A 138,649-nucleotide genomic window follows, 5' to 3' on the forward strand; every position below is an offset into this window, starting at 1 on the left:
GAGGGAGAATGGTGTTCTGTCACAGCTCATCACTTAAACAAAACCATCAACCTGTGCTAACAGCTAAGATGTAAGGTCCCCTTCCATGGCCTGGGTGCAGCTATGAAAATGACCAACCCTGAACTTAGAATCCAGGGATCTGGATTTAAGTTCTCATGCTATGATTTACCAGTGAATGGCCTTAGGCATGCCAACCCCCCTTTCTGAGCCTCAGTTCTCTAACCTGCAACTTGGGATGGTTATACCAACTGCTGGTGCTCTTGTGAGGATTACATGAGACAGTAGGAGTAAAATACTTTAAAAACTCCCAAGTATTGGTCATGAATGTAAGTAGTTTCTAAGCCAGGAAACAGCTTCCGCAAGTGTTTCAGTATTTAGGAAGGGCTGCCCAAGCAAGGCGAAGTCCCACTGAGACATTGCAGAGGGACTGGAGGTAAGCCCGGGTGTGGCCATCACTGAGCACACAGCCCCAGCTCCTATCAGGAGAAGCTGTCAGCTGAGCGGGCGGACCAGGAAGGGAGCGGTGTGGGTGTTGAAATGATTTCCTAGCAGACATGGTTGAGCCAGCTGTTCAGAATCAGACTCACAATCGCACCTCATTCTAAGCCCAAACCTGCTCCTTCCCAGTCCTCCTTGTTCACCCAGCCATTCAGGCCAAAAGTAGTAGAGTCTACCACGACTCATTATTTTCTCCCATCCCTTTTTTATGAGCAAATCTCATCTGTTGATTTTCAAAATACATCCTGAACTCAATGACCTCTCCCACCACCATCCCCGCAGTTCTGGGCCGGGCCCCCGCTGGCTTTCACGTGAATACTGAGAAAGCTGCTTCCCTGGTCTTCCTACTGCTGCTCTTGCTCCTTCTGAAGCTAGTCTCCAGCATGACCTTTTAAAATAAAATTAGATAATGTCATCTCTGCCTCTGGCTGAGATGGAATCTTGGGGAGCATTTACTGTTATACCACAAACAACTAAAAAACAAACAAAAGAAATGCCATGGTGTTTTTTCAAACATAGGACCACAAGGAGTAGGCTCAGCTTAAGGCCTGGAAAGAATTTCCAGGCTGCAATGCAGGGAAGGGACCCAGGCAAGCCCAGAGCTCCCTCTGAGTGGATGAGAGGTGATGAGTAGCTGGGAAGGCTAAGGCAGTCAGAATTCTCAGGGCCAGCAACCTGCAGAGGGCCCCTGAGTCTTCAGTTCTGATAGTTGGGTGTATGAGGGAACTACCCAAGGCCACAGAAAAAGCCACCAGAAAGGATTAGGGGGAACAACCCCTGGAAGTGACCCAAGGCAGCCTTTTATCTAGGGCTGATCTCACCCTGTTACTGAGGCAATTTCCTTTGTATACTCTTCTTTGTTCACCATAGATTATGAAGTTTCCCCATTCTAGTTGGTGGCAGTGTTCCTATTCCTGGCCCTCTATGAGCTCCAGTGCTTGTTTCTGCCAGTTCTTTCTGGTTGCTTTTCCTTGGCCTTGGGTGGTTTTGTCACACACCTGCACTGATCAGAAGCCAAAGATCTGAGGAACCCTTTGTAGCTCTCTGAGCCCTCTCTCTGTGAAGCTCTCTTTGCTCCAGGACTTTGCAAGGTGAGCCCTACCTGCTTTGGCCTCCTCGACTTCCTGCCTTCACCTCCTTGACACCAGGAAGCTGCTGGGTTCTGCCTGAGTCTTCCTTCCTGTACTGTAGCAGGCCACTGTCCTGTGCTGCCTGCTGTCCTATGTCTGAAAACCATTCAGAATATTTCTCCCCAGCATTTTAGTTGTTTCAGACAGGGAGTAAATTCATTTCCTGTTACTCCATCCTTATTAGGAATAATTTGCAAAAACTTATATTCACATAAAAACTTGCACACAGGTATCTACAGAGACTTTATTTTGTCAAACCCAAACCAAGAAACTATGTGAATGCCCTTCAGCTGGTGAATGGTGTAAAAGCTGTTGTACATTCATACTGTGGAATACTGCTCAGTAATGAAACTTCCATGTGCCAATATGGATGAATGCGAAGTGAAGAACTCAGATTCAGAAAGGTACCTACTATATATAGCTCCACTTATATGACATCCTGGAAAAAGCAAAACTATAAGGCTAGAAAGCAGACCAGTGGCTGCCAGGGGCTGTAGGTAGGGGTGAGGAGGCTACAAAAGGCAAGGGCAACTTTTGGAGGGTGATTTAGTTGTGGTTGCATGCTTGTGCACATTGGTCAAAACTGGAACAACTTTTCACTAAAAATGGTGAATTTTACTGTTGTAAATGACATCTTGATTAAAAAATTACAAAAAAATCAGACGATGTCATTCTTTTGCTCAGAACTTCCCCGTTTAACTTATTCACGCCACATAATTGCCCAGAAGGCTTTGTTGTTCTGGCCCGTTACTTCTTTGATGACTTTTTTTTTTTAACACTCTCCTTCTGCTAACATATGCCACTTTAGTTACCTTGTTCTCTTTGCTGTTCCCCCAAATACTGTATCAGCCTCCTCCTGTCTCAGGACTTTTGCATATGCTGTTCCTCTACTAGAATTCTCTTCCCCCTGGTATTCAGTGTTTCTTCTCCTAGTTCAGTCAGGTCTCTGCTCAAATGCCATCTCCTCAGATGAGGCTTCCCTGGCCAGCTACATATAACACCTTCCACAAGCTCATATGCTTTCTTCTTACCTTGCTTTATTTTTTTTTCAAATCACTAATCTCTAACAGACATATTATTTACTTGTTTATTGTGCATCTTCTTTAACTAGGATGTAAACTCTAAGGTAACAACTGAGAGTAGATGGTTGTTTGGTACCAATTCAACACTAACAGGAATCCCCAATTTGGGGTGCTGTGAAGGAGGAAATTTTATTCAGTGCAAAACAGCTCATTTGTGATACAGCACAGCTGTGAAAACAATGGCTCTGAGGCAGCCCTAGGGCCAGGCTCGTCTGGCTAGATACTCTGCTCTGTGCTGGTGCTGGTGGTGGTCTGCTCTACTCTGCTCTGCTCTGCTCTGGTGAGACATCTTCAGTGTCTCAGCTCGACCATGGAGACAGTCTTCAGTCTTCCATGGAAAGAGAAAGTGAGCTCTCAGAGCCAGAGGGGAGCTGACTTATGGACAAAATTCCCTGCCCCTAGTCCCTGATTGGTTCATCCTCATGCAAATGAGGACTTCAAGTCCTTGTAGTTTGATTAGTCCAAAAGGCACTGTCCTGATTGGCCAAAACTTTGGGGTAGGAAAAGCCACAGTCCTATTGAGATAGGATAATAAAAAGCTAGGAAAATCCCTTGGCAAGTAGAACGGAGAAACTGAGACAAATAGATGAACAGACTGCTGAACAATTTACAGCCAGATAGTGAAGGTCACTATCCTAGAGATTACATCTAGGCAATGCCAGGATCGGTTACAATGACTGATAACCCCTGACAATCAGTGGAGATTGTAGCCCTGAAGTGTGTGTGTGGGGGAGCACACTTGGAAAAGCTGATGAATATTCTATTAAAATCCTCTCCTAAACTCCCAGGCATCAAAACCCCTCAAAACAAAGGACCCAACTTGCTCTCCCTTCCAGGAGCAAGCCCTCACATTTCCCTTCCCTCTCCTCTTCTTACACACCCTACAGTGTGTATTTCCTAAACTCTAAGGGTCTCCACAAGACTCGCAACCAGGGAAGCAATGGGCAGCGGCAGTTCATTCTGGGCGAAGCCCCTGAACCTGTCTCCACAGCCTCCTTTACTCTGACTTCCCAGTGAGCCAAGGCAGCCCCGCCTAGGCCCGTTTCTTTCCTATAATATTTCCTGAGAGACAAAGCAGCCCCACCTAGGCTCTCTCCTGTTTTCTCTTCTATCTTAAACCCGTCCTTGTTTCATCGTCTCCAGCCTTAACGAATGTACTCTCAAAATCACCTGGACTTGTGTTGTGAAATTTTTCCTGCATGAAGTCAAGAACCCTTATACCACCAGCTGGCCTGAGGCAGACCCAGTGGGCCAGGTTCCCTTTTCAGTAACACTCTTGGTTGAAACAGGATTCCAGGAACTGCTTTGTAGGGGCTGGCTCAGAGAGCAGCAGCGCAGGGCAGGTCAGCAGGTCAGTGCAGGGCCAGGCAGTTCAGCAGGCTTCTCTGTGAAGCACAGTTTGTGCAAGAGGGCCCACCCCCTGCAGAAATGGCTGCTAGGCTCTGTTTATACTTTAGGCCTGTTAGCCACCAGGTACCCTTCCCTCAGGGTTCACCAAGGGGACAAAGGCACTCCTTTTCTTGAAGGAGTGGCATCCTCAGAGGCCTGGGTCCAGAGCAATGTGCCTGGCCTATCCATAGGAGGGCACCCCCTTGCGGCCAGAATGAACCGTGAGGTCAGTCGTCTGGGCCCTTGACATTACAAGGCAGAAAACATCTTTAGATGGCTTTCAGGTGGGCCATGGGAGGGACCTGAATCTTGGGCCTTGGCTTCTTCAAGTATGGTCTGTAGCATAAGCACCACCAGAGACCTTTATAGAAATGTAGACTTTCAGGCCCCACCCCAAATGTACTGAATCAGAATTTGTAGTGTGGCAAGTTTCCCAGGTGATTTTTGTGTATGCTCGAGAAGTACTAGTTTAAGCTGCCAAGTTCTTTCCCCTTGTGCACCGTCTGCAAGAGAGTTAGAAAGGCAAGGGCTTTTCCTTTGTTTTTCTCTTTTCCTGGCTGCAAAAGGGACCTCAACAGTGAGTGTGGAGACCTCTGGGAGCAAGCAAGGGAGAGCCCAACTCCATCTGGTAATGACTAAGGCAAATGTTGAGCAAATTCCTAGAGTTGCTAGTCACTTTCCTCCAACATTTTTGGGTCTCATCATGTGGTAAGCAGATAGACAGACAAGAGCAGAACAAGGACATTGGGCTAGACCTCAGTTGTGTTTCAGCGCCAGGCTCAGAAAAGCAGCAAAACCAGACAAATGACTCTACAGTTGACCTCAGGACCAGTTGTATTGATTAAGGACCCCCTGCTCTTATGCCGAAAAATCAGTGGAGACCACAGCCCTGAAAGGACACAGCTGTAGAGCTGATGAGTAGTCTATTGGGATCCTCCCCTGGAGACCCCTAAAATCTCCACCCTTGAAATCCCTTAGGACAAAGGACCCATGTCCTCTCCCTCCCTCTGGGAGCGTGCCACCTTTCCCCTTCCCCTCCCGTACCCCCAGTCACATTTCTCTCCTTTTCCTAAGCTCTCTTTCTGTTGTCTCTGCATACGTTTCTTCTAACTTTATAAATAAACTTCTGATATTTTGAGTCTTGGCTCTGAATTCTTTTCTAGCCAGAACTCCAAGCACTGAGGTTGATGAACCAATGTTCAGTGTGACCCCACCGTTCTAAACACCTGGTGCCATTTTGTTCCTGCCTCTGCCAACAATTATACTTTCAGAAGGCAGGCATAATAATGCCATTTCCCCATGATAAAACCAGAACATTGAGAAGTTGAAAGAATTTACCAAAGACATGTAACTATTAGTAGCTGAGCTATGATTTAAACCCAGTGCAGTTTGTAAATCAAACAAGCACAGTCATTAGTGGGTATTTATATGCAATATATAATAATAATAATAACAACAATGTACAAGGCCCTTCTCTGAGTACTTTCTATGTATTAAGTCATTTAATCCTCAAACAATCCTATAAAGGAAGTTGATATGAAGGAGGACTAATATTATTATTAGTCCCATTTTACAGATAAAAAGAGAAACAGAGACATTAAGTGTTTGTATAGAAAGGAGTCTGGAAAGATACACATCCAACTGAGATCGGTGGCGGCCTCTGGGAAGGTGACTGGGGATTGGACTCTTTACTTTAACCCTTCTAGACTGTTCAAATTTTTGTAACTATGTAGTATATTTGTCACACACACACAGGCACTCAGATTCTTCTCTCTTTACTACAGTGTCAGCCCACACTTCTCCTTTTAGTTTTCCCTTCTGTCCTTCTCTTTCATGCTGCTCTCTGAACACAGGGCTTCTTCCTGCCCTATTCCTTGGTGCTTGCTGTTCCCTCCAGCTAGAACTGCCTCCAGGAATGGGTGCACGCCCTGTCACCCTGTGGTTCTATTTCAATGTCACTTTCCGATATCATTTTAATACACTTATATTACAGTGCTCCTCACTTCCTTGTAAAATTCTGCCTTAGCTTGCCTGCCACCCTAAGGTCCTCTTTATCTCCCTCTCCCATGTCCCTCCTAGTACCTGGTCCAATTTCCCCACAGAGCTCTATGTTGGTGTGATGGCTGACAATTAGGTGGAGATCTCCTCATGGAGATGGCTCAGGACTCAGAGCTGCGAGAGTCAGGCTCATGCTCAAGCTTCAGGCTCTTCTCATGGGATTCAGCTCCCTCCCTTCCCAGTGGAAAGGGGGAGGATCTTTACCACCAAACCTATCTCTGTACCCTTCCTTCCAGAGTTGGTGAAGGTCTACTGTGAGTCTGTGTTAGTCATGGTGCAAATGTCTGGTTCCCTCTTGGCCACCCTGGTAGGATCACTTATGTTCTGAATATAGAATGCAAGAATAGGCTTCTCTTAGCACAAGTCCAGATCCAGAAAGAGCACAAGCACTTCAAGTTTAACTGCTGAATTTCACCTCAAATATTCCATGAGGTGTGATGTTTCTAAGTGCTATCTATCTATCTATCATCTATATTCCATATATATGTCTCTATATGTATATAATATACATTATATATTTTTCATTATCATTCCATTTTAAGTACATTTTTTCTTTATAATTTATTTTTTGACCTATAAATTATTTAAGTGTTTTTAACATCAAATATGTATTTATATTTTAAAAATTATTGTTTGTAATTTCTTTATAACTTAATAGCAATACAATCAGAGAGCTTAATCTGTTTGACAGTCTAAAGACAGCCTTATTAGAAAACTTAAGTATTCTGAGTTAAATTTACATCTTTTTTTTTTAAGGAAACACGTTGTTTTAATTTCAGTGCCTAGAAAAAAATCCAGGTTCACATTACATAATATGTGACACTGATATATTAAGAACATGACCAACATAACAAGAAATGAGGAGACAGAAGAAAATATTTAATCAATTTATAAATAAAGGGGTAAAGGTACAGTTGATTGATATTCTAATCTTTCCTACTTCTGAAGAAGGAAAGAAAGAAATTATCCATGCTTTCCTCAATGAGAAAACAAGAAGAGGACCTTAGGACTGGCACAGAAGTCTCTGCTGTGCTTTCTTATTTATTATAAACTTACCTCTTATCACTTTATTATGAGATTCAATCCTAGGCAAGCGGGAGCCCCGGGGAAAAGGGATGTGAAGCAGGGAGAGAGAGAGCAAATGTAAGGTGACATGATACTGAGCTGATGCAGCTGGTTGCTGAATCACAAGGACTGTCCCTGGAGAACCAGGGCTTCTCTGAATAGTTCCTTCTTTGGGAAGAAGTCTGAGTAATTTATCTACTGGCTTCTTCTTGCCTCCTGTCTTTCTCTAATCAACATTTACCCATAGACAATAATTTTCATGCTGTGTTACTCATCTTTCCCAGTTTGCTGGCTCTGGGTGCTGGAGCTACTGGGGTTCTTGCTATGGTGGGTGCAATGAAGACCAGCCAAGCCAGAGCCCAGCCCTGGTTCCAGGGACGGTGGAGACCAATGTTGGGCTAGGTCGCTAGTAGAAGAGGTGATGACCAGTGCCAGAGCTTGAGATCCAGGAAAATGAAAGGGCCAGAGTGAGTGACTATAACCTAGGGGAGAGAGAATGGGGGACACAGGCAAGGCTGAGTAGAAACTGGTAGGAGAACCAAACAGGGTCTGGTGGGTGCTCGTACTATTTTTGAAATGGGTTAAGACTTATGAGCCTGACCTGTGGTGGCGCAGTGGATAAAGCGTCGAACTGGAAATGCTGAGGTTGCCGGTTCGAAACTCTGGGCTTGCCTGGTCAAGGCATATATGGGAGTTGATGCTTCCAGCTCCTCCCCCCTTCTCTCTCTCTGTCTTTCCTCTCTCTCTCTCTCTCTATCTGTCTCTCCCTCTCCTCTCTAAAATGAATAAATAAAAAAAATAATAAAATAAAAAGACTTACTTTATGGCCTGACCTGTGGTGGCGCAGTGGATAAAGCGTCGACCTGGAAATGCTGAGGTCACCGGTTCAAAACCCTGGGCTTGCCTGGTCAAGGCACATATGGGAGTTGATGCTTCTAGCTTCTCCCCTCCTTCTCTCTCTCTGTCTCTCTCTCCTCTCTCTTCCTCTCTGTCTGTCGCCCTCTCTCTCTCCTCTCTAAAAATGAATAAATAAATAAAAACATTAAAAAAAAAGACTTACTTTATGAACTAGTAAGTAGTTCATATTGATTGGCTGCATTTTTCTGCAAAGAGAAGCTTTCTTCCTTACTACTTTGGGCCATCTTGTTACTTGAAAGCAGATTTCTATGACAAAGCAGAATGCTTGAATTTTTTTCTCTTAAAATATCATTTCTGAGTACGAACTTGGTGTAATAGCCAACTCCAGTGATGACAAAGGGGTTGTGGTTTTTTTCTTTCTCTTAGTTTACAAGTTTCAACTTGCTATATCTTCCTGGTGAATTGAACTTTTTAAATTATGTAGTGATTCTCTTTATCTTAAAGACAGTTTTGTCTTTTTGTCCTAGATATCTATTTTATTTTATTTCAAAGGTTTTATTTATTCATTTCTTAGAGAGGTGTGTGTGGGAGAGAGAAGGAGAGAGAGAGAGAGAAAGAGAGAGAGAGAGAAGGGGTGGCAGGAAGTATCAACATGCAGCCACCTTCCGTACAGGCTTTGACCTGGGTTTTGACCTGGGCTTTGACCTGGGCTTTGAAATGGTGACCTCGGCATTCCAGATCAACCCCTCATCCACAGTGCCACAAAAGGCCATGCTTAAATCTTTATTTAAAAAAAAAAGTTATACAGTAAAGCTTTTCCATCTAAATCTGGTTGAGTGGTTCCTTTCCATATCTGTTTAAATCTCTTTAGTTTTAATGGTTCTGTAACCTAATGTTCTGGGTGTGTCTTTTAAAAATAACAGGTAATTTGATTTTACATCTGTAATCACTTTGAGTATATATATTAATTGTGATAATTGAATTGTTTATTATTGATGTTTTTGTTTTTACTGTCCTACTTTGTACATTTTATTTGTGCTTTCTCTTCTTTTCTTTCATTTTCTCCTCCTTCTTCTTTTGAGTTTGATTTTTTTGTTTTTTCTTAATCTATGTCTTGTTTTTATTGTTTTGAAAGTTAAGCACTCTTTCCATTCTTCTGACCACTTAGGATACTGTATATATTCTTCATATATCATAACTTTCATCAATATTTAAACTTCATTACTGAGCAATTTAACAGCTTTAGAATATTTTAACTCTAATTACCACCTCCCCCAACTTATATACAATGGTTGTCCTATATTTTAGTTAGACTTTTAGAAATTAACCCACAAAATGGTGTTATTATTTTATGTAGATGAAGTTTGTTTAGATTTACCTACATTTTTACCGGTTGCTTTACTCTTCCTTCTCGCATCTCAGTTCTTCCTTTTAGGATCATTTTCCTTTTTCCCAAGGTCCATATCTTACATGTTCCTCTAGAGAAGATCTGTTGGTGTTCAACTTTCAGTTTTTTCTTTCCTGAAAATGCCTTTATTCTTGAAAGATAGTTTTGTAACGTTCACAATTCTTGATTGACCATTATTATCTCTTGCCATACTGAAGATAAAATTCCACTGTTTTTTAGCTCCCTTCTTGCTGTGGAGAAGTCTCCTGTTCATCTAATTGTGGTACCTTTGTGGTCTGGTAGGTGATCTAGGTTTGACCTCTGGCCGCTGTAAAGAATTTTTTTTTCATTTGTGATGTTTTGAAGTTTTTCTATAATGTGCTGAGGGGAGGATTTGTTTTAATATTCCCACCTTATTTGTGTGTGTATGTTTTATATGTATAGACTATGGTGGCTATGCTGTATCTGTACATTCATGCCTTCAGTCAGTTCTGGAATTCTCAGTGGTTACCTCTTTGGATATTGTTTTTCCTTTATTCTTTCTATTCTCTCCTTCAGGGGCTCTAACTGGATAGTTAGACCTTATCATTTTAGCTTCCATGGTTCCTAGGCTTATTTTTACATTAAAAAAAATCTCATTATCTCTTTCTGCTGCAACCTTAGTAACTTTTTCAATCTCTCTTTCAGTTCATTAATGCTCTCTTCAGACATGTCTTAAATGCTGTTGATCCTAAACATTCACTTTTTAACTTAAGAAATTATAATTTTTAGGCCCTGGCCGGTTGGCTCAGTGGTAGAGCATTGGCCTGGCGTGCAGGAGTCCTGGGTTCAATTCCCGGCCAGGGCACATAGGAGAAGCGCCCATCTGCTTCTCCACCCCTCCCCCTCTCCTTCCTCTCTGTCTCTCTCTTCCCCTCCCACAGCCAAGGCTCCATTGGAGCAAAGTTTACCCGAGCGCTGAGGATGGCTCTGTGGTCTCTGCCTCAGGTGCTAGAATAGCTCTGATTGCGGCAGAGTGACTCTCCAGAGGGGCAGAGCATCGCCCCCTGGTAGGCATGCCGGGTGGATCCCGGTGGGGCGCATGCGGGAGTCTGTCTGACTGCATCCCCGTTTCCAACTTCAGAAAAATACAAAAAAAAAAATTATAATTTATTTCTAAGAGCTCTGTCTGGTTCTTCATATCTGCCTGTAATTTTTGCTTGATTATTAAAATGTCCATTTTTTAAAACAGAAGCTAACAAGGAGTAATAAAGATGTGGATAAATCGGAAACTTGTGCACTGTTGCTTAGAATGTGAAATGGTGCAGCCATTGTGGAAAACAATAAAAAATAATAAAAATAGAATTACCACATGACACAGCAACTCCACTGTGGGTATACATCCAAAAAAAATTGAAGGCAATATCTTTTTTAAATTTTCTCTTTAGTGAGAGAGATAGAGAGAGGGACAGACAGACAGGGAGAGAGATGAGAAGCATCAATTCTTTGTTGCAGCACCTTAGTTGTTCGTTGCTTTTCTCATGTGTGCCTTGACTGGGGGCTACAGCCAAGCCAGTGACCCCTAGCTCAAGCCAGTGACCTTGGGCTCAAGCCAATGACCATAGGGTCATGTCTATGATTCCATGCTCAAGCCAGCAACCCCTGGTGAGCCTGCACTGAAGCTAGATGAGCCCACACTCAAGCTGGTGACTTTGAAGTTTCAAACTAGGGTCCTGCTCAGCATGCCAGGCTAAGGTTCTATCCACTGTGCCACTGCCTGATCAGGCTGAAGATATGTCTTGACAATATATCTGCACACCCATGTTCATAATAGCATTACTTACAATAGGTAGAAGCACCCCAAATGTTCATCAATAGCTGGATGAATAAACAAAATGTGGTATAAATAAGGGAACATTATTCAACTTTGAAAAAGAAGTTCTGACACATGCTACAAAATAAATGAGCCTTGAAGACACGATGGCTAAGTAAAATAAGCCAGGAACAAAAAGGCAAATTCTGTATGATTCCACATATGGGGTGCCTAGAATAATCATACCCATAGAGACAGAAAGCAGAATGGTGGCTGCCGGAGGCTGGGGGAGGATGGAATGGGGGAGTTCTTGCTGAGGTTGTAAGTGTCAGTTTCGCAAAGTGAAAATATTTCTGGAGATGAATGGTGGTGACGGTTGCACAAAAATGTGAATATACTCAATGCAATCAAATCATATGCTTAAAAAAGGTTAAGATGGTAAGATTTGTGTTATATGTATTTTATCATAATTAAAAATAATTTTAAAGTGTGGAAAAGCACTTATTTTTAATTTATTTAAAGGTTTCACAAGTTATTATCATATTGGAGGCCTTATAGTTAGTAGTTTATAGCACGAGCTCTACAGTCAGAATGCTCGTGTTCAGTGTAACACCAGGCGAGATGTTTAACCTCATTGTATCTCAGTTTTCTTATCCATAAAATGGAGAAAAGAGAGTAGTTATCTCATAGGTTTATGTATTAAATAAATCAGTGTATCATGTAGCACTTAACTAGTGTTGGGTAGAGACAAATGTTCTATAGTATTAGTAATTGTTAGAATTACTTGATAATTTTAACATCTAAAGTCCTCAGGATTCTAAATTTGCTGATTTTGGTGATCCTTGTTCATGGTGGTTTTTTCCTTTTTAAAAAACTTGACTGATCTTTGATTGTGAACTCATATTTGGAGGATCTTTGGGAAGCCCAAGACTCTAAATTTGGGATGTTTTCCTTCTCCATTAGATTTGCCTCCTTCAGCTGTCCCTGCTTCCTGTGGGAGTCCTGGGTTCAGCTCCCCACGCTACCGTGGGTCTGGGTTTAGTTCTGTTCCTTGTCCCCAGGGCAACCCAAAATTTTAGTTAGCCGTTGCTTCCAGATCTCCAACTTAGTTTTAGCTCATGATCTTGATAGATTTATTATTTATTTATCTTCGAGGATTTATGTTATGTCCTAAGAACCTAATAAGACATTAACAAGTGTATTTCATCTAGGATTTGAGTAAAATAAAGCAAGAGGGTCCTCAGAATACTGGGACTTCCATACTCGGGCCAGAGAAGTCTACTGGGACTTACTTCTGTGATTGCAGAAACTTATAGTCCCAGAACCCAGCTTGGAGACCACCCCATACTTGGCAAGTGATAAATGATTTAAAAAAAAAGAATTATAAAACCACACCCAGGGTTGTCTAGGCAGAAGTTAGGACTCTGAGGTGCACTATCTCTTTCCAGGCACTTGGGGAGCCATGATTCAATGTCATCCTTGAATGCCTAAGTCATCTCCCTCCCAAGCCATGGATTCTCTCGAGCCCATGGCTGATATCACAGGGAGGGGGTGGGGAGGAGGGCAGAGGAAGATGGCCTGTGTGGGTAGGAGACTTGCCCACCTGGCTTCCCCTGTCTGAAGCTCATTATTGCTCCTACTCAGCGGCTCTGGTCTCTATGTCTCCCTTTCCCCCAACCCTCTACTCTGGAAATTAATTGTCTTCCCAAGACCTGTCCCTACCCAGGGGGAATAAAATTGTGGTTCAACAGTCATAGCCCAGTTCTTATTAAGCAGCCTAGTCAGACTATATCAAACACTTCATATACCTGTTTAATGAATGTGGCCATATTGGTAACAATAACAACACCAGTAAATACAGTAGTTGGGCCAGCAGCAGGACAGTGCGTTTTACATTTCAGCTGGTTCCTTGCCCTGGTAGACTTGGAGATGGGTTCAGAAGGAGGGGGCTGGATCACACTCTTTTCTCCCTCCATTCCAGCTCTTGTTTATCTGGGCTCTCACCAGAGAGCCTACTTCTCGTCAGTGAGGTGGGAATGTTCCTTCTGGGCTTAGCAATGCCTTCTGAGACATTGGCCCAGAGACTGGCCTGTTTCCTGGGATGTGTCTTTCTCCTTGGGATGCTGGGAGCACCAGGGGGACACTGAGCTGGGGCTGCTGCCTTCCTCTTGGATGCATCTGGGCTATGGGTCTCTTACAAGAATGGAGACCTTTTGTTGCACCAGAAAATGCTGAGGCTGTAGACAGAGAGGTGTGCCCAAGAACTCTTGCTCTGTGTCTGGCTTCTGGAGGATCCCCAAGTGGGCAGGAAGGAGGGAAGCAGTTTCTGACACTGCAGAGGGGCAGTGACTTCATGGCTCAGACTAGAATAAGAGACCAACAAAGAGAGAATCAGCTGAACAAAGTAGTGACATGTGCACAATTAATCTTCCTTGTCTGAAGCTCTTTGCTTCTCTCTCTACCCTCTGGGGATGTCTCATAAGCCTTTTCACCTTCCTTCTCATCAGAATCTGTTCTCTGGAAAGAATCAGTCTCATTCTGCTAGAAAATAGACAGGGATAAAGCTGGGTGTGTCCCATTATGCATTTAAGGGAGCCTCTGATCTAAGGGATTTCAGCTCTTAATGATGAATTCTAGGCTGTGACTTACTGGTAGGGAAAATTATTTGGGATATAAAAGGTTGTCTCAGATACATTTAAATTATCCTAAGGATAGAAGAAGGAAAGAGGACCCAATAGACAGGGCAAGCTTGCTCACCTTCCAGACACTGTAGATCCAGTTGAGATAGGCTGCGACTTTGGTGTATACTCCTGGGGTACTTGGGCCCCCACAGCCATGGCCCCAGCTCACGATGCCCACAACTTGCCACTGGCCAGAATGATACATCAGGGGCCCACCACTGTCACCCTTTGAGAAAGCAGAGCAGGGGCTGCTGGGTAAGGCAGGCAGAATGGGGTAGAGGGGTGGGTTTCTCTTTCCTCCCCCTTTACTGGTCCACCTGTTGTCCTGCACTCCTCAGCGTTCTCTGCTGGTCTGCCTCACTTCCTCTGCTCACACTGTTCCTGTGGCCTAGAATGTCCTTCTCTTTTGGGCTAAAGTGTTCTTTAGAGGTCAAGTAAATTATGGGTGTGCCTGTAGCCCTCTTTCTTGGAGACCCACAACCCATACTGGCAGATTGAAGGCTCTAAGGGGTCCTGCAGCAAGGAAGCCTGGTTATCTCTGTTTAATATAGTACCCAAGTGTATTTAACCACCAATGGAGTATCTATTTCAGCCCAGGCAGTGTTCTAACAATTGGAATTCCATCAATGAAAAGAATAAGGATCCTTGCCTTCGGGAAGCATAGAATCAAATGGAGCAGGTGGTGGTAGGGGAATAAACAAGCACACAACAAGACAGACAAAAAAAATCCTGACCAGGCAGTGGTGCAGTGGATAGAGCATCAAACTGGGACATGGAGGACCCAGGTTCAAAACCCTGAGGTCGCCGGCTTGAGTGCAGGCTCATCTGGTTTGGGCAAGGCTCACCAGCTTGGGCCCAAGGTTACTGGCTTGAACAAGGGGTTACTCGGTCTGCTGTAGCCCCTCCGGTCAAGGCACATATGAGAAAGCAATCAATGAGAAACTAAGGTGCTGCAACAAAGAATTGATGCTTCTCATCTCTCTCCCTTCCGGTCTGTCTTTATCCATCTCTTTCTGTCACAAAAAACAAACAAACAAACAAACAAACAAAAAACACCACAAGACAGACCAAAAACAAAACAAAACAAAAAACCAGATAGCAAAAGGTGCACTTATTAGGATGTTTGCTTTCCTAGTTCCTATAACCCTTGAGGCTTCTTCCCTCAAAACCTAATATATTGTGGCCAAACAGCTGTTTATGCACCCACTGTCCTGTAGTGTGCATTCCCTGAGTGTAGACACTGTCCCCAAAGCCCAGCACTGACCTGGCATTCAAAAGATGGCTAAGAGGTGCCTCTGAGTGAAAGAATTGAGTGACTGAAAACAGAGGTGGGGTAGAATTAAGGGTTTCAATGAGATGGTCTGGGAGGGTACTCTGGGGGTGGAGAAAGGGCAGTGTGTCCAGCGGGTTGTTGGGGGGGCAGGGTGAGAGGACCTCACATCAGGACTCATCCAGCATGATATGTGTTTTCTCTAGTGAAGTTCAGTGGCTTGAGGACAGTTATAGAGAAAACTGGCCTGGAATTATTGCCCTCAAGGGACTCATACCCCTGTAGATGATGGGAAGTAAGGCTGGGTGAGGAGGGCAACATCATCTTCGTATGTGAAATACATACACATTTAAAATCTTTCTGCTTGTCTCCATCCATCTATCCATCCAGCCCTCTATCTTTAGCTGACTATAACTCTTCTTTCCCTCTTTTTCTACCTTCTCTTTTCATCACACATTGAGTGCCTGCCATACGCAAGACGTCATGTGGGACATTCAGCTTTTGAACTTTCTTGTTTCCCTAGGACCTACATCACGATCCATAGAATTCCCTCTCAGTCCTCGGAGGCCTCACCTGGCAGGTGTCCACGCCGCCCTCCAGGATGCCTGCACACAGCATCTCTTTGGTGACTTCCCCTTGGTATGCATCCTCTGCATTGCATCGAGTTCTGTCAATGACCTGGACTGAGGCCTGCAGTAGTATGTCAGACATCTTCCCTGGGAGGTTGAAAACACGCTCACATCCTGTCCTTGCCTTCTACCCTCAGCCCAGGATAATTTTTCTGGGTTACTACATGCTTGGACCTGCAGGATGGGTTATTTTGAAGGATAGTCCTCCTTCCCATTACCTTGAGAGCTGCTGCCTCTGCTCTGTGTTCCCGAGCCCAGAACTTACCTCCGCCCTGCTCTGTAAAGCCCCATCCGATGACCCATAGGGGTGTGGCTGGAGTGAGCTCCTCATCAGAAAAGGGCAGGCAGATGGGCCTGACTGTGCCTGCCAGGGGCAGAGAGGAAGAGGGGACCTAATGTTCAGGAGAGCCTGTGGTTAAGCCTTCTATAACACATTCCATAGGATGCTAATAGAAGTGGCAAGAGGAAAGGGTTCTGTGGTCAAATAAGTTCAGACAATGTGGGTTAAACACAATAAAAATTATTTAAAAAAATTAAAAATAGTCCTGGCAGGTTAGCTCAGTGGTAGAGCGTCGGCCTGGTGTGCAGGAGTCCTGGGTTCGATTCCTGGCCAAGGCACACAGGAGAAGCGCCCATCTGCTTCTCCACCCCTCCCCCTCTCCTTCCTCTCTGTCTCTCTCTTCCCCTCCCGCAGCCAAGACTCCATTGGAGCAAAGTTAGCCCAGGCACTAAGGATGGCTCTGTGGCCTCTGCCTCAGGCGCTAGAATGGCTCTGGTTGCAACAGAGCAACACCCCAGATGGGCAGAGCATCGCCCCCTGGTGGGCATGCCAGGTGGATCCCAGTCGGGCGCATGTGGGAGTCTGTCTGACTGCCTCCCTGTTTCGAACTTCAGAAAAATACAAAAAAAAAAAAAAATTAAAAATAACTTTCATATCTTTAATATCCAATTGTGCTCAAAGAAGAGCACTATAGTATAAAAATGTTTCCCAAATTTATTTGAGAATAGAGCCTCTTTTCCCCAAGGGACTAGTGTCTGTGGAACCAACAATTGGAAATGCTGATCTTAATACCATCCAATATAAGCATGAGTCATCTAACAGAGGCGTTCCAATATCCGATGGGCTGCTATACAGTGATGAGCTCCCTGGCCCTGGAGGAGAGCAAATGGTACAATGACCCCTTGGCAGGGATATTGTGCAGGCTCTTGGCATGGTTAGGGTTGGAGGATGGACTACATTGTCTCACAACTCCTAGACTGGGTGAATCTATGATGCTCACTTAAGGTGCTCTGCATAGAGAAACAGATCTCAAAGCTCTGGCAAGGGATGGGGTGGGATGTCAGCTGGCAGCTTGAGGAGACCTCACGGCATCAGTGATGTTAGGCTGATATGTTTGCTGGAAACAAATGGGCAAATGAGTTCTTGGGAGAAGTGATGAGCCCAAGGCCACTTAGTGAGCTAGTAGAAGAGTGGGTATGACCCAACATAAGGGGCTCTGTTCCCAGGTGCCCCATCTCACCTGAGAACGTGAGTGGGTGCTGCAGCTTCACAAGAGCAATGTCCTTCTCTTTGGGGTAAGTGGCGTTGAACTCAGTGACAAAGATTTTGGCCACAGGCAGGGATGGGAAGTTGCCTAATTTGTCTGAGCCGACTCTCACCTTCCAGTTGGGCACATCGAGATGCTTCCTGGGGGCAGAGACAGTGGGTTTGACCTGAGCCAAGCATGAGGAGGCTTTGCCTAAAGCTGGGTCCCCAAGGCTCTGGGGATTAGGGTGCTGCATGTCCCTGCTTTAGGAGGTAATGATGGTGAAGGCAAGGGTGATGGAGAAGGGATAGTCCGAAGAATCACTTACCATAGCCCAAATTCTAGAAGGGGATTTGATCCCTTTTCCCCAGTAAAACCTGCCCAAGAAAACTTCTAACTGAAATGCAGGGGAAGAGGCTCTTCACAAGGCCTGCACTCCGGGGCCCTGGCACTGTCTCCTCCAATGCTTTTATTATCGTGGTTACTTGTGTGACACTTGCATTGTGGTCATTTATGTTATGTACTCGTTTTTCTTCCCCCTGACCCCAGACACAGCTTAAGGACGGTAGTCCAGGAAAGATTTATAGCTTTTGTCAGAATCTCAGAAAAGGATTAAGAATCACTGGCCTAGATTGTCAGTTCCTCTAAGTAATGGAGCCTAATGCACATGGACACACAATATAATGCTTGGTACCTAGTAGGAACTCACCAGAGGTTGAATGAAGGAATAAACGAAAGTAAAGAAGGCCTGGGAGGCCCTTCTCTGGAAGAGTGGGCAGGTCTATCTCTGCTGGCTTGTAAGAAAATTTATACTTTTTTTGTTTTGAAGTTATTGGATATAGTAAGAGAATGGCAGTTACTCTAGACCCGAGAACCAATTCCTAGAGGACTAGCAGAGGGAGAGCCTCCTCGGACTCCAGGCAGGGCAGAGCTTCTGTGGAGGGAACAATCTGGGATGGACTGAGAACACTGGGTTTCTGATGGCTTCTAACCTGGAGGAGATCAAACATGGTGACTACTGCCCTCTGCTCATTGGGGTGGCCGTACCCTAGGGCATAGTCTTTAAGGATAAAAAGGAGTGAGGGTCTCAGAACACAGGTCAGGAGATAGGGGCCCCAGACACTCAGGCCCCCTATGGCTGTGACTCCCACAAGGCGCTCTTGCAGCATGGGCCTTACCTGAAGCAGTGGGCCGCGGTGAGGATCCAGTGGGTGTCCACGATACTCCCTCCGCAGATATGTTGCTTGTTGTACTGGATGCTGACCTGCCAAGGCCAGGAATCCACAGAGGCAATCTCTCCGCCCACCACCCGAGGGGCCCTTAGGCTCTCCCCACAGGCTGGGCTCCGTAGAAAGGAGGGGAGAAAGCAAGAGTCAGGCTCTTGGGAGATGAGGCTGCTCTCCTTAGTGCCCAAAGTCTATCATGAATAGGCTGCTGTCATTGGGACGGAGGGTGCTGAAGGGGACTGGCCAATTTGGAATGATTCATGAAGAGATATGAGTGTCCTAGACCACAGGCTTTCCCCTACTCTCCCTCTTTTTTCCAGCTCTGGATGTGCTTAGGAGTTTGTAGTATAAACATGTGAACGTGGGTGTATCCATTGTGCTGGGAATCCATGACCTTCAATCTAAATGGTGACATGAAATTAGGAAAGTTCTGTCCAGGTGGCGTGTCCCCAAGCCCCTCCCACTGAGGAACCGGAAACAGAAGCCCACAGCCGGCTCTGGGAGCTGAAGATGCAAAGAAAGTTTCAAAAACTGGTTCTCCCCATCCTAAATTCACCTTCCTCCGAGTTCCTTCCCCCTGCTGAATGAGTCTCCCAAGTTGACATTCTGTTCTCTCCTTCACATTCCATATCTGCCCTGGCTTTCATATCTGACCCTTGAAGTCTTATAACAACTGCCATTTCCACCTCCTCGCTCTGTTCTGAGCTTCTTCAATCTTTCTGGTGGTCACGGCCACAGAGCTTCTGAAGGGGAAGGGCTACCACTCTTTCTGGGCCTATGGTAGACGGGGACTTTTCAAACACCACTGAATTCCAAACAGTGCTTTCCACATGTCACCTCTAGCACTCCTCCCAAGCCCCTTAGCATCCCTCTTTGTTTGTAGGGCAGAGTTTAAACTTCTCCGGGCACGTCCTTCTGTCCTTATATGAAGTTTCCATTTAGCCAAATCAATCTGCTTGGAGCTCCCTAAGAAGTCATTCTGTTTTTTGTTCAAGGAAGCCCCTGTCTGTGAGATACTACTTCCTCTCTTGTTTATCTAAATCACTGATTCATTCAGCAAATTTGTACTGAATGCCTACTGTATCTCAGGGATGCTATGAAGAGACTGATGGACAAGACAGAAAGACAGACATAGTCCCTCCCCTCAAGGAGCCTGCAGTTCATCCTTCAGTGTTTAGCCTGGGTACCACCTCTTGGCCACCCATTCCCTGGGGAATTTTCTTTCTTGGAACGTCCATCGCCTGTCCTGGGTGTTCGCCAGCCTTTCATTGTTGTCATGCTTTGAACTTGTCTTCTCAGTGAGACCTAAAGCTCCTGAAGGTCGTGTCTGTGACTTAAGATTTTGTGACTTCAGTGCTATTCAGCTCAGCACATGTGATGATGTGACCATTCATTCATTCCCTAGTCACCAGGTGTCAGCCCCACACATGTACTATAGTATTGTAGGTATTGTGGGAGATCACATGATAGTGACTGAAAGTTTTAGTGTCCAATAGGGAAGCGTATGTACTGTTCAACTTCAAGGGCAGTGATGATGACTTTCTCCCTCTCGCCAGCCCCCGGCTGTCCAGTTTCTGGCCGTTCTTCTGGGCTCTGCTCAGTTCTTTTCCCATGAGGCTGGTAGGGTGAGCTGGTCCACAATGCTTATTTTCTATTCTAAATTCTTCTGTTAGGGCTAGGGGGTCTCCTGGGATCCTCTTGGACAGTTGGACTACAGGACTTCTTGGGAGAGAAACCTCAGAGAGGTTAGGTGAATTACTCGAGACCACACTGAAGCCAGGGCTGGTGCTCAGGTCTCCTGATCCTCCGTGCAGCCCTCTCTGAAGCACGTCAACTGTGACATGCAACCACTCAGTTCAGCATTTCCCACACGTGGCCTTGCACCTCTCTCTGCTCACTTATCCAGTCCTGAGGGGAGTGGCCAATTCCTCACTTTTCTCCTTCCAACCAGCACCTGACAGTGCTGGACACATTCTCACTGTTCAGTGACTCTGCTAAACAGAGTTTGGCTAACCCAATCTGAATAACTGAGCTGACTGTGGGAAAGTTCTGTGGGCCCTGACCAAGAGTGAGAGGGATAGAGGCCCAGTCCAGCTCTCTCCAGTTTTCCTACTGTTTCTCCCAGGTCCCACTCAGGTTGTCAGGCTATGTGTGAATGGTAGGAGGAAGTTCTTAATGTCAATCACTTGAAGGAGCATTGACCTACAAGCCCAAGGCTCACAGAATTAAGGCTAGGACAAAAACAGAGTGAAACTTAGAGTCCGAGGGATTTAGGAGTGAGGGTGAGGGTCTTTCTGCATTCTCATTGCTGGCCCAGGACCCAAACCCTCAGAAATGGGCTGTACTCACCAAGGCAGTGCAGGGACACCAGGGAGCCTGAGAGACAGGGCCTGGAAGGGAGAAACAAAGGCCTGTGTTTTCTGGCTCCCCGCTGGCTGGGAGGCAGGAACTCAGGTCTCCTGGTAGTATTGATCCAAGTATCCTCCCAACCTGGGAAATATGGACTCTGCATAGGGGGGTTGTATAGAAACTGCATCTCCACTCAGTTCAGTTCGATTTAATTTGATTGGACTCAGCGCCCCTGTGGCAAACATCTACAATGCGCTGGGCTCCTGGCAGCCAGAGATGGAGGAGGCAGAGGCTGGGAGGTGTCTGCCGCTCTGCAGGTTTTTTTTTGTTTGTTTTTTGTTTTTTTTTCTGAAGCTGGAAACAGGGAGAGACAGTCAGACAGACTCCCGCATGCACCCGACCGGGATCCACCCGGCACGCCCACCAGGGGCGAAGCTCTGCCCATCAGGGGGCGATGCTCTGCCCCTCCGGGGCTTCGCTCTGCCGTGACCAGAGCCACTCTAGCGCCTGGGGCAGAGGCCAAGGAGCCATCCCCAGCGCCCGGGCCATCTTTGCTCCAATGGAGCCTTGGCTGTGGGAGGGGAAGAGAGAGACAGAGAGGAAGGAGGGGGGGATGGAGAAGCAAATGGGCACTTCTCCTATGTGCCCTAGCCGGGAATCGAACCCGGGTCCCCCGCACGCCAGGCCAACGCTCTACCGCTGAGCCAGCCGGCCAGGGCCTACTCTGCAGGTTTGCCAAACAGAAAAGGAATGGGACTTCAGTGGAATTCCAGGCAAGATCCTTCTGCCCCTATGCCTGTCCTTTTCAGGATTCATCCTGATAAACAGTCAGTACTCAGCAACATCCCTGACTGCTAAGAAGCCAGCACCCTCTTTGAGCCACTCTGCTACAGGTGACAGTTTTCATTTAGATGACATGCTCTAGTTCAGGGTAGTGACACATGAGAATAGGCCATGACAAAGGCCACACAGGCTCTGTTTTGGCAAGTTGGGAGTATGGGGAGGCCTTGCTCTGGCATGGGTGAGTGGTACGGAAGGACAAAGTGGTCTTTGGAGTATTGCCGGTTGGGCTTAATAAGAAACAGAAGGCAGTAGAAAGAGAAATGGTTTTACCATTCGATGATGGGAAGGCCACCAAGATGTGAACAGCACATTTTGTCACACTAGCTGTCCATTGTATTAAAAAACATCAACACAGAAAATCTCTCAGAAATTGGTTGTCCAGCACTTGGTATCTAACAGTCTGCTTGGCCAGGAGCCCTTCTTGTTGCCTGGCTCACTCTCCCCTTGCTGCATCTATGCAGGGTGGGCTGGCTGTAATGCTGATGGCTGCTCCCCCCCCCCACCACCACCACGTGCAGGCCAGGGGATGTCTTCTCACTTACCCACTTGCGTTTTGCACCTGAAGCTCCTGGCTGTTTGCTGTGATTTCAACAACATCTAGATTTTGGTCTGGGCTAATCTTCACAGCTTTGAAGGTGGGTTTGCTGCTTATTTCAGGATGAGAGAGAGAGACGTGAGTTAGGGCAGGAATTTAGGACAAGGTGGTGGGAATAGCCCACACTCAGAAAGAGGGAGGTCGAGAATGCCCTCTGGGGCATGGCAGGGAAGTGGAGGTGGTCGTGGTTAGAGGATGGTTCCTGCTTTGCTACATGATAAGAGACATTCCCTTGGCATCCCAGGACTCAGCTCTAGGCACAATGCTGTCATGGCCTTGCTTTCTTGGGCAGGGAAGCTTAGTCCAGAACCCATCCCATTGGAGAAATATTAGGGACACACTTCCCTCACTCCCAACTTTGTCCCTGTTTCAAATGTCCCAGCAGTTTCTTCTGTTTCACAGTGAGGGGAACAAAGAGACAAAGGGACCTAGGAGAAACCCAGGCAACTCCCTCTATCTTGGAGGGGACGGAAATGTGGATATTTGGCTCTCTAAGGCAGGGGTCAGGAAACTTTTTGGCTGAGAGAGCCATGAATGCCACATTTTTTTAAATTTTTATTTATTTATTCCATTTTTAGAGAAGAGAGAGAAAGAGAGAGAGAGAGAGAGAGAGAGAGAGAGAGAGGGAGGGAGAAGGGGGAGGAGCAGAAAGCATCAACTCCCATATGTTCCTTGACCAGGCAAGCCCAGGGTTTTGAACCGGTGACCTCAGTGTTCCAGATCAACGCTTTATCCACTGCGCCACCACAGGTCAGGCGAACGCCACATATTTTAAAATGTAATTCCATGAGAGCCATACGACAACCCGTGTACGTTACGCATTATCCAATAAAAATTTGGTGTTGACCCAGAGGACAGCTGTGATTGGCTCCAGCCACCCGCAACCATGAACATGAGTGGTAGGAAATGAATGAATTGTAATACATGAGAATGTTTTATATTTTTAATGTTATTATTATTTTTTTTAATTAAAGATTTGTCTGTGAGCCAGATGCAGCCATCAAAAGAGCCACATCTGGTTCACAAGCCATAGGTTCCCGATCCCTGGTCTAAGGCATCTGGTCTGAATTTGGTGGTGGAGGTACTTTTATAGTTTCCTTGGAGATAAGAAGTGAGTCCAGACAAACATTTCTCTTACTTAGACCACCTTATTTCCGCTAATTCATGTTTGCCTTCTTTCAAACCTTAGGTATATGTCTTCGTCTTTCCAGGAAGATTTCCCTGATTAATCCCATCTTTCCAATTGTTCCTTTCCTCTTTCTCATCTGTTTCATCCCTCTCCATCCCCAGTCATGTTAGTGCCAGGTCTACATGCGGGGCTCAGACCACCCCACAGCGCTGGCTGACTGGCTGGCACAGTTTCACATTTCCAACCAGGGATCTGGCCCAAGTTGGTGTGTTCAGATGTTACATCTGGGAGGACTGGAGTCTAGCAGTGTTTGGTTTTGTGTTAAGAGCCCTCAAGACCAAGGTGCTTGTCCTGGCTCTGACACTAGCTTGATGTATAATGTTGGCAGGTCGCATTCTATCTCTCTACACCTCACTTTCCCCTCTGGCAAAGGTTGGGTGGGCCAGATGATCTCTAGAGTCCCTGTCACTTCTAACTATCTAGGCTTTTGTGGTGTTGGGACAAGAAGGACCACCTATTCAGGTGGAAGAAGAAAAGTAGAGAAATCTGAGACCCAGAAAGAGGGACAATCGTAGAAATGGACAGTCCCGGGAAATTTAGCTGCCATTTACTGATTACATCCTGAGGAATAATTCTGACCAGCATTGATTTTATAGAGATCAAGAGCCAGGTGGTTTGAAGCTCCAGGAGGACAGCATTTCCAAGAACCTCTAACCTAAGAGCCCTTGGGAATACCCTGTTTTCATAATCAAGCCGCAGCCTGCTGTGCTGGGTGCAGCTAGCTGACTCTGCAGTGGGCTGGACTGCAGCAGGGAGGAGGGGTGGTCACTGAGGAGAGCGGAGCAGGGTGAGCCTTCCCAGTGGCCCTCAGAAATGAAGGTGGTAAGGTGTCCCGTTCAGAGGGTGCTGGGCGTTGTACCCTGTTGAGGGGAGAGAGCAGCAGGAGCCTGACAACCAGAGAGCAGGGGACAAGCAGGTCTGATGGATTATTAGTAATGGCTGCCTGGAACATTTACTGAAAAAGAACCTTGAGGCTGCTTTAGGGATCGATGCGAGAGAGTTCTGTGATTGATTGATGGTGTCTGCCCAGCACAGGGGTCGGGAACCTATGGCTCACGAGCCAGATGTGGCTCTTTTGATGGCTGCATCTGGCTCACAGACATCTCTTTAATAAAAAAAATAATAACGTTAAAAATATAAAACATTCTCATGTATTACAATCCATTCATTTCCTACTGCTCATGTTCATGGTGGACAACACCAAATTTTTATTGGATAATGCCTAATGTACACGGGTCATTGTATGGCTCTCATAGAATTACATTTTAAAATATGTGGCGTTTATGGATCTCTCAGCCAAAAAGATTCCTGACCCCTGGCCTAGCACTTATCATTTCTGTCCAGTCTCTGGGTACAGTTTCTTAGAATCATGAAGTTTGGGGCCTGTCAGGGGGAGGTTATCCCACTCTACAACTGAATACATCTTCTCTAGTTAGGCTCTCTGAGCGATCAGCTGTTCCCCCTCCCCTCCCTTTATATATGGAACCTCAGGAAAGAGAAAATGACCCAACCTAGACTCAGAAATGCTCCCAGAACTCCCGATGCCCAGAAATTAGGGGATTTGGTTACAGATTCCAGTTCTCTCCCTCTCAGCTACCATGCAAAAAAGTTACTTCCTTTATCCAAATTTATTTCTAAAACAGATATAAAAATAACTACTTTCTTGGTTTTTGCCAAGATCAAATGAATATAAATATATACACTATATTATAATTATATGCACCTCATTATAATTATATACTTCTTCATCACTGAAGATTTGGAACTGCTTTTAAATTTGCTGAGAAAGTTGGGATTGCTGATGGAACTCCAAAGAAATCAGGTTTGTTTAAACCAAATTTTAATCAATATGACTTCTGTCTTCTGAGACGGAGATGCATCTTATAGGACGAGGAGTGAAGAGTGGGAAGTAAAAGAAAGGAGAGGTTGCCAAGGAGCTGGCACTCTGTGTGTGGGGTGGGGGGCACATGTTCTCCCACTGACACCTCACACCCATCCTATGACGCTGTCATCACTCTCCCCAGTTAGCGCTCCAGCAAACCGAGGTGTAGGAGAGTGAACTTGGGAGACTGCTTGTAAGTAGAAGTGCTGGGGTCAAAACGGTTCCGTCTGACACCCACACATGTGTTTTCAGGAAAGAAGGAGAAAAGGAAGAAGGAAAGGGGGAAGAAGTGGGAAAGAAGAAGGACTACAGTGAAGAAGAGATGTCACAGGGGAGAGGTGACAGCCTCTGAGGCTTGGGCTGGGTACCTGTCAAAGCCCATCTGCCCACAGGCTATCTGGGCCAGAGCTTCTGTGAAGTTGTCAAAACAGGCAGAGGCCCAGTTCCTTGTGGCCGGGTCTAGCACCTGAAGGGTGGATCGGTCGCTGGAGAGGCGGACTGGAAGAGGAGGAGGCTGGGTCAGCTGCAGGGCCTGTCTGGCCAGCTGCCCTCAGAATACATTATGAGACCAGCCAAGCTATGCCCACCCATGACTGAGAGCATCACAGACCTCCAACCTTGTCAACCTCAAGGGAAGCTCCTCCATTGGGCTTTGCTCGACTGAGCTTTATGTTGATAGTAGCTAGGGTGACCAAATGTCCTGTCACCCTGGCATAATTATTAATTGTTCCTCCTTTTGCTGCCATAGGTATCAGTTTTGGTGATATTATTACATGGCCCTCTACCCATGGTTCACACAGCTTGCACAGCCTGGGGAGACTTCTCAGTAGGGCACCTAGCTCCTTCTCCAGGTGAGGTTAGAGGGGGAGGCTGATTGAGAAGTACTATTGGCAGTAGGGTGGCAGGTGCCCATAGGTGTTTGACTTCTGATTTAAAAAAACAACTGTATATATACATACATATACATATGTGCATATATACATTAAAAAATATATATATGTGTGTGTAGACACACACACACACACACACACACACACACACACACACACGAAGTCATTCAGCCCTGCTCCCCAAAGCACCATTGCCCATGAACTGGGCTGTCTTTCCTCTTCAGAGTCCAAGCACTAAGTGGATCAAGTGGGCCTAGCCCAGTCCAAGAAAAAGCATGGGTTTTTATGTTGAACACATCTCATATTGCTTTGAGGGACCTCACTTGGTTCTGTGACATAGCATGTTACAATAAACACACACACACACACACACACACACACAACAAGAAGGACCTTATCACAATAGCTAATTAGTTGCCTTACTGTCTTTTCTAGTCATCTTGAAACAATGGAAAGGAAGGAACTCCCTAATCCACCCCTCTGCCTAAGTTTCGCCCAAGCACAGCAGAAACAGGGCAAGCTCAGTTATAAATTTCTGTTTCCTTCGGTCCACATTTACCAAATATTTACATTAAGTACTGAGATCAGGTAGACAAGATGTTCTGTTGTCAAGACCCTTCCAATCAGGGTGGAAACCGACAGGGGCAAATGGACCACTAGAACCTGAGCTGACTTTCTGCTGAGCCCACTCACCTGGGTCCTCAGCCCCTGGACTCACCTGCCACTGGAGGCCCGTCAGGGAAGCTCTTGACGCAGTGCTGCTCATCCTCCCCTGTGGCACAGTCCCGCTGGCCGTCACACAGCTGCCTCCGGGGGATGAAGTGGAGGGACTGGCCACAGAGGAAGTAGTATTTGTCCAGGATCACCTTAACTGGAAGACGAGGACAAGGAAAGGCAGAGAGGCCTGAGGATCAGGCAGGCCTTCTGGGGGCAGAGGGCACTGTGTTATCCAGAAAAATAAGCTGCTTGGAGAAGGGCAGATCCTGATTCCAGACCCAGTTCCGCCACATAGTGCTGGTGTACTTGGTCCTGAGTCTCAGTTTTCTTATCTGTAAAATACAGATAATAAAACCCGCTCCATACCTAAAGATGGCTGAGGAACTAAGAGCTACTGTGTGTGGGAGAGATTTAGAAACAGCCGCACTAGCTGCTCTTCCCCCCCACTCCACCCCCACCGCCGCCTACAGTGCCTCTGGTAGTGGGGGCAGCACGTTGGGTCTGGGGTCTGAAGGTGGGGCAGTAATGAGGGGGTAAAGGGGGTCGGGGCTGCCACTTACTGAGGACAGCCACAATGACAATGGTTGCCAGGCTCAACAGGGCTGCGATGATGGGGATCCCCACTCTTTTGAAGGTCTCCAGGAAAGGGCGGGGCTTGTGCGTAGAGGTGACGTCTGTGGAGTGGAAGGCAGAGCCTGCAGTCAGGACTTAGAGACCTCTCCTGCTGAGGCCCTGGTCTCCTTGCATTAGTCTCAGCGCTGAGCCTCAGAAATGCTTTGGGGACAGTTTTGCTTAGCACTGGGGGTTATGTCTTCAGAATAGTTAGCTTCATCAGCACATAGCCACCCCGCCTCCAGGCTTATCCACTTCACAAGGGCCCTTCAGAAGAGCCTCCAGCGCAGGGTTTTTCCCCTTGTCTTAACTTAGGGTGTCCTAGATGTTTCACCCTGTCCAGTCAGACCTGCCTCTGCCCTGGGAGAGGCACAACCCATTCATTTTAGTATTATTAATTCTCTTTTCTAACTTATCTTTCGATTTAACTATAAGCTTGTGGAGGGCAGAGGCCTCTATCACAGTGTGTACTTAGGAGAGGCTGAATAAATACCCGCTAATGAAAGCGTCTGCAACTCAATTCAGTAAACAGCAAGTCTCTAAAACTGTCCTTGTCTTTTTTTCTTTTTTTTTTTTTTTTTGTATTTTTCTGAAGTTGGAAACGGGGAGGCATTCAGACAGACTCCTGCATGCGCCCGACTGGGATCCACCCGGCATGCCCACCAGGGGGCGATGCTCTGCCCATTTGGGGCGTTGCTCTGTTGCAACCAGGGCCATTCTAGCGCCTGAGGCAGAGGCCATGGAGCCATCCTCAGCGCCCAGGCCAACTTTGCTCCAATGGAGCCTCGGCTGCGGGAGGGGAAGAGAGAGACAGAGAGGAAGGAGAGGGGGAGGGGTGGAGAAGCAGATGGGCGCTTCTCCTGTGTGCCCTGGTCGGGAATCAAACCCAGGACTCCTGCACACTAGGCCGACGCTCTACCACTGAGCCAACCAGCCAGGGCCCCTTGTCTTTTTTTTTAATTTAATTTTTTCATTGATGAAAGAGAGAGAGAAAGGGAGGAAGGGGGAGAGAAAGAGAGAACGAAAGAGAGAAGCATCAACTCACCATTCTACTTAGTTGTTCTATTTAGTTGTGTACTCACTGATTGTTTGTCACACGTGCCCTGACCGGGGATCGGCCCATGACCTTGGAGAGCTGGGACAACGCTTAATCCATTGAGACACCCAGTCAGGGCTAGAATGGTCTTGGTCTTTAAAGGAGGTTACCATTTGTGGGGAGAAGCAAAGAGAGACATAGTTGCCACCACCACACTGGATACCATCAAGCACTTAAATGGGCCTTTGTAGATGGAGATGGGACAGGGAGGAGCTGGACCAATGACAAAGGCCTGGGGGTGGGGACTGTGGGCTCCTAGTGTGCCTGGGAGGTCAGGTGAGTGAAAGTACCCTGCGGAGGCTGGACTGGCAAAGTCAATTGGTGGAGAATCTTGAATACAATGCTAGGGGTTTGGATTTTATCCTGAAGGCAGAGAGGAGCCATGGAGAGCTTAGACAGCAGAGATACACAATCATGATAATATTTAGCAAGATGCACCTTTCATCAGTGAGGAGATGATTTGAAACAAAAAATGTCTGGGCGCAGGGGACCATGTAGGAACCTACTGATGCTTAAAAGCAGAGGTAATAACAACTATATTGTCCATTTTACATTGTTATCCAAGGAGATGGTACATGGGCAAGGCTTTGAAAAGTCAAATTCTCAGGAAGGATCAGAGACAGGTTCCTCTGGGTCTCCTCTCCTTGCAGGTAGTAAGCTGGGGAGGTGCTGCAGGGACGTTTCCATGGAGAACTAAGGCAAGAGTCACAGGAGCCCTGAGAACCTCTAGAACAGGGGTCCCCAAACTTTTTACTCAGGGGGCCAGTTCACTGTCCCTCAGACCGTGGGAGGGCCAGACTATAAAAAAAAAAAAAAACTATGAACAAATCCCTATGCACACTGCACATATCTTATTTTAAAATAAAAAAACAAAATGGGAACAAATACAATATTTAAAATAAAGAACAAGTAAATTTAAATAAAAAAACTGACCAGTATTTCAATGGGAACAATGCTCCTCTCACTGACCACCAATGAAAGAGGTGCCCCTTCCAGAAGTGTGGCGGGCCGGATAAATGGCCTCAGGGGACCCCTGCTCTAGAATGCAGTAGGTCAGTTCTCTTCCTCTCCACCTCCAAGTGACTTGCTCCCTCACTTCTTTCAAATCATTCCTTAGATATCACCTTCTTAGTGAAGCCTTCCTTGGCCTCTCTATTTTAAAGGCAATCTTCCAACATTTCCTATCCTCCTTCCCTGTTTTTTTTTCCTTTTCCAAAGCACTTATCACCTCTAAAGTACCCTATAACTGTATCTTACTTATTTTGTAATTGTTCCCCACCCTCCCATTCCTGCCTGCCATGAAGACTCCATGAAGCTCTTCGAGGGCTCCCAATAGATCATTCATCTCTGGGATGACAAGCTAGCCTCACATCCCCGGGTGCTCAATAAATAAAGCATACACAAATGAATGAATAAAATGTCACCATGTCCATGGTCCCAGGAAAGAGGACAGTTCTGAACACTGACTGCTGGAACTTTAAAAGCAATATCTGCTAACACTATTGATAACCTACTTTACACCAGGTCCTAATAACACAGACAATACCAGCCCACATCCTCCAGGCTTAAGGTTTAAATTCTCCCTCTAGAAGGAGCACCAAGTTTCCTACATGATCCTATCAACAGATTCAATGATATCAGCACTTATTGGGCCCCGGGTTCTAGAAGGGTGCCATTCTCTGCTTTTGAGGAGCTGAGGGAAGAGATAGAAACAAACATAACTTGCTGTCATTATTCAAGGCAGAATAAAATGAGACCTACAAGAAAGATGGAAGATGTGTGCTTAAGAAAGCGATTCATTTATCCATTCAACAAATATTTGTTGAGCGCCTACTACAGACCAGGCACTGTTCTGGACGCCAGGGACTCAGAGGCTGAAGTAGACAAAGGAAAGCCAGACCTGAGCTTACCAAGGTTGTTCAGGGGTTGATCACTGTCAGGATCCTGCAATTAAAGGAGAAACAGTCAGTGAATAGAGGGAGAGACCTCTCAGGGTGGGGCTAACAGGCCACGAAGGCTCTTGGTTCTTGTCTGCATTCCCTTCTCCCAGCTGAATCTAAGTTTATTATCTAAGTCTCTGTGATAGCCAAATAATTGATTCAAAATATAAAATCAATTATATATCTATATGACCTGGTAGAACTAGTTTACTAATTTTAGTGAGTAGTTAGCAATTGTAGAAATGACTGTTTGTTGGCTTGTTTTGTGTGGTTAAGTTTCTTAAGATGATTCTACTCTCAAGAGCAGAATCAATCGTTTGTCAATCGTTTGTCCACTTATATAGGTGTAGTTCTGTAAACTCTTGAACAAAATGTGTACTCCTGTGGCCAATAAGTGCCAAAAGATGCTCAATATCATTACTCATCAGAAAAATGAAAATTCAAACAGAATGAAGTATCTCTGTATATCCACCCGAATGGCTAAAATAAAAAAGGTTAACAATATTAAGTGTTGATGAGTATGTGGAGCAACTGGATTTTTTTTTTTTTTTTACAGAGACAGAGAGAGTCAGAGAGAGGGATAGATAGGAACAGACAGACAGGAACAGAGAGAGAGATGAGAAGCATCAATCATCAGTTTTTCATTGCAACACCTTAGTTGTTCATTGATTGCTTTCTCATATGTGCCTTGACCGTGGGGCTACAGCAGACCGAGTAACCCCTTGCTCGAGCCAGAGACCTTGGGCTCAAGCTGGTGAGCTTTGCTCAAACCAGATGAGCCCTCACTCAAGCTGGCGACCTCGGGGTTTCGAACCTGGGTCCTCTGCATCCCAGTCTGATGCTCTATGCACTGCACCACCGCCTAATTAGGCACAACTGGAATTTTTATACATTGTTGGTGGGAGGGTAAATTGGTACAAATGCTTTGGAAAATAGTTTGGCTGAATCTACTAAAGCTAAACCTATGACTATTCTATGACTCCATGACCCAGCAATTATAGTCAAGAGAAACAAGTGTATATATATCTAGCAAAAAACCCTGTACTTGAATGCTTGTCAAAGCTTCATTCATAATAATTAAAAATTGAAAAAGCCCAAACATCAATCACTGGTGAAGTAGATAAATAATTATGGTGCGTTCATATAATGGAATATAACTCAGCAGTGGACAAGAACGAGCTAATGTTAATGCAATGACACAGGAGTGAATCTCAGGCATAATAACAAAGAAAAAAAACTAGACACAAAAGAGCATTCTCTGTACAATCTCATTTACATTAAGTTGAAAGGTAAAGCTACTACTCAGTGACAGAATTCAGCATAGCAGTTTCCACTGGGGAGGTAAGGAAAGTTATTGGAAGGAGCATAGTGGAGCCTTCTGTAATGCTGGAAGACTTCCAGATTTTGATCTAAGTGTTGACTGTGTGTGTGTGTGTGTGTGTGTGTGTGTGTGTGTGTGTGTGTGTGTGTGTAAAAATTCATTGAGTGGTATACTTTAGACTTGAATACTTTACTGAATGTATGTCACACCTAATGAAACAAACAGACAAACAAAAACACAAAACCACCAGAGCACTGTGACATTTCTGTGAGTGTACTCTTAGGTCACCATGACACGGGTACACAAATACAAGCAAGGCTCTGGGCTTCCATTTAGTCACACTACTTCCTGGTGCACTGAGCGCACACACACAGGAAAAAGCCAAACATACACAGGCTCGTATACAGAGTACGTGAACCCCCTTTCTGCAAGGCAAAGGTTAAGGGAGAGGGTGCTGCCAATGTTCACACTCTCTGAAAACCCTCCTTTGGCTCTTGTGCCTTCCAGAGACCTCTTTTATCTTTCTTCCCCTTCCTAGCCTGGCACAGGACCAAAACCCCCAGGCTGAGGGAACAGCAGGTCTGCCCAAGCTCTAGGTCCCCACCCAGGGTCCTGCCTGCTGTTGCGCTGAAGTTCTGACAGCTCTAGTGGTGGCTGAGGAAACTGCCCTGGACATTTTTGGCTGTGAAGTTTTTCAGTCCCATTTGAGAGGGAAAGAGTGTCTTCTAACCCCTGGGTTGGTGTTCCAGATGAGATATGCGGGGTCCCCGCCATGGCTGAGCATGGCAGACACAGTCATTGCGAGAAGAAGCTCTTTCCTCCAAAACGCTGTAGCCTGCTGGAGGGACATGCCTAGCTTTGTCTTTTGGTGACATGAGGCCACGGGAGGCTAGGGGGTGTAGCAGAGACAGCCAGACTCTGGAGTCTGCAGGGGCTGGGTTGGAATGCAGGTTCTGTCTCCTATTAACTGTGAGCCTTTGGGTAAGATACTTACCCTCTCTGAGCTTCAGTATTACCCTCTGTAAAGTGGGGAGAGCACACCTACTTCTGAGAGCTACTGTGAGGATGAAACGAGATGTGGTAGACAGCGCCTGGTTCACCCACGCGAGCCCCCTGCTCCAGCCCGTCCATCTTGTGCTCCACAGCGTTTGGCATGGGACTTTATTACATCACTCTCCCTGTGGGACCCCTGTTTCTTATTGTCTTTGTGCCCTCAGTATTTTGTGTTGGGCTTGGACCTAGTAAAGACCCAATCAATGACTGCCGAATGGAACTGAGCTCTGGACTCTGCACTGTAGTTCACGTCCAGCCATTTCTCTCCACTATCAGCAGGGCCTGGATGGGATCAGTTTCCAGAACAAAGATGGGAATGATCGGGCCACTCTGCCTTGCTATGGCTACGGAGTCAAGTGACAATAGTACCAACAGTAATCTACACACAGCTGGCACTGAACTGTTTACAAAGTCCTTTGCCTAAGTCAAATTTAAGGGTGAATAGAATTGATACCAAGTATCTGATAACTGGTATGTTTAGCACTAAATAATTAAGTATCACATTGAGCAAATATTCCTTAAGTGTCTGTGTTGTATCAGGCACTGTTCTAGGAGCTGTGGATTCAAAGACAAGTAACAAGTAATTGCAGCAGGAGGGGAGAAATGCCCCCCAAAAAGCAGGTGAGGTGGGGATTCCGGGTGGGGAGGAGAAGCAGGGGGAGTGAAGGCCATACACAGAGAAACCAGAAAGAATCAGAGAGCGGTGGGGCTGTGCTGAGAGTAAAGCAGGTTATAGGAGACAGTGGCTGGATGGACAGTTAGGGGGGGAGGCCTAGCGGAGGGGCCAGAGTGGTTAGGGAGGGCCTCTGGGCTGAGGCTGGAATGACAGGAAGTAGCCAGGCAGACAGGCGTTGCAGGACAGACTAGAGATCCACAAGGCTGGAATAAGGTGAGAATAAGAGGAGGGAGGAAGAGGCAGGCTGTGGAAAGATTCTGCGTGTGGGTAGATAAAGGCAATAGGTCTCGCCAAGGGGTTGGATGCCTTTGGGTTTGTAGTGAGCAGACAAGAGGGCTTTTGCTGGAATATGGAAGGCTACAGGAGGGACAGACTGGAGGGGTATCAAGGACCCCCATATAGTGGCCCTTCCTCTGTCCATTCATTCATTTTCACTGAGTCATGCCCGCATTAGTTGAAGCAGGTAGGGCAAGTCTTGTTTATTATTAACTCAACAAATATTGACTGTATGCCTTTGATGAACCTGGAATGTGCTAGAAGCTGAGAAACAGAGGGAGCAAAAGAGGCTTACAATCTGCATTTTCTGGGGCCTGAATTCCTCATCTCTGAACTGAAGTGACCTCAGGACTCCTTTGATTAATGTTTTCAGGTGCTCACCGCTGAATAATTGTTATACAGAACAATTTTATACCCTTTTGGAAAAGAGAAAACTTCTGTTTTCTTTTTTGAAAAACAAAAAAGTGAAAGAAAATGATAAAGTACATCAAAACTGCAGGCTAGAAGTAGAGGGACTGTGGCTATCTTGGTAATTGCTGCATCCCTGGGGGTCTCCTACAATGCTGGGCATGCAGTAGGTATTTAATAAATATTTGTTAAATGAAAGAATTAAGGAAAATATCTCAGTGGGCAGGACTCTGTCTCGGGCCTGTCTTTAAGACGCCGACTGTGGTACATTTCAACCAAAACAAAGAGAGGAGGACGACACAAAATAATATAGGTGGTGTTAGCAGTACAGTATTAGAGGAAAATAAGTCCCGAAAGACTACAGAGCACACAGAATCCTTTTCATAAAGTAGCAAGGAGACGATGAACGTGGGACCCGGGGTGATGCTGACTTTGGTGGGGGCTTTTCTGGGCACAGCACCTGGCCTTCTGAAGCTGCCCTATCAAGACTAGTCGAGTTTGGCCCTGGCCAGTTGGCTCAGCGGTAGAGCGTCAGCCTGGCGTGCGGGGGACCTGGGTTCGAGTCCCTGCCAGGGCACATAGGAGAAGCGCCCATTTGCTTCTCCACCCCCCCCCCTCCTTCCTCTCTGTCTCTCTCTTCCCCTCCCGCAGCCAAGGCTCCATTGGAGCAAAGATGGCCCAGGCGCTGGGAATGGCTCCTTGGCCTCTGCCCCAGGCGCTAGAGTGGCTCTGGTCTCGGCAGAGTGACGCCCCGGAGGGGCAGAGCATCGCCCCCTGGTGGGCAGAGCATCGGCCGGGTGGATCCCGGTCGGGCGCATGCGGGAGTCTGTCTGACTGTCTCTCCCCGTTTCCAGCTTCAGAAAAATACAAAAAAAAGACTACTCGAGCTGTTACTACACAAAAGAGACTTGCCCACCTAACTCAGCAGAGGGACCTCATGATTAGATGTAGGTTATCATTAAGTCCTAGCTTTTGTTTTGGGTGGTGGGTTTCTGGACGCTTATTACATTGTTAAAACCATCTAACTAGCTGGTGAGTTACAAGAGGTCCTGCATGAACCAGTAGTGAGGAATGAAGGGTCCAGACCCGCTCAGTGCCGCCCACCTGAGAGTCAAAGAGAAAGTAAAGGAGCACCTGCCTGGCTACGCTGGGGGTCCAAGGACTCAAACTCCTGTTCTCCTCTGCTTGGCCTCTCATGCTGCTGACTTCTGCCCCTTAGTGGCCCGCTCTTTTTCTTTTTTTGAAGCCTCCCTGGCAGATGTTTCTGACACATAGATCGGAGATGATGGGTTCTGAATTTCTCGGCAGGAGGGAGTTGCTGAAGGTCATGGCGGGGAAATGTGGGTGCATTTGAGGCCTCTGAGTGCAATTGGGGGACTCAGTATCAATGACTTTCCTGAGCAGGATAGAGATGGTGACACACAGTGTGGCCATTGCCTCTCAGCCCAGAACCAATCCTGAGCTGGTGAAAGGGGAGAATGTGGCTGAGGGAGGCAGGCACCAGTTAAGATTTGGGGATCTGGCCAGACCCCATCACTCTGGGGAGTCCCTGCCCTGATCACAGCATGTAAAGCCAAAGGGTCGCTGGGGACCATCCCAGAAAACTCCCTTGTTTCCCAATGAGGAGAGAGTCTGGACAAGGGGAATGTCTTGCTCTGGAGTTGATAGAGAGAAGGGGGCTGAATGGTTGCCAAAGACCAACTGTGTCACCATCTCTGCTTTGCTGGAGGCATCTCGTGTTTATTCCCAACTTAACTCAGCCCCTGGCCACACCTGCCATGGCCAGGCCCAGCCTTTGCCTTGGTGTTGGGGCTGCTGGCTGGGTCAGGCCTATCTGCTCCGTTGATTCAGTCTGCCGCAGAGCCCTGACCCGTGGATCTAGCCCAAACAGTGCTTAACTTAGGGCTCATCTGAAAATGAAGGGCAGGAATGCCCAGGTCCCCAGAGCCCAGGAGGGACAGACCTAGAGGAGTGGGCAGCAGGGTGGGAGGTGGAGGTGGGCAGGTGTTAGGATGCCTGGAAAACACTTGCTGATTGCCTGACTACCTCAGAGAATCATCTTTCCCTGCTTCTTGGTTACTAGTGGCAGAAGGACATTGATCCAAGACCCAAATGTTGAGACAGAACAATTAATTACCATAGCTGGTTATCTTTATGTGGTTTACAGCATCTTTCATAAATGCTATCACAGCTAATTCTCAGACGCTGAGAAGTTATCCCCAATTTACAGAAGAGAAAACCAAGGTTCCTGTAGATTAAGTGGCCACTGTTGCCTCAGAATAAATAACAGACCCAGCTCCTAGGGCCAGGCTTTTGGGCCCAGGGAATATTGTTTTCATTTCCCCATAGTTTTAGGACCCTATTTGTGTAAGGGTCAGTCACTAGCTGGTGCTGGGTCTTTACTTCCCTGCAGTGAAGTCTGGTTGCATACGTTAGCATGCCATTAACATGCAGAGATACACCAGTTTCTACGCAGCCCTTCCTCAGGTCTGAAGGCAAACCCACCTCTGCCTGGTTTTGGGGTCTACTGAGTCACTCATGAGCAGGAGTAAGAAGACCACCTTCCTGGAATGTATTAGGAAAGGGCCAACTGCAATGCTTGGCACCAAGTAGGGTCTTTATTGATATGATACCAGTGCCCCTTCCTTCCCCTCTTCGGTTAGGTCTGCACCGGTTCTCACCTGCTTCTCCTTCCTTCTGTTACCAATCCCCTGCCACCTCCTCTGTTTATATCCCGGAGAAACTCCTGACGGGGCTTAGCTCAACTCCAACCTTCCAGCTCAGAGATGATGAATCAGATGTGCAGGGGTTGGGTGGGGTGGGGTGGGGTAAGTCTTATTTTTAAATGTGTGCTGCAGAGAAACCACGAAGGCCTAGCATTGGGAGTTTGATTTCTCATCTTGCCTTCTCTTCTGACTTGCTGTGTGGCCTTGGGCCTGCCCCTGGACCACCCTGAACCTCAAAGTCCTTTAGGGTAACTGGGAATACTCTTTCAGATAAAAGGGTTAAAAACCACACAGGGCAATGGATGTGCTCCATTAGGCTAATAATGTGATGGAGAAGAGGTGGCAGCTCACAGAGGCCAAAGGAACAGGGAACCTGGCCAGCTCCTTTGTCTGCTGTTCTTGCCAAATCCTGTCCCCGGGGCTTAATTTCTCTCCTCCTCTCCATAATGCTGACTCTGCATTTCCTTGTCCTGGAATGAAGTTGGTAGGGTAGAACTGGGATGATTGTGGTGTAGGAGACTTGAGAAAAGCAGGGGCATATATAAGGGGCTTTCTAGTTGGGTTCGGTCTATAGCAGATTCAGGCTTCCATGCAGGCCCTGGCTTCCCATGGTCTCCCAGGGAAAATGCAGAGCAAGGGATGCTGCTGTTGCTAGGTGATAAAATAAACAGGTCCTTTGGGGCTCTGGCAGGTGGCAGCTAGGTTGCCAGAGGACTAGACATAGCAGGGGAGAAAACCCAGGGGAGGGTGGGGGTGGGGAAAGTTCTAGGTGAGCCTGGAGACCCAGAGGCTGCTCATAGACAGCTTTCAGAGTATAGCTCAGCCACAGGCCACCTCTGGTTCAAGTGTTAGGGGGCTGTCCTGACGGGGGCCTCACACTGCTCTTTGACCCCTGAACCTGTATACTACTCCCAACCCGAGGGCAGACGGCTGGGTCCTCTCCACCTGCAGCTGGGATAGGGTAGTTTGATACCTTTGCCAGGCTGGAGCAATAACCTCTCTCCTGGGTGCCTCAGCCATGACAGGTAAGGTGAGGAGAGGGGACAGGAGGGCTGGGCGGTTATGGGTCAGGAGAGGAGGGCGGGAGTTTCCTGAGATGCAACAGCCGTCATCCTGCATTTCCAGCACCTTCTGAAGTGTTTCCCTGTCACTAGACAGATCCCTCCCTCCCCTCCCACCGTCCCACCTGTGCCATGCACAGATGGGCACTCAAGTTCTCACATGAAGGACTTCAGGAAACGTTCCCACCTGCTCTGCCTGGTGTCTAGGCATCCTACTGCAGCACATTTTCCTTAAAGACTGACCTCAGTCTCGATTGCTACATTAGAAATCATTTTACCTTGTTCTAAGCCACGTAGGTGGTAACCTGCTGGCAATTTGAGCTGAGTAACTTGGGTCCCATCCCAGCACATAATGGCTCCAGGGCAGAGCCTGGGGCAGACAGGAGGTATCAGGTAACCTGAGATTATCTTGTGGCCAGCCTGCTGCCCAGCTACCTTCATTTGAGACAGTGGTTTTCAACCAGTCTGTGGATCGCTGCCTGTCTGCCGCGGAAGAGCTGACCAATCTGATGTTGTATGAAGATTATAGATCCAATGATCTTAGTGGAATTCAATAATGCTTAGGGTGACTGCCGCTTAACAGCCTGTATCATTGATGAAATATACTGAGATTGTTTTAGATAGCTTTGGAACTTGTAGGCTCGTTCAAACAACCTTTCGCACTGTGCAGAGCATTTACAAATCATGCGCAAAAGAGAGCTTCATGGTGTTTCAGTGACTTCTCTGCATCTGTTACTTTGCAATTGCATAACTGTTACCACTTTCTTCCCACTGACATACTTTGTGAGTGCTTCGTGAAGGTTTCCCTGCTGCGTGTCCACTTGCCAGGGGAGGCTGTGTTTTACAGTGGATGCAGTGCAGGCCATAGGCTAATTATTTCACCACTGGGAGCCTCAATTTCATGAGAAAGAGAGAAGCAGAGATTCAATAAGTCTTCTTCTTAATGAGATCAATGTGCTCATTGAAAACATATAGCACACTGCTTGGTACATAGTAAGAATGCAATGAAGGTAAGAAAAAAAAATAATAGTGCTTTATTTATTCACATAGGCACTATTCTGGGGGCTGCATATAGAGCAGTGAGCAGAAGCAGCAAAGCCCAGGGAGCCCAGGGAGCATATGTTCTATTATTTATTTTTAATACTTAGTAACTATTAATACACAACCTAGTAAGTGCATGACATAGTAGATACTAAAAGTAATCAATCATTAGGGGGAAAGAGCCTTCTAGAAGGTCTTGAGTGTATGCAGTAGGGGCTGAACAAGTGGTAGCTATTTTCATGGTTTCACTAGGCCAAGGGGCCCAGTTTCAGGAGGGACTCGATGGGCCAGGTGTGCTGAGGAGAGTGACCATGACGGTTAGGGCCTGAAATGATGTCATGTGACCTGTGAAAACGCTTTATGAACAAAGACTGGAAGATGCAGTCCAGCGAAGTGAAGTCCTACGTTAGCACTGATGTATCCTTTAATGTGAGAAGGGCCATCTCAGGGAAGAGGCAAAGATGAAGCCAGGATCAGTGGGGGAAGTGACAGCAGGACTGTTCTCTCTCAGCACAGGGAAGAGTATTTTAAGCAGCAGAAGGTATGCGGGTGGAAGTGGGATGGTGAAGGAGATGTCCACAGACAAAGGCAAGGCCAGATAAGGGATCCACAGCACGCCAGGGGCGGGGCCTGATGTTGCTGCAAAGGGAGGGAGGTGGGCAGGGGATGGAGGAGTGGGTATGGATCCCAGTCCTTGTATGCAGCTTTGGTTTTTCCTGTTTTCCACATATTGGTTCAACATCAGATATCCGTGGGGCAAAGGGACTGAGGCTGAGACCAGTCTGGGGAGATCGCTTATCTAGACACCGCAAGGGTCCTTCACTCAGGGCCTGTGGCTCTGAAGGGCTTGCTGTTAGCCTGGGACTTCAGTTTCATCTTCCCATGAAGGATTTACTTACAATTTTAGGTCTGATTTACTTACAATTTTAGGTCTGATTTACTTACAATTTTCTGTCTTTAAATCAGTTTTTTACCCTTAATGATCTCTTGATAACTTTTTTTTTTCCCTAAGCAGCACTAGGTATGAAACTTTATCTCTGTCTTCTTGACAGTCTTAAGTTAACTATGATTTTCTTTGTCCATGAGTATTTTTTCTTCTTAGTGACCTTCAGTAGACAGTGAGGGATGTAGTCTCCTTGCAGAAATAATGAGCTAGCAGTTGATGCAGTCTTCACTAAATAAATACTTTATTATAGAATCCATCAGCTCCTGGGTAAGGAAGAGGCCCCTGGTTCTTCAGTTTCTAGTTCTATCTCAAGTTCAAGTTCTAGTTCCAAGTTCAGCCTTCATAGTTACACATCTTGGAGAAGAAGGAGGGCATCATGGAAAAGCAGGGCACTGGATACTGAAGTCCCAGAGCTGGGAGTCCCAGCTCCGACTCTCCTTGCTGAGAGACCCTTTACAAGTCACGGAAGCTCCCTGAGCCTCCTTTTCCTCATCTGACTGAGGACCCTGATATCTCAGAGAGTTGGTATAAGACTCTGGATGATGATTCTGGATGTGAAGGTGCTTCTCAAGCCGCAAAATGCTGCCCTTGCTGAGATGAGGTAGAGACGAGTTGCTGCTGTTCTTATTCTCTTTAAGACCACCAATGACTTCTACTCACCAAAACAGGCCCTCTCATCAACCTGGCTGTCTCTGGGAATGGGTGATGAGATCATTCGTGAAGTCCTCAGTGCCAGGGTGGGAATGGAGTGAAGGTGAGATGGGGTGACCTCAGTTGTCTTGCCCTCTTCTTATTGACATCTGTGGGTGAATGAGTGCCCGTTGTGCCTGGTGGGGGAAAGCAGTTCACCTGCCTCTCTACTCCATCTACAGATTATATGGAACAGAGGGCTCCAGTTTTGTCTCTTCTTCTCTGAATCCCCCACAGTGTCTTGTAGTGTGTAGCACATAGTATATGCTCAGTGAACACACGCTGATTGAATAAATGCATATTATAAAGGGAGAAATTGAGGTTACAGGAAATGCCTAAAGCAGCTGTGCACTCAACCACACCAGCATGTGCCGCTGGTGTGCTTGCTGCCACCCCTGGATAGATGCCCACCCCTGGACAGGTGCTGCCTCTGGTTGCATGTGTTGGGAAGCTGGAAGCTGCTCACTGGAGGGGGATGGGTAGGGGAGAGAGGGTGCAGGATTAAGTCTTGTTTACAAGTTTCTCCACTGCAGCTATGGTAGTCAGAGGTGCAGGCTGCGAGGCAGAGGTAAACACCTCTCGGGAGGATTGCCACATTGGCCTTGCTCACACGCTCTCCCTTCCCTATCGCTAGGGTTTCTGGGCGGGTTCAAGCCTGTCCCTCCCTCACCATCCTGTCTGGGATGAAACACCTAGGTAACACCTCTGGTAGAATCTGGCTTTTTTTTTTTTTTCAACCAGACTTGGTTAATTTTGTTTTCAGTGTCCGATAAATCAGACAGCTGGTTGTAGGGGATCCAGCCTTGGTCATTTGTTGTCACTCATTCACGGACGCTCACCAGTTGCCTGTCCTGGGCTAGGTCTGGGGCTGAAAGATGGGAGAGACAGAGACCTTGTCCTCAAGAAGGTCACAGTCTGGTGGCAACAGGTTTATAAAAATATGTGGCAGACAAAAACATTTTAGGTTTTGGGAAATACACTGTTTTGGGGTCATCGTTGCTTGAGAATTTGAGGTGTTTTACAGACAGAGGTTTTCAAGTGCGCAAGAGGGAAGGCGGGGGGTGGAGAGCCGTCTGGGGGATCTCAGGCCTGAGCCTGCCTCCTGCCGCCCTGGCTCGGCACGATGGCTTCGGAGAGTTTGTCCAGAGTCCTCCAGCCCAATTTTGGTCTCTTTTTTCTGTTCCCTCCTTTTCCCTGGACTAGTTTCTCCTCATTTTCTACATTCAGCTCCTCAGATTCCCTTAGGCTTTGTCACAGGAACAGGCTAGGAACATTTGCTGCAGGTGACCACTGGCTTTCTCAGCAGCACAGAAGGAAGGCTGAGGGGGAGAGGGAGGCCTGGGGGCCTGAAGGAGGCCTGACTTCTAAACCACTTCTCCATATTAGTGGCTGGGCCCAGAGCGGACCCAGAGGGCAGGAGAGAAGAGCCCTCGGAGATGGAAGAGAGCCTGGGGGTTGTGCTTCTCCTCTGTGTGCGATTCTCCCAGCCTGAAATGGCCCTCTCCCCCTCTCCCAGCTCTTGGGCAGCCCTCAGCCCCCTCTGACCTCCAGCAAGGCCACATGCCCTGATAGAACTTCCACAGTGCCCTCTGTTAAGTCAGTTGTTAATAAAACGTGAGTTTATGCGACTGTTTGTAACCACTTATCTCTCCCTCCCCGCACCCCTCTAGACTCCGAGAGCTCTGTGAGAGCAGAGCCCATGTCTGTCTTCTCTCACCAGCGAGGCTAGTGCCAGCACCGAGGGGGCTCGCTGCCCCTTTTGTGGAATGAAAGAACAGAGCTAGGTGCCCGCTGCCCTGACTGGTGGGGAAGGGCGGCCTGGGTCAAGTGCTGGAGGAGGCCCAAACATGAGACACTGGCAACTGTTGGGTCCTTTCCTGGCCCAGCCCCACTGAGCTGCAGGGTCCGGTGGGGGCCCTGCACGTGACCTGGATAGGGGCCTGCATGACCACCCCATGGGCCCAGACCTCAGCTCCCTGGGCCTGCTGCTGAGCCACAGCACTGACCCACTTGTTCTTGCTGTTCTTGGACAGTTCTCTCTGCCTGGAACACTGTCCCCTTCTCTGCCTGCAGAGAGCCCACACAGCTTTCAGGGCCCAGAGACAGTATTTCCTCTTTTGGGACAGCTCTCCAACCACCTTAGACAGAATTTACTGCCTTTTCTGCCCTAGCAGTACCTCGTGTCACTGACAGTATTGGACTTGTCACACTCTCTTGGCATCCTTTGCTTAAGGAGTTGTCCTCCCTCTGGATTATGAGCACTCAGGGCAGAACCCATGTATTGCACCTTTTGCTTCCAAACCCCTCCAGCCACCTGGAGGTAGCCAGTAGCAGGGACTGAGTAAATGGTGGTTGGAAGGATGAAGTTACTTTGGGGGCCATAGTGGCATCAAGTCTTCCCTCTGCCCCCCTTCCAGGGAGTGAAGGGTCCTGGGGAACCAGTAGGGCCTAGCCTTTCTTTGCTTATTTTGCCCTCTTGGGTCTTTTACTGTCTAGTGCTTGGGCTGCTTCCTAAGAGCCTAGGTGGGCACCTCCAGACCTGAGTGGGTTTCTGGACTCTGCCTCCATCTGAGGAGGCCTCTGCCCAAGCGCCCAGACCTCCATTACCAGTAGGCTGGCCTGCTGACCTGCCTCATTACTGAGTACTACCAGCCAAGCCCAGCAAACCCCTTGGTCTGTACCAGCTGACAAGGCAGGGAGGAGAGGGTAGAAGGCCCTGCTTCCTCCAGTGAATTCAGAGGGCTGACACTGACCCCAGGCATTTAGCACTCTACTCTGGTGTTGAGGCCTTTTGGGCAATACTGAGCCCAAACCAGGCTGGCTAGTCACAAGGGCTTGGCTTCCCTCCAGGGTTTGGCTGCAGCCTGGGTGTTAAGGGACACAGAGATTGTGTTCAGACCTCTACCTGGGAGCTTCTCCACCTCTTGCTCTCACTGGGCGCACCCTGTTGAATAGGCTCAAGGAAGAACCATTGTTAAGAAACAGCCACCGCCCATGACTCTGATTCTGTTCAGGGTGGGGCCTGTGGGTGTGGGAGGTGGCAGGAAAGGGAAACGAGGGGGGGGGGGCTGGGCCCGGGCAGGACTTGCCCCATCTTTTCCCAGTGCTTGGAGCTATGCTTGCCTTGGCCTCATTAGAGGAAAATGATAGAGCAATTAGGCACAGGTGGCTTCTGGCTAGCTCAGGGGTCTTGCCCTGGATCCTGGCCATGCTGCTGCCTTGCCTGTGGGGCCCCAGGCCTAGCCCCTCCCCCATAGGTTGCCTACCTGCTCCTGCCCTACCTCCCTCACAGGGCAACACTCAGCTCTCTCCCTGAACTGCTGCAAAGGGCTGGCCATTCATACGTTTCCTGGAGTGAACAGTTGTAAGTCCTTGCATTTGCACGGGCCTTCATGCTTTACAGAGCCGATCCACATACATTTTTAGCCCATTCAACCTTTCCATTAACCCTGTGTGTGTGGATGCATGGGGGAGGGGGTGTGGACAATATTTCTATTTTACAGAGGGAGAAAATGAGTCTCAGAAAGAGTCAAGCCTCAAGACTAATAAGTTTACAAGGGAACTGGCCATCTGACCTTTTGATCTTATGGTCAGCACTCTAGTTATTGGCCCTAGAAACTGCCCTCTTCCAGGTTGCTTCCCGGGAGCCTCGAGGTTTCCTCAGGGAAGCCCACAGCCAGGCGAGCTGGCCCTGCTTCCTCTTCTCTCCTGAGAGCCCTGCAGGCCTTGCTTCTCTGCTCACAGGCTGGGCTCCAGCTTCCTGGGATGGGCACATGGGAAGCTGGTGCTTCAATCTTGGCTGCTCTGCAGAGTGAAGCAGGCACTTTCTGACCCTCAGCCACCCCAAGGGCTGGGGCTCGAGCCTCACCAGACTTCTCAGAGGCATCCAGGGGGAAGCGCTCAGGCTAGAAGCCATTTGAGGGACCCCAGGAAGTCACCTCCTTTCCCCTTTGACAGACTGCTCCCCCTTCCCTTCCTGTCCCTTCCTGTCCCTCCCTCCCCTCTCATTTTCATGTTGGTTGTTGGACAGCTCCATCTTCTTAACTGGAGAGGAAAGATCGCCTGGGCTGCTCAGACCTACCATTTGTTACCTCCCTTCGTGTCCTCAGCTGTCTGGAGACACTCTCTTTGCCTCAAAACAGTGAGGCCACTCACAATCCAGAGGAAGGGGGGAGGACGGGGCCAAAAGGAGACTGAAGAGGTCTCTATGTAAACCCAGGTTATTTGGGGGCAGCTCACCAGGGTTTTCTTCAAAATAAAAGGACTCTTTCTCCAGGCCAGTGGCAAAGGCCATGGTCATGTCAGGATAGCCCCTTACTCTTGGGAAGTGCCAGCCTCCAGCCCACAGGCTGGGAGAGAGAGCAGGAGGGATTTAGAAGGGAACAGCCAGCAAGGTAGCCCTGGCCTGTGTCTCAGTTTCCGTGTGCTGGGGCCAGGGCTGTTGGCAGAGAGAGAGAGAGCAGGCCAGCTGGGCACTGCAGCAGGTAAGCGGCTGGGGTGTGGTGGCAATGCAGGTCTGACCGTCTGACCTCTTTTTAACCTGGAGGGTGTTTCAAAAAATTCTCAGCTGCTGACCTCTCAGGCTACCTGAAGCACTCTTTGTGGGGAGACCCCACCACCACCACTGCCAGTCTTCAGAGCAGAGGGCCCCACACTCACCATGCTGACTCAGAGGTCTTGGTTTCTTTATGGCCTGGAGCTGAAGTCAGCAACCCAAATCCAGAAGAGGGCCTTCCCAGGTGGGGCACTGGCTGGTCCACAGGCTGGAGCCCCCAGGCAGCTCTGGCTAGAGGAGGCCTAAGCGCAGAGCAGGCCCTGGTCCTGTGTGTTTGGCATCCTCTTCCCCTTAGTGAGCTCTCCACCTCCCACTGCCGAACTATAGGAGTGATTTGGGGACTGTGGGGCAGGTAGACTGAAACAACCCTACAGGTGAAGTTGCCAAACTGGAATGATTATTTGTCTTGTAACCTGACACCCGTCTTAGGGACTGGAACAACACCTAGAGTCATTCACAGGCCCTTTGCCTCAGAACCGGCGACACCCCTAGATGTCGCAAAAGCCTTCCCGTCTGAATGACTTCTACCCAACGGGGTGTTAACTGACTGTTGAAGTTAAAAGGCTCTCTCTCCCTAGTTGTGCGACTTCTCATTTGTGTGGGTGCTTTTGTTTGGGGTCGTGATAAGTTAGAGGAATTTGAGGCTGGGATGACAAAATTTATTGCTCAGTGGAACTGGATTGTTCCCACCCCTTAAGATGAGATAAACTTGGCCTGCAGGTGTGCAGGGCTCATGTGCACCACACCAGCCAGCTTCCCACCCGAGAGCTTCTTGCTCTTGCCTTACCAGTTATTTAATTTTCAATATCACTGTGGGTGCCATGGCTCAGACCCAGGTCCCTCTCTTCACAGGATTACTTTTGATTGTCATTCCGTTCTATCCTGAGGCCAGGACTGCCCCTGGCCATGGTATGTGAAAGCAAGGCCTCGGAACCACAGAGCCTGGAGCTGGAGGAAACTGGGGCAGCTTATCTTCTCCTGTTCCCTTTGTGGACGAGGAAACCGAATTCTAGAGAGGCAGAGCCAAGGGTCCAAGACCACGCAGTAAACGAGTGCCAGATTCTGAACAAATTCAGATCTTCCTCTGTTTCTTTTCTTTTTTTATTCCTTGACAAAAACAGAGAGAGAGACGGACAGACAGGAAGGGAGAGAGATGAAAAGCATCAATTCATTGCGGCACCTTAGTTGTTCATTGATTGTTTTCTTGTATGTGCCTTGACCAGGGTGGGGGAATACATCAGAGCAAGTGACCCCTTGCTCAAGCCAGTGACCTTGGGCTTATTTAAGCTAGAGACCTTTGGGCTCAAGCCAGTGACCATGGGATCATGTCTATGATTCCACACTCAAACCAGATGAGCCCGCGCTCAAGCTGGAGACCTCGGGTTTGAAACCTGGGTCCTTTGCATCCCAGTCCGACACTCTATCCACTGTGCCACCACCTGGTCAGGCAGATCTTCCTCCATTTCTTGGCCTTGACCTTCCCTGGATATTAGCCCAGGGTAGACTTGAGTATTGGCTCTTTCACTGAAAATGTGCTTCTGTGTGCTGTCTCTCTAATTCTTACAACAACCTTATGAGGAATATTTTGTTCCCATTTGACAGTTGAGGAAATTATAGCTCGTGGTTCGTGAAGTGACAAGCGCCCACATCACACTAATATTTTTGCAGACTTGAGGTTTGCACCGGTTCTCCTACAACTACCAGCCACAGGAAGAGGCTGAACATAACACACGTTTCTGAAAGACCCCTACATGGTCTGGGGAGATATTACCCATGGAAGACCCTGGTGACATCTGAGCAGAAGAAATATCAAGTAGATTTAACTGACTGGCCAGATCTTAGCTGCCCTGTGTGGCGTGGCCTTGGACTTAACTCTGAGCAGCAGAGATCTGAGGTTGGTCTGGAAGATCTCTTGAACCAGCGTGGCCCCAACTTTAGAATTGGAAGTTTGGGGCAGAGTCCGTGACATCAGAACAGGTGACTTGAGGGGACAGGTTGCAAAGACCCAGGCAGGCTTTCCTTTTCAAGAGGCCATTGGTGGGAGTTAGAGGAACAGGGAAGAGGTAGCTGCCTGGGCAAGAACACTGCTGGGCGCGGCTAGTCGGAGGATGATTACTCAGCCCTCCTGGCTCCAGCTCTGCCCCAGCACCCAGGAGGGGAAGGAGGCCTGGGTGGGCTGTGGGCAGGGCCTCTGTGATGTGAGAGGAAGAGTCTGCAGGGTCAACAGGTAGAGGCACAGACTCCTGGAGACAGCAGAGGACCCATTCCTCCCAGGGGCCAGGTAGGAGCAGCTGGACGGACCCCCCATTCATCCAGAGGCAGCCCCAGCTCCCCCCTCAGCCCCTTCTTGTCCTGCTCTGAGCACTCTTTCTCTTTTCCAACCATCTCTTTAGATTCTCCTCTTGTTTTATTTTCCTGCTTCTCTTTTCTTTTGCTCCCATTTTATCTCTTTCTCCAATCAATTTTCCTCTTCTTCTTCCCTTGGCTCTTGTTTCCAGCACAGGGGTCCAGATGAGAGGCAGTTTTGCAAAGTAGCTAACAAAACCCAAGCCACAGAGCCCCTCCCTTGCACAGACCTCCAAGACCAGGAAGTCTCCCGTGATATGTTCACATGCGTTTATACAAATTTTGCAGCCTATTTTTAGGGCATATTCTCTTCTTAAAAAGGGCCTCTGCCTGACCAGGCAGTGGTGCAGTGGATAGAGCATTGGACTGGGATGAGGAAAAACCCAGGTTCGAGACCCTGAGGTTGCCAGCTTGAGCGCGGGCTCATCTGGTTTGAGCAAAGCTCACCAGCTAAGACCCAAGGTCGCTGGCTTAAGCAAGGGGTTACTCGGTCTGCTGTAGTCCCATGGTCAAGACACATATGAGAAAGCAATCAATGAACAACTAAGTGGTACAACGAAAAACTGATGAGTGATGCTTCTCATCTCTCTGCGTTCCTGTCTGTCTGTCCCTGTCTATCCCTCTCTCTGACTCTTGCTCTGTCTCTGTAAAAAAAAAAGGGAGGGCCTCTCAAAATGTAAAGCCTTGGTTAGGAGCATGGACTGTGGTGGCCTGGAGTCTTGTGTCGTAATCCTAACCACCAATTGTTTGTGTGACTATGGGCATTTTATTAAGTACCCTTAAGGTACACATTACTCATCTGTAAAGTGGGGATCATAGTAGCACTGACCTCATAAAGTTGGTATAAGGATTAAATTTGATAATCTCTCTGAAGTGTCTGGCACCTAAGAGACTCCATGAATGAGGAACTGTTACCCTTATTCATTTCACAAAATGTGCATTGTGGAGCTCCTGCTGGAACCAGCACTTGTGCCAGGGGCTAGGATTAGAAATAAAAGACATGGTGGCCCTGGCCAGATGGCTCAGTGGTAGAGCGTTGGCCTGGCGTGCAGGAGTCCCGGGTTCGATTCCCGGCCAGGGCACACAGGAGAGGTGCCCATCTGCTTCTCCAGGCCTCCCCCTCTCCTTCCTCTCTGTCTCTCTCTTCCCCTCCCGCAGCCAAGGCTCCACTGGAGCAAGGATGGCCCGGGAGCTGAGGGTGGCTCTGTGGCCTCTGCCTCAGGCACTAGAATGGCTCTGGATGCAACAGAGCAATGCCCCAGATGGGCAGAGCATCGCCCCCTGGTGGGCATGCCGGTGGATCCTGGTCAGGTGCATGTGGGAGTCTGTCTGACTGCCTCCCTGTTTCCAACTTCAGAAAAAAGAAAAAAAAAAAAAAAAAAAGACATGGGCCTTGCATATGTACTGCTCAGTCTGCGGGAGGGGATGTGATATGGCCATACATTCAACTAAATTAAAAAGATGCTCTAGGAGCCTGACCTGTGGTGGCACAGTGGGTAAAGTGTTGACCTGGAATGCTGAAGTCGTGGGTTCTAAACCCTGGGCTTTCCTGGTCAAGGAATATACAAGAAGCAATCAATAAAAAACTAAAGTGCAACAACTATGAGTTGATACGTCTCAATAACCCCAGCCCCCACCACCATGTATAATCAATTAAAAGAAAAAAGATATTCTAGGAGAGGTGAAAAGAAAACTCTGAAGGTTCAGAGATCTTTTTCTTCTTAAATGCCTTCTCTTCCTCTTCCTTCTTTTCTTCCTTCTTTCTCCTTTCCTTCATTTTCCTCTGAGGACATTTTTACCTCAATATGTAATTTATAGGACAGTATATTAATTGCCACTTGTTTCTGATTGTACATTTGATTTTAATATCAGCAGCCATCTACCTATTCATCCACATGTGTCCATCCATCCATCCATCCATCCATCCATCCATCCATCCATTCATCCATCCAACAAATATTTTCTATGGTGTTACCAGGCTTCATGGCTAGGCACTGTGGTTGGGGAAAATCTCTTGCCTTGGAGAGCCGAGTCTGCATACATACTGCACTTTCTATTAAAATAAGAGCTTCTGGGGGCAGCCAGCCCTCTAGATCCTTCCCGCTCAAGGCATGCCTGTGGAACCAGCAGCATTGACATCAACTGGGAGATTGTTAGAAATTCAGAATCTCAGGTGCCCCCTCCCATACCTACCGAGTCAGAATCTGCACTATAAGATCTCTGGGTGATTTATATGCACCTTCATGTTTGAAGATTACTGTTCTAGATAAATCAATTAAGTAGCAGGATAAAGAATTAAGTCACATTTTTATAAACCCAAAATGAAATATCAGAAAGGAAAACTTAAAAAATAAACACCTAGGAATAAATTTAACCAATGAAGTAAAAGACTTGTAGTCAAAGAGACATTGATAAGAGTGTGGTGGTTACGGGGGGAGGGGGGAGGGAGGAGAGGGAAAGGAAATGGGGGAGGGGGAGGGGCACAAAGAAAACTAGATAGAAGGTGACAAAGGACAATCTGACTTTGGGTGATGGGTATGCAACATAATTGAATGACAAGATAACCTGGACATGTTATCTTTGAATATATGTATCTTGATTTATTGATGTCACTCCATTAAAAAAATAAAATTATAATTAAAAAAAAGACTTGTAGTCAGAAAATTATAAGAGACTGAAGAAAGAAATTGAAGAAGGTACAAATAAATGGGAGCATATACTATGCTCATGGATAGAAAGAATTAACATTGTTAAAAATGTTCATACTACCCAAAGCAATCTACAGATTCAACAAAACTCCTATCAAGATACCAATAGCGTATCTCACAGAATTAAACTAATAATCCAAGCATTTTGTGGAACCACAAAAGACCCCAAATAGCCACAGCAATCTTGAGAAACAAGAACATAACTGGAGGCATCATGCTACCTGATATTAAACTGTACTACAGGGCCATAGTACTGGCATAAAAAACAGACATGTAGATCAATGCAAAAGAATAGAGAGCCTGGAAATAAACCCATACCTGTATGGTCACTTAATATTTGACCAGGGAGGCAAGAACATACAGTGGGGCAAAGACAGCCTACTCAATAAATAGCGTTGGGAAAATTGGACATATACTTGCAAAAATATGAAACTAGACTACCTTTTTACATTATATACAAGTATGAACTCAAAATGGATTAGACTTAAATGTAAAACTCAAAACCATAAACTACTAGAAGAAAACATAGGCAGTAGAATCTTGGACATTTCTCTCAGCAATATTTTATCTAATATATCTTCTCAAGCAAGAGAAATAGAAGAAAAATAAACAAATAAGACTACACCAAACTAAAGAGTTTTTGCACAGCACCAACCTATTCCTGAAAGGAAGACTCAGTGGCCAGGTGCTCCGCTTTCGCCCCTCTCCTGGGATATAACTGCAAACTGGTTCCTTGAAGAGGTGAAAGAGAAGTACCAGGTACAAGCAGGGGCCAAATCAGCATTGAAGGCAAGGTAATCAGGGGCTTAACAAGATAACACACCCGATTCCCACTGGCCCCGCTACTGAAGGATGCCACCTGAAAATCTGCAAGCATAAAATGGTCCAGATTTGGTTTTGGGCTGAGGTATCCTGGCATATGCTTTCGGCTGAGATCAGGACAACCCCCAAGTTATCCAGAAAACCAAGTGTAACTAGCACAAGACAGGTCTCACACGCACAGAGGGTCATTCAAACAGAAACGGTGGATCCAGAAAATTGGCAGCAAGAGTGTCAGTGTCTTATCTGGTGCTGTTGAGGGAGAATGTGCACTGACTGGTGAAGAGACATCATAGGTGTCTATGTACAGAGCTTTACAGTGACAAAGCCCTTTTTCTCAGTTGACTTTTGGAACAACTCTGTGCAGTCAGCCGGAAAATTGAGGCTCAGAAAAATTGAATGACTTACTTGTCCAGGGTTACACAGCTACGAAGACGTCCACTTGGGACTGACCGGTCCCAAGCCCATTCACGTGTTACTTCAATCTGCCTTCTTTCAACAACTTGGCAGTATATCTTTTCGTTGAGTTGCAGATGCCTGTATTGAATTGAATAGTATCCTTCAAGGATTCATGTCCATCTGAATCCTCAGAATGCGACCTTATTTGGAAATAGGGTGCTTGTAGATGTAATTAGTTAAGATTACGTCATGCTGGCATCAATGGGCTCTTAATCTACTACGACTAGTGAGAAGAGACACAGAGACAAATGTGCACAGAGGGAAGGAGATGTGAAGACACAGAGGGAGGGACTGCGTGGAGATGGAGGCAGAGATTGTAGTGATGCTGCCATAAGCCAAGGAGCACCTGTGCCACCAGAAGCTGAAGGAGACAAAGGAGGGCCCTCCCCTGGAGGCTTCAGGACCATGGTCCTGCCAACACCTTGACTTCAGACTTCTGGCCCACAGAGCTGTAAGACAATGGGTTTCCATTGTTGAAGACACCCAGGTCGTGGTATCCTGCTCCGGTAGCCCCAGGAAGCTAATGGAGTGCTAGTGGTGGGGCTGCATCTCGCTCTGCATGGTGTTTTCTGGTGCTTCTGATGTTTCCTCTAGAGTTGTCATGTCCTTCCCCCTCCTTGACAGTTATACACACAGAGCACCTAAATCCTGGTTGCTTGTCCCCTATGCAGACAGGTGTCGATCCTTGACTTATGTTTATTGCAGCAGATTTACCTGTGGGATCCTCTTTGGCCTCTTTTGGTCTGGCTTGTATTCAGTGTAACTTCTATCATCTCAGCTATACCTGTGTTGTGGTGTGATTGTATCTGGGAGGGGATGGAGGTGGTGACACCTTAAGAACAGGCTTACGTCTTACAGGCCCCCCAGAGAATCTCCTGAGTCCATTTGCCTGGAGCTGGTGGTCTCAGTCTGGGGCTGAGAGGTTATGCTGGATCTGGCCTTGACCTTCAGGTATAGTCAGAACCAGTGCTGCCCGAGGAAGCTGGGTGTAGTCAAGGGGCCATGGGCTTGCTTCTCATGAGGCAGAGGAGTTTTTGAGTTCTTTTTTTTTTTGCATCAGGAAGCCTTCCTGAGTGAGGATCTGCTCTTGCTCAGGTTCCCCTTCAAAGGGAAATACCGAAGAGGGAGGGACCCGCCTGGTAGGAACCCCCCCCCCCCCAACACACACACTGCTTCCTGCACACAAAGAAAGTGTACTTCTTTCATCAGAGCCATGGAGCTAGATGCTGGTGGATGTTTGAGTCACAAACTTTGCCTGTTGACTGTTACTGTCCAGGGACAGCCTCTTTATTCTATGACTTCCTCTGACCTGCCCTTGTGTTGGAGGTGGGCTGGGAGGTGTAGAGGGGGGCAGAGAAGGGGCAATGAAGATGGGAAAGGAGGTGGGTTCAGTTTGAATCCCATCATAGTGACCTTCTAGCAAGAACAGTGTTAAGTGCTTATGGACCCACATTGTACTCCCAGAGTGAGATCTCACGTTTCTTCACATTTGCAGTGGTTGTGTAGTACCTGGCCCACAGAAGGTGTCTAAATGTGGCTTCAGTAAATTCAGCTGAAAACACAACTCGTGCCACAGGAAGATAATTCTGGCAGCAGTGTAGGGGGAGGTAGGGAGACCTGTAAGAGGCAGCGGCAGTCGCTCAGGTGAAAGATGGACAAGGCCTGGATGAAGGCAGGGTCCTCAGGCGTGGAGACGATGAAGAAGAGGAAGGACAGACTATACAGTGACAATCTACGTACTATATGTAAGATATCTAATTTTGTCCCAACAAGCTTGCAAAGTAAGCCTTAACGTTTCTGTTTTACAGATGAGGGCACTGAGGAAGCTGGCCCAGTAGCACGCAGCCGCGATTGGCAGGCCGACCCCAGCACACACCTGGTGTGAGACGCTGGGCTGCTGGGTTTAGAGACATTGCTGATGCAGAATCCAAAAAACTGGTTGAGAGAAGGATTGGGGATGACTCAGGTTTCCATGTGGGTGATGGAGTTGATGGTAGGCCATTAACAAATGAGTTCATTGTTGTCACCCGTTAAAATTAATTGTCTAAATAAAAAAAAATGAGTTCATTGGGTTGACCTTATTGGAAGAGGGAATGCTTTTAGATCATCCAGGCCTTGCCAAATCCCACAGGCCACCATTTATTGATAATGCTGGTGCTTCTGATTTGACTGAGTTCATTTGGCTGTGGAGGGGCGTGTGGTTCCGTGGAGCGCGTCACTCTGCCTCCCTGGTGCTGCGGGATGCTGACACAGTGCCCCCAGGTGGTAGAGGCTCACTTCTGCACCTAGGACCCTGCTTGTCTTCCAAGCCAACTTTGCCTCTGGCCTGAAAGGCAGTCAGTGAGCAGCGTTTTGTTGGGTGCAGCATACAGTCACAGTCCTGGAGGGCTCTCACATGACCTTCCTCAGCCCTCATCCTCTCCCTGCTCATGACCCAGAACCAAAGTGCTTGAACTTGAAGATCTCTGGGCAAGCCTGTTCTTCAACTTCATCATCAGCTGTGTGAGAGTCTCTCATTCATCAGACATTTATTGAGCACCTACAGTGTGCAGGGCAGTGGGGACAGACAGGTGAATAAGGGCCCTTCCTTGCCCCTGAAGCTCTTACTTATTTACCTATTTTAGTTTAACAGACATTTATGCCTTTAGCTGAATGACCTCTACACACAAAATAGATGCTTTAAGATTTTTGAGTGAAAAGAAATTGAGGTCTTAAGAGGTTTTATGGGTTTGCTATATGTTTCTGAAACTCATTTAACGGAGCCTTTAAGACCCTGATGGCTTCAGCCAGATGGGAAGCCTTGGAAGCTCTTTTAATGAGTTGGAGTGTGACCAGGCACAGACGTGGCCCTGCTGGAGAGGCTATGGGGAGTGAGTGAGCAACAGAGCTGTAGGTCGGGCAGCCTCCCCAGGGGAGGGGACATTGGAAGTGAGTGGGAAGTGGGGCCAGAAGGGGACAAGAGCATTTGCAGTAGACAGGGGGCTGTGTGTTTGGGTAATCAACCACTGATTCCACCTTCTCTGCTCTGGCTTGTGCTGGGGGCTGGGGGGACACATGGTCCACGGCTCCAATGGTGAGACAACCACAAGACGTCTTCTGAAGAAGCTCTATACAAAATGAAGAATTTGGGTGCAGGCCTTATGTACAGACTAGAAGGTCCTAAACTTGAGTTCTAGAACCCAAGGATTATGCAAAGCAGAAAAAAAACAATCACAGCTTTTATTTATGTGTATTTTGAAACTAAGAATGGGCTCTCCATTGTCTTTCCACTCCAAGTTAAAAACTCATGTATTGATGGATTATCATCACTGATGGAAGCTGGCCAGCAAAATGCAAAATTATCAAGATAATTTGAAATATAGATTCAAATCTCCTAATGTTAGTAGTTTTCTCTAAAGGTTTGTAGTCTTTCAGATATTGGCTGATGCTGGCTGTACATGTAAATGTAATTTATATGTAAGTAAATATACATATGTTAGAGATTGGTGCTAAATTTTTTGTTATCAAGGGATCAGAAAGGTTTGGAGATCACAGTCTAGGCAATAAGGAGCTAGTAGAAATTGTTTAAGGAGAAGGAAGATGATTTGTTTGGTCTTTGTATTGTTAATGTTAGAATACTATTCCTCCCCCCTCCCCCACCCTGGTCTGGCAGCAGGGTGGTGTGAGAGATGGGTAGAGAGAATAGCAGGGGACTACTGCAGAAATCCATGTGACAGAGGATGGGGTCCTGGGCCCAGGTTAGTTGTACCAGGAAATCAGAGAGAAATTTGAAAAATGAATTGATTTGGTGACTAATTAAATTTGGAAAGTGAGGCAAAAGGATGGTCCAGGGGGAGTCCCAGTTCTCTGAGTGACTGGGCAAACAGTGGTCCCATTTATCAAGGTGGCAAACAGAGGTGAGGGGTAGGCTTGGAGAGGAAAGTTAAGAGTCTGAATCTGAGCACACTCAGTCCAAGCTGCCAGTGAGAGCCCCGAGTGGAGCTGTTCCGCTTGGTCGGGCGTCTGCATGTCTCAAGGCTGCAAGCACCCCTTCTCAGGGAGGGCTCTGCAGGGTGACGTGTGATGGTCGGTGCTGAAGGAAATTAAATGAGTCAATTGGGCAGTAATGGCGTCTTCTGTCCAGGCTGCCAGATTTTAGCCAGGCCACTGGGAATCGTGTTCCAGGGATCAGATCCAGACCACTTTCCATATTTCATTTCTGGGAACCACTCAAAGCATGTGACCCCTTATGTTCTTCCTTCTCTGAGCCATCTGGGCTGTGACCAGGCTACATGATACTTCAGAGTTATGGGGAAAGCCAGTTAGGCTGGGTATGTTCTTGCTGTCACCTCTCGTGCTAAGCTAAGTAAAATGAGTGGTGGGAAAGGAGCTGGGTGGGTTCGGATGGGGTCTGGGTGCCCTGCAGTTGCTGAGGCAGGGACAGGAGTTGGACCACTTGGAAGGGCTCTCCTGGGGGTCATGCTTTAGAACAGATATATTTCATTCTGTCCTGATCTGGTCATTTCTGAGTTGGAATATCTGGAAGCCAAAATTTGGGCTTTCAAGGGGGTACTTGATTGAGTTCATCTGGAACCTACATGGAGAAGGCTAGCAGTTTTATAAGTGTTGACTCTGAGGATGGCACTCGGGACCACCCACTTGAATACAGTATCTGGTAGGCTCTTGGGGTCTGGTGTATGGGGGTGGGGTTGGGTGTGTGAGAACAATAGAAGGTTGCTGGCTATCTTTCCTTCCATTTTAGTACTTTTCTTTGGAAGAGAAAAGAGGAGAGGTATAGACAGGCAAAAAAGATTGAGTAATTAAGAGTGCAAAGTAGATTTAGAAATAAAGACAGAAAAATGGAGATGAGAGAAAGAGAAGGAGAGTGAGAAAACAGGCAGGAGAACAGAAAGAGGCGGAGGAAGTTAGCCACTGGGAGAAACAGGAAGAAGATTGGAATGGAGACAGTGAGGAGACAGGAAGTAAGGGAGATGGGCAAGAAAACAGAGGGGGATCAATGAAGAAGAGGGAGGAACTCAGAGATGTGGAGGAGACAGAGAAAAAGACAGTCAGGCATGTGGAAGGAGGAATGGAAAGAGACCTGCTCCCTCGTCCTCCATCTTTCTTCCTTGCCCATCCAATTGTCTGGTTCCCAATCACAAAAGGGGAGGAGCTGAGCCCCAGTAAACTCCCCGTCTCCATTTCCATCAGCTAGCTGGGCTACAGGAAGAGGTCTGAGGCAGGTTGTCATCTTTGCTGCTTCTGGGCAGGGGCCCTCAGCAGGGTCTGGAGCGGAGCCAGCTGACCCGTGGGTCTGGTCCCCGGGAACTGAAGGCATACCCAACTTGAAGTAGTAGCTCTGGGTGCCTGTCCTGACCTGCTTTCTTTGTGGTGGAACATATTAGAAGCCTGCAGCATGGACTCAAGGGCCTTCCAGTTCGGAGGGGAAGCTGAGTGGTAATCAACCCAGACCGAGGCGTGGGGTGGCAGTGCTTGGTAACTGTCACACTGTGCACAGTGAGTGGCTTTGTTACTCGCACATCAACGGCGAGGCAGACAAAGCGGGAAGCCCCGAGGCATGAGGGTTGGTTTTGTGAAGTCAACTCATAATGGGAAGAGAAACACCATGTTGGAGGCCCAGGGCGCAGAGGTCTGACTCTGGCTTAGTCAGCGACAATCACACATCTAGAGAAACAAAGTGCCACCAAAAGGGGGATCCCAAGTAGGGAGGAAATGGGCTTCAGAGACTCCCAACAAGCCCAGGACAGAGGCCAGAGCCTGGAAGAGGGGGTACTAGTAGGTTCTACTTACAGAAAGGTGACTCTCTGGAGGCCCAGTGCTGTTTATGGGGCATTCCAAGAGTGCAGGTGACATTTGCCCACACTCCCACCTCCCTTGATCTGACTGTGTGTTCACCTGGAATCTAGTTACTGGGACAATTCCCTGGGACACTGATGCCAGGAAGAAGATAACCTGAGGTGGGACCTGTCATACTAGTCCCTGGAATAATTTACTATTAAAAAGGATTAGTGTATTGGCATGATTGCAAGAGATGGTACTTAGTAAGTGGGCACTTATCAGGCTTTGCTGGCTTCACATGAATAGTTATGTCATCCATGCTGCCTGCAATCTTGTGAAGTGGGCATCGTGTCTTCCACCTTCCAGCAGAAGAACAGACCTAGATCTGGGGTTTGCTGCCAGTTCCGTGAGGCCAGATTCTGGTCTGTTAACCCCTCTCCTTCTTGGAGGAGCTGGGATGAGGCTCAGCAGTTACCAGGCCCATCTCCGGCCTCCCAGTCACCCCCACTAAATGTGAGAGGAGTCTGTCACTGAGTTCGTGGTGCAAGGACTCTTATCTCTGGACAAGCAGGGTTTGGACTAGGTGCTAGAACCAGTAAGTCAGTAGCTGGCCTGGGGTTTTCCCCATTGGAGTCCTCCAAACTTGCAACCAGCACCACTGTGATTGGACACAGGGCTGGAGGAGCATCAAGGAGGTGCTTCCTCTGTCCCTTACATGGGTCAATCAGGGAAAATTTGAAGTGGGCCAGGATGGGTGTCTGCCCAAATATCCACAGGATGAGGGCAACCAAGCAGGAAGGGAGGTGATGTGAGGGCTTGCGTCTGTCCTCAGGTCTGGTTGCAAAGAGGTTTGGAAGCCAGGCTGGAGCCAGCACTCCAGGGGACCTGGAGCAGGCAGGGCACTAGAGGAAGAGAGGAAGGAAGGAGAGGGACCGCTCCAGATTCCAGCTCTCTAGAGCAGGACTCCAGGCAGCTAAGGGCAGCTGCTTTCATACCCCCTGGGACCAAGAGACTCACAGGATGCTAAACTTAGAAGGGCAAGGAGGCTAAGGACAATCTCTACGGAAGCCAGGCAGCTACCTCTGGGTTTCCAGCCCCACTGCTTCCTAGGGCTGCCTGCTCCCTGCGCCCCCTGCGCCGCCCGTGCAGGAAAGCCAGCTGGTGATGGCATCGGCTGCAGCAAATCCAAACTGCAGCAAAACCCTGACTCATGCCTTCCAAAGCCAATAGATCTTATTTTAGCGCATCCCAGCTTTGTCTGTCATCAGCACCAAGTTAATTGCAGGAGGGCTGGGGGAGAGGCGGGAGAGAGGGTGTGGTTTCAGGGGCCCCTGAGCCTGGGAATCAGGTTGTTGCAGAGCCCGGTGGCTGCCCGCCCCTCCTGCTTGTCCCACAGAGGTGGGTCTGCAGGTTTGTCTGCTAGGGCAGTGCAGCCTCCTCCCCTTCCCACAGGCTCCCAAGCTCAGCGAGAGCAGATAAAATGCTAATCCAATCCTTTCAGGCCTCCTCTGACTGTGGGTTCTTAGCTTGCTTCAGCACAGCAAGCATTCTCCTCCATTTTCCCTACCCCAGGGCGTGGGAGGTCACTGGGCTTAGCAGAGCCCTGCCACCCTGCATGGGAGCTGAAGTTCCACATGGGTTTCTCCAGCAGTGTTGGAGAACCTCACCCCATGCCCCAAATCTGGGAGTTCCTGACAGCACTGGCTCCGAGGTTTCACGTGGCCCAGGGTGAGGCCAGTGGCAGGAACTCAGCCTTCTTTTCCGGGGGTGCAGCCAAGGGACACAGATAGAGCCACACCCAGAAGGCTCACAGGACAGAGGGATTCTGCTGGGCCTGTGTGCCCGAAGGCCTGTCATTTTCTTGTCTTGGCAATGAAGCTTCCATGACACGTTTTTGCATTTCCATCAAGGGTAGCAAATGTTTTTGCAGTGTTTTGCAGTTGGCGAAGTTCTCACGGGCTGAGGTGTTCGCGAGGCAGGCCCTACGAGGCTGCTCATCCTTCCCAATTGCGCTGGAGAGCCCTTCATGAGTGTCAGAATTGGGGCTTGAACAGGCCCAAGGGCTCTACACGGGGCACGTTTCTCTTCCTGCTGGAACTCCCCCCCCCCCAGACTGAGGCCCACGGTCCACGTGCCCAGGGCTTCCCAGGTGACAGAGCCCTTCAGAGTGACTGCCCACCTCACTTCTCACATTGCTTCTTTGCAACGGGGTGGCACTGATGGTGGCGAAGTCCCATGGCCTCCCAGGTGATGGCAGCCTCCCAGGCTGCCTGGGCTCTCCTGGAGGCGTACGTGCCCACGCCAGCTCATGCAGAGCCCAACACTGGGCATGGGAGGTGCTCAGAAGTTCCTGCTAGATTGCACTAAGCTTGCACCCAAAGCCCCAGCGTGGGACACGCGCCAGGGTGGGGAGCTGGGAGGCCCGGCCACTCCAGGTGAGGCCTGGCCCAGTGAGTGGGGGGTCTGCAACTTGCCCCGCTCGCCTGTCTTGACCTCTCCCCCACTTCCCTCTCTCCCTCTCATTACCAGCGAAACCCCAGGAACACAGCGCTCTGTTTAGAAACAGGAAGGTGGGGGCTGTGCTCTGCTCTGAACTTACTGCCTCTTCTACAGAAGGACTTTCTCACCCCTGTTCCTCCCCAGATCCCCAAAGCTGGGCTCTGGGTCAGATTCCAGAGCAATCTGGCCTAGAGGCAAGATGTCCTCCAGCCCCAGAGTCATGGGCAGGCCTGGCCTGGGCCCCCAGCTCTCAGCTTCTCCACTTGACCCCTCCTCTGAGTTTCCTCAGGTTCTGAGTTTTCTCATATTCTTACAAGTGACTTTCTGGTTTATCCCTATTCCAAACCCTTGTTCCATGGTTCTGCACGAGGCTACCCTGATTCCTGGCACTTGCCTCTCCCCCACCCGTTGGGCACACCATCCTGAGGTCTGTCATTTATTTCTGTGCCCAAGCCGGGGCTGCCTGCTGGACCCTTGCCCACACCTGCCCCAGCTGTACCTGCACTGTCCCCTTGTGGGTTCATATCCAGCTCTGACCCTTTCCCACAAGCCTGGCTGTGGGGTGAATACTGAATCTAAGGCTGGGCTAAGAGAAGAGAAACCTCACATGGAGGAGGGGCAGACCCAGGAAAGGGGGCTGTGGACCACCCCGGGGCTGCAGGGATGTCCAAGAGGAACCTAACAGCCAGTGCGAGTCCAGGAGTGCAACCCCTCTGCTCTAGGGACCAGTCCTCCTGGCCTCCAATACAGCCTCCATAACAGGGGGCCAGCCCCAGAGCCTGAGTGCCTGAGATAGTTTTTAAACAATTATGAGACTTGTTCTAATTAGAGAGAACCAACTCCCAGCTGGGTCACAGGGTTAACTAGAGTTTAATCCCCTGTCTGTGGTTACCATATTCTTGTGGCCAGGCATCAAATTGTAGACTTATATCAACTGAAGGTGAATGTAATTATTTGCATCTAAGCTGTTCATGTTTAATTCCACGAAAAAGGCACTGTGAAGCAGCCATTGTGGAGGATTACTGGGAAAAGGGAAATCGGAGTGACTTTGGGCCTGACTTGCATTAGACTCACGTGGAGTAGTTTGATCCCTTCCAACGGGCTATGGGTTTCCATACATGTAAACAGCTTCCATCACCACTGGAACACTCCCCTCCAGCTGGCCGTCCTCTAGTCACGCTCCCCTGCTCTGCAGCCTCTCCTCTCTCTACTTTCCATCACGTCTGCTCTTCGGTCTCATGGTTTTCTACCTCCTGAACACCCCACGTCCTCTCAATCCATTGGCCCCCATTTGGCTTTGCTGTTAGCCTCCTTAGGCTAATCCCCCTCAATACCTACTAACTTTTAAATACCCTCATCTTTGAGCTTCTGCTGTACCTGGCCTGCAAATCTCCAACCTGGAGCAAGGCAACCGTCCAGCTGGACCACCTGCACCTGGGATGCTGAAAAAGCCCTCAGCCTCAGGTGTAGCCCCGGCAACTGCATTATCTCCGACTCCCTGCTGAGCTCTCTTCTCCCTCTTTGGATCTCTCTCTATGTCGATGGTCAGCTCTTCCCCCACAGTAGCTGTCAGATTTTTGGGACTCTCCTCAAATTCTCCATTGTGTTGCCCCTCCCCCAACATTCTCAACACATTTCCTGACCTTGTACAGTACAGAAAAAAGTAGAGGCCCCCAGACAGAATCCCATCAAATTCTCATTCCTCCTTAACCCTGCCCTCCATAATCATAGACATACCTACTGTTATTTCCCCATGTATAAGATGCTCCCATGTAAAAGACACCTTAATTTAAAAAAAAAATTTTTTTTAACAGAGACAGAGAGAGAGTCAGAGAGAGGGATAGACAGAGACAGACAGACAGGAATGGAGAGATTAGAAGCATCAATCATTAGTTTTTCGTTGCGCATTGCGACACATAGTTGTTCATTGATTGCTTTCTCATATGTGCCTTGACCGTGGGCCTTCAGCAGACTGAGTAACCCCTTGCTCGAGCCAGCAACCTTGGGTCCAAGTTGGTGAGCTTTTGCTCAAACCAGATGAGCCCACGTTCAAGCTGGCACCTCGGGGTCTCAAACCTGGGTCCTCGGCATCCCAGTTCGACGCTTTATCCACTGCGCCACTGCCTGGTCAGGCAGACACCTTAATTTTGAGGCTCGAAATTTGAAATAAAATGTATTACATAAAGTTATTGAACTCAAGTTTTATTCATCATAAAATTCATAAAACTCCTCATCACTGTCAAAACTCCCATCCATTAGCTTGTCCTCGTCTGTGTCTGATGATGAATCACTGTCTTCATATATTGGCTCATCCTCAGTTCCATCTATGGCAGTTGAAATATCACACTTCTTAAATGACTTGACAATGATCTCAATCTTGATATTATCCCAAGATCTTTTCACCCAGGGACAAACTTCCCCTAAAGTTGGTTTCTTCACTCTTCCTGCTGGTGTTCAATTGTCCCCAGAAGACTTCATCCATTGGCTCCATTCATCTCTCATGGCAGCTTTGAAGAGTTTGTTAATGCTGACATCAGTGGTTGGAGCTGGGATGTCAAGCCTCCAGGTATGATGGCAAGTTTTGTTTTTTTGCTCTGCAGCAATCTTCTTTGTGTTTTTTGTTATGTGTGCCCTGCACTGATCAAGTGTAGGGCACACATAACAGGTTTGCATAAGAGCCCACCTGGTCTCCTTCTCCAAACTTTCTCAAATCAGATCTTCGTCCCATCCAACCCTTGTCATGAACATGGGCAATCACTCCTTGAGGAATGTCTTTTTTGTGCATTGTTTTGTGTTTGAAAATCAGCATAGGAGGCAGCTTGGTTCCACCGGCACACAAACTAGAACAACTGTATAATGGCTCTTTTCATGTTCACTTGTCTTCACAGTTACAGTTTTAACCCCCTTCTTATCAACAATTCTGTTATTTGGAACATCAAATTGAAGGGGGACTTCGTCCATATTTGCAATCTGTTCTAACTCAAACTGATGTGTCTTCCAACACTGAATGACAAAATGATGAAATTTAAGGACGTTCTGCTCAGAGCTTTCAGGCATCTTTTGGGCAAGTCTGGTGCGTGTACCCATGCTTAGTCCATTCTGTTTCATGAACCTGAAGCACCAATTGTGTCCTTTGAAATCAGTAACTTCTTTTTCATCAGCAATTCTTATTGCCTCATGCTGAACCATCTTTGTGGACACAGGAATGCCAACTGCCCTTTGCTCTTTAATCCGTATCTTCAGTTCCCTCTCTAAATCAGGTCATTTTGCTGACTTGCCTCTCATGGCCTTCTTCTATCATGGCGTTTTCAGTAGGGTTTCTTCTTCCCACAGCCAGTCTCGGATTGATTTCTCAGTTGGAGGAGGACCAAACTTATGTTCAGCAGCACAATTTCCATTCACTTTTGCAAACTGGATCACTTTTCATTTGAATTCAGCACTGTATGAAAATCTTTTATGAACCATTTCTGGGCAGAATGTGGCAAGATGGAACCTACCGTAATATACCGGTAACAAGTGCAAAAACAATGAGTGCAAAGACAACAAGCGCAAAAAAGCGGGAAGGCAAGAAAAAACTACAATGACGAGCGCTAAAACAAGTGTGAAAAAGCAGAAAATGCAAGTAAAAAAATCTGCAATCACTGTATAAGACACACCCAATTTTTAGACCAAATTTTTCGAGAAAATAGTGCATCTTATACGTGGGGAAATACGGTATGTCAAAACACTTCTTAATTTTTCTTGAGTTTAAATGAGAGATTTGTTCTTTATCTCCTAAAATATTTCTGAATCCCATTCTATTCTTCTCCTTAAGAAAGTGAGCATCAGGCCCTGGCTGCTTGGCTCAGTGGTAAAGCACAGGCCCAGCATGTGGATGTCCCGGGTTTGATTCCTGGTCAGGGCACAAAGGAGAAGTGACCATCTGTTTCTCCACTCTTCCCCCTCCTCCTTCTCTCTCTCTCTCTCTCTCTCTCTCTCTCTCTCATTTTCTCCTGCAGTGATGGCTTGATTGGTTTGAGTAAGATGGGCAGAGCATTGCCTGGTAGGGGGTTTGTTGGGTGGCTCCTGGTTGGGGTGCACATGTGGGAGTCTGACTCTGTGTCTCCCCTCCTCTCACTTAAACAAAAAGAAAAAAAGGAAAGAAAAAAATAAATGAGCATCAATTAGCAATTCCTTCTGTCTCTTTACCACCCCATTCCCTTAACCATGTTTCCCTTTATTCCACATCCTACTGCTCAAGCTCTGCTGCCAGATGGCTTTCCTTCCTTTCACTGCTCAGCTTGGGGAGACAGTGGTCAACCCTCGTCACTCTCACTTCTCATGGAAATGTGTGGCCTTTCTGTTCTGCTCCATGCTCCACCACCTCTTTGTCTGCACTCACTCGACCACCCACAACAACCACTGTAATAACATTTCAGCTCCCCGATCCCTCACCAGATGCCTGGGGCTGTAGCTCTTATTTCCATATGCCTAGCTGTTTATTCAAACAATGGAATATGATTATTGAGTAAATAATAAGGAAGAACTTCCCAGAAGGGGCAATCATGAAGTGGTATTTTGTAGGCAGACATGAAGCAGTGTAAAAGGAGAGTGTGAGTGAACTGGATAGAGCAGGAGTCTCTGACTCAGATTTCTTCAGAGGCTGGGGAAAGAGAGGCATGACTAGATGTATTTAGTGGGTGCCAGGGGGACATCGGCAGAAGGCACGCTTCACCGAAAGGCAACACATTTCAAGCACAATGTCAACACTGCCCAGGCTGAGCAAAGCACAGTGGTTTGCCCTCCCTGGTTCCAGGTGGCAGGGCTTAGAGCCAGGGTGGCACTACGTGGTACACAGTGAGGGAGGTGCTTGGAAAAGAGTGGCTGTTCCTTAAAAAACTTAGACTCAGGGTGTGTCTTTGCTGTGCTGAGTCCCTGTGGGCCTGGGTCTCCATAGTTATCTTGGATCTGGTGATTCGGAGGCCCTAGGATTTGAGGTATTCATCAGAAGCTGCCAGACCAGCACTAGAAGCCACAGGTAGGAGTATCAGACCAGGGACCCAAGAAGCAGGGATGGCCTTCCATTTCCTTCTTAGAGACATTACATATAGATATGGAGACCACTTCCCTGTCAGGGAAAGTGGGTTCAGGTCTTTGGGATCACGAGTGTGATGAGTCCTCATAGCTCCTTCCAGGCCAAGGACTTATAGAAATTGTAGGACTTGAGCTTCCATGTGAACAAGACCCTGTCTGGGTGACCCAGCTCTAGCTGTGTAGGATGTCTAAGGATTGAGCCCCACCTCCAGTTTTTAGGGGAATGTGCTGATGGCCATCTTAGCCACAAGGGGGCGCACATGCTCCAGGAATGGTTTCTCAGGGTTCTGCTTCCTGGGGGAGCAGAATAAGGTATCCAGCATGGGTGGCCAGTGTGTGATAGCAGTGACTGCAGGTGACTCACAGGCCTGACCTTTCAAAATTACTCTTTGTCCCCAGAACTAAGGCCACTCATGGACTCATTTATTCAAGAAACATTTGCTCCACACCTGGGAGGGACCAGCTCTGAGCTGGTAGGCTCTGGGGAACACAGCATCAGATAAGCAAGCGGTTCTCAACCTGTGGGTCGCGACCCCGGCGGGGGTCAAACGACCAAAACACAGGGGTCGCCTAAAGCCATCGTTCGACCCCCACCAGGGTCACGACCCACAAGTTGAGAACCGCTGAGATAAGCCCACCTGGAACCTGGGAGGAGTACACAGCTTGGGAAGGGAGGTAGACCCTCAGAACTGAGGTTTCCAAGTGGACTGTTTGTCCTGAGTATGGGGGGGCACCCAGGAGGAAGGGGTGATTCTGCCTGGGACCTGGCTGGTAGTATTTGCTGTGGGTTTTGAAGAGTGAGTAGGAGTGCAACAGACTGAGAAGTTAGGGGAGACGCAGTCTTGGAGGCAGGGCAATGCCTTGAGCCCGGGCTTGCAGGCAGGATCCCGCCAGCTTGTTCAAGCTGTCTGGACAAGCAAAGGTCCAGTGGGAGGGGGCTGGCCAGGAAGGGTGCTGGCTATTGTGGTGAGGGAGAAACGACAGCTTATTCCTGAGGAGAGGAGCCCTTCTTGAAGTCCAGAGTAGACCCAGGTTTTGTGGGACCTGAAGTTTATACAGTTTTCAAAGCTGTCTTAGAGCAAGATTAGGTAGAGGGGCGTGGAAGGGTCTGTGCAAGTGAAGGCACTGCTTCATGACAGCTCTGCCTCTGTGTGGACACACATGGTTCCCATCTCCCCCACCCCCTTTTAGGTCCCCACCCTCAGCAGCGCCCCACTGGCAGCTGGCTCCTGCTCCCCTGTCCCTTCGCCTTTCTCCCTTCCTTGTGAGGCTGGATTCCAGGAACCAGCTACCGGCTCTCTTCTGGAGGAAGGAGGCATAGCTGCTCTGCTGGGGGCAGTGGGAGGTGGTGGGGATAAGTCGTATATTGAGTCTCTGCAAGCACGGCTCCACAATCATTCCAGGAGGCATCTTTGAATCTGCCCAGTGACAGGTCTTAAGTGAGACTGAGGTGAGGGTTTCCCACTCACCAGTCACACCTCTGCTGCTGTTCTCACCAACTGCCAGCAGGCGGGTCAATGTTCCCTCTGCCGAAGGCTCCTGAATGGCCTAAGGATACCTGGCATGGTGAACCTCACATGTGGGAGGTCCGCCTAGCCCTACACCTAGCCCTCTCCGTTTGCCCTGTCATGCTTGTTCGCTATCACCACTGAGACTGCCGGGGAAGTGATTCACCATAAAAGTGAAACCACTGATGACGTGGCTGGCTTTGGTGTTCTCCTGCCTTGCGGGATGCTTTCACAGTAAGGGCATGCACAGGTAGGGTGGAGCTGCCAATTTTTTGCCCCAATCTGTCTGCATTGTGGTGAGAGAGAGTTCTCACCTTCACCCCCTTCCTGACCTGTTGGAAGATCTCACACCTGAGTAAAATCTCGATCTCAGGTTATCACCTGTGCAATGGATCTCTGAGACTTAGCTCTGATTTGTAAGATCTACTGGTGGTTCAAAGCCTGTATTTAATCTGGAGGTTTTAGCAAGGGCAGGGGGAAGAGAGAGGTGGCCGCTAATCCCAGCAGCAGTACTGAGCATCCGCTGTGTGAGACACTATTAGCCCCAGAAGAACAGAGCCAGATCAGCCGTGGCCTTGTCCTCACAGCTCACTCCGCCTTCTACAAATGGTCTCCTGTCTGGGCTGGGAGGCATGGAGGCAGATGAGCAGCCATGCGTGTGTACAAGAGACACCCACAATCTGTCTCAGGAGGTCAGCAAAGGAAAGGGAATGTCGTAGACAGCCTGCGCAAAACTGGGAAGGGTCCTTTCTCTGCTTCTTGTTCCATTGGCTGGAGTGAAAGGCAGTATCTGTCTTTGACCTCCACTTATTCTCTCTTGGCCCTGGCACTGGCAAAGATAAGCCCGCTCCCATCTCTCTCACACATCCCCACAAAAGCACACCTAAGAACCTTTCTCTCCTTCTTCCTCAAATGGCGAGAATTAGGTTGGTACGCGCCATAGCACATCTCTGCTCCCAGAGAAGTTCTCAGAGGAAGCAGATGGGATAGGAATGAATTGGGGTAGGTCAGTGAAGTTGGTTCCTCCAAAGGTTTGGGAGCTTCTGGTCTGGGGTTTAATATACAACAAAGTGACTGGGTGACACAAGGGAGAGAGAAACGGGAATGCTTTAGGTACTCAGGTATTTATTTCTAGAGGCTTCAAGGCCAGGCCCAGAAAACCCCAAAGCCCCCAAACTTGCAATCATCCATACCAAGTAGCCCTGATGTATCCTATTTTCTGCAACATGCACGAATGAGCCTGACCTTGTGGACGGGAAGCAGGAGCTGGGGGATGGAGGAAGCTTGGCTGAAAGGGAGGCCGTGGAGCAGGAAGACCTCCGGGGTGTTCAGGATGAGTGCCTGCCACTGTGGCGTGTCAGCTGTCTCCTCTCTTCCCTTTCTGCCCCAGGGTCTGGCAGATGTCCCCAAGAAGAGCAGATGCCCCCTTGCCCATCTTCCTGAGCAGCCACAGGAGCTTGGAGGCAGCTGAGAGTTGGAGTGGGTGGCTGGGTGCCCATGCTCCAGCTCACCTGAGCTGGGCATGACCTCTGGCCCACCTGAGCAGAGACCTGGCTGTGTCTGGGCAGGTGCCTCCATACAGGCCCCCCTGGCTGGCACTGCGGAGCTCCCTCCTTGCAGGCTTGGGAGCTCAGGAGCCTCTAGGGCCATGCCATGCCTGGGGCACTAGCTGGGAGAAGAAAGATGCTCTCTGGTTTCCCCAAACCCTTTTCCTCTTACCACACATGAGCCTCACAACAATGCCATTAGGTACGTATCGCTCATTAGTTCTTCACTGACAGAAGATGAACTTGGAGCTCAGAATGGCTCACCGAGATTGCACAGCTGGTGTGTGGCCAGGCTGGGGCTCAGTGCATGGCCCTCATCCCCCGAGGGCAGGCCCTGTGCTCCTTCCAGGACTCTGGCTCACCGAGATTGCACAGCTGGTGTGTGGCCAGGCTGGGGCTCAGTGCATGGCCCTCATCCCCCGAGGGCAGGCCCTGTGCTCCTTCCAGGACTCTGGCTCACCGAGATTGCACAGCTGGTGTGTGGCCGGGCTGGGGCTCAGTGCATGGCCCTCATCCCCGGAGGGCAGGCCCTGTGCTCCTTCCAGGACTCTGACAGGCTTTACAAAGCCTCCCCATGCCCACTCCTCCCAAGGAGCCTGGGCCCTCAGAACCCCTCACCTAGCCACCGGCATGGGATGGTTTGAGCTCAGTGGCACAGTTCCCCCAACAACTGCCCCGCCCCCAGCCTGTGCTCCTTCCAGGACTCCAATAGACTCTACAAAGCCTCCCTGTTGGCTTTGTCTGTTGGCCTGTCTGTTACTCATGTGCTTAACACATAGCTGTGTTTTGCCAATCCCTTTATAACCTTTGCCTCATCCCCCAAAAAACCTGTACTGTTACTTACTTAATATTTTTCTTAAATCTGATTCACTTTTACAAAATAGGTACCTCCTTTAACCTTGTTCACAAGAGGCAATAGAGTCCAGAAAATCCAGGCTTGACATTCTGATTATTCTTCTTAAACACGTTAAAATAAATGCATAACTATTAAACAATGAAAGAAAGGCCCGGGTCCCGCTGTGCTCCTGCATTACTCTGGGAGAACTGACAGGAGCAGCGGAGGGAGAGTCCTGGGCCAGGTTCCATCTGAACCCGAGTGTCCACCTGTTCAGAGACCATAGACAAGCACCTTGAAGCACTCAGGGTGGCTCTGTGTACACCACCCCTTCCTAAGACACAGACTACCCAGCATACCGTAGGCATCAGAACTGCTGCCCTAGGTAGGGGGTGGAAGACCACAGGAGCCCCCAGCCCATAGCCATCATTCGCTTAAGCTGATGTAAAGGGACAGTTTCCCTGGCTCTTCCAAGATGAATGATCACAGCTTAGACACCAAACTGGTGGCAGCTGGACTACTGTATTTGCTTCTGCTGGGCTTGGGCTGGGCTCTTCCAGTGGTGGCAGAATCCTTCACATCTCCATCTCTCCAGCCTTTAGTTTCTGGGCAGGGCAGTCTAAGGTCTAGGGTCTTCTGAGATGGCTCGGGCTGGCAGCCTGTGTACTCTGTGTGCCTCCTCCTGGATGATATCTTGGCTCCACTGGGACACCAAGACTGCTCAGGATGAGCCAGGGCATGAGAGTTGAGCTTTGGGTATCATTTGTCAGGAAAGCCCTAGGAGGGACAACTTCAGCACCTTGACTTGGGGCTCAGTCTCTGTGTCTCATTTCTTTCAAGATCACCACAGTAGAACCGGGGTTAACTCTCAGTAGCTAATTCATTCCTAAGGCGCACTTAGTAGAAACGAGGCCTGCTTCTAATTTCCTCATTGCCTTTGTCTTGCTCAGAGAAGTATTAAAGCCAATATTCTTGGGACTGGCGTCTACCAAGAAATCTAAAATGTTTATTTATCTTAAACTCTTACTCAGAACAATACTTTACTGAACCTAAACATCTCTACGTCTAACCTTAAGTATATTCAATATGACTCTTGCCTTCCTCTCCAGAGTGAGATAACAGGAACTATTTTCTTTGGGAAACTCCCTATACTGACTCTCATATAATTGATTTTGGAAGGCCTGTCCCTCTTTCCTCTAGCCCCAAATGGTGGTCGCCTGGCCATAAGAAACTTCCCTGGGGAACTTCTTGTGAATCATAGATTCCCAGGCTCCCTCTTTTCAGAGTTTGATTGAATAAGTCTGGAGTGGATCCCAGGTAACTCCATTTTTTTTTTGAAAGATACTTAGGAGATTGGGAAGTATTAATATTTGGAAACAAGTGCTCCACAATTGTCCTGATTAGTCTAAATTGTGGGGAGAACTTGGGTCAGACTCAAGCTGGGGTCTGTGAATCACAGGGATATGTCAAGGCACAGGGCTGAGCAGGCAGAGAACTACCTGATGTTAAGATTGCTTTACTGCACAAGCAGGAACCAGGTGTTAGGGTTTCTTGAGGCTCCCTCCTGGTTCTTCATAAACTCTATTACCAGCATAAAGGGTGATGCTCATCTTCCTGTATGCTTGGAAGGAGACCACATGTCCATCTAATCTAAAAGTGGTATCACATCACATGGGATCACTTAAAGAGAAAAGGAGCCCAACACACTCAGCCTTGTTTTATGTCACAGGAAATCATGTTCTGTCAGGAGGCTATTTCTGCCCACTCTTCATTCTTACACTAAAGATCAAAGGCAGACTTTTGAACAGCGTGGGTAGGTGGAGATCTGTGTGGACTCACATAGCTTGGTGCCTAGCTGATTTCTGTCTTGGAGGTCAAAGGCTGCTGATAGATCAACTCAAATCTACCAACACTCTAATACTCTTCTAGAAAATTCCACCTCCAGCGAAGGCAAGTCGCTTACTGAACACTACTCTGTCACAAACCAAACTACCTCTCCTCCTTTTGCACATGCATCTCATTGAGCCTTCACAATGACCATGTGAAGTTAATATTTCTGTCTCAATTTGACCAGAGGTGAGGACAGAAACCTGATCTTACCTGAAGTAACAATAGGTCACCTTCCAGATGGCCTGAGTCGTTTCTCATTCCCTGATGTTCTACCACTAAAGTGCATCTTCCAGTGGCCGAGGGTTAAGAAGGGCTGCCTGAAACCTGCCATCTGCTCACTGGTGACACTGGGGTGGAAGCAAAGTTAGAATTTGGGGAAGTAGTAAGCAAACCAATGTTCCTAAATTTTTTTTTTAAATTAACTTATTTCAAGTAAATCAGAAAAAACCAGGAACTGCATTATTCCATACGTAGGTGGGATATAAAAGTGAGACTAAGAGACGTTGATAAGAGTGTGGTGGTTAAGGGGGGTGGGGGGAGAGGGAGAGGGAAAGGGGGAGGGGGAGGGGCACAAAGAAAACTAGATAGAAGGTGACAGAGGACAATCTGACTTTGGGTGATGGGTATGCAACACAATTGAATGACAAGATAACCTGAACATGTTTTCTTTGAATATATGTACCCTGATTTATTGATGTCACCCCATTAAAAAAATAAAATTAAAAAAATTAACCCATTTCTTCAGAGCAATTTTAGTTTTACAGCAAAATTGAGAGGAAGAGACTTCCCACGCCGCTGCCCCCACACATGCAGAGCCCCCCTCATTGTCAACGTCCCCCACCAGTGTGGTATGTTTGTTATGCGAATGAGCCGACACAGACACATCGTTATCACCCACAACCCATAGCTTACCTTAGGTTCACTCTGGGAGTGGCACATTTTATGGGTCTAGACAAATGTATGATGACATATTCCCAATATTACATCACACAGAGTATTTTCACAACCATAACAATCCTGTGCTCCACTTGTTCATGCCTTCCTTACCCCTAGTGTCTAGTTAAGGAAGGACATTCTTATTCTTTTATTGTTATTATATGATTAGTATGTTTTTAAGTGATTTTTAAAAGTACACAAGTATTCCTGTTGCAAAAAAATTGGAATGGCATAAAATTGCTGATATCTGTTCTTGGCTTACAGAAATGGCAAGAACAGGAATGATTCAACCCAATATTAAGGCATAACTGGAAAGTTTCTCTTTACTCCCACCCTTACTGCACTCCCACATAATTTGGGAAACATAGGCAGTTTTAGAACATTTTCATCACCTCAAACAGTAACAAGAACAGCATATACCCTTTAGCTATAACCCACCCTCATCTGCCCAATCCCTTTTACCTTCCACCCCTAGGCAACCAGTCATCTACTTTCTATTGCTATAGATTCAAGACTTTCTTATGAATGGAATCACATAACATACGAACTTTTGTGTTTGACTTCTTTCACTTAGCATAATGCTTTCAAGGTTCATCCAAGTTGTAGCATGTACCAGTACTCCATTCTTTTTTATGGCCAAATATTCCATTGTATGACTATCCCATATTTTTTTCTATCCATTGGTCTATTGATGGATGTTTGGGTTGTTCCTACCTTTTGGCTACTATGTACAATGCTGCTATAAACATTTGTGTACAAGACTTTGTGTGGGCATATGCTTTTATGTCTTTTGGTTCTGAACCTAGGAGTGGAATTGCTAAAGCATATGATAACTGTGTTTGAGGAGCTGCCAGATGATTTTCCAAAACAGATGCATCATTGTACACATACATTCCCTCAGCATTGCATGAGTGTTGTGATTTCTCCACATCCTCACCAACACTTGCCTTTCTGATTCTAGTAATCCTAGATAGATGTGAGTGGTATCTCATTGTGGTTTTTATTTGCATTCTTCTGATAACTAATGGTGTTGAGAGTATCTTTTCATGTATTTTACTTATTGGCCATATGTATAGCTGCTTTATAGAAACATCTATTCTGATCTTTTAGTCATTTAAAAACTGGTTTGCCTTTTTATTATTGAGTTGTAAGGGTTATTTATATATTTTGGATACAAATCCCTTATCAAAGACATGATTGTCTTCCATTTTGAGGAAAATGGAAGACAGGTATTTTCTTCTATTCTGTGGAAAAAATTCTTTATTGATGGTGTCTTTTGAAGCACAGAAGGTTTAAATTTTGATGAATTCCAGTTTATCTATTTTTTCTTTCATTGTTCATCCTTTGGGTATCTTATCTAAGATTTTTTTGCCAAATCCAAAGTCATAAAGATTTACCCCTATATTTTGTTCTAAGACTTTTAGACTTGTACCTCTTACATTTAGATCTTTGACTCATTTTGAGTTAACTTCTGTAAATGGTGTGAGGTTAGAGTTCAACTTCATTCTTTTGCCTGTTTCTATCTAGTTGTTTCAGCATCATGTGTTGAAAACATCATTCTCTCCCCCATTGACTAGTTTTGACACCTCGGAAAAAGCTGAGTATAGATGTATGGATTTTATTTTGGATTCTCAATTCTATTTCAGTGATCTGTATGATTATTCATGTATGGGACCACACGGTCTTGATTACCATTGTTTTGTAGTAAGTTTTGAAATTGTTAAGTGTGAGTCCTCCTATTTTTTTCCTGCCTTTTCAGGACTGTTTTTACTATTCTATGTCCCTTGCAATTTTCTGTGAATTTTAGAATCAGCTCATCAATTTCTACAAGAAGATCATCTGGGATCATTTTGGTAGCTCATTTTGAGGAGTCCTGCCATCCCAACAATGTTCAGTCTTCTGATCCATAAACATAGGGATGTTTTCCCATCTATTAGATCTTTATTTTTCTCAGCAATGATTTGGAATATTCAGAGTATAAGATTTACACTTACTTTGTTAAATATATTCCTAAGTATTTTATTTTATTTTATTTGTTTTTTGATGCTATTGTGAATGAATGTTTTAGTTTTATAATTTTTTCAATAACAGTTTATATTCAACATTATGCTGTATTAGTTTCAGGTGTACAGCATATGACTAGAGATAACTTTACTTTACAAAGTGTTCCCCCAATAATTCAAGTACCCACCTGGACTCATACATAGTTATTATAATATTAAAACTATATTCCCTATGCTATAATTTACATCCTGGTGACTATTCTGAAACCACCGATTTGTACTTCTTAATCCTTCTCCTTTTTCATCCAGTCCCGCAACTCCCCCGCCCCCACAACCATCAGTCCGTTCTTCGTATCTATGAGTCTTTTCCTATTTTGTTCTTTAGATTCCACATCAGTGAAATCGTATGGTATTTGGCTTTCTCTGTCTGACTTATTTCACTTGGAATGTTTTCTTATTTTTGTTTTGGGATTGTCTATAGCAAGTATATAAAAATACAACCGTTTTGTGTATCTATCTTGCATCCTGGAACCTTGCTTAACTTGTTTATGAGTTCTAATAGTTTTTAGTAGATTTCTTAAGATTTTTTAATACATAGATGATGTCCTCTGTAATATAGATAATTTCATTTCTTTCTTTTTAATGTGTATATCTTTTATTTATTTTTTGTTGCCAAATTGCCTTGGCTAACACCACAGTAAAATGTTGTACAGAAATTGTAAGAATGGACACCTTTGTTTTGTTCCTGATCTTAGGAGGAAAGAATTCAGTCTTTTAACATTTAGTCTGATGTTAGCTATGGGTTTCTAATAGAGCTCCTTTACAAAATTACAAAAAGTACCCTTTTATTCCTAGTTTGTTGAAAAAAAAAATATATATATCATGAGAGGGTTTAACACATTTTAGAACATTTTGTTAAATGCTGTTTCTGCATCTACTGAGATAACGTGATTTTTATTTTTTATTCAGTTTATATGTTGTATTATATTAATTGATGTTCAGATGTTGAAACAATTTTGCACACCTGAAAAAACCTTACTTGGGCTGGTATATAATTGCTTTTATATGTTGCTGGATTATGTCTGCTAGTATTTTGTAGAGGATATTTGGGTATATATTCATAAGAGATGTTTTGTAACATTTTACTTATAATGCCTTTGTTTGGTTTTGATGTTAGAATAATACTGGACCTATAAAATGAGTTGGGATATGTTCACTCCTTTTTTTTGAAAGTTTGTGGAGAATTGGTATTAATTTTTTTTTAAATGTTTACTGGAAGTCAGTAGTGAAGCTATGTGGGCTTAGGCTTTTCTTTGTGCATAGGTTTTTAATCTCTTCACTTGTTATATTTGCTCAGATAGTCTATTTAAAAATTTATTTATTTATTTATTTATTTATTTATTTATTTATTTATTTATTTTAGCGAAAGAGAAAGAGCGTGAGAGAAGGTGAGCTAGAGACAGAGAGAGAAATATTGATTTGTTGTTCTACCCATTCATGTATTGATTCTTTTTAAAAAAATTTTTATTTAGTAAATTAAATTTACCAGGGTGACATTGATCAATAAGAGTACATAGGTTTGGCCCTGGCTGATTGGCTCAGTGGTAGAGCATTGGCCTGGCGTGCAGGAGTCCCAGGTTCAATTCCCGGCCAGGGCACAAAGGAGAAGTGCCCATCTGCTTCTCCACCTTCCCCCTCTCCTTCCTCTCTGTCTCTCTCTTCCCCTCCTGCAGCCAAGGCTCCATTGGAGCAAAGTTGGCCCGAGCGCTGAGGATGGCTCTATGGCCTCTGCCTCAGGCACTAGAATGGCTCTGGTTGCAACAGAGCAATGCCCCAGATGGGCAGAGCATCACCCCCTGGTGGGCATGCCGGGTGGATCCCGGTCGGGCGCATGTGGGAGTCTGTCTGACTGCCTCTCTGTTTTCAGGTAAAGATTTCTATAGCATTTGAACAGTTAATTATGTTGTGTACCCATCACCCAAAGTCAAATCATTTTCCATCACCATGTATTTGTTTCTCTTTACTCCCTTCCCCCAACCTTCTCCCCCACATCCCCCTCCCCCTGGAAACCACTTCACTTTTATCTATGTCCATGAGTCTCAGTTTTATTTCCCACCTATGTGTGAAATCATACAGTTCTTAGCTTTTTCTGATTTACATATTTCAGTCAGTATAATGTTCTCAAGGTCCATCCATGTTGTTGTAAATGGCATTACATCATCATTTCTTATGGCTGAGTAGTATTCCATTGTATATACGTACCACATCTTCTTTATCCAATCCTCTATTGAGGGACATTTTTGTTGTTTCCATGTCTTGGCCAATGTGAATAATGCTGTTATAAAAATGGGGGTGCATGTGTCTTTATGTACCAATGTTTTTTGAGTCTTTGGGGTAGATACCCAGTAGAGAGATTGCTGGATCATATGCTAGTTCTATTCCTTATTTTTTGAGGAACCATCATACTTTCTTCCATAATGGTTGTACTAATTTGCATTCCTACCAACGGTGAATGAGGGTTCCTTTTTATCCACAGCCTCTCCAACACTTGTTATTTATTACCTGTTTTGTTGATAATAGCCAATCTAACAATGTGAGGTGGTATCTCATTATAGTTTTGATTTGCATTTCTCTAATAGCTAGTGAAGATGAACATCTTTTCATATATGTATTTGTTATTTATATGTCTTCTTGGGAGAAGTGTCTATTGGTCTTCTCCCTTTTTTTAATTGGGTTTTGTGCTTGATGCTGAGCTTTGTGAGTTCTTTATATATTTTATCTTAATTTTCTTTTCTTTTAGATGCTCTTCTTGAGTGTTCACTGTTATCTTGTTCTCTAAATCATTTGATCCTTTGCTTCATCTAACCTGCCGTTGATTTCTTCTAGTGTATTCTTTATTTCAGATATTGTATTCTTTATTTCTGCTTCACTCTTCTTTTATAGTTTCTATGTCCTTTTTAATGCTTATTATCTCAGGTTGCAAGCTTGGCAGGGTTGGGCAACTGGGGTCAAGAGGACAGGGCTAGTCGGTTTCCTACTGGAGGGCCATGTGATTGGGCACTTATTGAGGAGAAAGTAGCCCCTACTTCAGATCCAAATCACTCAGTCTCTGCCAGAGTCTCCAACTTTAGTGTCCCCGAGAAAGGTGAGCCGCAGGTTCAGGTTGGTGCGGCCAGTCGTCCCCTCTGCAGGAACAATTTCAGCTGGGTGGAGCCATTAGTTTCGGGGGGATAGATCAAAAGAGTTTCCCATTGGGGTGATGTCAGCCGAGCCCATAGGAGGGGGCCAAGCACTTTGTCCCAGTCCTAGACAACAGCCTCTGAGGGACTCACACTTCGAATGTCTGAGCTCTAAGCTTCTCTCCCTTCTCCTGTGGAACTGAGCTCGGCTGGGTGGGGAATCTGGGGCTTTGCAGAGATAAACCAAACAGTCTCCTATTGGGGGTGGTGCCTGCAACCCCGTAGGAAGGGGGTGGCCACATTTTCCATTTCCCAGAGTAGCATAGAGTGAGCTTGTAGGGGAGATATGAGTTACCCGCCCCTGCATGAAGTAGCCACACACTCCAGCACCTGCTTGCCTGTTTTCCAGACAATAGCTTTCCCGAGAGACACGCTCTGACCATCCTGGCTCTGAGCATTACTCTGATCTCCCCGTGTGGCTCAACACAGCCAGATGGGGCCAGCCAAGTGATTCAACAAGTGGGGTAAAGGACACCTGCTGTGTGATTGAGGTGGGGGAGACTGACCTTCTTTCCAAAGCCACACCATTTAGTCACTGTTTAGGTCTCCACCAAATGCCTCTCAAGAAAAAGGGCACCCCAAAGACATTTGTGGGTGCATCCAGCAGACCCCCTTTGCAGGACCAAGCATGGCAGAATGGCCCCCCTGGCAGTCGAGGACAGGCAGTGGATTCCCCAGGCTGGTGCAGTATTAATAGGAGTGCTTGTCCCTGGGAAGGTGGCATCTTGATCTCCCAGATGAACTGGATCCCATCTGATTTTCACCACCAGATGCTCTGTAGGCTCCTCTTTAACTTTTGCACTGCTCCAGTGGTACAGCCACCCGCATCACCCAAGCTGGGCACTCAAGGTGTGTCCTCTCCTCCACTGTAGTTGAGCCTTGATTGCTGTTGGCACACTAATGAGATAGATTTACTCCTAGGCTAGTTGGCTTTGAAGACGGGCTGTGACCACTGTGGAAGATAAGCTGTGTGGGGGCCCACCCCAGAGGGCAGGGCTTACTTCAGCAGGGTTCTGGCACTCGCTGGGTCAACCCCTTGCCTGGGTCACTTTTGGAAATGGTTGGCTTGGTGCTATGATGTGGCTTGAAGCTGCCTGCTGAGTGCATTGTCTCTGGGACTCCCCAGGAGGTACAGGCCAAGGTCAGCTGCCACCTGTGCCCTGCCCTGGGCCACAGGTCATGAGCTACAAAGTGCGATGCAGATGACTACTACGTGTTCTGGGCTTGGAGATACCCAGAAGAAGCCAAATTATGAATCTAAGCTGGCTGCCACTAGTGCTGGTCTTGGAGCCATTTAAAAGAGGTTTAGAGCACACCAAGGTCAGATGCTGCTTGTTTGAGAGATTTTAGGAAAGTCTGAAGCATGAGCCAAGACAAGTCACTAGAGAAACAGCCTGATTGGACCTGCAAGTTAGTTGAGGCAGGGTCTCAGAGAGTCACCGGGGAGGGTGAACAGCATGATCCTGGTTGATGGAAACTCTGGTATGGTTCCTGCCTGCATGCTCTGTGAGGGGAGGGTTTATCAAAGGAACAATAGCCTCTGCCAGCACTTCTGTCTGGGAGAAAACTGCTCCTCCAGCTCATGTACTGATGCCAGACACTTCAGTTTCTCCCCATATATTCCTGGTGTCTTTCAAATTGCTGTCCCAGTGCTGGAACTAAGGGTGAATGAGTCTGATAAATCCATGCATGGGCCTTTTAAGAGAAATGCCTAGACCCTGAATGTGCCTGATCTCGTCTGATCTCGGAAGCTAAGCAGGGTCGGGCCCGGTTAGTACTTGGATGGGAGAAATGCCTAGGCTCCAGCTGCCTCCATCTCACTTAGTCACCACAATCCCCACTAGTTTTTACAGCCAGAAGTTATGGAAACTTCTTTTTCTGTCACTGGAACCCTGGACTGCAGGGCCTGGTGTGGAGCTGGGATCCCTCACATCTGAGGGGGGACCTCTGAAACCGAGATGTCCCTCCTGACTTTTAACTGCCACAAGTGGGTATAGGACCAGCTAATTCTGCATCTCCACCCTTCCTATCAGTCTCAATGTGGCTTCTTCTTCTTATTTGTGCCTTTAGTTTGTAGGACTTCTATTCAGCTAGGTTTCAGGTAGTTATAAATGATAATTGTTCTGAAGTATAGTTGTAATTATGATGTGGTTGTGGGAGAATTTGAGTGCCGCATTTACCTACACCACCACCTTGTCTGAAGCGTCCCTCCTTCTATTCTTTGGGTAATGTTTTGTTTTAGGTTGGGGATCTTGTCTCTTTTTTACATTGGTTTTGCTTATTTACTTATGCTGCACTTTGTGTGGTTTCTATGCCATTTATTTGGGCAGCTAAGCCCAAACAGTTGATTTTTCTGACATATGAACTACTGACTCTATTCTCCTGCACCTTGATTCTATTTTCAAAAAGAGAAACTACTATTTTCACTCAAGGTACACATCTACAAATTTCCTCTTCTTCTTCTTCTTCCTCTTCTTCTTCTCTCAATCTCCTCTTTTCCTTCTCTTTCTCCAGCCCCCTAATTTATTTCTTGATACCACTTTGTTCTCAGATTCTTTTTTCCTTTTCCACCTTCTCCTCTTTCTTCATTATCATTCTAAATACAGGTTATGTTAATTTTCTACTTTACAAACTAAAACCCAAGTTTCCCAGGTTAATATTTTATATAGGACAAGCATAGACTTGTTTGTAAAACCAATGTTTACAGGGATTTTTTAAACAGGGTTTTAATGAATGAAGATGGTATTTTGGCCAGACCCCGGTATACTGAAATCTTACCTTAGACTACACAACATCTTTGCAGGAGATATACATTTAAAAATCAGACAGATGTTAAAGAAAGATGAAATAATGTTATATCATAGGTCTTATGTCTCAAGTCTACACAGATAGATGTGTCTTGTAAAGTTCACTGCTGCAGTGATCAAACTTGAAGACTTCTGGGGCATTTTTTCTCCTCTTAGCCCAAGTCTGCATACTGAATCTTACCACACTCTGCCAGCAAGAGCAGGGAACTGTCATCATAAGAGTGGCAGAGCATAAATGAGGGAAGCATGATGGCCAGGCTGCATGATAGCCAGACTGTTTTCCTACTTCTAAATATGTGGAAGTTGGAAATAGAATAAAGGACCATGACTATGGCTTTTTGAACACATACTGACTTTGCCCACTAGCAAACTTGGGCCAGTGAGCATGAGCATGACTCAGGGGAGGTAGCAAAGCAAGGGGAGAAAAGCACATCTCTTTCCCCAGAACCTCATGGTTCCTTATGGGATCAGGACTAATAAAAGATCACAGTCATAGGGTCTCCTCATTAAGCTTTGACTGTATGGCTACATCCGAAATCTGTATCTTAATTGTAAGGAGTGGGGGTTGAGAGAAACGGCTCCTCTCAGGTCAAATAACAAAACAGAACTTTCATTTTGAATAACCACATTTTTAACAATATTTTAGTATTTCAAAGCTGCTTTTGGATAATGTGGATGTATGCCTTCCTGGTGTAGATGATGAAGATATGATTCCTTTGAACACTGATGGTAATGGGTATGTTAAATTAAGGATAGTTTCAGGAATCTGTTAATATTGTTATCTAACAACTGACATAAAGAAGCTTTTCAAAGTCATAACACAGTTTGGAGATGTCATCTAAAATGTATTTGATTTCTGTCTAATAATTTTACAGAGCAAGTGATTTTCAACAATAAAGAATAGTGGAAGGGGCATGGGATCAGAGCTAAAAGGAATTGGACTTTTGCTGTGACTGGCTGGTAGAGCTCTGTGAGTTTGGGTAATTATTTCACTCTTTGAGCTCTATTTACAGCGGCAGTAATCCTGCAGCCTAAAATAAGTGATGGCCTTTTTTAGACTCACATGCCTAACAACCTATTAGAAAAGTATGACAGAATTTCCACCTATAGTGCATCTTTGGGACCAAGGTTGTTCTACAGGCCCTTCCTTAAACCTGGATTTTGTGGAAGGAAACAGCTATTATTAAGTTTATCAATTTATCATAAATTCATAATTACTAAAACTCACATAAAACCTCAATCTTTTTCTTTCTTTTTACAGAGACAGAGAGAGAGAGTCAGAGAAAGGGATAGACAGGAATGGAGAGAGATAAGAAGCATCAATCATTAGTGTTTCGTTGTGACACCTTAGTTGTTCATTGATTGCTTTCTCATATGTGCCTTGACCGCGGGCCTTCAGCAGACCTAGTAACCCCTTGCTCCAGTCAGCGACCTTGGGTTCAAGCTGGTGAGCTTTTGCTCAAATCAGATGAGCCTGCGCTCAAGCTGGCGACCTCAGGGTCTCAAACCTGGGTCTTCCGCATCCCAGTCAGATGCTCTATCCACTGCGCCACTGATTCAGATCAGGCAAATCTGAATCTTCATGGGATGTATCACAGTTGGTTGAAATGTCATTTCCCTATATAAAGTCCCAGGAATGGGTTCTCTGTTCATCCTTAACTTTTCCTATAGTAGGAATAGCCTAACCTTGTTTCTGAGGAGAAGTCTGGCTGTGCCTGAAGATTGTTCCACTTCAGGACAGGCATTGCATGGGCGAGAAAAAGGGTCAAGCTTCTCAACATCTACTAAGAAAACACACCCTGGCTTTGCTCAGTTGTAAATATTTGTCTTTGATCTTTATAAGCAATACAGAAAACACACATCTCAAGCTCTTACCAGGGACCACACCCTCGTCCCGCACACTTTACAGTTTACACATACAGTTTAGCTGAAAAGAGTGATCCTTATGGAGGGTGGGTTGAAAGGAAACATAGTTCTTTCCTTCCTAAGGACAGGTTAGCCTTTCCATAACGCAACGACAAAGAAATTAAGTTGATGATAGCAACCGTGGAACCCAGAATTCCTTGCAGGGAAGAAAATAGATTGTTTGAATAAATAACTTGATGGATTCTTCAAGTTTGGAAAAATTTGACTGTATCTCTTCAAATATGTTTTCTCTCCTCCTTTCCTCTTTTGAGGACTCAAGTTACACATACACTGGATTGCTCAAAGTCATCCCGTACCTCATGCGTGCTCCTTTCACTTGCCTTATTCCTTTTTTTTTGTATTTAATTTTGGATACTTTCTATTGGTATGTTTCTACATCAGGGGTCGGGAACCTATGGCTCGCGAGCCAGATGTGGATCTTTTTTTTTTTTTTAATAATTTTATTTTTTTAATGGGGTGACATCAATAAATCAGGATACATATATTCAAAGATAACATGTCCAGGTTATCTTGTCGTTCAATTATGTTGCATACCCACCACCCAAAGTCAGATTGTCCTCTGTCACCTTCTATCTTGTTTTCTTCGTGCCCCTCCCCACCCCCTTTCCCTCTCCCATTCCCCCCTCTCCCCCCGTAACCACTACACTCTTATCAGTGTCTCTTAGTTTCACTATTATGTCCCACCTACGTATGGAATAATACAGTTCCTGTTTTTTTCTGATTTACTTATTTCGCTTCGTATCATGTTATCAAGATCCCACCATTTTGCTGTAAATGATCTGATGTCATCATTTCTTATGGCTGAGTAGTATTCCATAGTGTATATGTGCCACATCTTCTTTATCCAGTCATCTATTGATGGGCTTTTTGGTTGTTTCCATGTCATGGCCACTGTGAACAATGCTGCAATAAACATGGGGCTGCATGTGTCTTTACGTATCAATGTTTCTGAGTTTTGGGGATATATCCCCAGTAGAGGGATTGCTGGGTCATAAGGTAGTTCTATTTGCAGTTTTTTGAGGAACCACCATACTTTCTTCCATAATGGTTGTACTACTTTACATTCCCACCAACAGTGTATGAGGGTTCCTTTTTCTCCACAGCCTCTCTAACATTTGCTATTACCTGTCTTGCTAATAACAGCTAATAGAACAGGTGTGAGGTGGTATCTCATTGCCGTTTTGATTTGCATTTCTCTAATAGCTAAAGAAGATGAGCATCTTTTCATTATCTGTTGGCCATTTGTATTTCTTCCTGGGAGAAGTGTCTATTCATATCCTCTTCCCATTTTTTTATTGGATTGTTTGTTTGTTTGTTGTTGAGTTTTATGAGTTCTTTGTATATTTTGGATATTAGGCCCTTATCTGAGCTGTTGTTTGAAAATATCATTTCCCATTTAGTTGGCTTTCTGTTTATTTTGTTATCAGTTTCTCTTGCTGAGCAAAAACTTCTTAGTCTGATGTAGTCCCATTCATTAATTTTTGCCTTCACTTCTCTTGCCTGTGGAGTCAAATTCATAAAATGCTCTTTAAAACCCAGGTCCATGAGTTGAGTACCTATGTCTTCTTCTATGTACTTAATTGTTTCAGGTCTTATGTTTAGATCTTTGATCCATTTTGAGTTAATTTTTGTACAGGGGGAGAGACTGTAGTCCAGTTTCATTCTTTTGCATGTGGCTTTCCAGTTTTCCCAGCACTATTTATTGAAGAGGCTTTCTTTTCTCCATTGTGTGATGTTGGCCCCTTTATCAAAAATTATTTGACTATATATATGTGGTTTTATTTCTGGACTTTCTATTCTGTTCCATTGATCTGAGTGTCTATTTTTCTGCCAATACCATGCTGTTTTGATTGTCGTGGCCCTATAATAAAGTTTGAAGTCAGGTATTGTAATGCCCCCAGCTTCATTCTTTTTCTTTAGGATTGCTTTGGCTATTCGGGGTTTTTTATAGTTCCATATAAATCTGATGATTTTTTGATCTATTTCTTTAAAAAACGTCATTGGAAGTTTGATGGGAATTGCATTAAATTTGTATATTGCTTTGGGTAATATGGCCATCTTGATTATATTTATTCTTCCTAGCCAAGAACAAGGTATATTCTTCCATCTCATTATATCTTTTTCGATTTCCCTTAACAATGGTTTATAGTTTTCATTATATAAGTCCTTTACATTCTTTGTTATGTTTATTCCTAAGTATTTTTTTTTTTTTGTTGCAATCGTGAAGGGGATTATTCTTTTGAGTTCCTTCTCAGTTGTTTCATTGTTGGCATATAGAAAGGCTATTGACTTCTGTATGTTAATTTTGTATCCTGCGACCTTACTGTATTGGCTTATTGTTTCTAGTAGTCTTTTTGTGGATTCTTTGGGGTTTTCGATGTATAGGATCATATCATCTGCAAAAAGTGATACCTTTACTTCTTCTTTTCTGATATGGATGCCTTTTATTTCTTTGTCTTGTCTGATTGCTCTGGCTAGAACCTCTAGTACCACATTAAATAAGAGTGGAGAGAGTGGACAACCCTGTCTTGTTCCTGATTTAAGGGGGAAAGCCTTCAGTTTAGTGCCATTTAATATGATGTTAGCTGATGGTTTATCATATATGGCCTTTATCATGTTGAAATATTTTCCTTCTATACCCATTTTGTTGAGAGTCTTAAACATAAAATTGTGTTGTATTTTATTGAAAGCCTTTTCTGCGTCTATTGATAAGATCATGTGGTTTTTGTTCTTTGTTTTGTTGATATGGTGTATTACGTTAACCGTTTTACATATGTTGAACCATCCTTGAGATTCTGGGATGAATCCCACTTGATCATGATGTATTATTTTTTTAATATGTTGTTGTATTCGATTTGCTAGTATTTTGTTTAGTATTTTAGCATCTGTATTCATTAGAGATATTGGTCTGTAGTTTTCTTTTTTTGTGCCATCCTTGCCTGGTTTTGGTATGAGGGTTATGTTGGCCTCATAAAATGTGTTTGGAAGTATTGCTTCTTCTTCAATTTTTTGGAAGACTTTGAGTAGAATAGGAACCAAGTCTTCTTTGAATGTTTGATAAAATTCGCTGGTATAGCCGTCAGGGCCTGGACTTTTATTTTTGGGGAGGTTTTTAATGGTTTTTTCTATTTCTTCTCTACTGATAGGTCTGTTTAGGCTTTCTGCTTCTTCTTGACTCAGTCTAGGAAGGTTGTATTGTTCTAGGAATTTATCCATTTCTTCTAGGTTGTTGAATTTAGTGGCATAAAGTTTTTCATAGTATTCTACAATAATTCTTTGTATATCTACGGTGTCCGTGGTGATTTCTCCTCTTTCATTTTGGATTTTGTTTATATGAGTTCTTTCTCTTTTTTCCTTGGTAAGTCTTGCCAAGGGTTTGTCAATTTTGTTGATCTTTTCAAAGAACCAGCTCCTTGTTCTATTAATTTTTTCTATAGTTTTTCTGTTCTCTAATTCATTTATTTCTGCTCTGATTTTTATTATCTCCTTTCTTCGGCTGGTTTTGGGTTTTCTTTGTTCTTCTTTTTCTAGTTCCTTAAGGTGGGAAGTTAAGTGGTTCACTTGGACTCTCTCTTGTTTGTTCATATAGGCCTGAAGTGATATGAACTTCCCTCTTATCACTGCTTTTGCTGCATCCCATAGGTTCTGATATGTCGTATTGTCATTTTCATTAGTCTGTATATATCTTTTGATCTCTGCACTTATTTCTTCTTTGACCCATTCATTTTTTAAAAGTATGTTGTTTAGTTTTCACATTTTTGTGGGATTTTTTTCCTATTTTTTGCAGTTGAATTCTAGTTTCAAGGCTTTATGATCAGAAAATATGCTTGGTACAACTTCAATTTTTCTGAATTTGCTGATGTTGTTTTTGTGGCCCAACATATGGTCAATTCTTGAGAATGATCCATGTACACTGGAGAAAAATGTATACTCATTCACTTTGGGATGAAATGTCCTGTAGATGTCTATCATATCCGGGTGTTCTAGTGTTTTGTTTAAGGCCACTATGTCTTTATTGATTCTCTGTTTGGATGACCGATCTAGAGCCGTCAGCGGTGTATTGAGGTCTCCAAGTATGATTGTGTTTTTGTCAGTTTTTGTTTTAAGATCAATAAGTAGCTGTCTTATATATTTTGGTGCTCCTTGGTTTGGTGCATATATATTAAGAATTGTTATGTCTTCTTGATTCAGTGTCCCCTTAGCCATTATGAAATGGCCATTTTTGTCTCTGAGTACTTTTCCTGTCTTGTAGTCAGCATTATCCGATATGAGTATTGCTACACCTGCTTTTTTTTAGATGTTATTTGCTTGGAGTATTGTTTTCCAGCCTTTCACTTTGAATTTGTTTTTATCCTTGTTACTTAGATGAGTTTCCTGTAGGCAGCATACAGTTGGATTTTCTTTTTTAATCTATTCTGCTACTCTGTGCCTTTTAATTGGTGAGTTTAATCCGTTTACATTTAGTGTAATTATTGATACTTGTGAGTTCCCTATTGCCATTTTATATCTTGCTTTCTGTTAGTTTAGTGTCTTGTTTGATCCTTCTCTTTCGTTTTTCTATCTTTTGTTTTTATTTGGTTGTATTCCATACATCTTTCCTCTGTTGCTATCTTTTTTATCTCATGTGCTTCTGTGGTGGTTTTTTCAATGGTGGTTACCTTTGAGTAATGAAAAGGGTCCCTACCCTGTTCATTGTAGCGAACTATTTTGTGAGTACTTTTGCACTCCATCGTCCTTTGCTACTGTTAATCTCCATCTTCTCCCCCTCTTTCTTTTTGTTGTCACAGTTTAAATTTGGTTTTATTGTGTTCTTCTTGGAGCTTTTACTTGTGGCTCTGTTTTTTTTTTTTTTTGTTCTTTGTATCTGATTGGAGAACCCCCTTTAGTAATTCCTGGAGTGGGGGTTTTCTGATGATAAATTCCCTCATCTTTTCTGTATCTGTGAATGTTTTTATTTCTCCTTCATATTTGAAGGATAGCTTTGATGGGTATAGTATTCGTGGCTGAAAGTTCCTCTCTTTCAGGACTTTAAATATTGAGGTCCACTCTCTTCTAGCTTGTAGAGTTTCTGCTGAGAAATCTGATGATAATCTAATGGGCCTTCCTTTATATATTGTATTCTTCTTTTCCCTGGCTGCCTTGAGAATTTTTTCTTTGCTGTTGGTTTGTGTCAATTTCATTATGATATGCCTTGGAGTAGGTTTGTTGGGGTTAAGAAAACTCGGAGTTCTGTTTGCTTCTTGAACTTGAGGCTTTAGTTCTTTCCACAGGCTTGGGAAGTTCTCATCTATTATTTGTTTGAGTATGTTCTCCATTCCATTTTCTCTCTCTTCTCCCTCTGATATACCTATTATTCTTATGTTATTCTTTTTGATGGAGTCAGATAATTCTTATAGGGCTATCTCATTTTTTTTAATTTTTGAGTCTCTTTCTTCTTCTCTCTGTTGTGCCTCAAGTTGCTTGTCTTCTGTTTCACTAATCCTCTCTTCTATCTGACCTGTTCTATTAGCTAAGCTTGTTACTTCGTTTTTCAGCTCGTGAATTGAGTTTTTCATCTCTGTTTGATTTGTTTTTATAGTTTCTATTTCCTTGGACATATATTCTTTGTGTTCATTGAGTTGTTTTCTGAGCTCCCTAAATTGCCTTTCTGTGTTTTCTTGTATACCTCGGAGGATTTTTAGGATTTCTATCTTAAATTCTCTGTCATTTAGCTCCAAGGTTTCCAATATATTAAATTTTTTCTCCATAGATTTTTCCTCATCTAGCTGTGTTACCTCTCTTTCTTTTGTATCCATGATATTCGATTTTCTCTTCCTTAATGGCATCTGAGGGTGGTTTTGTTGATAGTATTAATGAGATTTAATAAAGAATAAAAAGTTAAAAAAAAATAAAAAAAATAATAAAAAAATAAAAAATCGAAAAGAGTTGTTTTTTTTTAAAAAAATTAATAATGAAATAAAGAAAAATAAAATAAAATAAAAATTTTAAAAAAAGGAAATTATTCCCCCCCTCCTTTTTTCCTCTCCTCTCCTCTCCCCTCTTTCTTGAGAAAATCTTGTGGTGAACTGTGAATTATAACAAACAATGCCTGTGATGGAGGGCCTGAATTGGGGAAAAGTAATAAAGGGGCAAAAAAAAAAAAAAAAAGAAAAAAAAAGAAAAAAGAAAAAAAAAGAGCGTATGGACCCACAAAAAGCAAATAAGGAAAAAATTTGGGTCAAGAATAAAATGATTTGCTTTTAGGTGTTGGTTGTCTAAGAGTTATGATGAGAGGAATAAGAGGAAAACGGAAAAATGGGGGGACAAGTTAAAAAATTACTATTGTATTTAGTGGAACAAGAACTAGATAATATGGAGAGCCAGGGATGGGAGCACTGCTAGTGAGTTAAAAAGGTGAAGTAAAAACCCCCCAAAATGCCACAAACATAAGTTTGAGTCCCAGATAAGATAATTTGTTTGTTATTGAGGTTTGAATGAGAGGAGATATAAAGGAGAAAGGAAGAAACTAATATAGAGGGAGAAAAGAAAGAGAGAGAGAGAAAAAAAGAGGGAACCACTAAAAGAAGAAAAAAGAAAGGAGAGAGAGAGAGAGAGAGTTAAGGGTTTTGGAGTGCAACCCTCATAGAGAGAAAGGAAGAGGAGAGAAAAGATAATGGGAGATGTAACACTTATGGGTAGTGTAGTTCAAGGAGAGGAGAGAGTAAGACCGGCAGAGAGTTAATCGGCCAAATTGGAGGAGGAAAAAAAGTATCAAGAATGAAGATAAGAGAAACAAACGAACAAATATAATAAAATGGGATAGGTTATAAAGTCTGCAGATTATTCTTGATTTTGAGAGGTTATCTTCTTGCTTTTTCTTTTCTCTCCCTCTTCCTGGTCGGTGACTCTGTACCCCGGGTCCTGCCCCTTTGGCATGCTCAGGTAGAGGTTTGCAGTTGATAAGTCTCTATGGCAATGTCATGTATTGTGCTTTAGTCTCGTTGGCAGTCGAGGCTCATTAGCATTTATAGGCTCCACCAGTGAGAGAGTCCGTGTTCCTGGAGCCTTTCTCCTAGTCTTTCCTTCCTCAATTAGTAGCCTGATAATCCAGCTATGGGGTTGCTGCTGCCTCTGCCTGGATAGTAAGAGGCTCAAAGAGCTGGCAACTCCCCACTCTATTTCCACTCAGCACAGGGCTCTGGGTAAGGCTCAGTCAGTCAGAGCTGCTAGCATAATCAGGCGGGCTTTCCGCCCACTCAAAGACCTCTGGCTCTGTCTGCCACTCTGTCCGGTTACACAGGCGGGCTCCCACTTCCGGGGCGCTTGGAGGAAACTCTCACTCACTGGCTGCACGTGCAGACCAGGGTATCCGGCCAGCAGTCTCACGCTCTGAGTGAAACCCCCAACCGCAGGGAAAAGTTGCAGCGTTGGAATTGAGTCTCGCTCCGTCTCCGTGTGCGGCTTTTGCAAGGTGCTGGGGCGGCCTGAGATTCCGCTTTGGCCCACACAAAGGCCCCTGACTCTGCCCCTCTGTGCAACAACACGGGCGCGCACTGCCGAGGCACTCGGAGGAATCTCTCATTCACTATCTGCGCGCGCAAACCAGGATATGAGGCCGGCCGTGTTTCCCTCTGAGTGAAACCCCCTCCAGCACGGAAAATCTCCACCATTGGAATTAGTTCTCACTCCCTCCCGTGCGTGGCTTTCCCAGGGCGCTGGGGCTGCCCAGAGACTCTGCCCTCGGCCCACAGAAAGGCCTCTGACCCTGCCTCTCCGTGGGGCAACACGGGCACCCACTCCCGGGGCCTAGGAAGAAATCTCTTGCCCACTAACTGCGCGCACGCCGACCAGGAGACCGGGTAAAATGGCCGCTCCGCTTGTCTTTCTTTGTTTGGGTTTGGCTCGAGTGTTAGCTTGTATTGCCCGGGTTGCCATAGGATCAGATTTTCCTCGGCTTGGATCTCCGTGCCACAGCCTGGTTCGGCCGTTTGTGCCATGGCCTGGATCTATTCAACCCCTTTGCCTGCCTCAGTTTCTATATTCACAGTTACCAGAGAAAGCCGCCCTGTTTAGGTTAGTGAGGAAGGCGGAGCATTTCTTACTCCCTATTTCCTTCGGGGTTTGGTTATATATTTAGCCAATTTTTCACTCAACCATACCTTTGGGTGTATTGCAAAGCATCTGGAGGCTCCAAGTATAGGTTTTTCTGTTTCTGGTTGAAGATCTTGTTGAGTTTTGGGGGAGATTTATCGGTATCGCTTCCTACCCCGCCATTACTCTGACGTCATCTCAGATGTGGATCTTTTGATGGCTGCATCTGGCTCGCGGACAAATCTTTAATAAAAAAAATAATAACGTTAAAAATATAAAACATTCTCATGTATTACAATCCATTCATTTCCTACCGCTCATGTTCATGGTTGCAGGTGGCTGGAGCCAATCACTGCTGTCTCCGGGACAACACCAAATTTTTATTGGATAATGTGTAACGTACACGGGTCATTGTATGGCTCTCATGGAATTACATTTTAAAATATTTGGCGTTCATAGCTCTCTCAGCCAAAACATTTCCTGACCTCTGCTCTACATGCGTCATTTTTTTTCTTTCTGTAATGTCTAATCTGCTGTTAATCCCATCCAAATGTAGTTTTCACTTCAAGCACTGTGGTTTTTATTTCTAGAAATCTGATTTGGGTCTCTTTTGTATCTTGATTGTCTCTACCTAATTTTTGAACATGTGAAATAGAGTTGTAACAACTACTTTAATGTCCTTCTTGGCCGATTCTTACATCCTCGTCAGTTTTGGGTGGGTTTTAATAGACTAATTAGCCTCCTCATGATGTGTCTGTCTCTGCATGCTTGGTAACCTTTGATTGGATGCTGGACCTTGTAAATATTTACCTTGTTGGCTGCTGGATATTTTTGTTTTCCTATCAATGTTCTGGGAAGCAGTTAGGTTACTTGGAAGCAGTTTCATCCTTTCTGGTCTTGCTTTTGCTTTTATGATTTGTTAGGTGGGCCCAGAGCAGTACTCGGTCTGGGGCTAAGTTCCCCACTGTTGATGAAGACCTTCCTGAGTTCTCTATCTACACTCTGGGAATTTTAAGTTTTCCTAGGCTGGCTTATGGGAACAGGTACTGTTCTCAGTCCACTTGGAATGCGAGACGCTGTTGCCACTACTTCTTTCAGATGATTCTCTCTCTGGCTTTAGTAGTTTATTCACTCATGTGTGCTGCTCCATCTCTTACTGAGTACTTACAGGGGGCCTCTGCACAGCTCTGGGGTTCTCTCTGGGAAGTTCCCACCTTCCTGTGAACCCCCACTGTCTTGTCTCTCTGGACTGTCTTCTCCATCCTCATTTTTTGATATGTTGTGTTTTCAGTATTATTCAGTTTTAAGTATATTGTAATTTCTCTTATAAGATGTACAAAAATGAATTCCAGGAAGATTAGTGTCCTAACTATGATTAGTAAACCTAATATCATTTATATAAAATTCTAAAGCACATAAAACATGGTGTCTATACTATATATACTTCATGGGGATAAAATGAAATAACAGTATAAACACACGTGTAAGGAAACTAATGCCAAGTTTGGGAGAATAGTTACTTAGAGGAGGAGGTGGAAGAGGACTACTCTGAAATTGAGATACTTAGAAAGCAAGAATGGCAAGATCTTAGAATTCTTTAAAGATGTTCAGTAGGCACATGGATGCTCATCATGTTATTATATGTATTTCCTGTGTGCATCACATATATATATTTTAAGTGAAAGGAGGAAGACAGACTCCCACATGTGCCTTGACCAGGATCCACCCAGTAACCCCCATCTGAGGTTGATGCTCGAATCAACTGAGCTATCCTCAGCCCCCGGGTCCAATGCTGGGACCAACCGAGCCACGGGTTGAAAGAGGGGAAGAGAGAAACAGGAGGAAAGGGAGGAGAGAGAAGCAGATGGTCATTTCTCCTGTGTGTCCTGGCTGGGGATCAAACCTGGGACATCCATATGCCTGGCTAACTCTCTATCCACTGAGTCACTAGCCAGGGCCACATCAAATATTTTATAATAAAAATTTAAAGGTATACAAAAGGGAGATGAAGTAAATAATATTAACTAAAGGAGCATTCTAGAAAGAGAAAGAGGTCAGTCAGAGTAATGAAATGTGTTTGCAAGTTCCCTCAGCCAGAAAGCCTTGCTGGGGATGGAGACAAAGTGGCGGCCAGCAGAGGTTACACACTTCCTTCCTCACCAGCTGGGTCTCCAGCAGGCCTGTGATTTCCCTGCTGGTGTTTTCCTGTGGTACTTTCTACTCCTGAAGAGACTTTTCTTCGATGAAACCCTTCAAAACTCCAGCTTCCACAAACACCGAGAACACGACTGCCACGCCTGGCTGAGTCACCGATCCACCCCCCGCCGAGTCACTGCCACCCGTTCTTGCTGAGATCATGGGCCTCTCTTACACTCTCCGTTAGCCACACAGATGTTCTCTCTGTAACTACAGCCTCTCAGTGTCTTGCACTACTTTTCTCCAATGATCATGTCTTGCTTGGATTTTTGTAGTAGCCTCCAGACTGGTCTCCCTACTGTGTCTGTTAACACAGCAGCCAATCAAAGTGAACCTTCTAAAACGTCGAATTATGTTACTTCTTTGCTCAGCATCCTCTTATGACTTCCCTTCTTGCTTAGAGGAAAAACCAGGCTTTCCTTATGGCCTTCGAGCACTATGAGTACTGCATTATCTGGCTCCTGTTCCCCCGTCTCTGGCTGCTTGCCCTTGTCCCATGCCCCTATACTCATGACTCTGGGCTCCTATATGCATTTGGAACCTGTCTTGCACGCTCCTGTATCCATTGTACCTATTGCTCCCTGTGCCTACATTTTTACTGTAGCTGTCTCCGTGGTGTGTTCTTCTCCTCACCTCTTCTAGGGCTTCCTCCTCCTTTGTCACATTCTTTCTGAGGCCTTCCCTGATTGCTTTATTTAAAACTGTACGCTCACCTCCACCACGCTGTCTATCTCTTCCCCTGCTTTCTTGCTCTCTCCCTAGCATGTATCATCTTCCAGTATACTATATCATTTATTTAATTTATTTTGACCTTCCCTATCTTCTTCCACTGGAATGTAGTCTCCATGAGGAGAAGGGGTTTTATTCATAATACAAGTGTCTAGAACAGTGCCTGGCACAGAGAAGGTGCTGTTTAGTGGCTTTGGGGATTCTTGTTTCCCCAATTTTCTTGGGGGAAGGGTGCCTGATCCCTGATGCCATCTGCTCACGATGGCACCTATGGTGCAACCCTGGTGATGGCCATCACCTAGACTGGGTTCTGAGCATCAGCCATGGAGGGTGCTGCAGCGTGTGCTCCGATCCCAGCTGTGTGATTCCTTCAGGTCTGGAGGGCCTCTGTGTGACTTCCCTGCTTTCTTGGGAACACAGAAGTCATTTGGTTGCTCCTGTGTGATGAAAGAGCCCAGCAATTCTTCAGAATTGTCTCAGGCTCTGTCTGCCAAGGAACTCCACCCAACTATTCTTACTGGGCTCTTGTTGTCTTTCTGGGGCTCAGTCTGACTGTTAGACCTCTGGGGCTCAGCTTTGAATCAGGGAGTAAGGACTTTCTCTCTAGGATCCATTGAAGTCCTTTTGCTGTGAACCAGCACAGCTAGTAATTCCAGGTCCTGAGTGGGAACAGCACAGAATTAATAAAATAGGCTTAAAGAGAAAAAGGTGGGCTCAGGAGGACTCTCTGCAACACAGAAGATAGCTTGCAAAAAGTGAGTCTCCACTGCCCTCCCTGCTTTATTTATAGGGCAAAGTGAAGTCATTAGCAAATCAAAGAGATCATTAAAACAAAGTCACATTTCCAAGGCAACCCAAGAATTCTCCCAAGTGTAGAAAACCCCCACCATACATAACATCTTAACTTCACAAAACAGAGAATTAAAAGGAAATTACCTCCAGTCTTTCCAAGGAACAAGAAGGATAGGACAGTAGAAACAATCCAGCGTCACAGCTAACATGGATGTGTGGAGAAAAACTTAGCCGGTAGCAACTTCACTAAGCAAGTGAGGTGGGACGTTGGGATGAGTGCAAATACTCAGCTTTATAGCCAATATGGAGGAGTAGGGGAGAGGACTTAGCCTTTTGCTAAGCCTTAAACTTACAAGAGCTTTGCCACTTGTAGTCTGTCACATCCTTTCAATATTTTCCAGTTCTTCCTCCCTCCCTCCCTCCCCCCTCCCTCCCTCCTTCCTTTCCTTTCTTTCTTCTTGAATTGAGAGAGAGAGAGAGAGAGAGAGAGAGAGAGAGAGAGAGAAGGGCGGGGGGGGGGACAAGAAACATCAACTCATAGAAGTTGCTTCTCACGTGTGCCTTGAACAGCAAGCCCGGGGTTTTGAACTGGTGACTCAGTATTCCACTGAGCCACCACAGGCCAGGTTCCAGTGCTTTTTCTTCCTCTACCTTTCTCCTTCCTTTTCCCAAGGTTGGAGAATTTTTTGCCTAGTGTAGCCAGGAGGAAAGCTTCCTGTGCTCATTCTTGTCTATGTTGTGACTCCTTTCCATTTCTCTAAGGGCTGGGGCTTTTGAAATCTAAAACTAGGAGGCAAGCCCTCTTCGTTCTGCATTTTGCTGTGACTTTCTCTTTGCTGAGTGGAGAATAACCGGGCTGCTTTAATGGGAAGAAGGGACATGGGGCATGGGAAAGGCAAAGGCTTGGGTGGAGGGCAATTATAAAATATTTTAATTAATTAATTAAGTGAGTGAGAGAGAAAGAGAGAGAGGGGCAGATAGGGACAGACAGGCTGGAAGGGAGAGAGATGAGAAGAATCAACTCATAGTTGTGACACCTTAGTTGTTCATTGATTGCTTTCTCATATGTGCCTTGGGGGGAGGGAAGCTCCAGTCAAGCCAGTGACCCCTTGCTCAAACCAGAGACCTTGGGCTCAAGCCAATGACCTTGGGCTTCAAACCAGTGACCTTTGGGCTCAGGCTAGCAACCGTCGGGTCATGTCTATGATCCCACACTCAAGCTGGCAACCCTGTGCCCAAGCTGGTGAGACAGTGCTCAAGTTGGAGACCTCAGGGTTTTGAACCTGGGTCCTCCACATCCCTGGCTGACCCTCTATCCACTGTGCCACCACCTGGTCAGGCAATTGTAAAATATTTTAAAAACACAATTGCACCATTTGATAATATGTTGACAAAAACAATAATGCTATAATTAATGTCTATCAAGCACTAAGTGGATGCCAGGGCCTCTCCTAAGTGCTCTATAAATGGCATCTCCACCCATCAGTGTATCAACTCTGTGCTAATTATTATGCTTACTTTCCATAAGAACAGATTGAAACCTAGTGAGAGAAAGGGGGCTGCTCAGGTCTCACATTTTGCAGATGGTGGGCCTGGGCTTCAGCCGCAAGCCTGCTGTGCCAAAGGTGGCGCTGAACTCCTGCACCTCCTGTGCTCTCAGCATCACTCCCGGAACCCCGCAACGCAGGGAACCATAGAGATGGGGCATCAGTTTATCCTTCCACACTTCCGCAGGTCATCTGGCAGGAGTGGGGCTGGCTTGCCCTTCCTTCCCTGACCAGGTGGGGCACTTTGTCCCCATGGCACACCCACATCAGCCTTTTCCTGCAAACCTCGTTTCCCGCTTGGCTTTTCCTTTGAGCCAACTCATCTCCCTGAAGGCTCTCTCTCTTTCTTTGTCCTTTTCTGTCTCTCTTAGTTTGGCTTTACAACTAAAATATAAATTTAGCTAAGAGCTCTTACCACAAAAAGGGAAGAAAAGGAGAGGATAAGCAGCAAACAGAGCCAAAGGGTTGACACCCTACCACTGGGTGCACGGGCTGGGTGGGGAGGGCACCTCAGGTCTTTAGGTCTCCACTCTCCAGGCCTCCAGATGGCCCTTCCTGACCAACGGGCTCTTTGCTGAAGAGAGTCCTTTGGGCTCTTCCCCAAGCAGCAGTGCCTTTTCCAATAAGTAGGATGCCTGTGGCTTTGGGAAGGCCTCTCAGCTCCAAACTATCGGAGAACTAAACTGTCAGAGGACTCTTATTTTGGATAAACAAATAAACTCTAAAAAATCAGGGTATCTGACATTCACATCTTAGTATGGCCTTGCTGAACTAGCCAGGTCACCCCAGGGGACAGTCACTTTGGTGGCAGTGGGGAGAGAGGTGATGACGTGGGACACGGTGCGGGTCAGATGGCATAGGGACTGTGAGAGGGCTCTGGGGAGCTGGCTGAAGGGTGCTGTGTCTCTCTGCAGGTGAGAACTCCATCACTACCCTGGGCCTGATCCTTGGTGTGGGGCTATTGCTGCTGCTTGTGTCCGTCCTGGGCTACAGCCTGGCCAAGTGGTACCAGCGTGGGTACTGCTGGGAGGGTGAGTGAATACTGGGCTCCATAGCCCCCTGTCTGCGAAGCCCCTCCTCTCCTGCAGCAGCTGGAGAGTTGGGTGGGGCTGCAAACTCTTCAGCATGGTGTCATGCAAAAATATTTCCTGTGGTGGCTGCAGTGGTTGAAGACTTGAGTGAGTGGCTGAACACTTGAGGTGGTGGGGGTGGGGTACTGGGTCCCTAATCAAGGGAGTGGGGGCTCCTCCCACCCCAGCAAGCAGCCAGTTTCCTCTTCTCTTAGAGCTCACAGGAGTCCACCCCCAAGCCCTCTGTGGGCCTCGAGGCCACGGGCAACAGGCTAGAGAGGCCAAGTTCCAGGTGTTTCCCATTCTGGCTCCTTGTACATCTCTCTCCTGCTTGTGGGTCTTGGGGTTCTCTCCTAAGCTTGCTGGTGCTCCATCTTCACTGGGAGTCCCCTGCAATTTTGTGTGAACTCCTGCCTCTGACCCATATTTGGCCATGTATAGGACCCAGGAGAGCTGGGAGTGCATGCTAGACCCCTGAGCTGTAAAGAACTCTTCCCAAATCTACAGTGAACTTCGAAAGCTTTCACCAATGTTTGCTGAATGCCTATTATGTACCAATGCACCTTTTCCTAATATGGTTTTCTTTAAAATTCCATGCAAGGATGAAATTCTTAGTCTCCTTTTTTGTTTGTTTGTTTGTTTGTTGTTGTTGTTGTTGTTTTTATAGATGAAGATGTGAGGCTGAAGTCTGGGTTGGAAAGTGGTAGAGTCTGGACTCAAGCCTAGGTCTGCTCCTTTGGGGCTCCAAGCTAGGAGTGCTTCCTTCGCAGGGTAATCAGTACCCTCAATAGAGGGATCCCCAGTAGCAGGATCTGCCTCGAAAAAGTTGGTGATTCAGTCTGGGAAGATGGAGCATGAGGAAGCAGAAACTGTAGGGACTTGGGACCCTCCCACGGCACCCTGAGGCCCCTCCCAGGCAGGGGTAAGGGAGCACCAAATGCTCCCAGAGGGATGATGGGCAGTTTTCCCAGGACATACTAACCCTCTCTTTTTGGATTGTCTTTCTAGGGACTAATTTTGTCTTCAACTTGTACCAGATCCGGTGAGTAGATTTAGGGCAGTAAATTAGGGGTGGGAGGTTAGTACACTTGAGAAAGAGTCAAATATGAAGCTAAAACTTAGCTGCTTCCCTTCCCTGTCTTCTCCTTATCCCCTAGGCAAACAAGAGAAAAAGAAAAAGCCAGAGTCTATTTAGAACTTTCTAACATGGATAAAACCATATAAAACCCTGATGACAGTGATCCCCTTAACATTCACCTCCAGGCAGGGACCGTTCATTCATTCACTGATTCATCATCTACTCATCATTTATTCAGGAAGGATCCAGTGGTGTGATTCAAATAATTTAACAACCAGTTCTCTGCCCTAATGACCGTTTTAAGTATATAAAAAAATGATACACTGAAAGGTAGTTTATTATTTCAGGCATTTAATACTTAAATAAGAACAATAAAAGAAGAATTTACTGGAACATGAAACTAGATTATATTATAAGAAAGAGTTTTAAAATATTAATGAAAAAATATTAAATAATACCTGACAAAAACAATAAAACTGTTATTTAAGATATTTCCAGTGACAGCTTGTCACTTCCTGATTGGCACTTCTTCTCTTTACGTTATATGTTTTTTTACTGAAATAACAAATGTGAGGGAATTAAAATGTAGCATTTCATTAAAAGTATACTGAGTTTTATGAAATGAATAAGTAAATATTACAAGCATAGTTCCATCAAATTTTTTTCACCTCTGGATGGAATAAACATTACTACAGGCACTTAGAATACGCTGTTACACAGATGACGTTAAAAAAGAGTAAGGAATGTAAATTTGTGATTTCCACATTGGGCAGGTGCCCTGGCACCCACCTTAGAGAGAACCCTGATTACAAGTGCCATTTTAACAACCGCTTCACCAAACTCAACAAAAAATTAGGCATCAGTTCTGCTGAACTGGTGCAAACCGTTGTCTATCGGCTGAATCCCACTGCTGGGAGGATCTATTGTGGCAGGTACTGTGGTATTTGTTTCTAAGGGAATGAAGATAACTAAGCATCATCCCTGTCTTTAAGTGTGTTACTGTCTTGGCCTGATTACAAATACTGTAATATAATCTCAGACATAATACGGTATTAAAAGAGAGGAGCAAATGAGGACAATCAGGGACCGGAGTCAGTCCTCGGGTTAAGTCATCTTGTCTTCTCCACCACAGGGCAGGCCTGCTCCTCATCTGCTCTGAGAGATGGGGTAGCTAGTCTGGAAGGTAAGTCAGTGAGTCAGTGAGTCACTGCCAGGAAGTTTTCCCCATACTCTGGTCCAGAGAGAGGCTGGTTTCTTAGCCTCAATAACTTGATTGGATCATCTTTCTTAGGAACTCAAAGGAGCTGGAGACAGGTCCACTCTTTACCATCAGTGGCCACATCAGCAGCCCAGATGGTGGCTACACGAAATTCTCCAATAGGCTAGTCTAATAGGAGGGAGCATCAGCCTTCTGGAGCCCACGAGAGGTGAGTAGAAGGAGGGCGAGCTCCTGAGTGAGTTTGATGTCCCAGTAAGGTTCTCAGACAGTCCAGGCTCCCAAGCCTAGCAAGGGCTGCTTGGAACCCGAAGAGATCATCTGATTCATCCCACACCTTCTGGGGAGTGGGTGCTATAGGAGATGATCTTTGGGATATGATATCCCCACTTCCTACCAGCACTGGGCTGTTTCTTTCACATTCATCCACGCAATCCATGTCCTATCTTTCTTTCCTGAGGAGGTTCTATTTCTTTCTTTCTTCTTTTTAAAACAATTTTTTTTAGGCGAAAGGAGAGTAGATAGTGAGACAGACCCCTCATGCACCTCGACTGGAATCCACCTGGCAACCCCATCAGGGGCTGATGCTTGAGTACTGAGCTATTTTTAGCTGAGGCTGATGCACTCCAACTGAGCTATCCTCGGTGCCTGGGGTCACACTCGAATCAACTGAGCCACTGGCTCTAGGAGGGGAAGAGGGAGAGAAGGGAAACAGGGAGGGGGAGAAAAGCAGATGGTCGCTTCTCTTGTATGGCCTGACCAGGAATCAAACCCTGAAACTCCTTACGTTGGACCAATGCTCTATCTATTGAGCCACCAGCAAGGGCCAGGGGTTTCTATTTCTAATCAGATGGAAGCTTCTAGAATAGAGTTTTATGTCTCAACCCTTTGCTCTGAGATTAAGGTTTCAGATGACACCCCTGTTCAAGAAGCATCCCTAGAGCTTTATTTCTATAGTTTCTAAGCCTGGGAGCCTTAGGCCGACTTCATGCTGGCTGAGCCTTTGGTAACACCTTCCCTCCCCCTGGCTTTAAGCCTATCTCTTACCCACATCCCAGTTGCTTCTTCCCAGTCCACACATTTCCTCCCCCCAGCAGTCCCACATGACTGCTCTCTCATCTTCTCCCACAGAATGCCACACTCAGCATCTTCAGGTGTCCCTCTCTCTGTCACTCCCCTCTTGCTCAGAAGCTGAGCCAGACAGGGTGGTATAGAGCAGTGGTTGGCAAACTCATTAGTCAACAGGGCCAAATATCAACAGTACAACAATTGAAATTTCTTTTGAGAGCCAAATTTTTAAAACTTAAACTATAGGGCCTGACCTGTGGTGGCGCAGTGGATAAAGCGTCAACCTGGAAACGCTGAGGTTGCCGGTTCAAAACCCTGGGCTTGCCTGGTCAAGGCACATATGGGAGTTGATACTTCCTGCTCCTCCCCCTTCTCTCTCTCTCTCTCTCTCTCTCTCTCTCTCCTCTCTATAATGAATAAATAAAATCTTTAAAAAAAAACTTAAACTATATAGGTAGGTACATTCCTTATTGAGGTAGCGTCCGCACGTGGTATTTTGTGGAAGAGCCACACTCAAGGGGCCAAAGAGCCTCATCTGGCTCACGAGCCACAGTTTCCCAACCACTGGCATCTTTTTGTCACTCTCCCTTTTCTCTTTCCTCAGGCAGAGACTCCTGGCTCAGCACCTGCCCCTCCTGCACTCCCCTGGGCTGCCTTCATTTCCTGTCTTCAAGGCCTGGCTTGGGCCTTTACTGTGGACAATGACATCTACTCTGGGCACACCACCCACCTGTGGCATGAGAGGTCTAGGACAGTCAGGCCTCTCAGGAAGAGTCTGGTAGAGTAGCGATGCTGTTCTCACAGAAAGAGAAGAAGCTACCTTTCCCTAGGGAGGAAGGGCTGGCTCCCAGAAGGTCCCTGAGGCCGTGGGAGGAGTTCTAGGGAAATTGGAAAGCACAACCCTCCTGCTTAGCCCAGTGTGGGCAGGGCCTGGAGACTTCGGAGCTAGCAGGGCTCTACCTGGCGTGTTCCCACTATTGCCCTCTCTGCAGGGCTGACACCAGGAGCTGGAAAACCAGTCCTGTTTTCAATAGGGAAAGTCCTGTGGGAATGGAGGTGATTCCAGACACTATCTGCCACCTGAGTCTGTTTTCCCTGCTGCTGACCCGCCTCAGTGCCTCCAGAACAGTTTTGAGGGAAGTACTGAGAACAGTCTAGAACATGTGCTTGTTTTTAGGCTCCTGTGACCAGGTGGGCATAGAGGTAGGGAGAGCTCTATCTCCTGGTGTTCTGCATTTCCAATGCTAAGCTGCCCTGAGGTGGGGAAGTTAGACCAGCAATGGTGGGACTGGGGAAGAGGAACCCAGGCTAGACATAAAATACCAGATAATGCACAAGGGAAGTCAAGAATCGAGGGTAGCTTGGTGGAGAGCGAACAGTCTGTCTAGGTGGGGTCACTTCTTTTTTTGTCTTTGTCTTGCTGGACCTGAGATTGAGCCTGCATTGGGATGTCATTTTACTAGGTTCTTTCTTAGTGCAGAGTCGCTCAATCCAGGGAAACTGAGTTCGTGGGGCAGCGGCAGATAGAGCAGGGCCAGTCACTGCTGAAGCCTGCAGTTAGAATTCTGTAAAGTCAGTAGCCGCAGCCACCATCACAGCTGCCCAGCCCGTGCAGGTTTGCATTTGATTCAGACAGACGGTAATTGTTGGGCAAATAAAATATATTATGCTCACTTTGTTAAAGATGGCACTGCCCACATGGAAGCCCATCGCCCAGGTGATATTAATGTGTGTTGGGAGCAGGATGTGGGCAGGCAGGATCCTTGTAGCTGGGGCTTGGTTTTAGGACTAAGCCTTTCCCACCCTTTTTGATGTGGGGTGGTGCAATCCCATCATGCCTTAGATAAGTGACTTTGTATTAGAAACTTCCCTATTTTGTATATTAGATTAAAGGTTTTGCTTTCTGCACTATAAAGTGGGGCAGACCTGGAGCTTGCTCTCTCTCAGTTCCTGGGATTAGCACTAGAGAGAAGAGCAGAGAAAGGCCACATGGAGGAGACCAGGAGAAGCAGCCAAGATGGTGGAGTGCTGAGTGAGAAGCCAGTTTGTGCAGAGTTTGTGCAGGGAGAAGGAAGGAGATGGGGAACAGAAGTGAATAAGTCTGGTGAGCTAGAGACCTTTGATTCTAGGAAACTCAGATAAGTCAGTAGCTTTGTGAGCGCTGAATGAGTGGGTTTTGGAGCCCAGTGTGTGTTTTACTTGCCCGCCGGGTGCAAGCTAGGATTAAAGACTATGGCCCATCAGTTTTTGGCTCTGTTGTTTCTTTACCATCTGTCCGAATCCAATGTGTACCTGCATGGGTCGGGCAGTTGTGATGGTGGCCGCAGATACTGGCTTTACATGGGCCATTCTCCTACTGCAGCCAGGCTCCTGCTTAATAAACCATTCTCTAAATTTGGGGGTCTTTAACTGGTCTCCAACTCTTTTATTCCTGAGTAGGTGGGGGTGGGGCAGAACCCCATTGACTTTGGGTCCCGCCCTTGCTGGAAGGCTCAATGGGAGAGGAGGGGTGAGGGGAAATGGGCAGACTTTGGCACCCTTCCTTAAATTTCAGTTCTGAGGGCTGCGTCCCATTCCTTAACCCATGGGGTGTCCAGCTTCAATGAAACCTCAACTATGCCCTGCTCAGCATGGATCCTGAGCCAGCAGCCCATGTGGGGCTTCTCTAGGCCCCAGGGAGTGCTCAGGACTAAGCAACCTTGAGAAAACAGACAAGTATGGGACACAGAGTCCAAGTGGTCCTGGCCCCAGGGTCAGTGACTTCAGATAAAGAGACAAGGACAGCTGCTGAGGGCTGGGAGATTGCAGGGTATTTCCCATTCTTGGCAGCGGAACTGAGAATGGGCTGCTTCCTCTTTTAGGGCCCTCTGACGTGTTCCCTGTCCCCTCTGCCTCCTCCTCATCCTCCCAACTTCCACAGTCCTACCGGCTTTCTTTACCCTTGGACCCCGGCCCCACCCAAGTGTGTCACCGGTTTCTGCTTAGGGCCTATTTCAGCTCATTCAGAAATGATTATGGGGCTGGTCTGGCTACAGGTCTAGCACCCATGACCATGCCAGGACCTTCCCAAAGCCTCCCTTTTTTATTCATGCCACTGGCCCCAAGAGCCAAGAGGTAGCCAGGAAAGTCAACAGTGCTATGGGCTGGCCATTTCCAGTCCCTCTGCACACCCTGTTCCTCTGTGGTGCTTTTGCCAAGGCTGTTTTCCTGCCTGGAACGCCTTCCACTCCCCACCCCCACCTACCCGAGCACATTTAGTCTCCATGATTGGCTCAAGTCGCATCTTTCCTGTGGCTTCCCTCAGGACTCCAGATTTGATGCTGCTTATTTTGATCCTAACTGTAGATTGCCATGTTCCCTCCATTTGTGCTATTCCCCAACCAGGCGGAGCCCTTGTAGGCAGGGTTATGTCCCACAGGTTTTTAGTAATTGCTAAAAGTGGAATACATAGAAGTGCTCAATTAATGCCTGCTGAAGAGAGAATAAACACCCAGTGTGGCCACAGCAGCTCGTCTTGTCCCAGAAAAAGATGCCCAGGTGATCTGAGGAGAAGCAGGAATTGTTTGCAGAGTACACATTCTACAGAGCACATGGCATTTTCATGCACGTTACTGCATCTTGAGTTTTGTGGCAGCTTTGTGACATGGGGATTATTCTTGGCCCCATTTTACATATGGGGAGATTGAGGTCCAGTGAGATGGTATGCTTTGCCTATGGCTGCATAGTGATTGGCTGTGGAGCCTGGGCAGAATGTGAGGCCTCACAGATGCTGCCTGACCTCAGGGCTTGTTGGGGTGAGGATTGAGCATTGCAGAACAGGGTCTGGTCTTGACACACCCTGCACTGCTCTGTGGCCAAGGACTAGTCACTTCACCACCCTGGAAATAGAAGGACTAGACTGCTTCTAGGACACCTCTCTCTTACCTGAACAAGAGGAAAATTTTATCTTTGTTGTTTTTTTGTTTTTGTTTTTTAGATCTCTGTATTCTCAGTGTTGAGCATAGGACCTGGCATACAGTAGGTGTCCAATAAATAAAAGATGCAAGTACAAAGTGCAGTTGTAACTTTGTAGGTTAGAAGGTGGCAGTTGAAAGTAAATTAGGAGGTGCTACGGTTCCTTTAGACCCCAAAGGTCTAGGATCCTAGACATCATGCAGCCTTTCTTTGGCCTTGGATTTATCTGACCAGCTTCTAAGACTGACCTTTGCCAAACAAACCCTTCTTTACCAGGAAGGCAAAACACTTAAGTTTGCTGAGCGCATACCTAGTGCTGGGTGCAGCCCCAGGTACACAGGCTCACTGGTGAGGGAACAGAGGCTCAGGGTCCTGTGAAGTGATTGGCTCAAGGCCGGGCAAGAATGTATTTTTTTTTTATAATTCTTTTTCGCCTACTTTTATCTAACCTCTGTCTATGTTAATGGCTTCCTTGAGCTCCTGGGCCACTGTGGGTCTTTTCTGGGTCCCCAGGTGCAGTGAGAAGGGCATCTCAGAAGTTTGGGCTCCCCAAGCCCTGTCCTTTTCTCTCAGTTTCTCACTGACTCATTCCTCATCCTTTTATTTATTTATTTTTCTTTCATTCTTTTTTTTTTTTATTCATTTTAGAAAGGAGAGAGAGAGGAGAGAGAGAGACAGAGAAAGAGAGAGGGGGAGGAGCAGGAAGCATCAGCTTCCATATGTGCCTTGACCAGGCCAGCCCAGGGTTTAGAACCGGTGACCTCAGCATTTCCAGGTCGATGCTTTATCCACTGCGCCACCACAGGTCAGGCCTTCCTTTTATTTTTTGATACTCCTTTTACCTCCAAATCATCTAACTCTGCCCATTCTTCAGGCCAGCTCCACTTTCGCTTGTCCAGGGCACCTTCTTTAAGAGCTGTGGGTCTTGTTGACTTCTTTTCATTACAAACACTCTCTGGCTCTCCCAACCTAAGTACAGATGGTCCACTTGTCTTCATTCATTCATGCAACTTCCAGGAACTGTGCTCAGCACCGTGGGAGAATCCAGTCTCTCTCGAGATTAACCTTGCACTCTCCTGTTTCACAGTTACTTCTTACAGGCAAAAGTTAGGTCGCAGACCTTTTCTGAGTTCTCCATGGTGCCTTGCATGGCTCTGGCCATAGCCAGGAACTTTTCAGGAAATGGTGTTGAAGGGTTCCTCTGTATCTTCAAGGAAGGAATCTTGCACTTTGTATCATCCCTGGTCCAATCCTTGGTGCTCTAAAAACCAAAGCTATTGATTTCTGCTTGATATCCTCAATCATATTCAATCCTGTGCCCATCATGAATCACACATGGAGACAAAGCTCACACGGTGACCTTTTCTGTTTAAGGGATAACCTAAGGGATGGTCAGAAACATAAAGAGGCTGGCCAAGGGGGGAGGGCTCTGCTCTCTTGTAGGTTTTTTTTTTTACTCACAATGACCTTGTTCCATGCCAGTGGCTATGGAGAGCCCAGTATCTATGATGCCTCTCTCTCTCTCTGCCTCAGGGGTCTGAAAACCAAAGTGGCAGTATCATTACTATATCTTTAAAACTGCTTAGTGACTAAAAAACAATGATAATTAAGAAGAAGATCTGGTACAAAACAGGAAGCCAGTGGCCTGGTGAATTCTCACACTTGGGGACCAGAAGTGAAAATGTTCTGTTCGCCCAGAGGAACAGCAGGCCAACAAAACAACAGGTGGGGCAGCACTGGAGGCCAAGGGTATGGTGGACTGCCCGAGCCCTGGCCTTTACCTGTAGAGCCATGGGGTTGACCCCTCCCTAAAGCCTAGGGAGAGGTTTCTCAGACACAAGCCGGGAGCCACTGGGAGGGAGAGATGCGGAAAATGTAAGAAGCCTCGTCTTCCATTTTAGTCCCAGTAGTTGGTGGGCCTCAAGTGCCTTGTTTGTATAAGGCTGCCACTGGATGCGGGGACTCTGAGGCTCCTTCCAGCTATGAGGCCATGTCAGAGCATGGGTGATTTCTGTTTCACAGTGCCAAGGGCTGGGGGTGGGGGAGAGGTGGGCAGAAACAGCTGTGTGCCTGGGGACTGCAGAGGTGAGCCAAAGAGGAGAGGAATCCTATCTTGTTGCTTGCTGTATTGCCAGAGGGCCTGCGGCAGGTGTTCAGCGAATGCCTGCTGAAAGAGGGAAGACTAAAAGTCACATATTTTCACCATCCTTTGTCCTTTGTCTTGCCTCCTGACCAATTCCCTTGCTTTAGGCTTCCTGTGTGGCCTGTATCCCCGAGTCCCTACAAAACCTAAGAGCTACAGGATGAAAATAGTGGGGGAGGGAATCATCATGGTATAGTATGACTGAGCTTAGAAGATGACAAGCCTGAAATAAAATTTAAAATTGAAGTACAGCTTGCTTTCTTTCCAGCTTAGTCTAATCTCTACCAAGTATCTGTTTAGCCTCAGGCTACCATTACCACCACAGCCATCTCTATTTCGATATTATACTCCTTCAACTTCCTTTACATTCTTTGTGAGAAAATCCATTCTCTTATGCATTCATTTATTCATCAAAAATTTATTGCACACCCCGTACTGTGTGTTAGACACGGGGTGGGTGTGAAGGATACAGAGACAAATTGAGAGGAGCTTATGCTCCCTGAAATCTCACAGGGAACGGAGCCCTGAATGTAATGCATTCGGTGACAGCAGCACACCCAGTGTGATCAGAGAAGTCAGCTTGAAGATTACTCTCTCCATTTGATAGATGAGAAGACTGAGGCCTAGGCTAACACACAGACTTGTGTCAAAAAAGGCACAAAAAACAGGTAGTGACTGAGCTGGGTGAGCCTAGAACCCAGGTCTCTGAGGTACCAGCCAGCCCAGGATTCTCTTCACTCCTCGGGTCTCTCGCCTTGTCCTGCTTGGTCTTGAGGCATCTCCAGACCAACAGCCTTGTCGTGGAAGTCCATTCAGCCTTCATGGACTGAAAGACGCACCCTCTGTGCGTGCCCGCTCCTCCCTGCACTGCGGGACGCTGCACTGCAAGGGGGTGGTCCTACTGCCTGTGTTGCCCCTTTACACAGTGTGTGAATTATGGGCACAAATCTTAGAATCTCTCAGTTTGGGGGAAAGACTACCAATCCCACTTAGCATAAATTAATAAATTACGTATTTTACTCCTTTCAGTTCAATCCAACAAATTTGCATGTAGCACCTTAGCTGGCCTAATGTTCCTTCTCTACACCTGTGGACTCCTGTGCACATCTCTGTCACAACACATACAGCAGATGCCTCACATCCCCTCGGCCCCAAGCCCGACACCAGCCAGGTCCAAGTGGCCTCGAACTGGCTTTGTGCGGACAGGTATTGTGCACAGTGCTCCCTGCGCATCACTTACGTTCTGCCCAGCCTCCTCCCGGCACCAGCAACCGGAGGGAGAGCAAGGGGATTGGGCACCTCTTAGGGGAAGCTCCGCCAGCAGTTTCAGGGGCTGACGGATCAGGGTTTCTCCTGTCGATGCTGAGGGGACAATTGGAAGGGGCCTCTATATGCTCCTTGGAGCATTCTGATGGAATCAAGGCCGAGTTTCGGCTTTTCCTTCTCTCCTGGTCCCTCCCTCTCACTCTCTGTGATTATTTACTGAGTATACTACCTGCCCACAAGCCCTTGAATCAGGTTCTGCTTCTGAAGAAGCAATCTAGGCTAAGGTAGCACTTAGCACCTTATATTGTAAAAATACTTTATTTATTGATTTTACAGAGACAGGAGAGAAAGGGGAGCATGGAATGGGAAGTATCAACTCATAGTTGCTTCATGTTAGTTGTTCATTGCTTACTTGTATGTGCCTTGACCAGGAAAGCCCAGAGTTTCGAACCGGCAACCTTGGCATTCCAGGCCAAAGGTTTATCCACTGCGCCACCACAGGCCAGGCATTACCACCTTATATTGTAAGTCTATCTTTATTCATTTATTTAATTGCTCACTCATTCATTCATTCATTCATTCACTCACTCATTCACTCAATAAATACAAACTGAGTATTTCCTAGATGTTCTAGATCAGGGGTCCCCAAACTTTTTACACAGGGGGCCAGTTTACTGTCCCTCAGACCGTTGGAGGGCTGGACTATAAAAAAACTATGAACAAATCCTTATGCACACTGCACATATTTTATTTTAAAGTAAGAAAACAAAACAGGAACAAATACAATATTTAAAATAAAGAACAGGTAAATTTAAATCAACAAACTGACCAGTATTTCAATGGGAACTATGCTCCTCTCACTGACCACCAATGAAAGAGGTGCCCCTTCCGGAAGTGCGGTGGGGTCCGGATAAATGGCCTCAGGGGGCCGCATGCGGCCCGCGGGCTGTAGTTTGGGGACCTCTGTTCTAGGTTGTGGGAATGCAGGAGTGAACAAAAGAGATAAAGTCTCTGCCTTCAGAGACCTTATATTTGATTGGGAGGACAAACTGTGAGCAAATAAACACACACATAGATCACATAACTTCAGATAGTGGTAAGTGCGCTGAAGATAAACAGCTGGGTCTGGAGAGGGATGGAACAGAGACGAGGAGGATGCTTGGATAGGGTGGAGATCTCTCCAGGGAGGCCCCATTTGAGACAACACTTAGAGAAAATGAGGCAGCAATTCAGAAGAAGATGTAGGAAGAACGAGGGCAATGACTTGAGGCAGAAAGGAGCTTGAAGCTGAGTGAGAAAGGGGAGCATGCAGGAGGCATGGCAGAAGAGTCGGCAGATACCAGTTCATTTGAATTGAACCTTTTATTTAGACCAAGAGCAAAGGAGGGACTTTCAGCAGAAGAATAATACGATCTGAGTTCTAGTTTATAAAGATCACACTGACTACTGTCCTAGACCGAGTATACTATACAAATCCCACTGTGTTAGACTAAGGGAGCAGAATGGAAGCAGAGGGCCAGTACAGAGATAAACAGTGTCCAGGTGAGACATGATAATGGACTGGACTGGAATGATAGTGTGGGGGGACGGTGACAAGCGGTTGGATTCACCATCAGTTTGGAAGGTAGAGCTGATAGGACCTACCTGGTAGGTCAGATGTGGGGTGTGAAGGGATGACTCCTGGTGTTTTCCTTGAACAACTGGGTGATTGGTGGCACCATTTACTTAGGAGGGGGACCTGGGGGACACAATGACTGTGTGGGAAGCAAGACATTATGATTTTGAGGTGCATGCCAGATGTCCAAGTGGAGCTACTCGGGAGGCAGCAGAGTTCAGGGGAGGAGTGCTGCTGGGACATTTGGAAGGCATCAGCATCCAAAGGGCATTTAAAGGTATGGCCTGGGTGATATCAGACAGGGGCAGTGGGAGCAAAGGGTTGAGTTTAATGGAAAAAGCAGCAAATCATCAAGTCATCCTCTGAAGCAGTGATTCTCAAATTTGAGTGTGTATGGGAAACCTGCAATTTGTTTATGAAGCAGGCCCCTGGGACTAGCAGGCAGAACTTGTGGGCTCAGGGCAGAAGCTTAGGAAAAACAATCACCCCCAGGTGATTCTGAGGCAGGAGCCGCTCTGAGAAAGCACCCTGGGGGATATGATAGGTAGATGGGAGTGTGATGAAGTGAATCGGGGCAAGGAACACTGCCAGGATCGTGGTGACAGATGGCAGGATCCTGAAGGATATTTCTATTCTCTCTAGGGCCATTATGAAGCCTTAACCTCCATTAACTCCTCCTTCCCTGTGCAGGTTAAGGTGTACAGGTGTGGCACCCTATACCCAGACATTTGCCCATTGTATGGCCAGGAGCCGTGGCCATTATCAAAGCAGCCACCTGGCCCATGCAGGTTCGCATTGGATTCGGACAGTCGGCAAAGAAACAACGGAGCCACAAACTGGTGGGCCATAGTCTTTAATTCTAGCTTGCACCCGGCGGGCAAGTAAAAAATACACACTGGGCTCCAAAACCCAGTCACATTCAGTGCTCACAAAGCCACTGACTTATCCGAGTTTCCTAGAATCAAAGGTTTCCAGCTCACCAGACTTATTCACCTCTGTTCCCCATCTCCTTCCTTATCCCAAATACAAACTCTACACAAACTGGCATCTCACTCAGCACTCCGCCATCTTGGCTGCTTCTCTTGGCCTACTCCACGTGGCCTCCTTCTGCTCTCTGCTCTCTCCTCTAATGATCCAGGAACCAAGAGCACAAGCTCCCGCTTTGTCCCCATTTTATAGTGTAGAAATCCAAACCCTTAATCCAATATACAAAATAGGGAAGTCTCTAATACAAAGTCACTTTCTGAGGCATGATTGGATTGTACTACCCCACATCAAAAAGGGTAGGAAAGGCTCAATCCCAAAACCAAGCCCCAGGCTACAAGGACTCTGCCTGCCTTTAGCCCACCCCAACACACATTAATATCACTTGGGTGACGGCCTCCTCGTGTTATCTTTAACAAAGTGAGCATAATACATTTTATCTGCCCAACACCCATTATGTACCAGTCTGCACCAGACACTCGTACCCATGCCAGCTTCAGAGCTTATCATCTCTACAGACAGATTGGTTTATTAAAAACCCTAGGTGAACCCTTGTGTTAGGCTGCAATTATCTCTAAGAAACAACATGACTACAATGAAGCTCCTGGCTGGTGTCTGCAGGACAGGTGCCAAGCATAAGCATGGCTCCTGTCACTCAAAGAGCAAAGGGATGGTAGCCTGCTTTTTCTCAAGGCAGAGCTGATCAAATGAGTAATCTAACTGCAAACTGGCTGCAGGAGGGCTTGGTGGTCTTCCCCCTTGTGTTCTAATCTCCACACCCAGGGTGTGGAGTCACCCATCAAGTAAGTCCTAGTGAGCACAAAGGCTTTCACATCTGAACCCCCACCCTAATCCCTAATTTGGTGGCATTAGGAGGTGGAGCCTTAAGGTTAGATGAGGCCATGAGGATGGGGCCCCATAATGGGATTAGTGCCTTTATAAGAAAAGAGATCAGCTGTCTCCCTGTCCTGTACTTATGTGTGCTCTTTCTTGTATGTGTTCTGATCCGGGATTGAACCCATTACCTTGGCATATCAGGATGATGCTCAACCAACTGAGCTAGCTGGCTAGGGCCCTTCCCCTTTCTTAAACCCCTCCCTCTGCCAGATGAGGACAAAGGGCCATCTGCAAACCAGGAAGAGAGTTCTTACCAAGAACTGAATCATTTGGCGCTTTGATCTTGCACTGCCCACCCTCCAGAACTCTGAGAAATAAATGTCTCTTGGTTAAGCCTGTTGTTATGGCAGTCCAAACTGATTAAGATAGCCTTCCACTCAGTTTCTCTGCTGGTAAAAAACGAAATTCAACTGAGTAAATGTGAAGATCTACTTGGCTTTAGTAAGTGATTCATGAATCAGACAGCATCCCATCTAGCAACTGGTTTGGGCTGTTGTACAACATGGAAGGAGGGTAGGGCAAGGAGCTATTCACAAAAAGAAGAATTATGTTTTAGACCAGAACATCTTCTTTTGGGGGAAGGAAACAGCAAGGTTTTTTTGTTGTTTTTGTTGTTGTTGTTTTAAATCATGCAGATTACCTCTTCATTCTATGAGGGTTGGAGAGGGCCCCTGTGACAGATTACCTTCCTGGTACTTGGCCAGAAAATCCCAGGCTGGTTAAGATTATGTTTTGGGAGAGACTGAAACAGCAGTTAGGTCTAGGTTTAGTATCATGGGCTTTGGCATGTGTGCCAGTTTGGGCCTAGGCTTTTCTCTTTAACATTGCCTCCCACCTCCATTCTTCGTGTGGGATTTTAGTTTCTTTCATGGAACAGATCACTGATGGTTAATAACATACTCATTAGTCTGTTTATTAGCTTGCTGTTTATAACTGCATGGTGCCCTCCATGAATTGGCATCTCTTGTTCACCACTCTGGACCCAGGGCCTGGCACAGACTAGGTGCTTAATAATGTTTCTTGAAGAAATGAAATGCTGACTGTAAGAAATTCTCCTTGTCCCTTCTGATTCATGCCAAAATTACCTTTTTTAAAATGCTCATTTCACCCAACCCAACCCAACCCTTCCTTGTCGGAGTGTTTATTGGATCCGTCACCCTTTCTGAACATATATGGGAGGTAGGTTGAACTTAAGATCAAGTTTTTAATAAGCCAAGGTGCTCTGGGTCAATAAAAACACCTTTAATTTTAAATTGTGTATTTGCTTGAAAAGAAACCCCCAACTTATGATCATGACAGGAACTAAATGAGTCATGCCTCCCACTACCTGTTCTCTAGGTTGGGGCTTGATAAAATCAGCACCCACTGCTTGAACCTACCATGTACGGTTACCAGGGTGCTGCCCCAGGTAGGCGCAGCCCACAGTGCCTTTCTCCGCTGTTCAGATACAGGGCTCATAGAACTTCCCCGGCCTGCAGGGTGGGCTCTGAGCCATCACCTACCGTTCCTAGGGACCGTGTGTCTCTTGTGATGGCGTGCATGCTGGGGGTGGGTGGGGGAGGCATAGGGATCTTTTAGGGGGAGACAGGGAAGTCTCTGACTACAGCTCTTTACCAAGTTGGGAAAGCACAGTTCAACAGAATTTCCTTTACAGTCTATGCTGGTCCACTTCCCCTCTCTCCTTACTAAAAGGAAGTTCCGTTAGCTCATAAAAGTGCAGAATCACACAGTCCTCAGCCTGGAAAAGCCCCTGCAGGAAGGTCCTCAGTTTAACAAGTAGGACCTTCGGCTGGGGACTTCACTCCAAATTCCTGAGAAGCCTGGAAGTGTCTCACCATTTGGAGGGGTGCTCTCAGGTTCTCCCACGGCCCCAGCCGCACCGGGAGGGCAGTCCGTAGACCTCACTCCACAGCAGGAAGCAGGCACAGCCCGCAGCCAGAGCTCCCGTCCCAGCTCACCCCTCTCCTGGCAGCTGCCTGCTTCCCCTGCCTGTGCTGCCTCTTACTCTCTGACTCCTCACATTCACCTCTGGCCAGTCTTCATCCAACCTGCCTCGGGCTTCTTCCTTGGGGCAGAAGCCATCCCCAACACTCATTTGGAGGAGAAAGTGACCAACACCACACCTTTTACCAGCCTGACAAGAAGGCTCCAGGGCAGAAGTCTGAGCAGGTTTCAAATGGCTCGATATTAGTCAAGTTCTCTGAAGGTGACAAGGATCTGTGCTTCCCCAGAACTGGTTCTTTTCTCAGAGTGAAAGGGGAGAGGCATGTTGGAGATGATACAGGGGAAGGGAAAGGTGTCCCCAGTCACCTCCTAAAGCATCCAGGCTGGGACGAAGAGCAAAGTGCACCAGACTCAGGCCACGAGCCCTGGGTTTGCTCCACCCCCTGACCTCAGTGTGGGGAGAGATTAAAACCCACACACGTGTGGCTTTTCGTGGAAGGAGCAGGCAGCTTTTAGAATAGAATACAGGTGACTTCCGCACTTAGAAGAAATACCCTTAGATGCACCTCCAGGTCCAGAGGAGCAGGTGGTGGGGCTCCAATGTCGGTTTGCTATCTCCCTGGACAGGTATCCTTTCCAAGTTGTCAGAATTTACACCCAAAATATTGTTATACTTTCTACCATTTCCTTTCAGTCTTCTGCAAGAACCCCCTGCACACTCTCATTTACATGACTTTTCATGGTCTCATCCATTACATTCCACACTCTTTCCATCCTATCCGGTCCCATCCCATCCTGTCCCGTTCCATCCCGTCCTGTCCCATCCCATCCATCCCGTCCCATTATATCCCATCCCATCCCATCCCGTCCTGTCCCATCCCATCCCATTCCATTATATCCCATCCCATCCCATCCCATCCCGTCCTGATCCATCCCATCCCATCCCATCCCGTCCCGTCCCGTCCCGTCCCGTCCCGTCCCGTCCCGTCCCGTCCCGTCCCATCCCATCCCATCCCATCCCGTCCCATCCCGTCCCATTATATCCCATCCCATCCTTACATATGCTTTCACTACACACATTTTCATTATCTATCATTTTTACCTATTTTCAAGAAAAATTGTCAATTTCCCTTTCAGATTTAAAGCCAATGACTATTTGTGCTACTTATGCATAGTCCACCATGTGCCTGGCACAGTGTGAAACTCTTTATATGTGATCTCATTTAAACTGCAGGACATCTTCATGAGGAGTTATTTCCAGTTTAAAGATTAGGAAACTGGAATGTAACAGAAAAGGTCAGTCATCATTTATTGTTGGCATAAGGACTTCGTACCCAAGTCTGTCTGATTTGAGCCCAAGCCTTCAGTCATCAGAGAGACATCACATATCTTATTATCTTATTCATTATCCTTGGTTAGCAACAACTTCAGTCTCCCACCAGCTACTGCATCATCAGAAATCTGGCTGGTTTCACGTGATTCCTGTGATCCTGACAATTTATTGGAATAAGAAAAAATATACCACTCATTTACAGAACTTTGTGTTCAAGGCACATTCACACCTTCTTCCTCTGTGGAACATCACATCCCCAGAAGTGAAGCAAGCCAGAGAGGTTCCTGTTTTACAGATGAGGACAAGTGACTTTCCTAGGGCCACACAGGGATAAACAGTGCAGTCCGGACTAGGACTTCCAGGCCCTCCAGATACCCAGAGTTCTCTCACTGTACTGTGCTGCCTCTTTAGTAAATAAGATAAAGTAAATAAACAAATCTTCCAAGGCAACCCCTAGGAACGCTCCCTCAAGCCTAAGTTTCCAGAGGGAGTTGGTACCAGGCTGGCACCTAGAACTTCCTGGGTCTAGAACTTCCTGGCAGAGTGGAGGGGTTCTGGATGATTCCATGGACCGGCATATCTGTTCTCAGAATGCCACCGAGACGTGGAGAGCCATAGGATGGCTTAGGGGGCCCACTCCAGGCCTGTCATTCCACCCTGTTCCTTATCCATGGACTGTAAACCAGCTTTGGATTCCTGTTCCAAACTGACGGTGGGAAAGCAGGCCCCACCCCTGCCTCCTCACTGGGCCCAGTGTCCACGGCTCTCTTAGCATGGTGCCACAGACGTCTCCATCTGTTGGTCTCAGCAGGAGAAAGAAGCTGGCTCTTCTTCCCAGCCCAGATCACATATGCTTGGAAATACACCTCAGAGGCCAGCTTCACTAACATCCAGCATGGAGAGCCTTTTAGTTCACAGTCGGGGTAACTAAAACCCTCTGAGAAATGAGTGGCCCAAGGTCATGCAGCTGAACAGAGCACAGGGGTCACAGCCCAGTGCCAGCCCTCTGGGTCTGCTGCTGGACCTCAGCAGCCAACACAAGGGAAGGTGCCAATGCAGACCCTGCGGGGCAGACAAGCTGGTCCCCAAACCCAGGGGCTGCCCGAGAGGCTGAGTTTTGACCAATGCAGACCATGGCCCCTTTGGTGCTGTCAGCAGATGATGGGGGCAGCAGGATAGGACCAGTGAGAGGCTTGGCCACTGCAAGTCCCTCGGGGGCTGCCGCTCCATCTGATACAAAGAGGGAAATGGGTGCATATGGCCATGAGACAGCCCGGAGGGATGGGTTCTAAGCCAAAGACGCTTTTGGGTGTCAGCTCCTTTTATCCCCCCATGGCCCGATAATGATCGTTGACTGACCAGGGCACACACACTGTAAGATCTTCCATGACAGGTCCCTGTCTGGGGGTGGGAGCTGCCAGTGAAGGAGCTTCTTCATGTGACCATTCCAGACTGGCTGGTTGTCAGTTGACCATCCTAGAGATCAAACTTGGTTATTGCTCCTTCTTCTTCCCCCTAGAAATGACCACCACTTTGAGGCTCTGAAGACTACTTCCTCCGAGCTTCTGTCTAGCTGGAGGCCCTGACACATGGCTGGGTAAAGGGGGAGGCCTGGGTCTGGGCTGACTTCAGCCTGGTGGCCTCACCGTAATTCCAGAAAACCCCATGATTCTCCTGAGCAAATAATCCTTATCATATAGGAAGAGTCCTGAGGGGGGAGGAGGCCTCTGCCCTGCCCTCCTCAGCCCTGCCAGTGTCAGCAGGGCCCTGTCTACAGAACAGGCAGAGAGACGGCTTCCTTCTGCCCGGGCACCTTAGCCAGCTCTGCTGCATCCCACTGGGCTTGCAGAAAAGTGCCCTGACTGGCATCATGCTTTACTTCTGACACCTGGGCCCCTCCTCCTGCTCTAGGCAGGACATGGCTACAATCAAAAGCAGCCCCTCAGCCTAAGTCACTCACTGGCATGCAGACTAGAGATCAATGGCAGGGAGACCAGGTTCGAGTCAAAGCTGCCCGGGATGCTGCCCGGGGCTGCCACACAGTCCAGAGGGGCAAGATCATGGGCAAAGCTCCAGTCAGATATTCTGAGGTCACCGTAGCTGGTCAAGCCCAGGAGTGACCATTCCTCAGTTGGTTGGTTACACTGGCCAGCTGGGGCATCTAAGGGAGTGAGAATCACCTCTGGGGGGTCCTGTTTCAAATAGCCCCTGGCCAGGCCCGCTGGAGGCTGAGCCGCTTCGGCCTCCAGGCACATCCTGAACTGGGGGCCAAAGCCATCTGTTGAGGAGGACTCTTCTTCCAGGCAGCCTGCCTTGGCTGTCTTCTCCTCTGTGTTTCTTGTCTGTTTCAGGTAGCCTTGAAATTCCATCACAACTGGGTCATCCTCCTCAGTCACCTCAGGCCCCAGGGGACTGACACGGGCCAACGCAGAGCCCTCTCGTGCATCTCCAGGCTGCCCCTCAGAGTCTGGGACTAGGCCAATGCCACTGTCATCCTGGCCCTGGCTACTGCTCCGCACTTGCTGCCCACAGCTGGACACCATGCGGGGACTCAGCTTGGGTTCCTGCAAGCAGATCCCACTGTCTGTGCTGCTGCCGCCACTGTTCCCCAGCTCTAGGGATGCTCCCTTTCCCACAGGGCCCCCAGCCTGGTGGTAGGGGGCAGGGAGGAGGAACTGCGGCTCTTCAGTCTGCAAGGACGGCTTGGCACTGCCAAAGCCACTGTCCGTGCTGCCATGCAGCTCTGAGTTCCTGAGCTCTAGGGACACCTTGGGGAAGGCCTCCTCATCAATGGGATGAAGGATGTCTTGAGTCTCTGGTCTGGGAAGCTGGCTGGTGAAGCTGAAGGGACTGGGCTTCTTGAAGACCTGGAGAAGAGAAGGCAGAGTGGGTAAGGAAGAGGGTCACCGGCAGGACCCCTCATCCCCTGCCCAATGTTGTCATGGGTTGGTCTATGAGGGTGGCTCAAGGAGGAACTGCTCCAAAAGAAGGGGACTATGAAGCCTGGAGTACAGTGCCACTTGTCCCTTTTCAGAAATATTTCATTTCAGAATTGAGTTTTCCTCCTAATGAAATTCTCAGTTCAGCACAGAACCAGATCCATCAGAAGCCTGTGCTCTCAGAGCCCAGAGGGACTGACAGGCAGAATGGGGGTGGTAAATGTGCTTTTCAAACCTGTGAGCAGGGTGGACCCATTTAGATCTAAAAGTGTGTTTCAAACTCTTTTGATTATGACCCAAAATAAGGAATGTATTATATAATCACCTGTATATAAGTAGCCCATGAATATATAACATATATAAATAACTAAAACCAGTTACACAAAATAGTTATTACTACCTGTCTATTCTATTCTATTCTTATTATACTCTACTACCCTATCCTACCCTATCCTACCCTACCCTACCCTACCCTACCCTACCCTACCCTATTCTATTCTATTCTATTCTATTCTATTCTATTCTATTCTATTCTATTCTATTCTATTATTTTCTATCCCATTCTATTCATTTCTGGGTTTTTTTTCTTTTTTAAAGATTTTTATTTTACAGAGACAGAGAGAGAAAGTCAGAGAGAGGGATAGATAGGGATAGACAGACAGGAACAGAGAGAGATGAGAAGCATCAATCATCAGTTTTTTGTTGCGACGCCTTGGTTGTTAATTGATTGCTTTCTCATATGTGCCTTGACCGTGGGCCTTCAGCAGACCTAGTAACCCCTTGCTCCAGCCAGCGATCTTGGGTCCAAGCTGGTGAGCTTTGCTCAAACCAAATGAGCAAGCGCTCAAGCTGGCGACCTCAGGGTCTCGAACCTGGGTCCTCCACAACCCAGTCTGAAGCTATATCCACTGCGCCACTGCCTGGTCAGGCTATTTCTGGTTTTTTTAAATGCTCAATGTGAGACACCAACTTAATTTCTCTCCTCTCTGAGTTGTGACTCACACAAACATAGGGTGGTTGCAATGTGAGGCAGTGGGATGAGCACAGAACTAGCAGCTGAGGAAGACATTAATTGCTGAGAACCCCAGGGAGATCACTTAACAATGGCTCTTCTGCCCCAGTCATAATGGTGTGTTTCCTGCCCAGGAACACATCCGTGCTGTGCTGTCTCAGGGCCTTTGCACATGCTTTACTCTTTCTGGTTGGAGTACTATTCTCTTGGGGCTTTGTATGGCTGTGTTGTTCAGGTCTTAGCTAAGATGTCACCTCCTCAGAGAGTTCCTCCTGATCACCCAGACACTTTCCCCACATTGAGTAGTTACTTCATCCCAGCACTTAGTACCTCGAATTATGTTTTATTTTCATCCACACTCCACACCCCGCTAACAGGCACATACACAGTCATTCCCCACCCCCAATAGAATACAAGCTCCTCAGGGCAGCTGCTATCTAGTCTTGTGTGCCACTCTGTTCCCAAAGCTTAAACTGAGCTTTGCAGTAGATATTCATAAGGTTTACTGGCTGGATTTACTGGCTCACTGTTGCACATCTGCCATTATTTCTTTTGTATGTGATGACTCTCATGCAACTCTTATTGGCTGAGTTCCTATTAATACTACATAGCCTGGTAATTAAAGATGTATATTCTGGAGCCAGACTTCGTGGGTTCAGATCCCAGCTCTGCCTCTCAACAGCTGTGTCACTTTGGCCAAATTCATTTTCCTTCTCTATGCTTTAGTTCCTCACCTGTAAAATGGAAATACTGACAGTACCTGTCTCCTCATGTTATAGTTAATGCATACAAAGTGCTTACAACAGTGGCTGGTATGTAAAAAGCACTCAATAAATATTTGGTGAATTGAATTTTACTCCACAGTAATTCTCTAAGAAAGTATTATTACTGCTATTTTCTACAGGAGAAAATATAATTTCATAGAAGTTAAGTGACTTGCCCAAAGTCATACAGCAGGAAAGAATAAAACCAGAATGTGTATGCAACTGTCCTGATTGGAAGTCTCCACTTGTCCAATAAAAATTACCTTGATATAGTGTTGAAAGGTCAGATCAGAGCAGCTAATGAATGAAAACAAGGAATGTGGAAGTGCTATTCATTACAAGTTATTCATAAAGTTAGTAATGACCATGGTCACTCCATGAGGGAATTGGGTTGTATTTGTCTTGAGGAAGAAGAAACACTCAAGGACAACTCAATTCTGTGATCCAAATGTACAGAAGGAACAAGAAACCAGAGGCTGCCTGTCATCTCCTTTGGCATTTTTGCATCTATGTCTATTTGTCTGGTTTGCTTAAAAGTTCATCACTTGTACACTGGCCACCCCAGCAGGTCGTAATCAATCCCTTTGGAACCAGGGGCCATGTTAGTCAGCATATGATAAGTGTTCAGTAACTGTAGCTCAATTGCACGATGTTTGCTCCCTTCTCAGATGCTTTTCCTGATGCCTGACAGCACGCCAGCCAGTGTACCAGAGTCCCCCTCCCACCCCTCCTTGGTGCACTCCTCTCTGCACCACCCCACCCCAGCTCTGGGCCCTGCACTTAGCATATTCAAAATACTTGTTAAACCAGATGCACAGGAGGGTAATTCAGTCTGCCCAGAGCATAAAGAAAGGACAATGAGCTACACCCTTCAGCTAGCCACAGTGAAGCACTTTGTAAGCCCTTAAGGCTGTAGGAGATGCCTGTCCCCAGTCTCTCTGTCATATCTCTACCCAGGGCCCTCCAGCTAGAAACACTGTTCTTTCCTGCCTGGACAAAGACCCCAATCAGATCAGGCAGTCCTACCTCTCTTCTCTCCCTGTCGCCCCACTTTCTAGAATTCTTATCAAAATAATTTCATACTCAGCCATAAGAAATGATGACATCGGATCATTTACAATAACATGGATGGACCTTGATAACATTATATTGAGTGAAATAAGTAAATCAGAAAAAACTAAGAACTATATGAATCCATACATAGATGGGACATAAAAATGAGACTCAGAGACATGGACAAGAATGTGATGGTAAGGGGGGGAAGGAGAGGGAGGGGGTTGAGGGAGGGGAGGGGCACAAAGAAAACCAGTTAGAAGGTGAAGGAGGACTTTGGGTGACGGGAATGCAGCATAATCAACTGTCAAAATAATCTGGAGGTGTTTTCTCTGAACATATGTACCCTGATTTATCAATGTCACCCCATTAAAATAAATAAATAAATAAATAAATAGAAATAATTTCAGAGGGTCTTTGTCTCCCTCCTTATTTTTCCCAGAGATCCTGGGATCCCTCTGGAGGGTCCCTTTCCAGGGGTGAGCCAGTTGTGGGGGATGTGGCGGGCACCTGAATCCCAGGCCAGAGACAGGCTGAGGCTTGGAAATGCTGCTCAGTGCTGCACGTTGAGTTTTGGAGGCCGGCTACCATGAGTGCCACATCTGTCAGCACTGTAGAGAGAGGAACCACTTGGGGAGGGGTCAGAGATCCCAGTCTCCTCCACGAACCCCTCTTCTCTAGCGTCTAACCTCTCTACTCTGTTCTCCCTCTCGTGAGGGCAGCCCAAGGGCCAGCACTTCCAGCCCTTTGTCCTTCCTCTTCCAGCCACTAGGGGTGGGAAAAACTGGGCCCCACCCAACTCTCCCAGGCTATAAGACCCTGTGCCTATAATGCTCTCTGTGCCTCAGTTTCCTCACTTATAAAATGAGGGTAATTCGCCTGACCAGGTGGTGGCGCAGTGGATAGAGCGTCGGACTGGGATGCAGAAGGATCCAGGTTCAAGACCCCGAGGCCGCCAGCTTGAGTGCGGGCTCATCTGGCTTGAGCAAAGAGCTCACCAGCTTAGACACAAGGTCGCTGGCTCCAGCAGGGGGTTATTCAGTCTGCTGAAGGCCCGCGGTCAAGGCACATGTGAGAAAGCAATCAATGAACAACTAAGAAGTTGCAACGCGCAACGAGAAACTGATGATTGATGCTTCTCATCTCTCTCCGTTCCTGTCTGTCTGTCCCTGTCTATCTTTGCCTCTGTAAAAAATAAATAAATAAATAAATAAATAAATAAATAAATAAATAAATAAATAAAAATGAGGGTAATTCATATACCTGCCTCAGAGGTACCAATACACAGGGCCCAGTCCACAGCCAACTATGAGTTAAATAGTAACAACGGACGTGTGTGGGGTTGGGACTCCTCAGTATGAACATTATCTGGGCTGATAGGAGGCAACACTCTCAGCACTGGGCTTTGTGGTCAGGGTCTCCCTCTCCCGACAGTGCTTGAAGAAGGTGCCTTCGGATAATGTCAGGGCTGAGGGAAGAGACTGGGAAAAGTCCTGGTGTGGTCAGGAGGGCCAGGGCAGCGGTCTTGCCGGAGACTCACCAGGACGTCAGGCAGCTTTCCCCGGCGCCGCCGCACGTACAGCTGGAGGACCAGGCAGTAGGTCAGGGCTCCGCAGAGCAGTAGGACAAGGGCGAAGAAGATGCTGACATTGGTCACGGTGAAGTCTGCAGGCCCAGAGAGAGGCATTTGTGGCTGGGCACCGTGGGACAGGAAGGGGTAGGCCTTGGGGAGCCCATGGCCGTCCTCATAAGTGGCTCTGGTGACCTTCACCTCCCAGGTTACCTCTAGATCACAACTCTAGACGGGTGGGTTGTTGGGAATCTCTGCTGCCCATGAAGGATCTCCTCACTAGACACTGACTCTCTATACTCACACTGTAGAGCGCACAGAGCAGCGAGTCAGGATGGTAGAGCAGATAAGAACAGAGGGTTTGGCAGCCAGACTTGGGTTCAAATCCTAGCCCCACCACTTACCAGCTGTCAACAGATTATTCAGCCTCTTTGAACCTCAGTTTGCTCATCTATAATATGGGAAAATAATGGTGCTTACTACATAAAATGGTTTTGAAGTACACAGTACTCAACACCTACCAAGTCCTTCAATTATGTTATCTGATCCTTATAGTAACCTTAGAAGGAAAGTACTATTATCATCCCTATGTTTATAGATTAGAATCCTGAGGTCCAGAGAGGTTAAGTAATTTGCCCAAGGTCATATACCCCATAAGTGGAAAAGCAGGGATTTGAACCCAGATACACAAAGCTATGTCTTACATTAGTGAGTGAATGTAGAAAACTGTTAAGGCTACCTGACAAACAGATGGTGCCTTACTCTGCTTAAATAAGAGGGAAGCTTAAATGACAATGAGTTTGTATGTATACTTTGTGAACTGAAGCGTACTGTAAAAATGTAAGGCCTCACTTTGATCTTTGCTAGACCCTACCCACACTGGGCTGGGCACCCCCAGTGCATTGACTGTTGGCATGGTTGATTGGGCACTTGACATACTCTGTCCTGAGTTCTAGTTACAGCTTCCTCTGGGCATAGACTGTCCCCCTCGCCAGACTGTAAGATCTTCAGGGCAGAACCATGGTCTTCACATCCTAAATCCTGTCTTCCTACCCCTCCCAGGGCCTGGCTCAGAACCTGGCATAGCAGTTACTGACTTCAGCAGCTGTGGTGAGGAGTTAGCTAAGTTCTGCTTCCTCAGAGGTTAGGGAGATAAAGAGAAGGCCCTCTGTGCCCCTAGCTCTAAGAGAGGACAGCAGAGGACTACAGCAAACAGGAACTACCACAGCTAGCTGAGGGTGGCCTGGGGGTTCCCGGGACTCACCACAGAATCGAGAGACCGGCTCTGCCACCAGGCCCTAGAAAGCAGCTGGTATGCACTGAGTCTCAGTCTTCCCGTCTCTAAAACGGGGACATTAGGAGTTCTCTCACAGAGCTGTGCGAAGGTGGAGAGCTATAGGGATGAGTGCCTAGCTCAGTGCCTGGCATCAGCAGCTGTTTGGATAGTGTGAGGCCCGTCCTGCCTTCCGCCCTATCTGGAGGCAGCCCTGAGAAACTCACACTGCGGGGAGAGCAGGATGCACTCCTCCTTGGACCATTTCCCCTTGTTATTTCGGGAGGCCAATGACGGCTTCACCTTGAAACAGACCTCTCCCACCTCTCCAGGGCTTGGGATGGTGAAGTTTTCACCTTTTACACTGTCTGCGGGCTGAAATGAAAACAGCAGTAAACAAAATACCCTTGTTTCATGACCTATGGAAGCTGAGGGCTGGGGGCCTTGGGATATGATCTCGGTCAATCCCTGTGCAACATAGCCCAAGATCCCTGTGACAACCACAACTTATTTTGTATTAAAAAAGGAAAGGAAGTGCTTTATAGATGCTGAGGACCTTCTCAGAGGGGCTGGAACCCAACTGTGGTGGAAGGGAAAGAGGGTGGGTTTTGCAGATTCCAGACCACCTACTATGGGGGTGTCCTTGCACAATCACATAGCCCCATGGAGCCTCATTTCCCCATCCACTCAATGGAATAAAAGATCCACCTTCATGGAGATAGGAAACAATAGTTACAAAATGTCTTGTGTGGGGCCTGATGCCTAGTAGGCAGTGTCCTCCCTGCCACCTGGCAGGAGCACTGGTTTGAGAGCTGAGGTCACTTCAGCTCTCTCTCTACCCTTGCAACTTCCCTCTGCCAGCATGAGGGGGGCAAGGGGTGGTGTGGGGAGCCCAGGACCTGCCCCTTGGGAATGCCATACCGTATAGTTGTGTTCCGGCACCTTGCGAGTTTCAATTTCATACTTTCGAAGAAAGTCTGGGAAGATGCTTTCGTAAGTGGAGCCTGGAGGGGCCAGCTTGGGCCTGGGGGGCTGGATCTTTCCCAGGATGAAGCCATTGTGTAGCTCTAGTTTCACGCTGCCAACTGTCAGAGTCACTGAGCAGGGAGGCAAAACAATGAGGCCTGAGTCTGGGGAAGGCCTGGAGGCCCCCCACCCATGCCTGGCCTCCAGGGTCTAGCTTTCCTAGTCTAAACCTGCACCCCAGAGTTTCTAACGAGCAGAGCATTAAGACTTCCTGGGGAATGTGTTAAAAATACAAATGCCCTGGGCCCGTTCAACACACAGTGAATCTGAATTTTTCAAGCCGGGCCCTGGAAACATCCAGTATTATAAACACACTCACCAGGTAATATTGTGCAGACTGCTGAGCACTGGCCTGCAGACAGACATTTGGGAGCCAAGGACCTAGAACATACTAGACCATTGGTTCTGACTTTGAATTCTTTGTAACAGGCTTGTCACATACACAAAGCATTGTGGATCCCAATCTGCATAATGGAAGAACCTTACTGAGTCTGGGGTTATCCTTTTCTCTTATCTCTGCGAAGAGAGGCTTCCAACTTTTCCTCAGTAACAACTCCCCACTCCAAAGCCTCACACCCTGACCCTCAGCAATCCACCCCTCACAGGGCGGGGGGAGGGAGCAGGGGGGAAGGGCTGATCCAATTCTGCTTCCCTATGCTTAGTGCTTACGGATTTGCTTCCTCTCCAGAAACCCCTAAGTAGACAGGCCAGGCCCTTGTGACGCAGCTGCCCCACCTCACCCTCAGACTCCTCTTCTGCAGGATAAACAACCCCAGTTCCCTTTTAAATCTTGAACAATTTGACTATTTTCATCTAAACCAGTGGTAGTCAACCTGGTCCCTACCGCCCACTAGTGGGCGTCCCAGCTTTCATGGTGGGCGGTTGCGGAGCAACCAAAGTATAAATAAAAAGATAGATTTAACTATAACAAGTTGTTTTATAAAGATTTATTCTGCCAAACTTAGCGAAAATCTGACATAAAGTACTTGGTAAGTAATTATTATTATATGCTTTAACTTGCTGTAACTCTGCTTTATAAATTTTATAAAGTAAAGTTACTTCACTACTTTATATATCACCATCACTGTGGAACTGGTGGGCAGTTAGAAAATTTTACTACCAACAGAGATACAAAAGTGGGCAGTAGGTATAAAAAGGTTGACTACCCCTGCTCTAAACCTTCTCCAAAGTCCTGACTTAAGTATGTTTGAGCCACTAGCTCCCTCGTCAGGAAGGCTGGCTGACATGGTGAGCTACGGGCATGTAGAGTGCAGTTCTAGACTAGAGCTTCTGGCCAGAAGGGACCACGGAAGCCATGTTGTAGGCCCAGGGGAGGAAACGCACCGTCATCTCTGGTGAAGCGCGTCATGCATTTAGTCCAGTTGGACTGCAGGCTTCCGTCCACTGCCCGGACTTTGGCTTTGTAACCACTGTTCTGGTACAGGTGTTGGGTCTCCATGGTGAGATCACAGGACAGCACTGGGGTCTGGCCACAGCTGGAGACAGACTTCCAGTGATTCTCTCCATATCTGAGGAGATATCAGGGTAGACATTGGTTCACACTTTTGTTCAAACCTATCTCCTTTAAGAGGGAAGCAAGAGGCCAGGAGAGAGAGCTGCCATGATGGTATTTCCTCTAGTTTAGGTCATTGAAAGGAGATCTCCCTTAGTTCTGGGAGCCTGTACCAATTTCTCTGTGGTCTAAAAGACTCTTATGATTGGAATATGAGTAGCTAAAATCCCAACTCTTCCAGAAAGACTTGCTACTCCCTGCAACACAGCCTGATTTCTCCCTTCTCCCAATGACATTTGCAGTCATTAGGGGTTCCTTGTTTCTAACCATTTTACGGGTGCTTTTCTTGTTTTTCCAATAAAACAGAAAAATCGTGAAGGTAAAGGCAATATTGTGGCTTTTCCACTCCAGACCCACCAGAACACTGCTTAGCACATACAAGACTCAGTCAGTACTTATCAACTGATGGATACATGCCAGGGTCCTAGCTGGTCTCATTTTAGGAACAAGGCAGGTATCTTTCTGTGCCGGGGCAATATAGAAGGAGGTGGACTCACCTACCCCCTCCTTCACCAATCTCTTTCCTCCCTTTTCCTTACCTAAGGACTGCCACTTCGTAGTAGGTACTTTCAGATGGATTCTGGATGGGCATCCAGTGGAGGACGTGGTGGAAAAACTCTGCTTCAAACCACACGGATGGAGGGCTGGGCAGTTCTGTCCCCGGAGAGAAGAGTGTCAGTGTCAGAGCTGCCCCCCCCCCCGGGGTTGAAGATGGTGACAGTGATGGTGGCAAGCATTTTAGTGGCTCCCTTTTACTGACTACTTTACTATAAACCGAGTGCTCTGCTAAGTACTCTACATATATTGTCTCATTTCATTATCACAACAGCCCTAAAAGGTAGGGATTTATCACACCAATTTTACCAGAGAAGAAATGAAGGCTCAGAGAGATTAATGCAATGGGTCTAGTAAGGGGCAGAGTGGGGACCTGAATGCAGATGTGACTGATTACAGAGCAGGTGCTGTGTCCTTAAACCAGTGTCCTGTGCAGTCTGCCCTCAGAAGCGGAAGTGGTTACTGAGAAGAGCCAAGCTGGCATCCCAGATGAGGATGCAGGGGCTGAGGGGTACCATTTGTCCACAATAAACTCTGGGATGAGCTAGTCCTGCTCTGTCCACCCCCTGTCCCTGCTCCAGCTTCACTCTAAGGCCTGCCCTCAGTCCTGACACTGGCCCCTAGCCTGTCCCTGGCCCTGGCTCCAGCCCAGGGCCTTCTCTCTGGAGTTCTTTGGGTACTCAGATATCCGGCTTGTTGGCAGCTGCCTATTTCTTTTCATAGGCCTGCTGGGCAACCCCAAGCTGAGGGCTCACCCCATTCCCCAGCTTCTAGGAGAGCTTTACCTATAGCTAGAGGCCCAGCCTCAAGTTGGTGAGAACAGACAGGATAAAGGGGCTCTTTCCACGAAGAGGTAGGATCCTTGGCTCTAGGGTGAGATACTAAATACCAGTGTCCATCTCTGTCTCCTGTCTCCCCCTCCCTCTTTTATTAATATATTTTTAAAATTATTTTTATTTATTCATTTTAGAGAAGAGAGACAGAGAGAGAGATAGAGAGAGAGAGAGAAGGGGGGGAGGAGCAGGAAGCATCAACTCCCATATGTGCCTTGATCGGGCAAGCCCAGAGATTTGAACCGGCGACCTCAGCATTCCAGGTCGACGCTTAATCCACTGCGCTACCACAGGTCAGGCTCTCCCCCTCCCTCTTAACATATACCACTCACCATGGGAAATACCAACTTCAGGGGTCTTACACTAGCACTTGCCAGTGTGATTTGGGAAAATTATTAAACCTCACTGAACCTTTTCTCTCATTTGTAATAGTGCAACAAATACATCTATGGTAATAGTCTTGCCTATCAAGTGCAATGCAGTAAGTCAAGGCTCATATTTCAGTTCCTCTTCTTCTCTCCTTGAGTGATTGATTCTCTCAGGCTTTTCTTGTTCTCTACTGTCTCATGGTCTCTCTAATAACACTTTTTTCCTGTCATACTCAGAAAGTACCCCTATCCCTTGCTTTCTTTCTTATATTGTCTTTGATCTTCAAATCCGTGTCTCGATTTCAAAGTATTAGATGGAAAGTGAGAAAAGGCAGTAGGTCTTTGTGGTGTTTGGGCTGCACACGCCCCACTCAGCTTTCGGTCACGTGAATGGCATGTTTTATTTTGTACTTTTGGCATGGAGACATGGTTACATCCCCTACTCTCTTGCCTGTGCTCTTGGTCCCTCCACCTCCTGGCCTTTTCATTCTCTCCCTCCAGGGTTCAGTCTACTCAGTTGCAGAAACTTTCCAGGTATAGTCGGCTAGGTTGGGAGATGGAGCTAAGGGGTGGGAGCGGATGATCAGGTGGTGACAGGTGTAGTGGAGGAAAAGAGCTGGGATGCTCCGGAAAACAAACACATGACAGAAACAGATGAACAGGAGCGCTACGGGAAGGTCGGGTCAGACCGGGATCAGAGTAATTCCTCAGAGGGACAGCAGTCTAATCATTTGAACTAGAACCATAAAGGGCCAGCGATACATTTATGACTCGTGGGAGGTGAATGGACGATGAGTTGGGGAAGAGGTTCACTTCACTTCTTCCCCCACCCTACCCCAGTCTCCCACCCCTCCAAACAGCCTCAGCTTCTTCCTCTTCCACAACGGGCGAGCCTGAGACCCAGGCTTGCCAGAGCGAGAGAGGCTCTGGGAGGGGGAGACAGTGGATGCCCCTCTCCGGCAGCGGCGACAACCCGGCGGTCGGATCGAGCCGCCCACACTGCCCGGCGGGGCGGGCGCGGAGAGGGCAGGTCAAGGCAAGGAGGGACCCTAGTTCCTACCTTGCGCTCCGGAGCGGAGGCCCAGGCTGAGGAGCGCCGCCAGTGGCACGACCAGGCGCGGCAGCATCCTGGGCGCGATACATCCTCCCGGGCCGGAGCCGACGCGGCGCTGTGCGCCTCCAGCCGCGGCTCCGCTGGGCTGAAGCGGAAAACTCCGCCCCGCCGCCTTCGCAACGCCCCGCGGGGCTGACGTCAGCGGGGTGGGGCGTCCCGGAGCCTGTGCAGAACCGCGTACGATCTTCCGAGCGCGTATCGCACCGGCTTGTGTGTAGGGTGCAGCGGGACAGCGGGTCCGCGACTGTCCACCGCGGGGACGGGGCTCTAGCCCACTCCCCTTCTCGACCCTCGGGACCCCTAGTCCGATCGAGGGAAAGCGATGTGTGTGTGTGTGTGCTGACTTTCCCAGGCGAGTAGGGTGGGGATTGCAGCCGTGGCCGCAGCCGCTCCGAGTTGGGGAAGTAGATTGTCCCAGGAGCCCAGGGACGTGTGCCAGGACTTGTGTGTGTCTTGGTGTTGCCCTACTACCTCGTGTATGTAGAGCGAGGGTAAAGTAGGCAGTTTTATCCTTGACTTAATATTTTTTGAAGGGTTGTGCCCATGATATCTCCCAATCTCTTTTGGTTTCTCTTGTTTCCCTGAAATCTCCTATTTAAAACTTTTTTTCTTCTTTCTTCTGGGTAATAGCACTCCTGGAGAACTGGGTAACATAGCATCTGTGACTTATACCTCTGTGTCACCGGACTCATCTGAAACGTCATTCCAGATGCACGGAGGATGTACCTGAACGGGAACAAACGTTGTCCATTTCACTTTTGTTGGATGGTGACATCCTTTTCAGAGTATGTTTGTGTATGAAGGTGGAGGTGTCCCATCCTGTGGCTGAGGGTCTACTTGGGGATAGAAAGACCTCACTTTTTGATGATGGTCATGAAGGTCAGGGGATGCCCCAGCTACATGCATAGTGGAGAGTGGTATATGCAGGCCCAACAGGACGCTTGGTCAGGTAAGGTGCCGCATAGTTGGACAGCTCTTGTTGACATACCTACCCTCAGATCAGCTGGCAGGAAGAGCCCCAGGGTTTTTAATTTGTGAGAAAGTTTTTGCACCCTCTGCTGCTCAACTGAGAGATTAGGAGTGGCCAATTGCTTGGAAGTACCCAGGCATGACCCAAGGGTGTGGCTGCTTTCTGAAATGACTTTTTAGCTCCCAGGGACCTTTTTAAAGAATACACTGTGCTGTTTCTTTTTTTTTTTAATTTTTATTTATTTTTAGATATTATTTATTCATTTTAGAGAGAGGAGACAGAAAAAGAGAGAGAGAGAAGGGAGGGAAGAGCAGAAAGCATCAATGTGCCTTGACCAGGAAAGCCCGGGGTTTCGAATCGGCGACCTCAGTGTTCCAGGTCAATGCTTTTACCCGCTGCGCCACCACAGGTCAGGCTGTGCTGTTTTTTTTTTCTGAACTTGTCTTTACTTGTAGTTTTTGTCTTTAAAAGTCTTGCTTCGTTATCATTTTGAAAAAGGATCAGGATTCTTAATTCATTCGCATAACAAATATTATGTCACATGATATGAGCTAGACACTTTATTGAGGCTGGGGTCAGATAGTGATCAAATTAAGGTCTCTTCCCCCAAGAAATGAACACTCTAGCTAGAGACAGAAAGTGAACAGAGATTTCAATGTGCTGTGTTAAGTGCTTAGAAAGGGAAGTACAGACTAATGTGGGGACCCAGGAAACAGGCAGTTGACCAGTGGGGTGGAGAATAGAGAAGACTTCCCAGAGGAGGTGACATCCAAGCTGAGAGTTGAGGGATGAGTCAGGTAACCAGGTGAAGAGCAGCTAAAGAAGGTGTTCCAAACAGGAATATGGCATTTTTGAAGAAGGCTGTAAAGTAGGTAAATTAGCATTCCTGTTTTAAGATGAGAAGAAACCCATGGTTGATATAAGTTAATGTTTTGCTCAGGGCAGAGCCAGCATTTGAACGTAGGCCATTCCTATGTATCCCGCTGCCTCACCAAAAGCACCCATAACAGGAGTTATGTTAGACATATCTTGTTTTTCCAATTCCATTTTGGTTTGTATTCAGTTATTCATTCTCACTGTTGTGAAAAGTTCACACTAGGGTTCTGTGGTTTCTAGTATTCATACCAGTATTGGGACAGATAACAGAAAATAAGTATAATCTTTTGTTTAACTGAACTCTTGCTATGTATCAGGCACTATGCCAAATACTTAAAGTACTGTAGCAGAGACTGGCTAGCTGCTTAGCAATCCTGTTTCCTCTTCTTGGATACACAGGACAACTCTATTTCCTAGCTTCCCTTGCAATTGCATGGAATAAGTGGTGGGTTTTAACCAACATGAAGTTAAATTGATGAGTACCACTTCCTCGCCTGGCCTCTCTGTCTTTGCCATGTGTCTGCCAGGTGGAAGGGGCCCAGGAGAGGACTCTTAGGGGACGGAAAGAGCTTGGGTCCCTGAATCAGCTCTTGGAAGGGAGCATGCAGGAAACACACCTAACCTATGTCATCCTGTGACTTGAGTGAGGAGTGAACTCTTGTTATCTAGATTTTGCAGTATTTGTTATGGAGCCTGATTAATATGCAAACATTGTCTCATTTAAGCCTTATTACCACCCTGTGAGATTGACATCATTGTCTGTGTTTCACAGATGGGAAGTCAGAAATTATGTCACTTGTCTGTGTCACTCAGCCAGTGAGTGGCAGAGCTAAGATGACATCCCAGGTCTGTTGACTCCAGAGCTCATTCTTCTAGCACCATATTATCAATGCCCTTTCCAATCTTGGAAGAGCTCTTGGAAAAGACAAGAGTCTAGTGAGTTGACAGAGAGAAGAGAGAGTGAGGGTGGGGGGAGGAGGAACAGCTCAGAGCTAAGTGTCATTGGTAAAGGGAATGTGGTGAGCCCCAGAGAACCTGTGAGTAGGGCTGGGTAGACAGACATGTTGCCTCCATGGCTACACTGGGAAATTTTGAGGTCTAGATGGTTCCATTGTCTCATTTTCACTTTACTTCATCTTGGCCTTCAGGATGATGCTTCTAAACAGGCCTCACTGGGGGGCAGGGTGGACATCTGAGCAGATAGGAAGTCTGTGCTGGAGCATGATAATAGGCATAACTTGCAGTTTCTGTCCCTGTGCTAGTGATTAGGGAAGTTCCAGACCTTGTGATCACTGTGTCAGAGATGCACACACCAGGGAGAGAGCCCTAGACGGAACAGACCCCAAGGAGAAAACAGAGTGAAGGAAGCTGACTAGGGGCATTTGGTAGTCATTGGTTCAAGGAAACTCACAGATGTAAGATGAAGGGGTCACTAACGACCAGCCCCATTTACTCCCCTTTACCATCAGCCTGACTCCCTCCAGACTGCATATAAAGAGCATAGAAGGGACAGGATCCCCCCTACAGGTCCCTTTCTGCTCTGCTTAGATGGTGACTAGACTTGAATAGGGAATTATTTGAATTTTAGCTGGGTGGGGACAAGCATCCTTGAAGGGTTTAGAGTAGAAGAGGGACATGGCAGATTTGCATTTTAAATAGAATAAGAAACCCAGAGTGTGGAGGTGACGAGCCAGGGTGTCTCCATTAGTTAGCAGAAGAGTAAAAACCTTGTGTTCCTGATTGAAGTTCATCTCTTTGCCTGACCTGCTACAGCAGCCAAGTTTGTGGAGCTATCAAGACTGTGAGGGAGTCGTGCCCATCAGCCTAGCAGAAAGGAGAGGAAATACAGATTTCCCAGGCGAGGAAGCTCCTCTGCTGATTTTTTGAATTGTCAGAACTGGAACGAACAGCCTTCTCATGCCTGCAGTCTGCCTGGGACTTCACTTTATTCTTGATCAGTGTCAAGGTTTACAAGGCTGCTGGGAAGAGCCAGTGTTTCTCAGTAACAAGAGACCTAGTTCTAACCCCAGCTTGGCAGCTGCCGGCTGTGTGCCCTTAAGCCAGTCCCTGTACCTCTATTATAAGCCACTGACAAGATCAGGATAATTATAATCTTCCTGGGCTGTTGTGAGGCTAGATACAAAAGTGTTAGAACAACTGATAAAGGCTTCTGGAGTGAGAGGAGGTGTGGTTAGTGGAAATATTCAGCAGGAAGACCTCACACTGACTAGAGGAAACCAGTTCCCTCCTCTGCTGTGCTGAGCCTCACCCAGGACACCTGGAGCCTTTGACCATGCTTGAGACCCCTTGACCCCCTCCCAGAAGGGCTGAAGACCTAGTCCATTGTCATTGCTTTGTGAACTTGGGACGCAAGAGTTTAAGAACAGAGAATATCCCTTGCCATTTCAGGAAACAGCTCCATCTTCCCTCTCTAGTCCGGATGACTTTGACTTCTCCAGGTTTGAAGGATGTCATTTCCCTTTCATTCTAAACTTAACAGCCTTCTGAGCCCCCATCCCACGAAATGAAGGAAGTCCATCTGCTCTTGGGCTTCTGTTCCCAAGTAACTCATAGGGTTGCCCAAGGAAGCCTCACCTGCCCAAAGCCGTCCTGGCAGTCTCCTGGCTCACCTCTCAGTGTGTCATAATGACGGCCTCAGGGCTGGGGCTGGCCGCCTCGGGTGTGGACACAGAGCTCATAACATATTTAAATGCTTCTGGAGGCTTGCGAATAACAAAATACCAACTAGACAGTTTACAGCTACTTCAAGAAGTAGCCACTTGGACCTCCCACTAGGTCAGTACCATTCTGTAAACCTTCTTCAAGTTTCTGGCAGTCCTGTGGTGGGGCGAGACCAGCTCACTTCCTACCTTCAGAATCTCCAGGCCTCTCTGAACACTTTATTGTTCCCAGAGAGAGGAGGGGCCTTCCTTCCTCTGCTTAATGTCTACTTTTATTGTTTTTTCTGTAAGATGATTCACAGCGGGAATATCGATATCCTTCAAAGGAAATGCCTGGTACCACCCCAAAGTTATAGTCTGCCTCCAGTGGCCCACATGGTGCCAATTGCTGGTATATTTCCTCTGGCCTACCTTTGCCCTAGATAACAGCACTGGTGGGACAGCAGTTGAGTGGCCCAATCCAGGGCCTTGATGCAGTTGTTCCCCCATAGGAAAGAGACCAGGTCCATCTGCTCCTTCTGCCCTCGTCTGGGCTCCTGGCCTTCTGTGAGCCTGGACAAAGAACAATGACTTTTTTTTTTTTTTTTGTATTTTTCTGAAGCTGGAAACGGGGAGAGACAGTCAGACAGACTCCCGCATGCGCCCGACCGGGATCCACCCGGCACGCCCACCAGGGGCGACGCTCTGCCCACCAGAGGGCAATGCTCTGCCCCTCCGGGGCGTTGCTCTGCCGCGACCAGAGCCACTCTAGCGCCTGGGGCAGAGGCCAAGGAGCCATCCCCAGTGCCCGGGCCATCTTTGCTCCAATGGAGCCTTGGCTGCGGGAGGGGAAGAGAGAGACAGAGAGGAAGGAGGGGGGGGGCGGTGGAGAAGCAAATGGGCACTTCTCCTATGTGCTCTGGCCGGGAATCGAACCCAGGTCCCCCGCACGCCAGGCCGACGCTCTACCGCTGAGCCAACTGGTCAGGGCCGAACAATGACTTTTAAGTGTGGGATGGAGCAGCCGAAACTCAGACTTGGGGAAAACTGTTTCTTCAACATCTCAGGGCTATGGTTTTGCTAAGGAGATACTCAGCTGACATTGCCAAACAAAACCTTTAACACTTCAGCCTAGGGCATCTGCCTTGGACACACCGTGGATGCCCAGGGCTTTGCCAAAAATGATGGGCATATACTTACTTTATATATATATACATATATATATATTTTTTTTATGTGAAAGGCAGGGAGGCAGAGACAGACTTCCACATGTGCTAGGACTTGGATCCACCCGGCCAGTCCACTAGGGGGCAGTGTTCTGTCCATCTGGAGCGTTGCTCCATTGCTTGCAACTAGAGCCATTTTAGCGCCTGAGGCCAAGGCCATGGAGCCATCATTAGTGTCAGGGGCCAACTCACTCAAACTGCTTGAGCCATGGTTGCAGGAGGTGAAGAAAGAGAGAGAGAGAGAAGGGGCAGGGGTAGAGAAGCAGATGGTCGCTTCTCCTGTGTGCCCTGACCAGGAATTGAACAGGGGAGTTCCACACTGGACCGATGCTCTACCGCTGAGCCAACCAGCCAGGGTTATATTGACATGACTAAGTAGGTTCGCAAGGACAGAGGGAGGTTCCCATCTCAACAGATCCTAATTATTACTCTGTGATGCAGAAATTGCTTATAACTCCTTAAATCACAGGTTTTTGTTTTATTAGCTTTAAGAATGTAAAGATTGCCTGGCCAGGCGGTGGCACAGTGGATAGAGTGTTGGACTGGGATGCGGAGGACCCAGGTTCAAGGCCCCGAGGTCGCCAGCTTGAGCACGGGCTTACCTGGTTTGAGCAAGGCTCACCAGCTTGAACCCAAGGTCACTGGCTTGAGGAAGGGGTCACTCAGTCTGCTGTAGACCCCTGGTCAAGACATATATAAGATGAGATCAGGTGCGTTCATGGTGGTATGGCCGTAGACTCAAGGCACATATAAGAAAGCAATCAACGGGCCTGACCTGTGGTGGCGCAGTGGATAAAGCGTCGACCTGGAATGCTGAGGTTGCTGGTTCAAAACCCTGGGTTTGCCTGGTCAAGGCACATATGGGAGTTGATGTTTCCTGCTCCTCCCTCCCCCTTCTCTCTCTCTCTCTCTCTCTCTCTCTCTCTAAAAATTAATAAAAGTAAAAAAAATAAAAAAATACTTAAAAAAAAAGAAAGCAATCAACGAACAACTAAGGTACCACAGCGAAGAATTGATGCTTCTCATCTCTCTCCCTTCCTGTCTGTTCCTCTGTCTGTCTCTGTCACAAATTAAATTAAATTAAATTAAAAAGAATGTAAAGATCTATGTCCCACTCTACTCCTGGTGCCAGCAAGAGTGTCAGATGGGAAGACCTGAAACTGGGGTTGTCAGTTGTCATTTGTGACTTTGGGCAAGTCACAAATTCCCCAGGTCTCAGATTTCTTAGCAGCAAAGTGAGAATGACACCTTTCTTCCAACCTGCTGGGATTGTTGAAGATGAGTATAGGTCAACATTGGTTGTCCCCTTGCCTAGGCACTGGAGATACAAAAATTAGTTAGACACTGGCCTTATCCAGTGTGTGTGCTTTCTGGGAGTTTGGACCTGTAACAAATAACTTTGATCTGATATCATAAGGACCAGTTTAAATGCAAACTGTTTTGTAAATTCTGGGGTGTAATACCCATGTAGGGTGCATATTAGTACAATTGCTGGTTTGTTTTTGGGGTTTTTGTTTTGTTTTGTTTTTTTTTCAGAGAGAGGGATAGACACAGACAGACAGACAGGAACGGAGAGAGATGAGAAGCATCAATCATTAGTTTTTCATTGTGACACCTTAGTTGTTCATTGATTGCTCTCTCATATGTGCCCTGACTGGGGGGCCACAGCAGACTGAGTAACCCCTTGCTTGAGCCAGAGACCTTGGGTCCAAGCTGTTGAGCTCTGCTCAAACCAGATGAGCCCGCGCTCAAGCTGGCGACCTCGGGGTCTCAAATCTGGGTCCTCCACATCCCAGTCTGATGCTCCATCCACTGTGCCACCACCTGGTCAGACCAATTGCTGTTTTTTATGGATTGGGTCTCTTTTCTGTTCACTGCCAGGCCAAGCGTATCTTGGCCAGCTCACAATGCAAAACCTCTTCTCCGAGTCTCTCATGGCTCGATTTTGAAGTCCCCATTGAATCATAGAATCCTTGCAAGGAGGTCAGTTCATCTGTCCCCTGCTTCTGTTTCAGCACTTTTCCTAGAACATATTGGAAATAAGGCTTTTTTTCTCTTTCCTACCCTTTCACAGAATTAATAAGTACAAGAAGTGGTAACTGGAGGTCAGCAGTGGATGGTAAAGGCTGAGTGTGCATGCGCCCAGCAGTTGGGTGTGTGGGAGGGGGGCACAGAAGAGGAAGTTCTACAGTTGATAGGGTGAGCTTGAAGTTCTTATAATTTACAAGAAAACGAAAGTCAGAGAGGACGAGCTCATTCAGATAATGACAGGTTCACACCTTACCCTCAGACTCATGCTGTGGCCATCTGACCTTTTGGCTCATAAGGTCAATGCTCTTCTCACCTTCTTCCAAACCAGTATTTGGGTGACTGATGCACCTGGTCCTGCTGGTCCCTCTGGCAACCAGTAACCTTTATTCTGTCCTCACTCACTGGCCCTTCTCTCCTACCTCAACCTGTCCTCTCAGGACTCCAAGGAAACCAAGTCGAAAACCCACAGGACCCATGAAAGGAAAATTAACACATCTTTGCGGCTTTTTTAGAGTCCTTGTGTATGTGAGGTTATCTTTACACTTCTTAGAACTTTATTTTGGTAAATAAACTTTTCACACAAAGAATTCTTTGATTAAGTAATGTTTATAAATATATACTATTTTTACCAACACTTTGATACATAGTATAAAGTTCCAAATAGGTGACTCAAGTTTAATGTTATGAATTATAGAAGTTCAAAACCTAATTTCAGGGCCTGACCTGTGGTGGCGTGGTGGCGCAGTGGATAAAGCGTCAACCTGGAAACACTGAGGTTGCCGGTTCAAAACCCTGGCTTGCCTGGTCAAGGCACATATGGGAGTTGATGCTTCCTGCTCCTCCTCCTTCTCTCTCTCTCTCTCTCTCTCTCTCTCTCTCTATCTCCCCCCCTCCTCTCCAAAATGAATAAATAAAAAAAACAAAAAACAAAAAAAAACCTAATTTCAGAAAGCTGAAGTGGATAAAGGCTCTGAGGTTCATGAAATTCTTGTAAGTGGTCACCACTTGCGTCCACATTTGTAAATTAACAGGAGGGTTACCGTGTGAGTACTAGGTGCTTGCCATCTATTGACCCTAGGAAGTGTTCCCTGTTCAACCTCAAAATGAAATACTACTTCTGCTCATGGCTTAGTGCCCTCTTTCTATTGCATCATGTACTTGAGCTCAGGACTCCATTCTTTTTCCCTCCATTTAATTTTCCTCCTCAGGCCAACTGTGGTCATCACCTGCTAAAGCCTAAGTCAATAACGCAGCTCTTCTGAGGTCCCACTTTGACAGAGTCCATAACTGCCACATCTTCCTCTTGGTCCTTTTCCCTCTTGGGTCAAACCTGCTAACATCCATTGAATACTTGCTATCCGTCAGCCGTTGTGCCAAGCGCTGGGGTACACAAATGGAGAAGATGCTGTGTTTGCCTGGAGGAAGTTTAGTTTGAAAGAAAGGACTGGAAACCCAGCATTTAGATCTTATTACTTCATCTGATTCTATGTGAGGTATTCTTTTCCCATTTTATGGAGGGAGAAATAGAATCTCAGAGAGGTTATATGATTTTCCCAAGGTTACTCAGCAAATGGTACAGTCCAGGTCTGTCTGACTCGACCATTCTGTGTTCCTCCTCCCCTTTAAGCCCTCCTTATCCGCACCAGCCCCAGACAAAGGGAAACAGATGGGATGATTACAACTGTGGGCCAGTTGGCAAGTGGCCAGGCAAAGAAGGCGGTTAGGGCCTGCTATCCTAGAACTAGGCAGGCGTTTGGCTGTGACTATGTCCCACTTATAGAAACCCAGAACCCAAGGCAGCCAGGGTGAGGTCAGTGAGGATCCTGTGGTGCCAGGCCTCCTGGTCCCCATGGGCTCGAGATGGCTAGAAAACCTAAGAAATGCCCTGATGGGGATTGTCCTTGGCACCAAGACCTTCTGAAGGGGTGGTTGGGTTGACAGCTTTGGAAGTAAGACCTTTACTATCCTATTTCATGGCTCCCAACTGATGCCTCCCACCCCAGCACCTCCATTTTCCCCAGAGAAAGAGCCCTCTGAGAATGTTTATTCATCCAGCAAATATTAATAGTTACTGATTGCCAACCCAAGTAACAAGCTTCATTCTAGGCCAGGGGTCGGGAACCTATGGCTTGCGAGCCAGATGTGGCTCTTTTGATGGCTGCATCTGGCTCGCAGACAAATCTTTAATAAAAAAAAATAATAACGTTAAAAATATAAAACATTCTTATGTATTACAATCCATTCATTTCCTACTGCTCATGTTCATGGTTGTGGGTGGCTGGAGCCAATCATATCTGTCCTCCGGAACAACACCAAATTTTTATTGGATAATGCGTAATGTATACGGGTCATTGTATGGCTCTCACGGAATTACATTTTAAAATATGTGGTGTTCATGGCTCTCTCAGCCAAAAAGGTTCCTGACCCCTGTTCTAGGCAGACAAAACAATCCAAATCCCTGTCACATGGGGTGTCGTTCTAGTGGGAGGAGACAGATGTAAATAGGCAGTAAATGAAATGAAAATGTAATGAGTTAGGTGGTGATGAGTGCCACAGGGAATAATACAGTAAGCAAGGGGCAGAAATGAGGTGTTACGATTTTAAATGGTGTGGTCAAGGAAGCCCTTACCTAGTACAGAACATTTGAACAGGGACCCTGCGATATGGGGAGTGAGCTATTTGGATATGTGGATAAAGAGCATTCCAGGCAGAGGAAACAGCAAGTGCAAAGGTCCTGGGGTGAGATTGTCCCTGGCATGTTTGGGAGCAACAAGACCAGTGTGGGACTGGAGGTCAGTGAATGAGGCTCACCTGGCTATAAGTAGGCTCATCTATAGGGGAGGGGGGATGGGGGGAGTGGTCTAGTGGCTGATAGACAGAGGACTTGAGAACTCTTAGCCTGTCTCTCACTTCCCCTGGAGACTATTCTTTGGGAGAGGGGTGTGGGGAGACTGGACATGGGTTCTTTCTCCTGCAGCTTTGGCCCTGCCTCCCACATCTGAGTACAATACACTTCCCCTACAGACTCATACTGCAGCCTTTTACCCTTTCCTCTTTCCTCTTGATTCTCCCCT

The 138,649-nt window shown here is 46.9% G+C and overlaps 3 protein-coding genes across 4 annotated transcripts; 1 reads left to right on the forward strand and 2 right to left on the reverse strand.

Moving 5' to 3' along the window:
* Positions 1–13,050: 13,050 nt before the first annotated feature.
* On the reverse strand, positions 13,051–45,807 carry TMPRSS4 (transmembrane serine protease 4). 2 transcript variants are annotated; one of them, XM_066372491.1, is made up of 13 exons: positions 45,562–45,807; positions 30,675–30,708; positions 27,617–27,730; positions 27,058–27,210; positions 25,818–25,947; positions 22,326–22,427; positions 20,941–20,981; positions 18,544–18,703; positions 17,360–17,526; positions 16,105–16,203; positions 15,784–15,926; positions 14,017–14,166; positions 13,051–13,622 (listed from the first exon to the last, which is right to left on the reverse strand). In XM_066372491.1, exons 1-13 carry the CDS (start codon positions 45,562–45,564, stop codon positions 13,611–13,613), a joined length of 1,308 nt encoding a protein of 435 aa, XP_066228588.1. In that variant the 5' UTR covers positions 45,565–45,807; the 3' UTR covers positions 13,051–13,610. The 2 variants fall into 2 exon arrangements, with proteins under 2 accessions (XP_066228588.1, XP_066228584.1); XM_066372487.1 differs by having other exon boundaries at positions 22,326–22,430.
* Positions 38,022–101,762, forward strand: SMIM35 (small integral membrane protein 35). Its single transcript, XM_066372522.1, has 5 exons — positions 38,022–38,189; positions 96,079–96,195; positions 97,243–97,276; positions 98,604–98,739; positions 100,201–101,762. The coding sequence occupies exons 1-4, from the start codon at positions 38,183–38,185 to the stop codon at positions 98,701–98,703; spliced, it is 258 nt and encodes an 85-aa protein (XP_066228619.1). The 5' UTR covers positions 38,022–38,182; the 3' UTR covers positions 98,704–98,739; positions 100,201–101,762.
* Positions 101,763–113,684: 11,922 nt separating this feature from the next.
* On the reverse strand, positions 113,685–127,880 carry IL10RA (interleukin 10 receptor subunit alpha). Its single transcript, XM_066372471.1, has 7 exons — positions 127,759–127,880; positions 125,482–125,596; positions 124,714–124,898; positions 123,265–123,440; positions 122,571–122,718; positions 121,041–121,165; positions 113,685–116,599 (listed from the first exon to the last, which is right to left on the reverse strand). The coding sequence occupies exons 1-7, from the start codon at positions 127,823–127,825 to the stop codon at positions 115,685–115,687; spliced, it is 1,731 nt and encodes a 576-aa protein (XP_066228568.1). The 5' UTR covers positions 127,826–127,880; the 3' UTR covers positions 113,685–115,684.
* Positions 127,881–138,649: the final 10,769 nt, after the last annotated feature.

The sequence above is a fragment of the Saccopteryx leptura genome, chromosome 1 (assembly GCF_036850995.1).
Source record: "Saccopteryx leptura isolate mSacLep1 chromosome 1, mSacLep1_pri_phased_curated, whole genome shotgun sequence".
Lineage (NCBI taxonomy): Eukaryota > Metazoa > Chordata > Mammalia > Chiroptera > Emballonuridae > Saccopteryx > Saccopteryx leptura.

Bases quoted from the DNA above. Each gene is read 5' to 3' on its own strand.
- SMIM35 (XM_066372522.1), top strand. The intron at 96,196-97,242 runs GTGAGTGAATAC...TTGTCTTTCTAG, and splicing joins GCGTGGGTACTGCTGGGAGG to GGACTAATTTTGTCTTCAAC. The intron at 97,277-98,603 runs GTGAGTAGATTT...CATCTTTCTTAG, and splicing joins TTCAACTTGTACCAGATCCG to GAACTCAAAGGAGCTGGAGA.
- TMPRSS4 (XM_066372487.1), bottom strand. The intron at 27,211-27,616 runs GTAAGTGGCAGC...CTCGTCTTCCAG, and splicing joins TGTCATTGTGGCTGTCCTCA to TTAAGGTGATCCTGGACAAA. The intron at 17,527-18,543 runs GTAAGGCCCATG...CTCTGCCCCCAG, and splicing joins ACCGCGGCCCACTGCTTCAG to GAAGCATCTCGATGTGCCCA.
- IL10RA (XM_066372471.1), bottom strand. From the start codon at position 127,825: ATGCTGCCGCGCCTGGTCGTGCCACTGGCGGCGCTCCTCAGCCTGGGC. The intron at 125,597-127,758 runs GTAGGAACTAGG...CTCCGGGGACAG, and splicing joins CCTCCGCTCCGGAGCGCAAG to AACTGCCCAGCCCTCCATCC. The intron at 123,441-124,713 runs GTGCGTTTCCTC...CTCCCTGCTCAG, and splicing joins GCGCTTCACCAGAGATGACG to TGACTCTGACAGTTGGCAGC.